The following is a 105,425-nucleotide window of genomic DNA, read 5'->3' as shown; positions in this document are numbered from 1 at the left end:
CAAAAAGCCATCAGGGTAATGCCACAGCAGTACCCCTGGGTGCTGGACTTATGGTGTAAAAATAAATGGTTAAAAAAAAGAATAAAGTATTGGGTTTTGTAGTAGAACTAAAAGACCCAACAAGATTCCCCTGAATGCAGGGACTTGGAGAACCATAAATCCCAGGATGCGGGGCATTAATGGGCCTGCTGGGATTTGTAGTCCCGCTACAGAACCAATACATAAATAAGAGACCAAACACATAAGAAAGTATAACTTTATTACCTACTTCACACATACAAACATATCTAATTTGATCCCATAGGTTTGGTCCACTTGTCCTGTAAAAAGTCTAAAAGGATACCTGAGAAAAAAAATATATATACTTACCATCCATCTGGCATAGATCAGTCCTTATCTGCCCAAGTAGGCATCCACGGTGTTAAAAAAATAACAAACCACAAAACCCAGTCCATATGAACTGAAGTAAGCCCATGTACAGTATACGCATGGGCTTTATTCCCCCGAATGCGAGGTTGCCCTATGACTCCAGTTACCCTGAAGCTGTACACTGCCCTGCCTCCTCCCACTTCTCAGCTGTCCCCGAACAGTGCACAGCGCCCTGCAACCCCGTCTTCTCACCTCCTCTGCATTGTCTATATTTGTAATGTGCTTCAAATTTTTTCCCCTTTTTTGGGCACAGGGACACCAAAATGTCTGGTTACAGCACTGGTGCTGTGTAATGTGAATAAGTTTGTGCTATTGTGTGTGTAATTTGAAAATTGAGTATTATTGTGTGGCCATGCCCCCTTCCATCCCCTACTTGTAAGACCACACATCTTTTTTCGATGTATGCTGTCCCTTTGTAAAGTTTTAGAGGGCACAAATTTAAAGTTTGCAGGAGGGCGCCGAACACCCAAGCATCGGCCCTGTCCTGAGTCAGTCCCCATACATCTCTGTGTATCAGCAGTAGCACCGCACAGTGCCCCGTTGCTGTCCCCTGCCCCTCCCCCTCCTCTGTATACAGTAAATATCAGTCCCTGGCTCTGCCCATTATTGATTTGTTGCCGCCCACACAATGCCACTTCCAGATGTTTTCCAGGGACACTTTTAGTCCCCAATCCACCCCTGACAGTATAAAGTGTGTGCTCTTTGCTGCCATATGTGTACTGTGTTGTACGGTATTACAGTACTATATTACTTTGACTCCCTGCTGGCATGTGCATGCTAGATGTAGTCAGTGGTTCTGTGAGAGGGGGGTACTAATTACCCTGGCCCAGGTCTGATGGAGGGATCCCCATTATCTGGCAGCAGCAGTTCTCAAACCTGTACATGTTGCTGTGTGCTGGGCTGAAGTGTGGCCAGGGAGGTGCTTAAAGTGCTATTTTGTCTGTGTTTTATTCTAAGGGTGCATGCCTTCCACAATAATTAGGCATGGTCATGCAACTTTAGAATCTCATAATTAGGCCACACATCCTGAAAAGTAGCTGGGCCCAGCCAGGCTCTCTACTGCCCTGTATGTAGTGTGGGCCCCCTGCTAGCAGTGGCGTAACTATAGCTCCGCAGCCCCCGCGGTGGCGGGGAGGCGCAGAGAAAGTTTGGGCGCCGGGGGTCTGCGGGGCTATAGTTACCCGCTGCTGTCTGCGGGTACCTGCCTGCCGTGCCGTCACAGTCCCGTCTCTCCTAGCGCTGGCTCCTGCTTCTATAATGAAAACGGACACTTAGAAAATGGCTGCCCCCACACTGCAGACAGTTTTCTGTCTGCAGTATAGGGGCAGCCATTTTCTAAGAGTCCCTTTTTGTTACAGCAGCAGGAGCCAGCGCTGGGAGAGACGGGACCGTGACCGCAAAATAAGTAGTTACGCCACTGCCTGCTAGCATGTGTGTGTGTTCAGTATATAGTGTATGCTAAGCATAGCAACAAGTGACAGGGGGCCTCTCAATTACCATCCCCTGACCCTTGTCTGATGGAGGGGCCCCCATTACCTGGCAGCAGCAGCAGTTCTTCTCATCCCAGAACATGACGCTGTGTGCTGTGCTGCAGTCTGGCCAGGGAGGTGCTTAAAGTACACATTTTTCTGTGTTTAATTCAAAGGGTACATGACCACTCTCCCACAATTAGGCACACGTGTACACTTGTACTGTACATTTCACATCAAGCAGCATAGAGATTACACTCAGCACCGTTCCCCTGCACTTAGTGAAACCGCATATAAGAAATGACCAGAAATCTTCTATCATCAAGCACTGAGTTATCTGCTTACAAAAAATAATAATATAAAACCAGCACTTAAGGGATAAGATATTGCAGAAAGAGAGATTTGGAATGAAGTTTACAACAATGATCTATGTTTTTATCTTGCCAAAATACAGTTTTGTAGATACATGTTAAATGAGGCAGATATAATCCACAGGAAAGTGGCTCGGGAGAGCTCTGATAAGATTGATGTTCTTACTTAGTTGAATGCTATCATTCAATGGCGAGTAGGAATTCCTGTGCAATCAGAACACAGTAATGCAGTAAATGAAAGATCTTGTGGGGATGGTTTGTATGTAATCTGGGTTTTGTAATCTCTTTTTAACATCCTTTACTGGTTTCACCCAGTGGGGCCAAAAGGTGTCAGATATAGATACTAAGCCTAAGGGCCCTTATACATTAGGCCGACTTGTCCTAAGGACCCAGTTCTCCTTTGAGCTGCCCGGTAGCTCCCCGGGAGGCTCACATACGATGTTGTACTTGATGTGCCATTTTTGACATGTGATAAATCGATTGCGATTTATCACATGTAAAACCGGGGAGCTGAGCAGCGGGACCGCGCATCCGATCAGACGGGTTTGCGCATCGGATCGGATGTCACACACACATGATATTTTGGGCCGATTTCACCCGAGCTGAAATCGGCCCAAATTCGCATAGTGTATGGAGGCCTCAAAGGTCGCCACACATTACAATGATTTTTGGCCAATTTTTAACACCAATCGTTTGCGGTCGTGAACAATTGCGATACAATGCGCACTCCCACAAATCTTAAGCTGCATCTTCTGATCTTCCCTGCCGAATGGAAGATCAACTGAGGAAGCCGCTGATTCCATATACAGGCGGAGAAACGCGTTTTGTTGCTGAATCCAACTGATTATTTCCAGTGACCGCTACGCAAACTACCGCAAACATAAATATACAAGTGGTTAATACCTTCAATTGGTTGGCGAATGGCTCTCTCTCCATAACATCAGGGGAGCACCTCCATTGATTTAGAGGTTGGACTGTCCATCACCAGAGCTGGAGTAACCACCACCAGAGACCTTCTCTTGAAATATTATGCAGGACTGGTAATTACAGTATATATTGTATATGCCTTGCTTATTAACATCCATCAATTGATGCCCATACAATAATATTCTAGCTTCATAACAGCCAATTTTTAACAATTGATTCAGCCTGTTTGTTATATGTAGTTTGTCTTGTAATGTCTTGTCCATTGAAATCCATATGGAGTGCACTTCTCATTGATATTTTATTATATGTCTCTTTTTTAAAATACATTTTTTATTGAAACTTATTGTTTATTATTGTGCTAAGCACGATAATACATAAGTGCCTTAGATGGTGGTTATACGTGTGGAATTTAAATATGATAGACTTGCCTGAAGAGGTGAGTTTTCAGGGAACCCTTGAAAGTTTGGAGGCTAGTGGAGAGTCTTATTGTGTGTGGAACAGCATTCCATAGGATGGGAGCAGCCCGATGAAAGTCCTGTAATAGTAAATGGGAGCTAGTGATCCGTGCAGAAGAGAGACGCAGATCTTGTGCAGAGCAGAGTGGTTGAGATGGGAGATATTTTGTGATAAGTGCAGAGATATATGCTGGTGCAGTATGGTTAATAGCTTTATATGCTAGTAGAAGTGTTTTATATTGAATACAGTAAGATACAGGTAACCAATGGAGGGACTGGCAGAGCGGATCATCAGACGATGAGCGACTTGCAAGGAAGCTCCAAGTCATCCGTGCCAGTGATACTTTGCTTTTCCCATCCTCATCCACAGCAATACAACAGGACCGTGTGCAGCTTGCTGCAACAGGAAGCCCCGATGCTCTCCGTGCTGCCAGCACCTGCCTGGGTGAGCTTACACCCTATGCTGCTGTGCGCCCGCATGTGGGTTAACTATCCCCTCCATGCATATCTAATGAGTGGGGACCCAGCACAGTGCATATTTAATGAGCTGGTCCCCGCCCCATGCATATGTAATGAGCGGGTCCTGCTCAATTCATATGCAGAGGGAGGGGACCCGCTCATTAAATATGCACTGCGCTGGGTCCCCGCTCATTACATATGCACGGAGCGGGACCGCTGCCTGGTTACCATTTCAGACCAGCTCAGACTGCAAAAAAAAAAAAATGGGTCTGAAACTGCTTTTTTACCGTTTACAAATACCATTTTTTTGGAAACGGTAAATTCACTCTGGACCTTTCAGAAATAGAAATGTTTCTAAACATTTAAAAAATGGCAATATACTGTGTTATAGCTGCAGTGTGAAAGGGGAATACCTTGATGGATGCTGATTGGCTGAGAGAATTCTGCCAATCAGCGTCCAGCCGGTCTTTTCAAAGTAGGTTTTCAAATTCAGCACCGCTTCCCGTCCCATAGCGCTACAAGCTCCCAGCTGCCGCTGCCCATTTCCCCACTGCCTTCCCCTGCCACCGCAGCAGCAACTTCCCGGGATTACAATACAATAAATCACATTTATTCCATGTAAAGATGGCATAAAGCAAGCTTCCTGGGGAGCTGGAGCTGTCGGGGGCTCTTAAGGGCAAACTGGTCCAACTTGTCCTTAAGACAAGTTAGACTAGTGTATAGGGGCCTTTACAATCATTCAGCACAATACTGTGATCTCCCTCAGAGGTCTGTCAACCTTCTTACAGGTTTAGCATGCAGGGAGCTATGAACTCCTGGATGCATTTTGTGAGTCACATTCCACTCACGCATACACAGAAAGGATTCTTATATAAAGACACTGTTGTCTATGAAAGGAGGGATGATTATATGCATACTCATATCAGGCAATGGCAGGGCAAGTATTAACAGTTATAGTGATTATAGGACTATAACACAAGTTTTTACCGATCTGAACCCATTGGATTTGATCCTTGTATCTTGTCTATTATGCAGTGGGATGAGACCCATCTCTCTGCCTTTGTTAAAAGGAGGGGGGGGGGGGGGGTCAGCCGCATATAGCAGGTGCTGCTGCAGAGGAGAAACAGTGCACCTGAAGTGCCTTTTTTCTCCATACCTGTATAGAGCCGCCATTTGCCCCAGGATCCCACTAAGTAGGAACCCAGGCTATACATACAAAAGCCTCTCTTTTCAGCCATGCTGCCGGAGGCGGCGGCTGGTGGGGCTTTATCTCCACTGTGGGATGCAAGATACCCAGGGACTGATATCCCTGCAGCTGATGATGCAGACTCCAGACCTCCAAAGGTGGGACCAGGTTTCCCCAGCAGCTCCCATGTAGTAGACTCGCAGGGGCCTGTTGTAGAACTTGGAAAAGTGAAAGTAAAAAGAGAAATATGTGGAGCTCCAGAGTGAGTGACCGGCTCTCCCAGGCACATTTCTAAAACTGCAGAGGGGGAGGAGTCGATAACACACTAAAAGATTTAAAGTGCCAGCTCCACAAATCACCTGTCTATAACCCATTGTTAATACTCCCAGCGTACCCTATGAAAGAAAGAGGAAAAAAACATTTAGCTTAATAGGAAGGAAGTGAAAGCCATTAAGACACTCAGAGAAGACAAGGAGATTATAATTAAGCCTGCTGACATGGGGGGCAGGTTAGTGATTTTAAAGAAAGAGGATTATATCAAGGAAATAAACTGACAGTCAACTAGTGGGTCAACATATATAAAGTTGAAATCTGACCCGTCAATCCATATTTAAAAAAGCTTAAGACAAATTGACAGCAAATGCCCCTACAAAAGGAGTCATCAGTAAGTCGAAACATGATTTCAATACCATTAAAGAACCTTCAGTCCATACAATTTACATATTACCAAAGGTTCACAAAAGTCCTACAAATCCAACCGGCAGGCAGACTTTATACGGCGCACACAGTCTAAAATCAAACCTACCTGCCGAGGAGGATTTCTACCTCCAACCCCTTTTCAAAATAACAACAGCATATCTTAAAGAGGCCTTAAACAAAATAGAGAAAGTTGCATGTGAAAGCAATCACTTTTTAATCAGCGGTGATATATCCCCCTTTGACACAATTATTGACCCCACAAAGGGGTTAATGGCGGTGTCTTAATTTTTAAACCAATGAGTAAAGAACTAAAGAAGTTTGTGTTAGAAAGTATTTAATACATTTTATCGAATAACTTTTCCCATTTTAATTGTAATGTTAACCTTCAAATGATTGGTACAGCGATAGGGACCAGATTTGCCCCCAGTTATGCGAATATGTATATGGCATACTGGGAGGAACTTACCATCTGATCCAGGCCTGGACTGGGGGCAAGTCTGGCATGGAAGGGTGATAAAATTAATTATTACAGTTCTGTGATAAATTAAACTAGAACGCTTTTAACCTCAATTTAAGAAAAGTTAAGTAGAGAAAAAATTGTATTCCTTGATTTAAATATATATGTGAAGGATAATATGATCTGTACCAGCAATCACAAAAAAAGCACTGACTAAAACAGTTACAATGTGGCAGATGTATTAAGCCTTAACGAGAGATAAATGCAAGGGTAATAAAGAGAGATAAACGTCCAGCCAATCACATCCTAACTGACATGTTACAGGCTGTTTGAAAAAAGTCAGTAAGGAGCTGATTGGCTGGATGGTTATCTCTATTTATCACCCTTGCATTTATCTCTTATTAAAGCTTAATACATCTGCCCCATTGAGAGAAATAGTCAACATCACAGTAATTTGCTTGAGGGGAATCCCTATAGCCAATTCCTGAAAGTTAAACATCTGATCGTTTCTTAGCTAAGGGTTATGATGAGAAAGATTTAGTTAAACTAAAGTAAGAGCAGAAAAGGTTACTAGAGAGGATCTTCTAAAAGACAAAATTGCTATAGAACCAAAGAACAACAACAAATGGTCTTTTATTTGTGATTTTAACCCTAATTTTTAAAAGTTATTTTTAAAAATAATTGGGGATCCAGCGATTGGAAGTGAAAATCCAGATTTTCCATCCTTTATATATAGAGAAGCATCATCTTTGAAAGATTATTATTTTATTATTACAATTTTATTTACAGGGCGCCACAAGTGTTTTGCAGTGTCGTACAATGCAACAGTACAGAGAGACAAAACTTAGCATTACATTGAATAAATAACAAGTACAGGTAAAGAACAGTTCAATACACATTACAGCTTAAATATAAGTAGTGAGGACTTGATCAATCTACTACTAGAGCAGGCATGTCCAAAGTCCGGCCCGCGGGCCAATTGCGGCCCGTGATGTCACTTTAAGTGGCCTACAGCTTCCAGCCAGAAGCAGGCGGAGCATTAGATGCAGGACGCACAGTGTGGGACTGTAGAGGAGGGGCCTCCGGCGAGTGCACATTACCTTGTGTGACTGTGCAGTGCTGAGAGAGTGTCGGCAGCCACTGTTCGGCGTCTTCTAGTAAGTAAGTGTCCAACCCCTGTCCCCTTCCCGGGCTCCACTCCTTCCTCGGTATGCAATCTCCTCTCCTGCGGCCTGTAGTGATCACAGTGACAGCAGTGTGTCGGGAGGGAGGAGGGGGGATGGCAGCAGCATGCAGAGCAGACTTTGCGGAGGAGGGTGATGGTGGGAGCGGGGAGCTTAGGCATCTGTCTCTGGCTTACAGAGGCGGCCATACAGAGGAGGGTCAGGCAGGGGAATATACTATAAAGGAGCAGGCTGGGGTAAAAAGAGAGGGGGACATACAGAGAAGGGAGGAGCAGGCTGGGGGAAATACACTGAATGGGGGCAGAGTGGGGGACATGCAGAAAAGCAGGGTGCAGGCTGGAGGAAATACACTGAATGGGGCAGAGTAGGGGACATAAAGTGAAGGAGGGTCAGGCTGGGGGAACAGATAGTGAAGGAGGGTTAGGCTGGGGGAAATACAATGAATGGGGGCAGAGTGGGGAACATACAGTGAAGGGGAATTGGAATCACCCCTATAGTGGCTTCACAGCTCTACTTTCCTAATGTGTCAGCCCCCACACATATTCACCTCACCAAATCTGGCCCTCTTTGCAAAAAGTTTGGACACCCCTGTACTAGAGGCTTGTGGCCAAGGGAGGCTCTGAGGAGCTTACAATCTAGTAAGAAGGGGAGACAGACCGATTACATGAGGTGCTTATGAAAAGTAGACTAGAAACCTTACCCAGGGTCAGTGACCGTACAAGAGATTTCACAGGGGTGGGCTCTGCTTAATGTGCAGAACAGTAAAAGGGACCAGTAAGGTCAAAGATTTTACAAACATGGAGACTTCAAATAAATGTTATTATTTTCAATTCCAAAATTTTTATTTATTATTTGGAATTGCAAATGTGGTTTGTTTTAGGTAGGTAAAACTACAAAAAAAACCTTAAAAACACGGTACCTGAACATGTGTATAATATTCGTAAGGAACTAGAAACTCATACCGTGACAGACCATTTTAAAAATGTCCACATATCAAAAGAATTCCAACTCAAATCCTTTTGCGGTATAGAACAAATATCCCCAACCCGGAAAAAACAAAAATTTTGAGACCAGATTAGTTCAAATGATGATGAGATGGATTTTTAAATTAATAACTCTTGTCCCAAATGGTAAATTCCAAATCAAATGTTTTTTATGAATCCCATTTTCTGCACTTTAAGTCATTTGTTTTCCCTACATTTTAATTTTTTTTTTATGTTATTGGTGCTATTTTAACCTATACAGGTCATGATCCACTTATGTTTTCTTATTTCTAATTATTTTATATATATCTTGACCATTCAGTGATTATGGACATCTGAAACAGATCATGAGAAATTATGAAGAAAGGATCATTGTGATGTTAGAATATATGTTTTTTTAATTAGCCCCTATTTAAAAAGGAGAGCGTATGCCTAATGCAGTGGTTAGGGAACTCGGTCCTCATTACCCCACACAGTGAATGTATTGCTGGTAACCCAGCAGGTGCACAGGTGTACTAATTACTCACACACATTTTATAAGGTCCGCAGGTGGAGTTAATTATTTCACTTGTGATTCTGTGTGGAGACCCGCAAAACATGCACTGCGTGGGGTAATGAGGACCGAGTTCCCTGACCACTGGCCTAATGTCTAATGCCATGTGGTTTTGCACTAAATTAGGTGTAACTGCGTGATTTGTCAATATTCTTTCCTCCAAAGTAGGAAGATGGAATGCATGGTGACCAGCAAATCCCTGGAGCGCCATCTTACTTCCTGCCAAAAGGTGACATTTCCGGTACCGGATTTAATCAGAAATGCGGCCAGGTGCACGTTATTTGCTCTGATCCTCCTGCTAGTTAGATACTATGGCCCTTATTCAGATCTGATTGCAGTACAAATTTGTTCTCAAAATGGGCAAAACCATGTGCACTGCAGGTTGGGCAGATGTAACATGTGCAGAGAGTTAGATTTGGGTGAGTTATTTTGCTTCTGTGCAGGGTAAATACTGGCTGCATTATATTTACACTGCAATTAGATTTCAGTTTCAACAAACCCCACCCAAATGTAACTCTCTATGCACATGTTACATCTGCCCCACCTGCAGTGCACATGGTTTTGCCTATTTTGAGAACAAATTTGTACGGCGATCAGATCTGAACAAGGACCTATAAGCGCACACCACGCTTCTGATAAAGGACCCTGGTATCCAAAATGCATTAAACTGGTGTACCCATGGCAGGAGGAATCACTGAATGTTTTGCCCAATGGTAGAAAGCTGACTCCACTCACCTTCACCCTGGTGTCTCCTTCTGGTGTTCCGGAGCCTGAAACGATTGCTGGGGTGGTGAGGGGAGGTCTTTTCACAGAATAAATATCTCTATCACCCAATGGTGATGATCTGCTTTTTTGTTATTATTACATGTGAGTGCAATCATCTATATATATACACGTCTGGTGTCCGTTAGTCTCCGAAACCCTGCCATCTGCTGGCAGAGAGTGAAACTATATCTCTTTCTCACACATGCACAAACACAGAAGGTAGCAGACTAGCTTTTTAAGTTTTTGCTTTGAGTGGGCTTACTAGTATATTAATAAATGTTCCCCCTTTTAAATAAGGTGCTGTACTATTTGCCATTTTTTCTTTACTTTGAAATCTCAAAGAATTGGTAAACTGAATATTTTAGGAAAACTTTCATGACAGTTGACCTACAGTACATAAAAAAAATCACCGTAGAACTTCTCACTTCATAAGATGATCTAGGAGTTAATGGACTGATCTTATAAATGTATGAGAGTTCCACTTTTAAGTGGAACTCTTTGCATAAACTGTATGAATTGTTTCCAAAAAAATGTGTGTGATGCAGTGGCCGCAAGATTTACTCTATGCAAATGCAAGTTTCTGTAGCACTAATGACAGAGCCATACAGATTCAAGCATCCATGGCTGCAACAATTATTACTTTTGGCAAATGCACCTCCCTGATGCAAGAGTTCTGTTTTTGAGAAGTTTTGACAGATTTATTGCACCTAGCAATAATTCTGTCAGAAAATCTACCCTTAGGGTACAAACAAGGAGACATTCAGGCATTTTCTGAGCCATTTTACTAAATCACTCAGAAAATGCCCCAAAAAGGATGTAAATCGCTGTATGTGTGTGCAGACCACACGGCGGCTTAAATGCATGCCCCCGCCATTCTGAATCTGCCCATGATTCAGAACAGCCACATCAGATAATGTTGTGCAGTCGCTCAGAAGATCCTGCACATCTCCCGCAAGGGTGGCGCAGGCAGATGAGCAGGGCCTTCTGAGCGACTGAAGAAGCCAGAGAACCTCCCCACATCTGACCCCCCACGATCCCCCCCTGGCTATGACATTACACCCTCTACTAGTGGAGCCTGATGCTGGTCTATAAATTACAGTAGACCCCTACTCATTTTGTCTCTCATATTTTGAGAACCAGGGCCGGCTCAAGAGCCTGGAGATGGTCCCTAAAATACGAATATAGGGGGACCTTATTTAATTTTTTCCCTCTGGTATTCCAGAAACCAGGGCTGGCTCATGGGGAGGACCCTACACAATTTTTTTATATTATTTATATTTCTATTATAGACAAATGAAGATGGCACTCCCCCAGGCTTTATTTCACACGCCCACAGCATGCCCATTTCACGCATAAAGATTTCAAGCATGACTTTTAATGAGCCAGACATATGCAATAATGCATAAATCACGCTTTTGAGCAACTCAGAAACATGTTATTTATGCATTGACTCAGAATCAGGCCCTTAAAGTCCCCATACACTATGCGATTTGGGCCCAATTTCACCCGATTCCAGCAGATCAGGCCAATCACAGGTGTATAACATCCGATTGGATCAGATACACGTTCCTGCGCACATCGGAACGGAAGTTGGACAGGCTGTACATAAGATAAATCTTATGTGCAGCCATCAGCAGCACATCGTAGGAGTGAAGTACCTGCAATGTACTGTATCTGGCAGGGTGCAGCCAGCGGGGAGTGTCGAGCAGGGTCCACAGGGCAGGTAGCGGGGTCCAGAAAGTGAATTGACAAATCCTACTCGAAAGACTGGGTGGCCATTGATCGGCTGAGAGAGCTCTCTCAGCCAATCAGTGGCCACCAAGTCTTTTGAATAGGATTTTTCAATTCTGGAGCCCCCCCCCCCCCCCGTCTGCAGCTCCACGGGCTTACAGGTGATAAATCGCAAGCAATTTATCACATGTAAAAAAAAATGGCACATCGAGTGCCAAATCTAGCAAGCTCTCCAGAGAAGCTGCTGGGGGAGCTCAGGGGAAGTTGTGGCCGACTTGTCCTTAGGGCAAGTCACCCTTGTGTATGAGGGGGGGGATGTATAACCGAATTACAGGCATGAGAGGGGCCCAAATAAAAATCACACACTGCAGTAAAATGCAAAGAATAAAGAGAATATTATTGATAATTTTAAATATAGAGAAAGACAGAACCAACAATGGGAAGTCTAGTGAGGAACTATGAATCAATTGCTCTATATATATATATATATATATATATATATATATATATATATATATATATATATAAAAAAATTGGCATTTATACGCTTTTAATAACTAAATCCCAGGTATAACGGGATTAAAAATATACTGTGGATTGGACTGGGAACAGTGGGATAATACTAACCTTCTTGGATATGGTCCTTTCAGGCTCTCCTAGCTCCCTGTAGAAAAGATGGGTTCCCATGAAGCAGCAGTCAGTCATAGAAAGGATGGGAGCCCACACCGAGGTGACATCGTCTCTGTATGATGCACTTCCAGCCAATCAGTGACTGAGAGCAGCCGCATCAGAGGACTTCAAGCTATTGCACTAGAGCTGGCCTGGGAGAAGACCAGACAATGAGCCAGACAACAAGCCCCCTCTGACCACTTCTGTGCGACTAACATAAGTGAAACTGTAGCTGAGAGGAGGTACAGTATAGGGGTGCCGTAGGGGAGGGGGGGGGGGGGGGTGGAGAAAGGATAGAATACTACTACTTTCATTGTAAAATTCAATTCCGGGATTAAGAATGATTTTCAATCTCAAGATTACAAAAACGGAGCCAGGTTAGTTTCCCTAATAAGTATACTTTACTTATATAACCAAAAACTTTGGAGCTCTAATATAGACATAGACGTTGTGAAACAAAACTCGACAACCATTTTATGATATTAAGTTATTATTTTTTATTATTTACAATCAAATGTATGAAGATGCCAAGTAAAAATGTATACAGTAAAATGTTACAATTCAAAGACTTCTTTTAATACTTCAAGAGAGGAAAACAGGGACAATTGATACAACAGTCAGAAACATGATGAACAGCTATGTGTGTTTTAGTGGTTAAAAAGGCATATGAAACGCACATGGATTTCAACTAGGTGGTAAAGATACAAAAGGACGAAGTGTACAAACAAAACGGTGAAATGTATGGATTGCATTCATAACCCAAATCATTACAAAATACAAAACCTTCTAGATAGAGGTACAATCGGCATTACGAGGAGGACACTTAGAAGCCTTTATTAGCCTACAGGCAAAAATAGAGGATAACAAAACCGCTTGCCATAAAATATGGCATCTTGGTCACAAAAGTAACCAAATATCATGAAAAAAATCTGTATTTCAAAAAACACGATTCGCAAAACTGTTTAATACAAATTAGTTTTTACGATGATTACAGTATATATTCTTTTTTAACTATTACTTCTGACGAAGAATAAGTCACAGCACAGTATGTTTTTTTAACTCGTTTTGAGTTGAACACCATATTCATTTGGGAGTGGAAAAAATTAAATAAAATCACACAATCGAAAAGTGTTATCTTCATATAATTTTAGTCCACCCCCCAGTTTTCTCATAAAGGATAAAAAAAAGTAGAGCAGGGCTCGACAATACCCGGGGGCCAGGTCACCAGAGCGACCAGATTTTGCTTCCTGGTGACCAGATTTGCCTGGGGCAAAGTGGTGACTTGCGATAATGGCATCAGCTGGGCACATCGGTGGACAACTCACCCGGCTGCCACTGTATCAGAGCAGGTCCGTTGTGCAGCTATTTCAAAGTTCAAAGGGGTTCAGCAGCCAATCAGGAGCGAACTGCCTTGAGGTTGAAATATCTGCATCGCGGACCTGCTGTGATATAGCGGCAGCTGGGTGAGTTGTGCACTGCTCTGCTGGGATCCCCTGCTCTAGGCAGGGACAGATAGAGGCAGGCGCGTGGCACAGGATGAGGGAGGGGGTCTCTCCCTGCTGCCGCTCTACTAGGCCGTTTCTCAGCACTGTGCTGCTACTACTTATCCAGTAGCAGACCCTCCAGCCACTTACTCTTCCCACTTCTGCTCTCAATCTGACCTCCTCTGCCTCCCCCCCTCTCTCTCTCCACCCACTCTTCCTCTCTATCCCTGGCATCACTAACCACCCCCTTGTCCTATAATGGTGCCTCCCCGTCTTTTTTTCTGGATCCACCCCTGCCTGGCATCAAGCAAGAAACCCATAGAAACAAGCATGTACAGTAGGTAAGAAGCACTTATGTGGCATAATATGTAATAGGCATTACGGTGTGTGACATTATATGTAATGGGCATTACAGTGTGTGCCATTATATGTAATGGGCATTACAGTGTGTGGCATAATATGTAATGGGCATTACGGTGTTTGGAAGAACATTTAATGGGCATTGTAGCGTGTGGTATAATATGCAGTTGGTATTACGGCGTGTGGTATAGCGTGTAATGGGTATTATGGCATGTGGTATAATATGTAATGGGTGTGTGACGTGTAATAGGCATTACGGTGTAAAACTTTGGCGCGCGCTCAACGTGCCTGTTTTTATTTTGTCTGGCTCCTACACTTTTACCCTGGCTCCTAGATGTTAAAGAAATTTGTCGAGCCCTGCTGTAGGGAATTCTTTTTCGTCCAGCCCACCATTCAACGATTTATTCCCAACCTGGTCCATTTCAGTGGATAACAAATGAATACTCTTTAACTTATGGACTTCGTACATTAAAGCTTTTCAGTATAACATTCCAATAATACCACTGAACAGTTGTGAAATTTAACCGTTTTTAGTGACCAGCAAATGAACCTACAAAAGTTTTTTATTTTTGTAATACTACTTGAAAAAAGATCTACATTAATAGGCAACTGTTTTACACCACAAACTGTTGAAAGTGTAGTGTTTTTTTGGGCAATTAAAATAACGTGCAGTTAGTTAAATTGTATAACAAAATAAGCCCATTCTTCATATCTAAGGTCCTACTAGTTATACAAAAGACACAATACTAATGAAGTAACACAAAAGGAGAGAGGAGATTTGGTTCAAGTTAAAACTAATTGAGCAACATATCAAATGTTTAATTAAGTGCAATGAGATATCATTTTAAGATTTCCTTTAAAAGACAAAAACTTTACTTTTATACTCTCTCAGCCCTGTACACTGGTTTTTAAGAATTTATGTTTATGTCCATTCTGGAATCTGTAGTGACTTAGATATATGAAACATTAAAGAAAAATGATCATAAGCATGTTTCATTAATCAAAATATCTACTGATTTTTTTTTAAATCACAAACTAATATAGTCCATTTTCTCTTGTCAGTGGTTGGCTGATTATATTATGCCACTGCCACCAACATACAGTAAAGGCAGCCATTTTGTATAGAAACACAATGCTCATGAGAATGCAACCTATCATTACATTCTGAAACAGTGTGTCACAAATACTGGTCAGACCTCATGACTATGTAATGCAATGATGTACCTTAGGGATCTCAGGGATGACATTTCTCTATATACTGTAAAAATAAAAAGTACACACATTACCATCATTCCTACTAAAAAAAAATTGATGTACACAATGGTAGTCACTGGCAGCTGCAAATTGTATTTGATGCCATGGAACATTTTTTACTCCTACACTCATAAGAACAGAGGAGTCATACCATCAGCTAAATAAATACGAAAAAGTAGGTAGAATGGTCAAGAATAAAACTGGGTGAAACCAACAGTTGACATACAGTACAATTTTTCACTTTTTTGCATATTAACAAGACACTAGTAGGTATATATGATCAGGTTTACTCCTTCCTTTTCTCAAAATAATCAAGTAAAAATGTTCCAACAAGTAGCCAGCTTGGAAACAATGGAGGCTATTCAATTGCGGGCAAAGGGTGCCTGTTGCCATTGCAATGGCATGGATACACTGGACACCACATCCTGCACCCCTCATGGCCCGATCACACCCCAAATTCGCACAATTTTGTATGCAGCTCTGTGGGGCTGTAAAAAAAATTGCTAGTCCGAGCCGCTGTAAGTACGGCTGTTGCCATAGTAACTCGTGGTGGTGAAAACATCGCCCACAGATGGATTGACCCCTTTGTGTGTATAAAAGTTCTCCCCATAGGAAAGTATGTTAAATTGACTAAAGACATAACAATAATGCTAATAAGCAAAACACACAAAGATAAATATAAAGGGTGAGGTAAGTCTTTTCGACATGAGGCTTCTTCTGCGGGCTAGTATCATCTCAAGCACATGTGTAGTTTAAGATTTCAGTGTACACATCAAAGATTTTCAAAAACATCACAACACACGTCATGTTGGCCAGGAAACCAATACAAAAGGAGCAAGGACTACTGGGAATACATTTCACAAAAAGACATAGTGTCTTTAATGCAGTTGTACAAAAAAGAAAAAACAAAAAGTATATCAGCTGTTCATCTTAATATAAGACACTGAAAAATGTGTTAAGGTCCATAAACATGATGATGGAAATAACGGTCTTAAAATGTTAGCATTAACAACTTTCTGTATGTAGAAATGAGCGTCACTGGTTCGTATCAGCATAATTACGATGTAGGTCATGGACTCTCAATATTCTCTATCTGGGCTCTAAATTATGTGTATTAACTAGTTTTGTGAGCAATTGCTCTGCTTTTTTCAGTAATAAACATATTTCGTTTTCAATTTTCTACAAATTACATAATTATATGCAAACACAATTAGTAATTTTTCTGTTTGTAGTTCATAACAGGTTTACAGAGAGGGCTTGCTGGGGTGTAGAGACCCCTGGTTTACTTGTTCAAAGTAAAAGATGAACAGAAACATATTGATTATTATTAATACTAATGAATACAACCCCAACACATTTAGTACATTTTTAATACAGTAATTCTTACATATTATCATGTCTCTTGCTTAACACTAGTCATAAAGAACAGTGGTTCTTTAAACAGTTCATAAAAGAAGACACGATAAGTCCACCTTTAAAAAGATGAGTCATAAGCTGTCACATTACTTCCGTTGTTTATGTTTAAGTATGATCCATAGTAAGTGCTTTAATTTAAGCCAAAATGTCTGCAATGGCTCATCAACTCAAACATGTCGTTAGACAATATTTGACTAATACAGTCTCTATAAAATGCTATGCAAATTCTAGTTATCAACCTCCGCTAACATGATTTAAGAACCACTGCAATATATAAAATATTCCTAATTAATGACTTCAATGGTAGAAATACTCAATGGCCGTGCCAGATCATGTATAATGACTGTGCCAGATCATGTATAATGACCGTGCCAGATCATGTATAATGACCGTGCCAGATCATGTATAATGACCGTGCCAGATCATGTATAATGACCGTGCCAGATCATATATAATGACAGTGTCAGATCATATATAATGACTGTGCCAGATCATATATAATGACAGTGCCAGATCATATTTAATGACCGTGCCAGATCATATTTAATGACAGTGTCAGATCATATTTAATGACAGTGTCAGATCATATTTAATGACAGTGTCAGATCATATTTAATGACAGTGTCAGATCATATATAATGACAGTGTCAGATCATTTATAAACATCACTGCCCTTATCTAGCTTAAGGGCAAACTGCATGACTATGTAAATCAAGCCTGTACCAATTAAAACGTTGTTATATAATGACCGCTTCCAAAAGGGCTTCCTCCATCTTTTACAAGCATACGCAATATGCACCTAACTCTTGGAATGTAAGTACTTTTTCTTATTCAAGGCTTGTAGAAAAAGAGGAAAGAAAATACCCTCATTTTAGCTTTTGGCATTTTAAATCTTGAAATGTATGAATTCACGTTATAAAGAAATACATCTGTGTTTAAAAAGTATAGTCAACACGTTGTTAAAAAAAAAAATAAAAAAAAAAAAAAAAAACCTCTTGTATTGTAAACATTAGGTTAGCCAGTCACGTAACCAAGCTCGTCTGGCTCCAAGAGCTGTCTGCTGAGGACTAGTGTCAGCAGCAGCACCTTAGAACAAGCAAGCTAGGGGCAACAAACTGGCTGAGGAATGGGCCTCAATATTAACTGCTATTCAGATTCACATCTTGTTCACAGTACGTTGTAGAGAACCAAATAAGTCAGTGCATTTGATTAGAATACCTCACTTGCCTTTTCATACATTCTTTAAGGAGTCAAGTAATACTGATAATGTTTCCCCTCCCCACAACATTTTGTCATAAGTGTCGGATGAGATCTGAAGATGGACTTTTGTAAAGATATTTCCAAATCGCATAATAATGTACAGCAGCTGCAAGTGCTACAAAGAGATGCCAGATAGCATGTGCAAAAGGAATGATCCCGTCGCTTTTGAAGAACACCACGCCCATGCAGTAGATCAGCCCTCCCCAGGCTAGCTCTTGTAAACCTTCAGTGTTGTTCTGTAGAAGAGGGGTATATATATATTAAATGCTCAATGACCAACATAAAGTATAACACATATTTTCACATTAACATTAGTGTCAGTAATACAAAATGTTAATATTAATAAAAGCAATGTACTTTTAAATGAATTATAGAGCATGTATCTGAATTGTCAAAATGATATAACGATGAAATGCATATAGCATAAATACACTTTGTTTAATTCATTAAATGGACTTGTTTTGTGAAATCAACAGATCTCTCTGCAATGTTACAATATCAGTTGCTGTTGGAAATGTCCCAAAAGTGATAGTTCCTTATGTTGCTTCTCAATTATCTGTGGACTGTGCATGAGGGTGTGGTATAGGGTTCCGACAGTCGGGATCCCGACTTGCCGGACTCAGACAGCATGGCGAGCACAACAAAGCCCCTTGCGGGCTCGCTACACTCACCACGCTGCAAGCACAGTGGCTCGCTACACTCGCCACCTATTCTATTCTCCCTCTATGGGGGTTGTAAGAATTTATTTTGGTACTAATAAATGGTGCGTTTCAACTGTGCGCATTTTAGCACCCTGCACTTGTCACAAGCCGTCCAGTTTCTAGCTGGGGTGTCGCGCTCTACTTTGGTGCTTCTATCACACTCTGGTCTGTATTTCAGTGCTGAGATACAGACCAGAGTGTGATAGTGTGACAACCCAGACAGGATAGAGAAACTGCATGATATGACAGGTGCAGGGTATTCATTTCAATTTGTCATGTCATGCAGCCATTAACCCCTTCCCGACATTGCCTTTTTTGTTAATTTTTTTTTTTTTTCCTCCTTGCGTTCAAATAAGCGTAACTTTTTTAATTTTCCGGCTTTATAGACACGAGGGCTTTTTTTTTGCGGGACAAGTTGTACTTTGTAATGGTACCATTTACTATACCGTATAATATTCTGGGGAATCAGGAAATAATTCAATGTGGGGTAAAAAAAAAAAAAAACGCCATTCCACAATTTTGCGCTGGTTACGCTTTTTTTGGAGTTCATAGTTCATTTAAAATGATGGGTTATCTTTATTCTATGGGTCGTTACGATTCTGGTGATACCAAACTTATATAGTTTTCGTTATGTTTTACCACTAAAAAAAAAATAGCAACTTTTACGTTTTTTCTAATTTGCGTCGCCATGTTCTGCGGCTTATAACTTTTTTATTTTTCCACCTACGGACCTGGGTGAGGGCTCATTTTTTGCGGGCTGAAGTGTACTTTTTAATTAATACCATTATGGGATATGGGCGACTTTCTGATCTCCTTTAGTTATTTTTTTTTGGGTAGGCGATGCGACCAAAAAACGTAGTTTTGGCGTTGGGAACTTTTTTCCGTTTACGCCTTTAACCGTGCGGGATAACTAATGTTATATTTTAATAGATCGGACTTTTAGGAACGCGGCGATACCAAATATGTTTATTTTTTATTTTTTATTTATTTTTATTTGTGAAATGGGGAAAGGGGGGTGATTTGAACTTTTAATATTTTTTTTTATTTTTAAACTTTTTTTTATTTATTTTTTACTTTTACTACAAGGCCCCCTAGTGTACTTGACCACTAGGGGGCGCGATCGCCTGTACTAGGTTCAGCCATAGAGCTCTCAGGCAGGATGTAATAGGAATGCTGACACGGCCAGCACAGGGGTCTACATTAGACCCCTGGCTACCACCATGGCAACCGATCGGCACCCTCCGATCTCGCCGCGGGGGGCCGCGATCGGCGCCGGAGGGGGGCGCCCCCCCTCCGATCAGCTATTTAAGCACTGCGGGCGCTTTGCCCGCGGTGCTTAAAGGGTTAAACGGCCACGATCGGCGAACTCGCCGCTCGTGGCCGTGAGAGCAGGTGCCTGGCTGTAATATACAGCCATTACCTGCTCTCTTTCAAGCCAGCTCACTCCGTGAGCTGGCTTGATTCCCCCGCAACCGACACATGACGTATATATACGTCATGTGTCGGGAAGGGGTTAAAAATGTACATTCTGAAACATGGCGAGGGATGTAATGAAGTCCAAATTTGGCAGATGTGTGGGATGGCGGCCGAACTCAGGTGTTTTTTTTTTTAACGCGGCAATCATTTATGAGGCATGGTTTTGCTTTGTAAATGATTGCCTTTAAAAAAAAAAAAAAGTACATTTGGCCTGCCATCCCGGACATTCGACAAACTCGGACTTTGTTACATACAGTGGCAGCTCTAGCGGTGGGGCTGCATTACAGTTTCAAATTCAAATAGGGGAGAACCACCAACTGCCAGTGAGTCAGTTTGGAATAGCAGTTGGTGTGGCTTCACTATTTGAATTTTGAGCTGGGCTGCAGCCCTCCCTCTGGAGCGGTCACTGGTTAAATCCCATCCATGGTGTTCAAAATAAGAATATAGAAAGTTGCATAATACATGTCCTAACATGAATAATTGATACCATGGACTGTAATGGTGAAAACGGAAAACATAAGGAAACTCAAAATATATATAAAGCATATGTTACCCATCAGTTACCAAGTATTCACATATAGTATTTTTTTTATTTCATCACATATTAAATAACGTACTTGAAAAAAAATATATATATATACTTAAAGATAACTAAGGGTGGCAATTAAAATACTAGTAATGCAAATGATTCAAAATCTGAAAATTTATGTTCATGTTTTTGTAGAAAATCATATAATCCACATTTTTTGTGTGAATGCCAAATCCTTAAAAGGAAAAAAAAAGAATACTCTGCCGCATATCAAATGGCATCCCAATTCTTATTAACATATTTAAATTTAGTAGGAGGGGCAAAATACAAACTTGCCAGTAATTGTTGCTCCTGAAAGGAATAACTGTGGCCTTAATGCAAAAACTGAGAAACATTCATACTCTGTAAGGATTTGGCGGTACATCGAGGTTGCTAAAAATAATAATCTTTACTGTTTTGCAGAATTGGTGGACCAATACTTTTGGAGTTTTGCATTATCAAATTACAATAGTTTTTTTTGTCACCTTTTATCAATAGGTAGTAAGTCTAATAAATAGATCAGGCTATATTTTTAATGTTGACGTTGAGAGGTAAAAATGGTCTCACATGAACATAGAAATTCTTACCATTGATGTCACTACTAAAGCTGGTGAAAATCCCATTGCTAAGTAGAAAAGTAGTTCAACAATCTTATACCTAAAATAATAAAACAAGTACTTAATGGGGAAAATGTAACAAATATCATCAAGATAACAATTACTATAACCTAGTGCAGAGGCCTGGTCAACCTGTGGCTCTCCAGATGTTGTGAAACTACAAATCCCAGCATGCCTTGCACCAGTTCTAACACTACCTTATAGAAAAACTGTGGCAAGGCATGATGGGATTTGTAGTTTCACAACATCTGGAGAGCCACAGGTTGGCCAGGCCTGACCTAGTGTGTAATCACAACCAACTTTGCAATAAACCAAGTTGCCTTACACAAACTCACACACATATACAGAGGTGTCCACACACATTTAGCCCCCTTTCACCTTCTAGTCACGCCATGATATGCGCCGAGAGTCTCTGGGGTATACTGTATTCAATGCATGTCAACATGAATGGATCAGAAGGGGTTCCGATCTATTCAATGCTATCTGTTGTTTTTTTCGGCAGGTCGAAAGGTTTCCAAGTGTTGGACGGAATAGCAGCTAATCCACCTGCTTTTGACGTAAACACAGCCAAAACCGAAATGTTTTGGCTGTGTTTCCGTCAATCTCAATCCGACATAAAAAGATGCCAAATTGAGGCAGGGAGGACGGTGCCGGGTAAGCAGCAACAGCTTACCCCGCACCTTCCTCCTCTCCGCCACCGCCTGCACCCTCCCGCCACCGGGCAAGAGCAGCTCAAATGGCCCTGTCCCGGCTCCTGCCGCTGCGCTCACCCGGTCTCTCCGCACCGGCCGGTTGAGCATCAGAGGCCAAATCAGACGTCGGATTTGGCTGCTGCATTGAATAAAGGATGCCAGATCCATTCCGGCAAAAGAATTTCGGAATGGATCAGATATCAAACGAATATATACCTCTCTGTGCAACTTTTTCAATTAAATGCATATTATTTGCAAAGCAGATTCTGCAAATGAAAATGATACGTAGCAGGAGCAGAAGTCTGGGAGGCAACAGAGTCACCAGATGCCGGGCTCCTGCTCAAAAGGGGGGCACCTCTCCTCCACCATTCAGTTCACTGTTTTAATGGACTTTGCTACCCTTAAGAATGAACCCACACGTGGTACAGCCGCATGTAAAGCAACTGCATGCTTGTTCTAAAAAATGTGAGGGTTTCTTTACGAACATATCAGAAATATCGGTTCTGACCAACATATTTCTGATATGTTCATAAAGAAACCCTCACATTTTTTTTTAAAACAAGCATGCGGTTGCTTTACATGCAGCTGTACCACATGCCGGTTCATGCTTAAGGCTAGCAAATTCGAACACCCCTTAACTGGGAAATCCTTTGATCAGACATCATCTCACCTGCAAATCTAGATTTGTAGTTAATCAGATCATCTGTCCTTGCGGTAAGCCATATATTGAAAAGACGGAGCGGATGTTCAAAGAAAGGATGGCGTCTCATCGTTCCACCATCAACACGGGCACCAGTGACCAACCGGTCGCCCGTCACTTTCTTGAACAAAGTCATAAAATCTCCACCGCATGATCGATCAGATTATGTACTTTAAGAGGGGGTACTTACTCCAATGTGAAACTCAGTGGATTACCCGCCTTAACACACTAGTCACTGTTTGGCCTGAATAACCAGCTGAGTTTGGGTTGTTTTTAAGCCTCTTATTATGTATTTTTGTTTATAGCCTATTGTTTACACTTTTTGGATGCCAGAAGAACATTAGTCCAATTAGCACTCTTATGTCATTACTAAATTCATTATCAGTAGTTTTACTAACATCTGTGCTTTTTTATTATTATCCCAGAGAAGTGCTGTACATTGTGTCAATTGTTATTATTGCTACAATTTTTAAAATTTTATTTGCTGCTATTTTGTAATTCATATTATTGGTGTAGTTATTTACACTGGTTGCTAGGCAACATGTCTTCGCATTGCCTTGCACACAGGTCAAGGTCTGATGACATCATTGAGCGCGTCTGCATTGAGCAGGAGGTTCGGTGACCGGAAGGGCCACTGGTGATTTGATGTTGGTGGAGGGTATTTAAGTAAGTATCTGTGTTTGTACCGATTATATTCCTGATGAAAATGCTTAAAGCATTTTAACATTGATTACCCAAACAAAGGAGTAGTGTCAATTATTTGATCCCTTTGAGTGCCACTGTCTGGGCTCTGTGCGAGTGGCGGCAACTGCGGCTTTTGCAGGCACCGAAGGACACTTGGTTGGAGTTTGGAGTGTTGGCTATTTGGGGTGTGTGTGTGTATGCGTGTGTGGTAGACAGGCCTGCACTCCTATTTGCAGGTTCCGTTGACCATGACGCCTTCATTGCAGAATAGATGTAGAGGTTTAAATGAGACAGAGGGACTCACGGATTTGATGAATTAAAGAGATAATGTGTATTGGTCACAGCATACAGGTATGCTGTGACCAATACACGTTATCTTGTTGATTCATCAAATCTAGGATTGCTGCTGTCTCATTTAAACCTCTCTCTCTATGGGCCTTATTCTAGTTCACTTTTTTTGACAAAATCCTTCTTAGATGGACAAAACAATGTGCACTGCAGGGGGGCAGAAGTAAAATGTGCAGAAAGAATTAGATTTGGGTGAGTTATTGTTTCTGTACAGGGTAAATACTGGCTGCTTTATTTGTACACTGCAATATAGATCTCACTTTGAAGTAAAACCCCACCCAAATCTAATTCTCTCTGCACAAGTAACATCTGCCCCACCTGCAGTGCACATGGTTTTGTCTATCTAAGAAGGATTTTGTCAAAAAGAGTGAACTAGAATAAGGCCCTATATCTCTATTGATCTATCTAAAAAATAGACCAGCTCTACACTTACAATTCTGTTAAGAACTGGGTCCCCTACCGGACCGACAAGCTGCAGTCCCCAATATACTCCACACTCAGCCACACTGAGGCATGAAAATTGTATTAACATTTTTTTGTCAGGAATATAAAAATAATAATAAATATACAATTTATATATCTATATAGAGATGCGATGTAGACCAGCTCTCTGATTGAAGTATCAGAACTGGGGGTGCCTTCCAAAGGTTGTTAATATAAAATACCAGGAACAAGAGGCCGCACTCCAATTTAGTGTGAATTTTAGTGAAATAAGATAAATGACATGGTCTATAGTCGACCTTTCAGGGCAACTGGGCCACCGTTCTGCAGCATGCCTATATTCTTTGTGGGACTGTGGCTGTATCTGCATATTAAATACTAAGTTACAGTGTTTTCCAGTAAAACACAGCATTTTGTATGCAGATACAGATGTGGTTAAACACAGAATATAGACCTGCCGAATATTATTTTTCTTTGCAAATAAGATACATTGTAACAGAAAAGTCACACACAAAGATACTCTGTGCTATCGAGCCACAATATTATATATATATATATATATATATATGTTAAAATAAAGAACAGGAGGGGCGCTCCATAGTGTATCACACAGACGTTTTAATAGTAAAAATACATCCAGGTTAGGCAACAAATGGACTCGTACCAAGAAGAACACTGCTGTGGGCTGGGTACCACAAGATTCAATACATGAAATGCCAGGCAACCTCCTACCGCTGATCCGGGGCTCTGCTGGAGACCACGACCTCCCGCTGGGACAAGCAGCGTGCCGGGACAACCACACAGGAACAGACGCGGTGGGGGAGCTGTACAGGGTAAGAGATGTCGTCACAAGCCCCGCCCTAACGCGTTTCGTAATGCAACTTCGTCAGAGGGCGTGGCTTGTGACTGACAGCTCTCCGTATTTAACACACTGATCCACCAATCAGGGCGCAAAGGCGCTACTACGCACCTGTTAAGTGTACAATCAGTGCGGCTGTCTAAGGCAAGCCCGCAGTGATAGTTCCACATGGAACCCTATATGGATAGTTAAAAAATTTTTTTAAACTTTAAACAAACATAAGTTTTTTCAAAAAAGTATATAACTGTCCCGTAGGACCAAGTAGATATATGGAAATGCGCAAATAAACAATTATATTGAAGCGCTAACAATTTAACTGTGTGCGCCTCCATGTAGCTATAAGGAGTGCAACAGGTGATGTTATTAGCCATTGAACCAATTATTTATAGCCAGTCGCACACTGGGTGGATTATTGAGCTATGCAGGCAGTGCAAACACAGTGAACATGTCACAGATTATATCTACAGCGCTGACATGTACCCAACCGGTACCACAGATAACAATTTCATATAAAATAAGGCAGAATTTATACAAAAAAGAAAATATAAAAAGCAGCAGTATATAAAACTATTTTCAAAAAATGACATACACCACAATTAAAAAATATATATCATAAGATAAAAATATTAGCAGCAATATAGGTAAAACATGAGAATATAATTAGCGATTTATGAAGGGGGTTATTTCATACCCTTCATTCAAGCCGAACGGGGTAAGGGTATTTAATGTAAGGATCCAGAACGTCTCTCTTCTTAGAAGCGCTCTGTCCCTGTCACCTCCACGTTTATTTGGGGTAACAATCTCTATTCCCTTCCATTTCAGACCTGTTACATCGCAATTATGAAAATGTTTAAAATGTCGTGAAACACTATGATTTAAAATGCCGTGTTTAATATTACGGGTATGTTCCAATATACGGGTTTTTAAGTTTCTCTTAGTTTTTCCGATATATCGGAGCCCGCACGGACAAATTAAAAGATACACCACATAAGTGGAATTACAATTTACAAATTGTTTCATATTAAAAATCTTGTTTTGACTAGAGTAAAAAGAAAACCCTCTATCAATTAATGGACAAATTTTGCATCTCCCACACGGAAAGCACCCTTTTAGATCCAAAAATGTATTTGAACCCGCCAATCCAGGTGGTTGCACTGTCTCAAGTTGACTCTTAGAGACAATAGCTTTGATGGTCTTTGCTCTGGTATATACCACTTTGGGGGCATCTCCAAGGTGGGTACCCAGCACGGGGTCGCGTTTAAGGATATGCCAGTTCTTTTTTAGCACATTAACAATACGGCGCTCCTCATCATTATATTTAGTGATGAACAAGCATTCAGAATTTTTTATATCCATTTGGTCCTTACTTTTATATTCAAGGATCTCATCTCTCACAGAAGATCTGGCTCTCACTAAAGCAGTATCAACCAATTGTTGGGGATAACCCCTTTCTCTAAACCTATCTGAATAGATCTGAGATTGTTGGTCAAAAGTATCAATGTCAGAACAATTCCTGCGTAAACGCAGGAATTGGGAGTAAGGGATATTGTTCCTCCAGGGTTTAGAGTGACAGCTTTCGTAGTCAAGGTAGCTGTTACTGTCTACACTTTTAAAAAATGTGCATGTTTCTATGTGGGGTACCAGTGGGAAATTCTCAACACTTAGAATAAGATCTAAATATTCGATCTTGATGGGTTGAAAATTGGAGGTGAATGTAAGATTGAAGGTGTTTATGTTAATAGCCTCCATGAACTTCTTAAAGGAGACTTCGTCCCCCCTCCATATTAGCAAAATATCGTCGATATAACGATGGAAAAAAACGATATTTTCTGCCAATTCACCGTTCAACAGATGGGTTTCCCACTCCCCCATATATAGGTTAGCCAAGCTGGGGGCACAAATCGTGCCCATCGCTGTGCCCCACAGCTGCAAGTACCAGTCCCCCAAAAACTCAAAATAATTATGTTTTAAAACAAAATTAAGGCAGTCACATACAAATTCCTTTGCTGTAGATGAGATCAAAGGGTCCCTGGATAAAACTGATTCAACTGCAGACAAACCACCTTCATGTGGGATGGCTGTATACAAAGACTGAACGTCAATACTGGCCCAGTTATAGCCAGATTCCCAATTAACATTTTTAATTAATTGTAGCATGTGGGTGGAGTCTCTGACATAAGTTCTCAACTTAGGTACATAGGGTTTGAGTACCGCATCCACATATTCAGAGACCCTAGAAGTCAGGGAACCCACTCCCGCCACAATTGGACGACCAGGAGGACGGTCTAATCCTTTATGGATCTTCGGGAGGTGGTAAAACGTAGCCAGGTTTGGTGTTGGATTATACATATATCTATATTCCTCTATCGTTAGGACCTTAGACTCCATACCAGTTTTGAGGAGATTCTCAAGGCTTTTTATGAAGAGGGGGGTGGGGTCGGCATCCAATTTTCGATAGGATTTAGGGTCACCCAAAAGATTATGGGCTTCAGACACATAATACTCCCTATCCATGATCACGACCCCGCCCCCCTTATCCGCACTCTTAATAACAATGTCAGTGTCACCAGATAATTTTTTCAGTGCTTCAGATTCTTTTCTAGTAAGGTTATTTTGATGTTGATTTTTCTTTAACCGCAAATTCTCAAAATCTTTTTTAACAAGATCTGAGAATAGTTCTACATACGGCCCCTTAGATTCAACGGGATAATATACAGATTTATTCTTGAGACCAGACAATGAAGGACTAGACACTGGCTCATTAACTGTATTCCAATTTTTGATGACTGCATCTGATTTTTTTAAATGATGACGTTTAAGAGTGAGTTTCCTCACGAACAAGTTAAGATCTATATATAGATCAAATTTCGATGGACCGGTGGAAGGGGCAAACGAGAGACCTTTTTGAAGTACACTGGTTTCCACTGGAGAGAGGGTTTTCTTAGATAAATTAAACACCCCACCTCTATTAGTATTAGGTAATAATTTTACTGGCGAAACCTCATTTTTGGCTCTCTTCCTGGATCCGGTTCCTCTCTTTCCCCTCTTTGTCTTTTTATACCGACAGGAGTTCTGTACTGTCTGGGTTGTAAGTTTTGACCCTCTGGGGTCCGGGCCTGGCCTAAAAAATCATCTGTATTTGACCTAAGCCTCTCAAAACGATTATTATGAACAACACCCATAGGATATCTATCCTGTGTTCTCTGTCTATAATTATTCTGTTGTGGATATTTTTTATAAGGAGTTTTTTTATTTTTATATGGGACTTTTTGCCATTGGTAGGTACTAGATTGATTGGGGTACCTAGGGCGTTGGTTCCCTTCAAAATTAATACCTCTTTCCAATTCAGGTTTCTCCATATTTCTATTAACTTTAGGATCAATGTGCCATGTTCTAATTTTATCGGTTTCATAATCCCTTTTATCTCTCTGAAATTTCTTTTGTTTGGTCTCAATGACCTTTGTCTCAATATTATTGACTCTTTTATCAATCTCAGTTTTACTCTTTTTGTATAAGTCACTGTCTTTAATTTTGTCTATCTCAGGTTTAAGGTCATCTAGTTGTTTTTCCACATCTTTCAGATTTTTCTTTTTCTCAGAGACCAATAATTTCATTAAACCAATAGAACAATCATCTAAAACCTTATACCATTCGGTCATGAATTTTTCATTCTCATGGCCACTAGTAGGTAATTTATTCAACCTGAGACGCCCTGATTGGTGGATCAGTGTGTTAAATACGGAGAGCTGTCAGTCACAAGCCACGCCCTCTGACGAAGTTGCATTACGAAACGCGTTAGGGCGGGGCTTGTGACGACATCTCTTACCCTGTACAGCTCCCCCACCGCGTCTGTTCCTGTGTGGTTGTCCCGGCACGCTGCTTGTCCCAGCGGGAGGTCGTGGTCTCCAGCAGAGCCCCGGATCAGCGGTAGGAGGTTGCCTGGCATTTCATGTATTGAATCTTGTGGTACCCAGCCCACAGCAGTGTTCTTCTTGGTACGAGTCCATTTGTTGCCTAACCTGGATGTATTTTTACTATTAAAACGACTGTGTGATACACTATGGAGCGCCCCTCCTGTTCTTTATTTTAACAGATTACCTTTGCTTCTCCCGTGAGTCCTGGGAGTATTGGAGGTGGCTGCATCCAATTTATGGATCAAGTGTCATCAGCTACAACTATCAAATCTATTGGCTGATTTTCCTATTGCTGGTGTGGTCTTTAGCCTTACCCTGCGCCGTATATCCACCCATCTTTTCTTCCATGAACTTGTGCTTTGGACTTTCTGAGTGGACTTGGCTGCAGTAAGACGCTATATATCTCCTCATTGGAGATTTAAATACCATTTTTTGGTTTCTATATATATATTCCAATTTTGTTGCTTTCTTTTATTGTGTGTACACTGTTTGTATTTTTTGCCTTACACCATGTATAGGAATGGTGAAATTAATGATAGAAGGTTACAAGAATGCAATCGCATTTTTGATGAAAGAATTTGTATACCAGCACCTTCTGAGTCCGGATTGGACGCCTCAGGTATCTTATCCAACCTTGAGAAGCTTTTAGTACGTGAAACGAAACTTTGGTGGGACCTTAAAGGTCTCGATAATTATATCAGCTGTGGGAGAATCCCACGTGGTCTCAGGTTGAATAAATTACCTACTAGTGGCCATGAGAATGAAAAATTCATGACCGAATGGTATAAGGTTTTAGATGATTGTTCTATTGGTTTAATGAAATTATTGGTCTCTGAGAAAAAGAAAAATCTGAAAGATGTGGAAAAACAACTAGATGACCTTAAACCTGAGATAGACAAAATTAAAGACAGTGACTTATACAAAAAGAGTAAAACTGAGATTGATAAAAGAGTCAATAATATTGAGACAAAGGTCATTGAGACCAAACAAAAGAAATTTCAGAGAGATAAAAGGGATTATGAAACCGATAAAATTAGAACATGGCACATTGATCCTAAAGTTAATAGAAATATGGAGAAACCTGAATTGGAAAGAGGTATTAATTTTGAAGGGAACCAACGCCCTAGGTACCCCAATCAATCTAGTACCTACCAATGGCAAAAAGTCCCATATAAAAATAAAAAAACTCCTTATAAAAAATATCCACAACAGAATAATTATAGACAGAGAACACAGGATAGATATCCTATGGGTGTTGTTCATAATAATCGTTTTGAGAGGCTTAGGTCAAATACAGATGATTTTTTAGGCCAGGCCCGGACCCCAGAGGGTCAAAACTTACAACCCAGACAGTACAGAACTTCTGTCGGTATAAAAAGACAAAGAGGGGAAAGAGAGGAACCGGATCCAGGAAGAGAGCCAAAAATGAGGTTTCGCCAGTAAAATTATTACCTAATACTAATAGAGGTGGGGTGTTTAATTTATCTAAGAAAACCCTCTCTCCAGTGGAAACCAGTGTACTTCAAAAAGGTCTCTCGTTTGCCCCTTCCACCGGTCCATCGAAATTTGATCTATATATAGATCTTAACTTGTTCGTGAGGAAACTCACTCTTAAACGTCATCATTTAAAAAAATCAGATGCAGTCATCAAAAATTGGAATACAGTTAATGAGCCAGTGTCTAGTCCTTCATTGTCTGGTCTCAAGAATAAATCTGTATATTATCCCGTTGAATCTAAGGGGCCGTATGTAGAACTATTCTCAGATCTTGTTAAAAAAGATTTTGAGAATTTGCGGTTAAAGAAAAATCAACATCAAAATAACCTTACTAGAAAAGAATCTGAAGCACTGAAAAAATTATCTGGTGACACTGACATTGTTATTAAGAGTGCGGATAAGGGGGGCGGGGTCGTGATCATGGATAGGGAGTATTATGTGTCTGAAGCCCATAATCTTTTGGGTGACCCTAAATCCTATCGAAAATTGGATGCCGACCCCACCCCCCTCTTCATAAAAAGCCTTGAGAATCTCCTCAAAACTGGTATGGAGTCTAAGGTCCTAACGATAGAGGAATATAGATATATGTATAATCCAACACCAAACCTGGCTACGTTTTACCACCTCCCGAAGATCCATAAAGGATTAGACCGTCCTCCTGGTCGTCCAATTGTGGCGGGAGTGGGTTCCCTGACTTCTAGGGTCTCTGAATATGTGGATGCGGTACTCAAACCCTATGTACCTAAGTTGAGAACTTATGTCAGAGACTCCACCCACATGCTACAATTAATTAAAAATGTTAATTGGGAATCTGGCTATAACTGGGCCAGTATTGACGTTCAGTCTTTGTATACAGCCATCCCACATGAAGGTGGTTTGTCTGCAGTTGAATCAGTTTTATCCAGGGACCCTTTGATCTCATCTACAGCAAAGGAATTTGTATGTGACTGCCTTAATTTTGTTTTAAAACATAATTATTTTGAGTTTTTGGGGGACTGGTACTTGCAGCTGTGGGGCACAGCGATGGGCACGATTTGTGCCCCCAGCTTGGCTAACCTATATATGGGGGAGTGGGAAACCCATCTGTTGAACGGTGAATTGGCAGAAAATATCGTTTTTTTCCATCGTTATATCGACGATATTTTGCTAATATGGAGGGGGGACGAAGTCTCCTTTAAGAAGTTCATGGAGGCTATTAACATAAACACCTTCAATCTTACATTCACCTCCAATTTTCAACCCATCAAGATCGAATATTTAGATCTTATTCTAAGTGTTGAGAATTTCCCACTGGTACCCCACATAGAAACATGCACATTTTTTAAAAGTGTAGACAGTAACAGCTACCTTGACTACGAAAGCTGTCACTCTAAACCCTGGAGGAACAATATCCCTTACTCCCAATTCCTGCGTTTACGCAGGAATTGTTCTGACATTGATACTTTTGACCAACAATCTCAGATCTATTCAGATAGGTTTAGAGAAAGGGGTTATCCCCAACAATTGGTTGATACTGCTTTAGTGAGAGCCAGATCTTCTGTGAGAGATGAGATCCTTGAATATAAAAGTAAGGACCAAATGGATATAAAAAATTCTGAATGCTTGTTCATCACTAAATATAATGATGAGGAGCGCCGTATTGTTAATGTGCTAAAAAAGAACTGGCATATCCTTAAACGCGACCCCGTGCTGGGTACCCACCTTGGAGATGCCCCCAAAGTGGTATATACCAGAGCAAAGACCATCAAAGCTATTGTCTCTAAGAGTCAACTTGAGACAGTGCAACCACCTGGATTGGCGGGTTCAAATACATTTTTGGATCTAAAAGGGTGCTTTCCGTGTGGGAGATGCAAAATTTGTCCATTAATTGATAGAGGGTTTTCTTTTTACTCTAGTCAAAACAAGATTTTTAATATGAAACAATTTGTAAATTGTAATTCCACTTATGTGGTGTATCTTTTAATTTGTCCGTGCGGGCTCCGATATATCGGAAAAACTAAGAGAAACTTAAAAACCCGTATATTGGAACATACCCGTAATATTAAACACGGCATTTTAAATCATAGTGTTTCACGACATTTTAAACATTTTCATAATTGCGATGTAACAGGTCTGAAATGGAAGGGAATAGAGATTGTTACCCCAAATAAACGTGGAGGTGACAGGGACAGAGCGCTTCTAAGAAGAGAGACGTTCTGGATCCTTACATTAAATACCCTTACCCCGTTCGGCTTGAATGAAGGGTATGAAATAACCCCCTTCATAAATCGCTAATTATATTCTCATGTTTTACCTATATTGCTGCTAATATTTTTATCTTATGATATATATTTTTTAATTGTGGTGTATGTCATTTTTTGAAAATAGTTTTATATACTGCTGCTTTTTATATTTTCTTTTTTGTATAAATTCTGCCTTATTTTATATGAAATTGTTATCTGTGGTACCGGTTGGGTACATGTCAGCGCTGTAGATATAATCTGTGACATGTTCACTGTGTTTGCACTGCCTGCATAGCTCAATAATCCACCCAGTGTGCGACTGGCTATAAATAATTGGTTCAATGGCTAATAACATCACCTGTTGCACTCCTTATAGCTACATGGAGGCGCACACAGTTAAATTGTTAGCGCTTCAATATAATTGTTTATTTGCGCATTTCCATATATCTACTTGGTCCTACGGGACAGTTATATACTTTTTTGAAAAAACTTATGTTTGTTTAAAGTTTAAAAAAATTTTTTAACTATCCATATAGGGTTCCATGTGGAACTATCACTGCGGGCTTGCCTTAGACAGCCGCACTGATTGTACACTTAACAGGTGCGTAGTAGCGCCTTTGCGCCCTGATTGGTGGATCAGTGTGTTAAATACGGAGAGCTGTCAGTCACAAGCCACGCCCTCTGACGAAGTTGCATTACGAAACGCGTTAGGGCGGGGCTTGTGACGACATCTCTTACCCTGTACAGCTCCCCCACCGCGTCTGTTCCTGTGTGGTTGTCCCGGCACGCTGCTTGTCCCAGCGGGAGGTCGTGGTCTCCAGCAGAGCCCCGGATCAGCGGTAGGAGGTTGCCTGGCATTTCATGTATTGAATCTTGTGGTACCCAGCCCACAGCAGTGTTCTTCTTGGTACGAGTCCATTTGTTGCCTAACCTGGATGTATTTTTACTATTAAAACGTCTGTGTGATACACTATGGAGCGCCCCTCCTGTTCTTTATTTTAACAGATTACCTTTGCTTCTCCCGTGAGTCCTGGGAGTATTGGAGGTGGCTGCATCCAATTTATGGATCAAGTGTCATCAGCTACAACTATCAAATCTATTGGCTGATTTTCCTATTGCTGGTGTGGTCTTTAGCCTTACCCTGCGCCGTATATCCACCCATCTTTTCTTCCATATATATATATATATATATATATATATATATATATATATATATATATATATATATATATATATATATATATATATATATATATATATATATATATATATATATATATATATATATATATATATATATACATATATATATATATATACACACACACACACACACACACACGACTAATACAGACAAGCAGAAATATAGAGGTGGAATATGTGGTTTGCGGATTGATAATCTATTAGGATATACTGTACAACATTTAACGTGGTATAGCAATCGTACAGTATTTTACTACAGGTATAAAAAAATAAAAATTTCGGTACTTGTTTCCTAGAAGGGCGCCCACGATTTTGATCTTAGGCATCGCAAGGAAAAAAATCACGTTGGTCGCATCGCATGCGGCCAAAAAAAATTGCATGCGATGCGACCGACGCGATTACCGCGATTTTACATAGGGAACAATGTTAAATGGCCCACAGACCCCAAAAACCCACCCTGAAGTGTGAAATGGCCCCCCCAATTGTTAACGCCACCCCACGATCAACGTAAACCCAAAGCGTGGCGAGCGCAGCAAGCCCGCGAGGGGCGGCGGTACGCATCCTCCGACCTTTTCATACCCCCACTATCCACGTCGGCGTGGAGTTGAGAATAGAAAGTGTGGCGAGCGCAGCGAGCTCGAAGCGTGGCGTGCGTAGTGCGCCCCGTGAGGGGACGCGGAACACGCTCCCGAAGTGTGGCGAGCGCAGCGAGCCCCGCGAGGGGACACGGATTACTTAACATGTATTCCGCGTCCGCTCGCCACGATTCGGGCTCGTATTCCGCCGCGCTCGCCACACTTTCTATTCTCAACTCCAAGCCGACGTGGATAGTGGGGGTATGAAAAGGTCGGAGGACGCGTACCGCCACCCCTCACGGGCTAGCTGCGCTCACCACGCTTCGGGTTGACTTTGATCGTGGGGTGGCGTTAACAATTGGGGGGGCCATTTCACACTTCAGGGTGGCTATTTGGGGTCTGTGGGCCATTTAACATTGTTCCCTATGTAAAATCGGGTCAATTGGGCCATTTAACATTGTTCCCTATGTAAAATCGGTAATCGCGTCGGTCGCATCGCATGCGTTTTTTTGGCCGCATGCGATGCGACCGACGCGATTTACATTTTACCATGCATTTCTATGTAAAATGGGCACCCTTCTAGGAAACAAGTACCAAAATTTTAAAACTTATGGCAATATTATCTTCATTCTATAAACGATTGTAAGATTTGTATTTCCTGTTGACACTTAAAAGGAAATTGTGCAATGGCGTAATTAACTGCATCATTGTAGAAATGAATTCTAGATTTGAAATCTGTAGTGCAAAATGAACACAAGGTGGCAGTAAGGGCTTACATGTGCCCTATAGAATCATAATCGTTAACATGTGATAAAACTTTCTACGGAGAAAAAAATGTTCTGTTGCAAGCAAGGGCAGATACAGATCATTCATTTGTAGAAGTATTCATACAGCATGGCGTGTAAATGTCTTCATACCATATTTAAATGTCTAATCAAATCTTAAATAGATGGTTGGTCTAACGCTGGGTACACACTAGGCCAGTGATGGCTAACCTTGACAGTCCAGCTGTTGTTGAACTACACGTCTCAGCATGCCCTGATACAGTTTTACTATTTGGCCATGCCTAAACTGATGCATGGCATGCTGAGATTTGTAGTTCAACAACAGCTGGAGTGTCAAGGTTAGCCATCACTACACTAGGATGACAAATTGGCCATCTGGCTCATTCGCTGACCTATCTAAAAATGGGTAAATGCCTACACACTTCGCAATAGTCTGCCTGATGCGTCATGCCTGACGTCACAACTGAGTGAGATGCGATACCTGTTATCGGCTGCCTCTGCAGCAAGTGCATGGGCAGTCTTAACAGCACGACGTGCTGATATATCTGCAGGCATATCGGCCATTGACTGTGCTATACAGCGGAGGCGATAGGTCTGTTAACATAGTTCACAGACAATTTTCCGGTAAACACCAGCCAATGCTCCAACTACTAGTGTGTACCCAGCTTAAAACGTTCACATCTTGTTTGTCTATTTACACTAGTAATGCCTAGAACTCTGTGTAGAGGAAATGCTTGGGTAAAATAACTACAGAACAAACAGTTCACCAAGCTGTGTCAAAGTTGAAGTAGATAATTATACATGCTTTCTCTGCTAAGCATTCAGATGTAGAATCACAGACATTGCACAAGTGAGACCAATTTATGAAAACCTTGAGGACATTTGTAAATAATAATAATGATAATAATAAAAAAAAAAATCCTGCCTATTAATTAGTGCACATGCCAGTAATAAAGAGCAGCAGCTGGTATACAGGGATACATATGTATGATCAGCAGACAGAATACTGGCATTCAGAATACTGATACCGGCATCCGAAAGGCGGGAATCCTGGCAGGAGTTATGCAAGTATAGTTAGCCTTCCCCTGCCCATCCCAACCTTCCCTACTAACTCGAACACTCTTGATTCTGCAGTCTGACCCTAACCCTCTACGCTAGTGTCTAACCCTAATGCTGTGTACACACGGGGGCGATAGGGGCTGAAATCGCTGGGAATATGGTCGCAGGTGACCATATTGTCAGTGATGGGAGTGTGCCCTGGCGATAAATCGCCGGGTGCGCGCTCCCGTTTTCAGCCCCATTCTAATCGCTGGTCGCAGGAGCTTGCTCCTGCGACCAGCTGATTACCCCTGCGGCACCGCCGGCAGGGGTTCCCTTTCATCAGCGACCATCTCTGGTCGCTGATGAAAAGGAGACACTGGGCAATATATTGCTCAGCAATGTATTGCTAGCAATATATCTCCCCCCTGTGTGTACGGGGCTTAACTCTTGCATCCATTGCCTAATCCTAACCCCCCAATCTTGGTGTCTATACCGAACATCCCTCACCGCAGACTTCATCTCGTAGTACATTATGAGGATGCCAAAAAATGCACGCTGCATACAGTTTTGCAAGTCATGTGTTATACTTACCTGCAAAATATGTTGCACAGAATGACACACAAAAAAGTCGTCCAGCTCAATGGCAGTCATTACAAAATAGACCATAGTCTTTAAATATGGTCCTCCCCCAAAAATAAATATTAGATGTACGTGTACAATGCAGATCAAAATAACAAGAAAATCGTTAGCAACTACATGGTTAAATTGTTGTGTTGGTTAAACCAAATTCAAGTTCATGTATAGTGTATAGTGCAATTACCTCAATAGGGAAAAAATTATTTATTTGAGCTTAAGCTGGATCAACATGCTACAGTATATTGGATTATTAATCCAGTATGTGTCTGCCAATGCCAGCTCTTGTATGAGTGCATTCCACAGCTCTGACATTAAAGAACCTTTTGCTAAAATAGAGATTAAATCACTATTATCCCCAGTCACAAGGCTTGCCTCATTGTCCTCTCGGGACTTTAAATGGACCCCAATGCCAGGACATTTTCTGTATGGGCCATTAATATACTTTCCCTATTATTCTCTTCTTCTCTTAAGCACGGAAAGTAAATCTAGTTTGGCCAGTTTTCATGACCTTTGCTACCATTGTAATAAACAGTGTCTTTAGCTTTACTGCTAACCATTCAGATATAAAATGGTTCTGTACATGCATTTAAACAAAACAATAATAATAATAAAAAAAAAAAGAATAAAACCCCCCAATGATTCAACCAATAACTGATGCAGTGGTGGGGAGGGCATCCAAATGTTAATCTAAGGGTAATTATGAGTAATGTTACTCTCTGGAAGATTGATGTAGGACATGGAACGAAGCGTTCATCCCACAAAAGACTAAACAACGCTTGACCCAAAGAGAAACAAAGCAGAACAGAGAAAACAAGTGAACCATTTGGGTTCTACATTTGAGGTCTTCAACCATTAGTGCAAACATGCGATAACCATGGTTTTATACATAACACAAATGGGCATTTAACTGTAACATACAATACAAGTTAGACATTAAAGGGGGTATTTAATTCAGGGACTGTTGGAACGTCCCGACAGTCGGAAACCCGGCTGCTTTCGCCGGCTTCCCACACTAACTGGACAGTCGGAATTCAACGTTCCGACTATCGAGAGTCGGAAAGCAGTTGGATCCATGAAAACAGCAGTAGATTGTCGGAAAAGGGCCACGGATTCGACAATCCACAACCCTTTCCTTAAAAAGATTAGACTTTTAAATTTAAATTCGACTTCCACCTGTTTCGAATATCGGACCGGATTAAATACCCCCCAAAGTTGCAAAATACAATGTGTAAAAAAACAAACAAAAAAACAACTTACTTTTCATGGTACAGAAATACATAAACAGTTCCACCTGCAGCCATCAGCCAAATAAACCACCTCATGTGAGATGCCAATGGTCCAAGTTCACGTAGGTTTAACCTAAAGTCACAGGCAAAATAGTTTTTAGACCATTTTAAACAACATGAGAATGTATGGTTATTTGTTGAAACTTTATCTGAAAAAAATAAAATAAAAAATTCTGAACTACCAGAAGAAGTCAACCCAAACAGATCAGCACAATCATTGTACGCACAATGAGAGTGCTGGTGCTGGACAACTTTTCTTAAGGACGACTGTGACTGAATGGTGGGCATTTGCTTAAATTACTATATACCAGCACAAGGAGGTACTGTACACTAAGCTACTATACTGTCAATCTGCCATGTAAGATATATTTTTACCACTTTTCTTTTCCTAGGCATCACCCCTTTTTACGTCACACATTTGAAGTATTCTGGAGAGTCATGCAAGTGCACTTCTCATTAAATATCTGGGTCTGTACTACTCGTCCTATATATGATTAAATACATATATTGTTTTTACAAAAATAATGAACCAGAAACAAAACCCACCATCAGGGAAGTATTGTGAGAGGAATGGGTTTGTAGGCAGTCTGAATGGGCCACCACCTCCCTAGGCGGCAGCACTGAGCACAAGTAGAATCTAGCTCTGTCCCTAAAGGTCCATACACACTGGGCGACTATGCCCAGTGTGTATGGACAGCGATGATCACGTTCATTGCTGCCGGGAAAGCCGCTCAGTGCATACACACTGAGCGGCTTTCCCCCTGCCCGGCGCGATGGAGGGGGGCGGCATTGTATAGCAGAGCGCTATGCAAAGCCGTCCAAACAAGACAATGAACAGCTTTCCCAGCAGCCCTCACCGCCGGGCCTTACACACTGGGCGGCTTTGAGCTGAAAGCCGCTCAAACCTGCTGTTTTGAGCGACTTTCAGCTCAAAGTCGCCCAGTGTGTATGGGCCTTGAGTCTTCTTAAGAGAGAACATAGTGCAGCTGACATTTTTCCAGTGATTTTGCAAAGCTGCCGTGAGACTCAAAAGAAACAAATGTTGAAGAAATGGGTATGCCCATTATAGATATGCCACTGCCCAGCTTGTCCAGAAAAAGGCTAAATAAGTTATGCCAGATAATATTATTATTGCCACCAAGAGCATATAGATGTGTCCACATAAATCTAGCCTCAATACAACATTCAGTGTGAGTTTCCTGGCGTGACGGAGCAGCCACTCCCTGAGCAGGTCTGCTGAATTGTTCTTTTTTGCAGAAATTGCATCTTAATAGCAATGCAATGTCACTAGGACACGCGAGGAGACTCTGCTGACTAATTGGATAAAACGACACTTGTATATTGTTGGTTACTGAGTTTGTATATGGAGCAGAACTTTGCTTGTATTGGAGAACACACAGAGATATACAAGTGTCATAACAAATTAATCAGCAGTGTCTCACTGAGCTTCCTATTTGCATTGCATTGTGGTTAAGACAGGGTTGCCGACTTTAATATTCTCCTCTCCGCAAGAAGCCCGGAGAGGAGAGTTTCAGCAGCTGCTCGGGGGGGGGGGGGGGGGGGGGGCTCTCGAGCGCGACGTCACTAAACCCCGCCCCCATTATGCTAAACTGCTGAATTCATGAATCTCCATGGAGGGGGCGGGGCTAAAATGACGAGATTTTGCCATTTTAGCTCCGTCCACTCCTCTGAGACCCACGGATTGCGGCATTTAAATGCAGCAGTCGGGGGCACAGGGGGAGTCCCCTGAATCCGGGAGGGCTGCACACCCTTCCGGAGGGCCGCGAGGGGGACCCGATTTTCGAGGGAGACTCCCGGCCATTTCGGGAGAGTAGGCAACCCTGGGTTAAGATGCCCTTTTCGTCAAAAAAGGTGCCAAGAGCTAGCAGATTCTCACGTGACTTAGTGTGTGGCAAAGATGTATGAAATATATCTGTACTTATTACGAACAATTGTGAAAACTGCCCCAGTTATTATCAACGGTCACCAGAACTTTAAAATGAATAAGAAAATAATGCACATTTCTAAAATCTATCATAGATAACAAAGCCTGTAATACCCACCATGGTGCGTAAGATGCGGCAATAAAAAAGTAGATAACCATCCTGTCGCACATGTGGAAACAGTGTTCTACAGTTCTGGAAAGAAGAAAGGAAAGCTTATCTGTCTGGATACTTCTGTAACTGATCCACGGTTAGATAAATAATTCAGTATGTCAGGGAGAGCTGCCAATTATTGTTCTGTATAGTGACAATGCTACGGGGAGTTAATTTACAATATCAAATGCTAACCCCCAAAAAAGGTATAGCGAGGTCCACAGTGAGTTTGTGGAGTCAGCTATCTCCCATGTGAACTCTGGAGTCAAATTAAATAAGTCACAATTTCACGATAAAGATCATTATAAAAAGCTCAGATCTATGTATAGTCTAGAACAGCGGTTCTCAAACTGTGGGTCCTGACCTGCTCAGTATGGGGTCGCGACTCCACATTGCTGACCATCAGGCTGATGACTTTTCTAATCTCAGTCAGTGGTTCAAAGAGTCTGAAAATGTTTGCGTTGTCTGTTATTTTAGACTCCTCCCCTCATTTTGTGCCTCCACAATGCTGCTGACTACACATGTGATGTGATGGCCTTCTGCAGTAACTTACTGGGGGTCCCTGTAATTATTTTTATTGTCTGATGGGGTCCCAGAGCAAATAGTTTGAGGACCCCTGGTCTAGAAGAGACTAATAGGTGTAGGATATTTGTATAATGAGAACTGTGGGATCTCTTCACTTATGTGGGGTACACACCATGACGACCCGCTCACGATGCACATTGTGAGCGGGTCGTCAGTGTTTCTTCAGACCCGCTCACGATGATGCGAGTGAAAGGAGATAAAGTACCAGCCAATCAGCTCCTAACTGCTATGTTATAGGCTGTCTTTGAAAAATTACAGGAGCCGATTGGCTGGTACTTTACCTCCATCTATGATGTTCAAGAACATTGTTGCCACTGTCCACCCATTCAGACTGAACAGAAGGTTTACTTGTGATTGACTGATCATTCCAGAGTAAGATAAACAATCCTAGCTAATTGCAATGATTGGAACACTACATGGTGGTATATTTTAATATATTAGCTTGTAACTGCAAAGTGGCCTTAGTGAACAGAGCTTTATATGTGATGACCAATGATTCTGATAATGCAACAAAAAAAAGTGGCTTTATAATAAAAAGGTACATACCGGAGATGACTCTTCTTCCAGGTAACTATGTGAAATACAGTGGACACGATAAAAAGGGCACATAGGCCCATCCCATAAATCCATGCCGTTATTTTCTCCCATCGGTCATCTGACATGCGGTGTAATAAAGCACTTCCCACAATAGATGGGACAATGAGGAACTAGAAAAAAATTAAATTGTACAAATGCTTACATTTTAGAGAATAGACAAAACACAGTTAAAAGAACACCTACAAAAGGGGGCATGGGATATTTATTAATTTATAAATGTATAGGCCGGAATAAAAGTAGGACCCCAATACTCTGCCAAGGAGAGGGTGCAGTAACTGTGTGGGCAATATGATAAATGATGAACTTGGCAGCGCTGTGTCTATGTTTTTATCTGCATATACTGTACGGCTTGGCCAAGTGAATTGTCGAAATAGGTGGGAAAATTGCCAAGCAAACATTTGTATTCATCATAATGACCTGTAATGTTTACCTAATATAGATAATCTATAAATTTTAAAAAAAAAATGTTGGTTAAAAAAAGATGTGAGAGATTTCGGCAGTCAAAGGGTTAAAAGTGAACAACTGCATAATAAGGAAATGGTACAGAATGTACTGTCATAGTTGTCTACAATTTGCCTATATAGGAACACTGAGAATAACTGTACTGACACATGGCCTACTAGAAGGAGTGGAAAACATATCTATTTTCCAGGCTGAAGAAACACATTAGCATAAACAAATAGGTAAGTGCCTCTGATCAGCCATAGCGACAGTAGTATTGTCCAGCTACAGGCAGGAACCGTTCCCACCTTACTATTTTTAGCTCAGCGGAATGGACCCTATCGGCGTTTAGGACTGTAGTGGACAAAGACCGCTAAAAGGTGGACTCCTGCTACATTTTTCATCCCCTGTCCTCTATTAATGTGGGACTAGTGTAATACTTATTATTCTAATATCAGCTGGGAAACGTACGCTATTTACTTAAGCATAGATTACATATGCAATACTAACATCATGGCACGTTCTAGTTGTTAAATGAAAACTGCTGATACTAGGTCTACTGTATGTTCACGCAAAAGACTTAACTGTAACTGACAGGGGCAGATTTATCAAGGCTTGGAGAGAGAAGTACCAACCAATCAATTCCTGACATTTGTCAAACAGAGCTTGGAAAATATCATTTAGATTATCATATAGATAAGAAAAGAAAATAAGATTAAAATCTGTAAACTGTTGTTTTAATCAGGTTTGCTCTGATAGTTTGGTGATAACTATCAGTGGTATTGACAATACCACTGATAGTTATCACCAAACTATCAGAGCAAACCTGATTAAAACAACAGTTTACAGATTTTAATCTTCTTATTTTCTTTTCTTATCTATATACATTACTTTATTTTAATACTTCGCTATCAATATCCCTGCCACAGGGACTCGTTATACCAGGTCACCAGACAATTAATCAAATTGACCAAATGGAATAATAAATGATGGCCTTTTACCTTTAATTGCATACCAATAAAGAACATGTACTAATTTTTATGTCCCATGGGACAATGTGGATGAGGAGTGCATCCCAGTGAAAACTGATTTCTTTCCTTCTCTTTCTGAACAAGTCAAACGCTAAATCAGTTGAGAGCACCCTAAAACCAAGAGTAACAATATTTATAAAAAGTTTCTTCTTTTTTGAAAAAATCCATCCACAGGGATATATTCCCAAAACATTATTTGGTGCGGGTCATACTGTATGTGTCTGATGACGTGTCAACCAACCTGATCCGGGTTAAACATGGGTCACCCTCTGTATAATGGGCGACCCAGGTTTAATCTGAAAGCGCCGGACACTGGCCAGAGCCAGGATTGAGATCCCAGCTTTGCAATGTGAAAGGGGTATTACAGTAGGATTGGTTGGTCCTTTCTCTCTCTGACAGATTTGATAAAACTGCCCACAATCCATTATATGTACAGACCATATGTTAAGGAGAGGTGTCCTCACAATTTAGGGCCTAATTCATGTTTCACACAACTGCTCCATTATCGTCAGACTACGAGTGTGTCGGGATAACACTGTACTCTGTGATGCAGCTTGCAGTGAGATTTTTGAGTGGCGGCAAGTATGCAGGTGTATAGGCCTTCAAGTGTGGCCATACACTCAGAGAAATTTTGCCAGCGTTGTTACTACTGCGCCAGCCTGCATGACCATAGACTCTCTTGGGGAGTAGATGTTCCTAGTAATTGCATTAATGCTGCATATGAGAATGCAGATGCTAACGACTTTGCAATGGCTCCGGTGTGCTTCACTAGTGAGGATTAGAAAGTCCACAGCCTAAGAAATCCTAGCTGCCTCGCCAGTGGTTTTTATAAATGGGGTGCAGGCTGCAGGTGTCAGCAATTTGTTGGCTCCTGCTCAATGACAGGAGCTGAATGCTGCACAGTATAACATTCCATGCAGCACTTGGCTCCTGTCACAAGGGGAGCCCGCATCTCCTGGACCCCTCCTCCCACCGAATAACAAAAAGTGGGGGTCTGGTCATAAGGCCACACCCCTCAGGGAGGTAACACCCCATCACAGTGAGCCCACACACCCTTTTTTCATCCAGCAAATTATTCCCTGCAGCCGCATTGGGTATCATAAAGACTAGTGATGCCACTCTGACTAGACATGTGAATGCAATATGATTTAGGCAATTTCTAATTTGATTCCTTAGTTATTTGATTCCATAATATATTTTTATGCTTGCATGTTATTACTGGGTGACAATGCAACAGACTGATTGTTTATAGATTTTTATTTTTAATATTTATAAAAAAAAAATCATTTGTATTTCAAGACATGGTTTTATTTTTAGGAAAATTGAAGTCAGTTCCTATATCACACTAATGCTTTGCCTATATATTAATAATTGTTATATTAATATATTTCAGGACTACTTAGATTCTAGTGTACCCCATTTCTTTATTATGCTGTGCTTTTAACTTCCTGTCCTTTATAATGAGGGTTCAATACCATGTTACAAGTATAGTCATCTCCTATTTCATCCTAGTCATCCATAAAGCAGGCATCCATTATACACAATGGACTTTTCCATGAAACTGTAGCTTTTTCTTTAGTGAAAACAAAGCCAAAAGCAATGCGAATCAACTGGTGGATTTAGGAATGTTTTGAAGAAAAGGCAAGCTCAGCAAAGGCACGGTACACTGTGCAATATATCCTTCGTAGTCAGCAGACTTCAAAAAGTGACATTGAGCAATACATAGACTGCAATAACAGGGACCAGTGTCATCATCTTGTAAAACAAAATAATAATAAAAAATACCAGACATACAGGGACAATATCTAGGGGCATATTATAATATGAAAATGAATAGTTTATCCATCTATAGTGGCCAAATTAGTTACAAAAAGAGCACTCACCAATGAAAAAGTAAAGAAAGGTTTTTTTTACTACCATAGATTTTCCTGAATGTGATTGAATTGGTGGCCGTGAAAACGGCCCAGTAATGGACGAATCATCAATCATCTTGACCTTCTGTGCAAAATGGTAATTATTATTAACAGTTGCTTATATGTCACCTGAATATTTAGTTGTACTTTAGCATTAGAACAAATAGTAATAATAATAATAATAATTTTTATTATTTAAAAAAAGACTGGGGAATAAAAAACACACAAAAAATTAAGAGGGCCCTGCTCGCAAGCTTGCAATCTTTAGGGAAATTGGCAATGATAAACAAGGTTACACTTATTGTATATTGGTCCAACCAGAATGCAGAGGTTCATAGTGGTCTCTATGATCCAGACACACAGGCTTATGGAGGTTATGTGGGTGGTTTTGGAATTTAATAAGCTTGCCTGAATAGGTGAGTTTTCAAGGAACACTTGAAGGTTAGTAGACTAGAGGGAAGTCTTATTGTATTGTAGGAGGGCATGCCATAGAGTGATTGTAGCCTGATAAAAGTCCTGTATCTGTGAATGAAAGCAGATAATAAGTATGGATGAGAGATAGATCTTGTGCAAAGAGAAGAGGTTCAGATGGGAAAACCTCTGAGATTGACAGAGAAGTATGTTGGAGTAGGTTTGCAAAGAAGTACTTTATATTGCATTTAGGCAGATTACAGGTAACAAAATGTTATGGAATACCAGACAATTGTATAAGAGCCCAAGAGCTAACTAGATGCTCTTCTGCCTATAACAACTGCCCATTGTTCCTTTAGTGTTAGATGTACACACTGGTACTTAGGATGCCACCAGGACTTAAACCTTATGGATTACCCAATCATCTGGAACTGTACTGTATAGGCTGGAGTAATATACTGTAGAACAGGGTACACAGTACTGGAAATTAAAGGGGTTACCCGGTATATACCGAACTATGGGGGTGATTCAGGTTGACTGGTTCCGCTCAATACATATGCATGAGCAGGGCCAGTGCAGCAGCTCCCTCCCCCGCATCCCCTGCCAGCTCCCCAGAAGCACTCCTTCTGCCCCACACATTCCGGCGCAGGCAGGGAGGCTTCCATCTCCCTGCCTTGCGTCACCCTGCCCCCCCCCCCCTGGCTCCCTGAGGCATTCACAGGGGGATTAAAAATCCAGTGAGCCCCTGAGGCGTTGAATAGGGGGAGAGGGAGGGCTGGCAGCGCTCTGGAACCCAGCGACTGTGCAGAGAATCAGAAACAGGATTCGCTGCACAGGGTGAAAAATATCATTGAATACCTGCCTAACAGTGGACTAGCAGACAATGAACATTTAGGGAGGAAGAATGAACATTGCAGTTGCATTCAAAATGCATTGTAATGATAAAATTCTGTTATGGAGAAGACCAGTAAGAAGATTATTGCAATGTCAAAAGTAGCAGATAAATGAGACTGAATTAGATCTTTTATAGTGTCTTGTGCAAGATATGGGTGCATCGGTGGATATTTATTTTAAACGTATACAAGAGAATGTTGAAACAGATTCAATGTGGGGGAAGGAAAAGGACAGTTCATAATCAAGGACGACACCTAAGCTTGAGGAGCAGTGTTGATTGTTGTGCTTTCAACCATGATACAGATACTGTATCAGGTTGGCAACTACTACTTGCCGATGGAAATATTAATTATTCTGTTCTGAAAAGATTACATTTGAGGTAGCGAGATGACATCCAAGATAAAATGACAGAAAGATTCAGTAACGCAGACCAACACAGATGGTTATAAATCTGGAGAGGATTGTTTTTAGAACTATATGTTAACATGAGAACCTTTATGTATTTATTTTTCACTTTATAATTGGAGAATGCTCGATCTTTTTGGAACTGCGCTCCACTTTTAGGTTATTTTACAGTTACAGTCTGTAGCTGTCACGGTAGGCATTACTTTAAAGGTCAGTGCCTAGACCTTCAAATACAGATGCTCAATGCAAATCTAGGTTTCAAGAAAAATCTGTTTACAGCAAACGATCTTTGTCACAAACTTGGACTGCACATAGTTGAACATTTTTAAATAGTTTTTCAGAGACATGCGAAGCGCACCGTCACCAGGGGGCCATACACAGCCATGCTTCATTTCTAAGCGATCTAGTTAGATCGCTTGAAAATGAGGCTTTCATCGCCAAGCATGTATGCCCCAAAAGTTTGAATCTCATTCACGATACGGTGTCTGAGGGAGCTGGGAGCACTACAGTACCCGCTAAGTAGCCTTTAGTGGAGTTTATAAAACATTTTTTTTTATAATTCTCATCAATAAATATTAAATTTAAAAAAACCTCAGGGAATCAGAATATTGGAAACTTGCATTGAAAATAACGACAATGCCAACTTTTATTGAGAATTGGGTCTTATTTCTAAAATATGAATAATTCCAATATGAAAGCTTCCTGGCTCACCATGCTTTGGGCACACTATTATATTCTCACTCTATGCCCACTCAGATAGTGAAGTATCTTCATGTCAACCTTTTCCATGGGCAGGATTCAATGAGAAAAATTCTCCGTGTTTTATGGAGAATTTTTCGCGTTGGATGGAGAATTTTGGTCTCAAAAAGTGAACCACCCTATTCAATGTGATATTTTCGCCGTCTTTTTAAATGATTTTCGCTGTGTCTCTCCATGTAGCAATTCTCCATCTTTTCATGGAGAAGTGGAATGTGAACTTTTAAAATATGTTTTTTTTTTCATTTTGGTGTAAAAAAAAAAAAAAAAATCAGGAATTTTATTCTGTGAAGGGGAATGCTATTTTTATTCATGTGCTTATAGCACATGAATATATATTAATTTTTTTTTTTTTTTAAACATAACAGCCAGCAGGAGGCCGGAGCTGAGAGCCACTCATTAGATATTCATATATTCACTGCACCCGATTATTACATATGCACGATCGGGAGCAGTGAATATACCCAGTCCCCTGCTGGGGGGGGCCGCTTGTGCTGACTGGGTCCCGGGGAGCCCTCCTTCCCTCCACATACGTTATGGGGCAGGCAGGGAGACTTCAATCTCCCTGCCTGCCACCGACCCACGGCTCCCTGCAGCGGACACTCGTCCGCTGCAGGGGTTAAGATTCGCCGTGAGGGGCAACAAGCCCCTGCGACATTGAATAGTGTACCCGTGACGGAGAATCTCCAAACATGGAGAATCTCCGTAAAAACACAGCGAGTGCATGGCGAGAGAAAAAAACCTCTCGCAATGCACAGAGAAAATTCTCATTGAATACTGCCCCATGTCACATCACTTTGAAAAGGGGCTGAAATTGCCCCATGTGTTTGTCCCTTAACTTACTGATAGAACCATTACATTATGTACATTGTGCTACAGCGCTAGCTGGGCAGCCTAAAGCAAAAGTCTCCTTCCTATGCCACATGCATGAGATCATACATGCCAATTGTATAACCTTAGTTACATGCACATGGGTAGTATGACTGGCGAGTCCCTATACATGTGTGTTTAGCAGCATTACAAGGGGAGCTACATGTGCATTAGACTAGGGCACTTGGAACCTTTAGGCAGGGCCTGTCCGAGTGTAGAAATAACTGTATAACTTGTAGAACCCTTTAACCCCTTTACTGGTAATCCCTAGAATTTTCTGGGCTATACCTTAGTGCCCAGACTGGCAAGCCCGGAAAATTCTCAGGATTGCCACTGTTTAGCGCCTCCCTCCTCCCTCCCCCTGTCAGTTGTATTACAGCCTGTGGCGCCGGCTTATGACAACCCGGGTTTGGGCGCCGGCTGCGGCTGACTGTGATCAGCGGCGCTGCCTGGACTCTACATACAGCGTGGTGTTTTTTTTTAGGGAGCGCTCCCCCTAAAAAACTCGCCCAGTGGGGAGCGCTACCTTAAAAAAAAAGGGGTTAAACAAAAAGGTCACCTAAATGCACAATGTGATACAGTGTTCATTCTAGCAGCTGCCAATTTTGAAAACCCATGCAGTTCCTGTTCCCTGCCTGGAGTTTCGCTGTCTGCTGTGGTGTTTCTAGCACCGGTCTGGTGTGCATATCCATGCTGATATACAGATATCAGCGCCCACCCCCACTTTGACAGACTTATTTCCGAAGGGGAGAGAAATCATTTGATTGTTGGGACATTCCCTCACATGGCAGGAAAGAGATTCGGGCGTTTGGCAGGCCGCGTTAAGGTGCAACCCGAATTAGACCCTTAATATTTCCTTGATGTTCCAACAAAACAACATAAGGAATGACTGAAAATTACTAGCGCCTAGAGCCGATTTAAAGTATTCATTAAAATAATGATTGTAGACCAATGTAAATTTTACATTGTATTTGGCTTGTGAATTCTAGAAGTACAGAATGTCTGACAGACTATATAGTCACTGATTTAATGTGTTGTGGTGCAGGCCATTAGCAGTTACTTAAGTGCAGGTTCATCAAAGCTCATGCACGGCGAGAAGAGTGGCGCCCTGCACATGTCATAATTAAAAAGTTGAGCCAAAAGCTGACGTGCAAGAGGCTAAAGCCGTTACTCATTGGTAGTTAACATTCCATTAAGCAAATTGCAGATATTGTTTAGATGAGTCACAGGCTTTTTAATTCCACCTACACAGAACATGCACGGTATTCATTAGTGATTATAAAAAGAATTTCACTTTGTCTACAGGCTGAAAAGAAACACATGAGCATGTCTAATTATGTCAGCTCTTTGTGTGACTAAACGTAACAGAATTTATATGCAAAAATAACAGATATCTGATATTTCCAACATACACATTTCCATACTGTACATACATAAATATATCAAATCAGGTCTTCTAACCAAACAACGGAAACTGGCAGAGGGGAGCCGCCATTATTGTTGTGCTTAGAGGCACCATGACCACTAAATCTGCTGCTGAGTAACAAATAACCAACGTGCGAAGTATTGTAGCCTTGTAACCAATAAAAGAGCGAAATATGCATAATTAAGTCACAAGACATCCATAATGAGTTCTATAGGGGACACAAATGTTAGAAAGATAGAAATTCAGGTGCCTACCCAATAAATGTGACAATTCAGTTACGTGTGCTCTCCTATGGATACCATGCTGCGCAAGACCCAAAAGATCCTACATTGTTACAGAAGAACTTAAATCAAAATGAAAGCAATAAAACTATTTGATGCTTATTGGTAATCCTCAGACATGTTCAGCCCCGTACGCAATGCAAATTCCTCACAAATGGTAGGAAACCCAAAGCGGTGAAGCAGCAATGCTATGGTATATACAAGTGCAAACATAAACATACACGGTGCTGATAATTGGATAAACACCTGCAAATAATATCTGGGGAAAGAGCAAATCCTAATCGAAGCATTGAGCCCTGTGATCAAGGTTTCCAGCTTTTGAAACGTCTCCTCTACAGTAATATATATATATAAATAATGATACTTTTCTATTTCAAATACCTTGATCATATTTTAGAATTTCCAAGGAATATCTCGCACTAAAGGCCTGTCCCAGCAATGAAATACAGGGTACTTCACATCGTTCATAATACGGAAGAGGTCTGCATGCACTGATCATACATTAATCATGGTCAGATGACAACTGCTGCTGTTTGGGGACCAAACTATGGGAATGGAGAGGAGTGAGCCTGCCACGGGTATAGAGAAAATCAGGAAGAGAATGTCTTCCCGCCTTTTCGGCAGGAAGAATGGAAAGATGGAAATGTTGATTTCTACGCACTTTTCCCTGTAATCTCTTCAGAGCTATTGGCACATGTGCATTTACTTTGATTTAGTTCCTTTTAATTGCAAAGCTTTTTGAAGTTTGAATTGGAAATTGCAAATTGCAAATTGTTGTTGAATATTTGTGATATGTCCCCACCAGAAATGATAAATGTGTTGTCTGTGAATAGATTTTAAATATTAATTATATTGACCAAATTAGTTCTAAATATATAAGATATTTAGAACTAATTTGGTCAATATAATTATTATTTAAAATCTATTCACAGACAACACATTTATCATTTCTGGTGGGGACATATCACAAATATTCAACAACAATTTGCAAAGTGACCAAGCTAATCAAAGGTAGCAATGTTCTATTTTGCTTTTGTCTAGCAGCAGCCTAGAGAGAAGAGGAACAGAGCCAAATTTTAGATGGTTACATCAATTTACAAAGTGACAATTCTGCGGTGCGCAAATTATAATGCCGTTCATACAGATGGATCCAGTTACGATGTTTCTGGAAGCACCGCAAAGTGTGGGCACTTTTTATAATGGCATACATGCAGAATCGTGCCACAGCACACATCTGTATAGTATCTATATATGCAGGAACAGAGCCGCAAGATGTCATCGCCAGATGGGACAGAAAACGAGAATGCATGCAGAGCTGCAGCTTGAGGCATCGTGTCAGGCACATGCAAGGAAATTTCAATGCTGTGCCTGCTGCAAGCCAACATATAAAAGGACACAAGTAACAGGGACATTTTCTGTCAACCAATACAATAAGTTTATGGGGGAGTATATATATATGCCATTGGATTGCATAGTGATATATTGAATGCATGGATACTTTGCAAATGTAGCGAGAAAGTAACCTCCAAAGACCAATGTACACGTAGACAATTTTTCTAGCTTTTCATAATATATAGGTATCTATCTCTATAGATAAATACTTGTTGCTGAAGGGGATTGCCTGCTCATTGCCAGGGGGATTACATCCTCGTTGACATAGGGGGTTCCATAGTCATTGCCAGGGGGGAATGCATACGGTTGCCAAGGGGGATTGCATGCTCTTTGCCATAGGTGGTTCCACGCTTGTTGCAAAGGGGGATTGCATGCTTGTTGTTATAGGGGGGTCCATGCTTTTTGCCAGGGGGAGAAATAAATGCTTGCTGCCATAGGGGTTACATTTATTTGTTTACAGTTTGTTATATAGTGCAGCATATTCCGTTGCACTTTACAATTAGAAACAACACTAATTATAAATGCTCGGTGCCAGGGGGAATACATGCTTTTTGCTCCCCTCCGCCGCCCGCAATACACATGTTAATAACCGTTAAAGTGCCCAGCACTAAAGTATATACATACATACATACATACATACACACACACACACACACACACACACACACACACACACTTCCTAATTTTAGAATCTGTTTAATAAAATAAACAAACCTTTTTTTTATTAGTATTATATTTCTGTAAAAGTATACATTTGTCCCTGAGGAGTTTAAAAAATCTGGGAGCCCCCTCCATGTGCACATTAGTAACATTCCTACCTAGGTGGCCTGCAGCTTTTTTTTTAAAACATTGCTTATGTTTAGTTTGTCTAACTTATCACAAATATCATGTGAACCATTTTAAACAGGTTTAGGGATGTAGCAGGCATCATGAAGGTATCCGTTCTCTGTACATGGGGTCACCTATCGGACAGCCACACCACTCCTCTAAGGAACATGGCCAGTCTTCCTCTGTGTATTGTAAATCAGAGGAAATTACCAGAACCTCTTCTTCTTCTCAGCGTGGGGAATTTGGCGAGGTTCAAATGGCCAGTGTGGCTTTAGCAGGTAGAACCCCGCCATCTAAATTACATATTACCCACTGGGCTCTAAAGCATAACTCAGAGCTTAAAAAAATTGCATAGCTGGCTTTCAGAGCGACACTAAAGGTGTCCATACACGGCACAATTTGGACTACATCGCATCGCATCGGTTTTGCAATGCAATGAGATGAGATGAGATCTAGTACAAAAAGTATGTGCAGCACATACTTTTTGAGCTGTGTGATGAGATGTGTCACGGAAGCGCGCATCTCATCGCACCCAGCAATTGTACCGTGTATGGGCACCTTTACGCTCATGTACGGGTACCTGTTCTGTTTGCCCCTGACATAGACCCAGCATTAACCGCCGTAATGGGAGAAAGGAGGCATAATGACATAAAAGACCTTACACTGAGAAACATCCAGTATAAGATAGTGGATGCAGCAGGGCCCATGGTCTTACTATTAGACAAGGCAGAGAGGGAAGGAGAGTCCAGCTTCACTCTAGATTCCCCAGGAGCGTCCAAAATGGCATTCCTGAAAAAAATTAACAGGGCTATGCTTATAATAGGCCAGATTTTTCTAGGGAACAGGATTGCCAGCTTGCAACAGCTCCCATCCATCCCAATATTTTATAAATTTTTCTAGATCTGTTGTTTCCTCTGCTTCTCCAAATCAGGAGGTAATAACCTCCAATCATTTTCCCCACCAAGGCCCAATAAGGGAGCCAAAGAAGCCGCAATCACCATCCAAACAAGAACAGAAGTTATCTTCCTCCAATGCCGTCACTCCTGCCTAATGCTGTGTACACACGGTGAGATTTGATATGAGATTTTGACTATATAGTCAAAATCGCATGCAGATCGCACAGGTTTTTTACCTTGCGATCCCGATGCGCGCTTCTGGGACAGTACAAATCGAAACCCAGATAGACAGGGCAGCAATGACTATATAGTGCAAATTTAGAGTTAGCCAAGATTGCATAGCACTCGAATCTTAAGTCGAATAGCAAGGGAATCTCACCGTGTGTACACACCATAAGAGTTTACAGCAGATGCTATCTTCCTACATTGACTTCATACAAGTCGAATTAAACACTTGAACTTTTAGTTATTTCTCTCACGGAAAGTTGTCCGTTACAGTTCAATAAATTGATTACGCCTCATTTATGATGTTAAGTTACCAGATCTAACGGTTTCCATGGAATGGTTTTGCCACCAGTGTGCTTCTGAAAAATCTGGCGCGTGACTTGAGCTTGCATGCGACCGCGGGAGCATTGCCCCATTTGTGCAGGGGAAGTGAAATTTCTTCACTCCTCCCTGCACCAGTGAATTTGGGAGGCTTGCTGCCTTACCCACCTGCTGTTGCTAGGTGGCAATCCTGTTCCCTATAACAAATCCAGTTTGCAGGTCATAGATTCCTGTAAACTCAGGCTTCAATATGACAAAATTAACGTAAGCATGTGTGTGATACCATGGTCTAGGAAACGTATTTCTCCGCAACCAATCAATCAGTTCTTATTGCATTAATCTCCAGATGAATGTCTACCTCTGTCTGTAGCATATGCCCTTTGCATGAACCTCTTGCTGTCACGTCAGATAACAGATGATCTTTTATCTGTTTGCTGTAGTAAGACTGTCATTTACAAAACATATATTTCTCCTACATCTTGATATAAGAATCTAAATGGTGAAATAGGGATAGTTATTGTATGTTGTGTTTGTACGAATAATAAGGGCACTATTATTATGTACAGAAATATTGAAGTACCTATCTTTGGAGCAGAGTGGGGTCATATTAAAGGATTGTTTCTTACATAACTCTGACATATCAGTACTATATCTACTACTTAAGCTGGCTATACAGTTGTGCAACTTCTCCCCCTGGGAAGGATCGCATGCTATATATCATGTGTGGTCCCTTTACGCACCATATATTGCATGTAATCCCAGACACACACACACACATATATATATATTTTTTTATATATATAAGAAACTTTTTTTACATGAATTTGCCCTGTATCACCTTTAAATGGTTCTATAAAATACACAATCAGAAATGACTACTATTGCATGGACGTTTTCTAACTTAACCCAACAAGGATTAAAAATCACCTGTGCACATCTCACAGGTACTAATTAATGCTCTAACAGGATTGGATACTTGTCTTTTAAACTCCAATGCCCAGAACCTTTGTCCATTTTCCTCCTGATGAAACCACTGAATGCCCCATTGCGGAGAAACGCGTTGAGGATTGGAGTCTGCACATACTCCCTTGACAGCTAAAGGGGGTATTCAATCACCGGCAACAATCTCCTGAGGGGGAGATGGCCGCTGGGCCCTATTCAATGCAGTCTTCCCCACCAGCATTGAACAAGGGAGCTCGACAGAACGAGCCCGACTTCACAAGCAATCGGGCTCGTTCTGCATAGAACGGCCGGGAAGTGACGAGCTGCCAGCTGCAGCCCGCCTCTTCCCAGCAGCAACTCGCGGCCATGCCCCCTTCTTGTCCCACTGCAGGCGGGACATTGTATCCCGCTTGTGTGTTCTCAGTCAAGCAGGCAGGGTCACGGCTGTCGAGCAGACGACAAGCTCGACAACCGTGACCCCCAGATTGAATACCCCCCAAAATGTCTGGTTGTGCTGGTTTGGCCATTTGTATTGAGATGAATCCAAATCTGACGGCTCGTTAACTACCAATCACCTGGACTCTGCCCTGCATGCCCGGGCGGCTCACCACCTACTGTACATATCCTGCCGGCTTCTGGCTAAGCGTAAATTGCTGATCTAGGTGAGTTGCCTTACACCGCTTACAACTACAGCTGCTTTACGGCAGTTCAGTGTTTTCCACCCATACTGACTGCTGACGGCGCACAGCTCGCTCCCTGCAAACTACAGCATCAGCGGTTCGTCGACGACCGCTGAGCGGGGTAGCTGGATCTGCGGACAGTGACTTTCTACCGGCATCAGCTAAATCCATTTCTTCATTAATTCTTAGGAGCACTGTTATTCTATAAAACCACCCTCTTTGCAGCATATATATCAAGAGTGAGTCAAAGAACGTACAGTATACAACTACATAGTAGGGGACTGAGAAACTTGAAAACTCCATTGCAGAATTATTGGTTAACTTGACAACCAGAATCTGAATCCATAGGGAATCTATGTATGTGTATGTTTTATTTGTTTTTTATGTAATATTGGTATAGATTTTTACTGTTTATATTTATATTAATTTAATATTAATAAAATATTTTTTATGGTATATATGTTTTTATCCAATTGTGTGGCGCTTTCTGAGATATTTACAAGGGTACTAATCTCTGTATATATTCTCTTGTATAATCCCAGCCAAGTCTGCCTGTCTTGGATGTGAGCCAATCTCTCTCTCCTGTCTCTCCTGCAGCTGGTGGGAATCGCAGGCTCTGGATGCCATGTACCAGGGACCGCACATCGCTTCGGACTCTATGTCAATCACTTGAGATTTGGATGCTTTTGATGCATTTTATCATCACAATTGTAGGAAAAAGGACCAAATCATATGTGAATCGGCCTAGTGTATGGGTATTTTAACTGTCATTGTACAAAATTATTGTGAAGCCCCATACACACTAGACTTTAAAAAAAAAAAAATATCACTCAGAAGGGCTCTTCTGAGTGATCTATATTTTTAAAAAAAGTCTAGTGTGTATAACACCCCCCCTCCCCCCCTTCCCCATTTTGGTTTTGCAGCCAACAATCCGCATGTTTGACGGGTTCAGGTATTGTCACTGAACAAATTCCTTTACAGATATCGTTCAGTGTGTACATTCTCAGAGTTTCAGAGGGAGACACTGCCGATATAGCTCATACAGCATACCAGGCTAGTGTGTATGGGGCTTTAGAACTGATTGGTTGGTAATTTATCTCTTTCAACTTTATATTTTTATTATTTTATAAAGCTTTTATAAATATCCCCCATAATATTTTATATTCACATGGAAAAGTAGCACTGTCTAGTCATATCAATGGGAGATCAATTAAAAAACAAGATGGACTGCGTTCACCATGAAAGAAGCGCTGCACAAACCAATAATATTAATGGGAAAATTAAATTCCAGGCAAGTGTGCCAATTGCTGTTGACCACCTGATTCTGCACAAAAGTGCTAGCAGTGTGAGCCGTCATGTACATAGGAAGGGTAATAGGGCCTAGTCACCAGAGTACTCACCAGTAGAGTAGGTACATAAATACTTTTATTGCTTCACATTTCTTTTGACCTGGGAGATCATGACACATGTCAAGACTTACTCTACAGTGTTAAATGTAGGAATGAAAAATATGACTCATACTTGCACTGTCTACACACGGGCACATATTAAACACAGCTTCAGGTAATCATGATTATACAAAAGACCCAGAACAGTAATGTCTGCAATGGCCGGTATTTAGAACATATCTAAACATAAATAAAATAACTATCTTCTGTTTCATGGAAAAGCAGGTCTTCAAGCCTCTTTGTATGTAATACCTGAAATTATTTAATTGCGGATATTCAATCTTATTTCACATTCCATTGCAGCTTTTAAAATGTATTGGAAGTCACCAACAAACAATGTAGCCACTGGTAAAAAGGCGGGAAAATATTAGTATGAGATGTTCATTAATATATTTCTCCCTGCCCCCATGTGTGAATATGCCACTATAGAATCATCATCATCATCGATGAAAGGCACCAGGACCGGCAAATGCACAATACTGAAGTAGGCGCATGCCCATGGTTCTTGGCTGCTTTTGCTGCTGGCCATAGAAGTCAAAGAGGCATCCCGGAGAAAAGTCTAACATACTACAGGACTTTACACAGTATAATACATAGGTTTTCCTAATCTTCATGTAATGCATGTGGTGCTGGCAGGCTAAGGCTTGTAATTGGGAGGAGTACAATCCTGCACAAAGTTTCTACCTGCTAACACTTACCTATTTTAATGTTTGTGGAAAACCGTTTGTACAAGAAAGGCTGCACAACAACCATACATCATTATTATGGAGTGTTTACTAGAAATAAATGAAATGATGCGTGCAAGTCTTGTTTAATTATTTACAGTACTTAGCTAGGGAGAAGGAACCTTTTAGCAATAATAGCAAGGACTTAAAATGCTTTCTGCAATTACTAAATGTTCTTCCTAGCTGTGATGTGAACACGCCAGATTTATTAGCTGGGGGTTTTAAGCCAAAAGAAAAACAAACAGCAGCCTTCTGTGACTTGGAAGAGCAGGATTCTGCTCTTCATCCATTGAAGGAGGATACATTGCTTTCAGCGGTTATGCTACATGATGTGCTCACCTACACTTGCTGGCAACATTTGGGGGGCATGAAACTGCTGGGGCATAAGTACAGTACTTCTGTTAATGAATTTGTGGCGCCGGTGCTCCCTCTTTATACTGACCCACTTATAACACCAATCTCACACTAGAAGCGGGGAATTTAGCTATTGTTAGAATGCCCATAAGTATTGGGCACCCAAAGGCAGATCTATTATTGTTTGCCAATCTTAAATTACTGCATGATTTTGTGGCAAGTAGTAATCCGTAAAAAGTTGGCTGTTTGGGGCCCCAACCCCCATTTGGTTGGAATAACAAGGATTTACCACAGGTTTTGCATCTTTATGCATCTAAACTTGGTTCATACTGGTGTGACAAGCACAACAAGTAAAGAAGTTGGCCCCATTTGGCAGAATACTGGAATAGCTCTGTCAGGGGAACATTTTTTTTGGTACTTGTTTCCTAGCACGGCCACAAATCTTATGGATCGTGTACCTTTAGTTAAGGTACACGATCCATACGATGGACCCGATTTCCTTTGAAATCAGGTCCATTTGGCCGGCTAGGACAAAATATCAGGGGCATCGTGTCGGTCGGGACCGTTAACAATGGTCCCGACGCGACCGACGCGATGCCCCCGATTTCCCCATAGGCTTCAATGTTAAAAAATATTTTAACATTGAAATCGTGTCGGGAAAGGTAAAATATCGGGGGCATCGCGTCGGTCGGGACCATTAACATAGGTCCCGACGCGATGCCCCCGATTTTTACATAGGCTTCAATGTTAAAAGATTTTTTAACATTGAAATCCTGAAAAAATTTGAAAAATGTGAAATGGGCCAATACGACCCATTTCACATTTTAGATGTCCCCGTCGTCACCCCACGATAGACGCCAACCCGAAGCGTGGCGAGCGCAGCGAGCCCGCGAGGGGCGGCGGTGCGCGTCCTCCGAGCCCGAAGCGTGGCGAGCGCAGCGAGCCCCGCGTGGGGACGCGGATACCTTCACAGTTATACGCGTCCCCTCGCGGGCTTCACAGGTGTCCGTGGCGACGCGGACACCTGTGAAGTCCGCGAAGGGACGCGTTTACCTGTGAAGGTATCCGCGTCCGCTCGCCACGCTTTGGGCTCGGTGGCTCGCTGCGCTCGCCACACTATTCTATTCTCAACTCCACGCCGACGTGGATAGTAGGGGAATGAAAAGGTCGGAGGACGCGCACCGCCGCCCCTCGCGGGCTCGCTGCGCTCGCCACGCTTCGGGTTGGCGTCTATCGTGGGGTGGGGTGTACGCCGTGACATTTGGGGGGGTTGGGAATATTTTACATTGAATCCAATGTAAAATCGTGTCCCAGGGACCCGATTTACATTTCATTAAAAAAAAAAAATCGGGTCCAAAATCGGTCGGTCGCGTCGATCGCATCGCATGCGACCAAATCGCATGCGATGCGATCGACCCGATTTTTCCGACACGACCACCCCGATGTAAATCGGTGTGGCCGTGCTAGGAAACAAGTACCTTTTTTTTTTATTGCCACCCAAAAAGAAATCAATTTAATTTTCTCCTAGGTATGTTCTCTGCGCGAAAGGGCATTATAATGAGTATTTATTTCTGTTATAAATCAGACTTATTTTAACTGTACTGTGGCAATTATACTAGATTAACCTGTGTTGGTGACTGGCAGTATAAAGGGAATGCAATCAAAATCCCGGCGGTTGGAATCCAGACGGTCGAAATAACGACGGCGGAATCCCGACCGCCGCAATGCCGGCACTTTGTCCCTCTATGGGTGTCCACGACACCCATAGAGTGAGAATAAAATAGTGTGCCGAGCGTAGCGAGGCACCGGGCCCGCTTCGTGGCGATCCACGATCCCCCTTGTCGGCATTGTGGCGGTCAGGATTCCAGCGTCGGTGTTTCGATAAAAGGCAGATGATTGTATAATCTGTAACTTCCTGTTGGAAGCTTTCTGAATGTAAAGAAAAGGGATTACTAAAATACATTGTCTAGGAGAAGGCTGGGAGCAGGATATGCTCTTGTACATTTTTAGGTCAGTCAGTTGCAGACATTACCATTCGAAAGTCTTTTGAAAGTCTGCTCAGCTCTCTTAATAGATAGTAATGTTCAAAATCTCTGACACTTTTCATCTCTACAGCATTGAATAGTTGTAGTATATGTCCGAGAAGGATTTTATGTGGACTGGAGTGTTGTAGCTGCATTTGATCCAGTGGTGAGGTGCACAATTGCAATATGTATGGATCACATCCAATATAGCTGAATGTTATTCAGTAATAAACTTACCATTTAAACACAGGGATCTATTACCACTATGGGCCTGATTCTGGTTGACTCGCTAAGCAGCAGTATTTTGCCGCTTTAGTAAGCCATGGAACCCCCCCTCAGTGAATGCCGCACTGCGAATGGATGATTTGGATACACATTCATTTGCAGGGCAGTGTGGGGCCCAAAATCATTCAATGGTTGCCGTCCATCAAATGATTTCTAAAGTGCTCGCAAATCTAAGTCAGTCTTTGCTGATTTAGACTTGCGACGTCCTGGTCCGAGAACGGGGCAGGTAGCTGAAACCTGTGACATCAGCCGCCCGCCCCCGGAAGCTAGGTGTCTGCCCGCGTTCTCATTGGGACGCCCAGTGTTTTCCTAGGCGAACCCAGCATTTTCGTGCAGGGTGCCTTCATCCCGCCCCCCACAGAAGTTTTGCACATGCACAGGACAGAAACATCGGTCCCTGGTACGAACATGCTGAGGACCTAACCTTAGGGTTATATTTTTTTAATACAATATATACTAAACCTTGCCAATGTTGCTGTAAGAGATGTGCAAAATACCCACTAAAAATGTTAGGGCAGTAGTTGACGAATATCAATCACTTTAGTTATTGCTGGCAAATGATCTGAGGTCGATTAATTGGAATTTAGTTAAATAATGTGAGTGCGGCTGGCATTTTTAGCAGATATTTTGAACAACTCTCACAGCAACGCTGGCACTCAAAGGGTTAATAAAAACACTTTTTTTATTTAAAAAAGAATTACTATTTGAGTATTTTTGTGTAAAAATGGCAGAAAAATGGTTAAAAGAATAGTGCGCAGAAATAATATTGTGATTGATGAAATCTTGTAGCGCTCTTACTGCACAGTCAACCTTAAATACAGTAGCTGTACTGTACAGCTCAGTACACACTATAGCAGTGGTTCTCAAACTGTGTGCCTAGGCACCCTGGGGTGCCTCGGGATGATTGGAATTGTGCCACGGGTTGGGCATCCACAACCAAAACTAATTATTTAAACTCAAAGTGATAGGCAAAACCAATGCTGGTGGCTGCCAATCATCAAATGTATGGAAAATTAGAACCACAGCTATGTTCCCCACCATATAACTGAACCTGAGGGTGACAGTTAAGCACACATTACTTTATTTTTTTTATTTATCCATAAGAAAATGTTTAACATCGGGTGCCTTGAACAAATGCTGATATTCTAGGGCGCTCTGGTCAAGAAACTTTAAGAACCACTTTACTACAGGATAGAATGGTCAATCTTGTCATTTGCGATGGACCACAGCCACCATTGTACACCCAATGTGTTGTATACACGTGCATTGTGCTGCACATCAGATATGATGACGTGATGTACGATGTAGTACACATCACTCATGCAGGACCACATGATATCTTGGACTCTGTTCTGCAAGATGAGGGCATAGTGTCTACAGGAGCAACAATTAATTGCATGCAATCCCTAGATATAATATATTGGGTAGTATTCAATGCTGGGGTGACCAGCCAGCAAGGGGGAAAAAAAAGAAAACCACCGATCCTCACTGTTTAACCCCCTCGCTGGCCGCCCAGCCTAATCTACATTCAGGGAAAATCCTTTCTGTCACAGGCCATTTATAGGGAGCCCGCAGCATTTAGCCTCAGGTCTCGCTGCTTCTGCAGCCACAAACACCGATTGTTCCTCGCTCCAAAACCAGAGCGAGGGGGAATCGGCGTATGTGGGGGGGTTAGCTGAATACTGACGAGGTGAGCAGTGACAGCAAGCAGACATTGAATGGAACAACTGTCGCATTGTTTGTTACTAAGTGTGTACCTAGCTTAAATAGCAATGATTCAAGTGCTATATGCATCAAACTAACTGATTGAACTAGTACTGCCATAATGTGATAGGATTTCATGACTTTACCCCTTCCCTGTTACTGAATGTGCACACAAGAAATAAGTTTCATCAAAAGAATCCCTGCAAACTTTACTGACAAGTAGGGTGCAGTTGGCGGAATCTTGGCGGCTGTAAGTACATTGCTTGTTGAAATTTCCATGGCGGTGTGTTAACTTACTGCATGTGTGTAGCAGTTGGCTGCGTGTTCATAGCAGGTTGGTTTGTAGCGGCTGTTTGCTGGCGCTCTGTGGTTCATGAATCTGCCAAAAAGAAGAAATAATGAAATTGACATATTGAAGGTGCAAGCCGGGTTCTAGAACTATACCGCATCAATCAGATCATGGTTTATTCCAAAGAAAACACTTTGGTGGTAGCCAATTGTTTTTCCACCACCATTTCAGCTCCCTATCCCCAGGGGTGATGAACTGAAATGTGTGAATGCGTGGCTAAACCCGACCATAATGAGCGCTCTATGCACAAAACCTAGATCAATTGAATATAGCCCTAACATCTGCCATAATTTTAGATGGAAGATCGAGCAAAATATAACAATTGAATACCACCCTTTGCATAGTAAAATGGTATTATGCGAGCTCAAAGTGACTCACCAAATATCTATAAATATATGGAATTCATAAAAAATATATATATGAAAATACATTATTGAAATTAAAGCAGGAAATTAAGATTTATGAGTGTTGCGCTAATAATCCATTATGGATACATGGAGTTTTCCTTACATCCAACAAAACATCAAGTCCTAGACTGCTACATCTTAAAAAAATAAAATAAGGATGGAACAAAGTGTTTTTCTGATAATTGCCAGAATCAAAAATGACTCATTTGAACTAGAGAGTCATCTAATTTATTAGTGGAGCAGACAATTCTAATGGGTTATTGCTGTATTTGTCATATACTCCTGGTTGATTTTATACAGCAGGTCTACAACAGTTAGGAGCCAGCTATATCTAATAAAATCTCTTTATTCCATAGAAAAAGTCACCTTGTGAGTCGGCTTCCAAGGATGTCCAAGAAGCAAAACTGACAAGGAAAGACTTTAAATAGAACCGAGTCGCTAGCCCTAACGGTGTTTGGTTCTTGTGATTCAATGTTGTGCTTAGCTTGGTCTTGCAAGATGATAATATGATGGTACATCTCTCCTATAAGACTAACAGCTCAGCAGTACAGTAGATGTGAATGACAGTCTGGCAGCGAATCATTGTACAATTGATGCATTCTGACCTTCTCACCAGTTCCTTCTTATCTGCAGTGAGAGACCTGGTCCTGGAACAGCAGTGCTGTAGGGGACCAGGGTCGCCAGGATACATTTTCTTGTAGTTAATGATTGGAGGTTGGGGTACTATGCAGACAGCAGTGGAGGCTGGGAGGAGGTGAATAGATGCCTGTGTGCGGCATCCATTAACCTCACAGAACAAAGCTTGGGGGTGCACGGAGCCTGGGAGCAGCCCAGCAGCTTTCCCGGGTGCTGGGCTTGGCCCCAGTGTGTCGTCAGCGTCGCAGGGTTCCCGGCTAGCGGGGTTCCTTCCACTTGGAGATGATGTAATTTCCAAGCGCCGGCTCAGAGCGTCCAGAAACCCAGGTGCCACCGGGCCGTTCTGGTGTAAAAGTGGTATTATTGTAGACAACAAAAACCTAAATTTCCTACTTCCAAAGTAGCATCAGTACCACAGAACAGAACCTTCATAATAATGCAACTGAATATCTGCTGAGATGTGAGCTACGGTTGGGGATCTTATTTGACTGACTCATATGCCATTGTCATGAAGCACTGTATGTATTGAAGAGATTATTTTACACTTTGTGCTCTTCCTTTTGTAGGAGCTGAAAACAGAGCGGGCTGTATATTTTATTTATCTGCAAATGCTATATTCTTGTAAAAAGCAGTATAACCAGAGGTGCTTTTAATAAAATATTTATATAGATGACATATGGATGACACAAAGGAAAATGATACACCCTCCATGATATCCAAAACATTACACAACATCTGAAAATTTGCTTTCTTAGGATTCCATGATGTAACAACTTCCATCCCACGTGGTAACTATAGCAACTGTATGAATAACACATTGCCGCTAAGAGACAGCAGTTCACGGAAAGATAGAAGTACTTTCAGTACTACAGCATTGTACTAAGGATCCATTAAACCAAGTCACGTCGTAAAGCAGACAGACACTCACAAAGCCCAAGTGAACACATCTACAAAAAATGATTTACATGCACCTAATGAAGTCCAGAAGCAATTAGTTTAATTATGCAATGCTGTTCTTTTTTTCTGAAATGAACACTTTCATCGTTATATAACCATCTCTATAAGTGAATGATTTTCCATGTATTGCAAATGAAAAATAAGCAGTTATCTCAAAAGTATACATCCTGACCAAATAAGACTGCAAAATGCAGATTAAACAAAAGGTGCAATTCCACATAAACTTGCTTTAAGGCACAAAAAGGTATCTTTTTTCCAATATTTGGAAGATAAGTGGTCCTCTTGTAAATTTTTCTCTGGGTGTATTTAGGCAACAATGCTGCAATGGAAGAAAAAACTAGTGTCTCTCTACTGGAAACATTTGGTGCCTAGCTCAGAGGTGTGCAAAATACCAAAAGTCGATGTCTGCAGTTGAGCGATTATTTCCTACTGAGCATGTGCAAAACGACCAGAAACCCCCTATAGTGCTTACTTTACACCAAGTGTGTGCAGGAATTGCAGTTGCTGGCAATGGAACTGGCGACTAAATGTGCCCTGAAGTAAAAGCAAAAAATCTGTTTCTTGGGTGTGTAAGTAAATATGGCTACATTCTCAAACGCAGACTGCCACTAGGAATTTTGGGGTCCGGTACTGATTTCTAGTTTGGGACACCCTTCACTTCGCTTAGTGCCTGGCTCTCTGTGCTCCCTGAGTGCAGGTTTATTCATGACACACCACTGGCTGTTGAGCCAATCAGAGCAGCTGCTGTTATGAAAGCTTTAATTGTCTCACCAGCTTGTGTTGCATTTTAATTGGCTACTGCCGTCTGGAGGTGAAGAAGCCTGCACTCCGGGAGCATAGCTTTGTTCTGCGCACTTAGCCCAGGCAGCAAAGCGGAAGCAGTCAGGGGTGTGCAAAATGAGTAGCCCTCTCTCTCATGCTTAGAGGAATTTCAGAAGGAGACAATTAGCCTGCTATAGACTTTTGCAAGGGTCGATGATGTACACCAGGGGTGGGGAATCTTTTTGTGCCAAGGGCCGTTTGTATGGGGGAAAAATCCTTCGGGGGCCATAAGTAAAAATTTCTCTTACAAATTGTCCTGCTGCAGCCGTCCCACGCTCCGGCGGCTGTCGCTGAATGACAGTCTCCGGCTGCTGTTGATTAAGAGGAATCTCACGAGAACTACCGACCTCTTGCGAGAATTCCCCTGTACTTGACTCCTGGCAAAGCAGTCGGGCGGGTGGGAGGGTCACTCAGACCGGCTACGGGGGCCGCATATGGCCCCCGGGCCACAGGTTCCCCACCCCTGATGTACACAATGGTGAAGCGTTCAGAACCATTGGTGGATTTGAACTGTCCATGAGCATTGAATGTGGGCATCTCAGGACTTGCACTGTGTGACTCATAATAGTACACAAGGGGAAGGCTGAAAGCATTATTATATTATAGCAACCACGATTGCTACACCTTAAAATTAGGCTCTTGGGGAGAGATTTAATAGGATGAGAGATTCAGAAAAGGAGAGATTTTGTGAGAAATTTTTTTAAATCGGCAATCATTTACACAGCAAAATCAAACTGATTTTGCAGTGTAAATGATTGCCGCTTTAAAAAAACTGAAGATTTCTCACAAAATCTCTCACTTTCTGAATCTCTCATCCTATTAAATCTCACCCTTGGTTTCTGCCCCACTGTTGTGTTACCTGATGTGTAACGTGAGCCAGTCAACCATTAAGCTCCTTAGTGGTCATGTGGTGGCTAGGATAGGAACTCTATAATACCAAAGATTCTCTGTGCACTACATGTCATGTGATTTCCGTTGCCATGAAAACATCATGAATGGCAGCAAACAGTACATTACCCTAAGGATAAAAAAGTCAATCAAACAACTGATTTTTAAAAAGGAAGGTTTCTGCTTGCATATCACACAATTTTACTTTGCTACTCTATATCCATGGGCTATCCTAGGAAACCAACAACTAGTTTGGAGTATGTCTACTTGGGAAATGGTTTATTGGGTCGAAAGTCAATAAATAGACACCATAAGATTGATATGCATTGGTTCAACACTGAAAAAAAAAAGGTAGACACAAGCAAATGGCCGACATGGGATTTGTAATTTTTGGGGTGAAAATGTGGTGTACCGCTTCACTCGCCGTGGCACGGGACAAGGGCTATGCTTGGCAAACTTTACTATTCCCAACCGTAGTCTACGTGGATCAGAAAGAATCAAAAAGAAAATACTGAAAAATGATTTGCTTGCGTCCACCATATTTTGCTTACGTCAACCTTCTGTTTATGTCGACCTATTGACTGTCAACCTAGACACCGTCGACCTATAACTTGGACCCCCTACTAATAAAGCAGGAGTGGACAGTCCAGTAAATATAGATATACACTTGGTGATGGTAGTTGTCTCATTTTTTTTATTTGAGAGGGTTGGGATCATTTGGTCTATTGCATTATGGTCGAAAGTCATTAGGTCGAATCCATTAGGTCGACATGCTAAAAGGTCGACATGACTCTAGGTCGACATGGGAAAAGGTCGACATGATTCTAGGTCGAAAGGTCATTAGTTCGACAGGTCATTAGTTCGACAAGGTCATTAGTTCGACATTGTCTATGTCGACATTCACAAGGTCGACATGGGGTTTTTCACTGTTTTTTTACCTGAATGTCAACACAGTCGACATGGACACAGTTTAAAGTGCACTGCATCCCCTCGCATCGCTCGCTGCGCTCGCTATGCGTCGGGCACGGTGCCTCGCTACGCTCGGCACACTATTTTATTCTCCCACCACGCCCTAGTGGATGGTAGGGCATGAAATACCGCCTGTCGGCACATGTTGGCTCAAAAAACAGTGAAAAACTCCATGTCGACCTTGTGAATGTCGACATAGACAATGTCGAACTAATGACCTTGTCGAACTAATGACCTGTCGAACTAATGACCTTTCGACCTAGAATCATGTCGACCTTTTCCCATGTCGACCTAGAGTCATGTAGACCTTTTAGCATGTCGACCTAATGGATTCGACCGAATGACTTTCGACCATAATGCAGTAGACCAAATGACCGCATCCCATTCAATTGCAGGCTGGTTTATAAGAAGCAATACTGTATCAGATGTCAGCAAACAGAGAAAGCAGACGGAAAGCCATGAGTTCTGTGGAAAGGGAGACTTGTCAGGTAAGTTACAGCATTCCTAGCATGAACACACATGTCCACTAAAGGGTTTAATATTTCCTGCCTCTATGCTACAGTTAGTCATACACTGATGTATATTTCCTCATGGTTTATAAAAGGGGAAGACTTTCAATTTGTAACAGCTCTCTAAAGATATGCGATAATCAGCTAAAGCTGGGAACACGCTAGACGACATATTACACAAATTTGTGGACATCGAACACTCATTACAAAAAATTCTTAAAATGATGCAGTGTGTACGCAACTAAGGAGCCGATTCAGATCCGCTCGTAGCCGGCTGAATTTGTCCCTGTCCACGATGGTCGTGGTTCACACATGCGTGAAAAAGGCCCATGTGCCAACCCCAGGAGCGAAGGGCTTCTGGCGAGTTTCACACTTGCTGCCGTTCTCTCCAGGAGGGGATGGCAGGGGGAGGAAGCAGGGGAACGCGCAGTGTTTCATGGGCGCGGCCATAAAACGTTGTACGTGCCCCTGTAGATGCACACGCTTCGATGCCTGTGTGGGGTGGGTGGCCGATGTCACATGATATCTGCGCCTACCCCAAATTTGCAGCGGGCGCTGGAAAAGTCAGACCAGGCTGACTTTCCTTAGTGAAGGCGGAAGAATTATTTTGATGGTTGCTCACCATCGAATGATTCCTCCTACTTACAGCCACATGCGAGTGGATTTGTTAGAGTGCACATCCCAGAGAGGGGATTTGAGAAGCGCAGGGGGGTACAGGATCGTCAATGACCGCATACTGTATGTTTGTTCAGGAGCTCCAGGGGGTTCAAGGAAAGTCATGTGGGACATTGTATCTTTGCATGTTATCTAGTGTGTACCTGGCATTATTTAAAAAAAAAAATCTTCAATATACATATAATGCCTATTTTACAATTTATTGCTTAACCCATTGAGTGCCAAGTGAATTTGTCAAATTTGGTGTAAAATTGGCAAGCAAACTTTTTATTCATCACAATGACCTGTAATATTTATACCTTTCTAGAGCATTCCATTAGGGGACTACTTCCACAGCTCCAGAAAAAAAGATGATCTTGAGTTTTTAAAACCACTACTACAAATAGTTTGACTATATATACACATTTTGGTATAAGATTGTGGAGGTTATCCAATTAGCTGTGCTAATTTCCGTAGCGAATGAATTTGCATGGGACTATCCTATTAGCCCAGTAATGATCTTCTGCCGCCAGCACTTACCAGGGAATGGTTCCGTATGCCTCAGACATGCAAAACCAAATCTGCTTTAAATGCCCATTTTTTGTCCAGCATAAGATAGCGGTGATAAACAAAAAAGCAGATCCCCTCCCCCATACACAGTTTTTTATGGCAGCAACGTGTTGACATTCAGAAATGCCCATTTCACAGCGTCTAGAAATGCCTGTTATCTGCCTGAATCAGAATGTACCGGACAAATGCCAAGATGCAGTCGGGTCTGCGAGCGCCCAATACCAATGCCCTTTGTGCCCAACAATATACACACATGCTATGTAGTAACCTTCACAAATTAGTCAGGAACTAAAAAAACAATGAAAGATCATTTTAAAGGGTATAATGCTTTGTCCTATAACTAAAACATTCATATTAAAATTAAATGCTATGGCAAACTTTTTGAAACGCTACTAAATATAGATCAAACAAAAAAAATAGAATAAGGGAAAAAAAAAAATTCCCATGGACACACTGAAAGCTGGTACTCTAGATCAGGCATGTCCAACGTTGGCCCTCCAGATGTTGTGAAACTACACATCCCAGCATGCTTTGCCACAGTTTTGCTATTAGAGAATGCTAAAACTATTGCAAAGCATGCTGGGATGTGTAGTTTCACAACATATGGAGGGTCAACGTTGGACATGCCTGCTCTAGATGAAATGCCAATTCATTCTGTTCTAAAACTCACCCATTAACTCAGCAAGGAAGAGACTGACAACATTTCAGCTTGTATGGCTATAGTAAAATGTAGTACAGTAACTTGTTTTTCTTTTGTTCAAGTCTAGATACGTGTGACAGGAAGTAAAATGTAAATATGCTTTGCATATCCACAACTAAAGAGGGAGAAGTAGATATTATAAAGCACAAGAACCCTTTATTCGGTTGGCAACAAAGCCCTCATCCAAATAATGTGATGCAAATTACAGCTTTTCTAGAACATATGCAAATCAGGGACTTTAGAGTGATTTAAAGGTTTTCCAAACAAGTACAAAGGTTTAGAGCTGGAATTCCTCAGAAGTGGTACAAATGAAAATTATTTCACTGCCAAATTCAAACCACGTGTCCTGGGTGGTTTTCAAGTTGTTAAGTATAGCATTATGGAAAAGAGAAATTCCCCCAGTGCAGCAAGGCTCCGGCATTTTTTAACAATATCACTTCAATATTAGTTGACTGTGGGATATCCAGCAGAAATTAAATTTCATAAACCTTACTGCAAAGTGGGCAATATGACTGAAGTCACTGAGCTTTTCAGAATGATCCATTTCGTATCACAGTTGTTTGCAAATGGAGACTGTTTGACTAGGTGCTTGATTTTATATACCTGATGGAAGCACCTGAATTCAATAATTTACAGGTGTGGTCAAATACTATTGCTGAGAGACAGAGAAAGAGAGAGGTGTGTGTGTGTTCGTATATATTTACAACAATGTCTGAAGATTATTATTACCAATTAATAAATACTTATCTAGCGGAAAGCGCTGCTTCATATTTGGAGAAAGGACCTCTGACATCAGAAACAAGTGACAGCACAACAGGGGGAGGAGCAAGGTGCGAACATGGAATCCTAAATGGAACCTTGCAGACTTGCTTATCCCACCACACTTCTGGCATGGTTGCTTGCTCCGCTTTGCTTGCCATCTGGCTACTAAAGGCAACAGGTGGTGGTGTGGATAGTGACAGTGTGAGGCCGCTGGCCTTGCTACTTCCCCTGGCGCTGCATATCATGTGGTTGGATGAGAAAGGTCCTTTCTTCAATTTGGATCTAGCAACTAACCTTAACCAGCTTCCACATGGAGTTGAGCTGAGGAAGAGGGATGTAAAGTGCTTTGCAGCTCACTCATCCAAGTCTCAAGTTTTAGCTGATGGATTAAACCATTTAACAGCATTCCCCTTACAGAGAGTAGGCACTGAGCCCTTACAATCCAACCTTTCTATTCAGGGTGAAAAATGGGTGTGAAAAGTAAATTACCAGCAACACCTCCTCTGTTTAATAATGTCGACTAATCTGCTTACTGCTTCCTATCTGTGACTTCAGGTACCTGTAACTTTGGTCACTATGCATTCTGTGCTCTTCCAGGTTGCACTCCACATGCTTATGGTGGTGTATAGGTGCCCGGCTGCTTGCCAGAGCTTGCATGCGGCACCACCTATGTCATCCCCTAAACCCCACTGACTTCATGTCTTGGTCTTCTCCTATATCCTCCTCTTCTTACACTAAGGTGAAGAACCGCACCAAGCCCAGACACTCAGGAGAGGATGCCCATAGTGGGATCCATACAGATGACCGGAGGCAATGTGCAGCGGCCAGCCTAACCCTAAATCCCCTCACTACTGCTTAAACCTAACATCTTCCCCTCATCCCCAGCATAACGCTAACCTGCCCCGGTTACTCACCATTCAGCATGCTGACATTTGCAATTTCGTTGCCGGTATTCAAATTGAGCAGTAGTCGGGCTGCTGGCATCAATATATCAAATGCTGGAATCCCAACCCCCGGGATATTACAGTACTGAGGATTTGGGTTTGATTCTCACCATGGCCCTAACTGTGCGGAGTTTGTATATTCTCCCTGTACTTGCGTGGGTTTCCTCCGGGTACTCCGGTTTCTTCCCACAATCCGAAAATATACTGGCAGGCTAATTGGCTCCCAACAAATTAACCCTAGAATGTCTGTGTGTTCGTGTACATGTGGTAGGGAATATAGATTGTAAGCTCCACTGGGGCAGGGACTGATGTGAATGTTCAAATAGTCTCTGTAAAGCGCTGCGGAATATGTATGTGCTATATAAGAAACTGTTTTTTTTTTAATTGAGTCTTTATGTATATTTGCCATATCATATCAAAAATCATCACATACAAAAATTCACTTTACATGTATATATGAATTGGCAAATCACATATTACATACAACACATAAGACAAACTCCCCAACTGACTAACATGTTCACAGCTCTGAGCTCCTTTATTCCATATTTACTCCCTTTTTAACTATCCAAGAACTCTTCCCACACAATACACATTGAAATCCGTCTGTTACTTAGGCCATAAATTTTACCTTACTAACCTTATTTAACCATTTTAGCCCTCCAGCCCTTCTTGGTGTTCCCGCTAGGCTGTTTTAGCGGGGCGCTGCGCCCTGCCCGTTTTTAAAGGGCAAAATGCGCCCTGCCCCTCTAGCAGCGCCCCCCTAAAACAGCCTGGTGCCTGCCCGACTCCTTGCACGGGAAAGCCCAGCGCCGCCTTAGACGGCGATGCCCGGTGCTTCCCCAGCATCAAGGCACCTTCCCCCTGTGGTGACAGCATCTTCGGCGCGGCCGGGCACGCCCACTTTAGTGACGCTGCCGGGCGGGCCCGCCCACTTTAGTGACGTCGGCGGCTCGCCCACTTTAGTGACGTCGGCGGTCTGGGACCGCCCACAAGTGTGCCGTCGGCTGCCCCGGCCCGCCCACCGGCGCCCTGCCCGCACAATTTCTAGAGTGAACACTACTTCTACATCGTACATTGTTTCCTTTACTTTCCCTAACATTTCTCCTCCTTCCCCTCCCTGGGTGAAAGGGACCACTGAACCCCAACACAAAAAAAAAAAAAATGAGTGCCTCTTGCTACATATCTATATCTATGTTAATCAGGAAAAATTTAAAAACTCGTACATATTTCCTGTCAGCTTTTTTGTCAAAATGTAAGTACCTCATGCTTCACATCTATATAAAATGAGTGCCTCTTACTACGTGTCTATGTTTATGGTTAAACAGAAAAAAATTAAGTTAATACATATTTACTAAGGGGGATATTCAAAGTCAGGGGCACGGCTGTCGAGCAAGCTCAACAGCCGTGCCCCTGTCCCGTTCTCGCTTTGCTCGACTTGAGTTCGGCGGTTGGGATTCAATGTCCCGGACACCGAGCGGTGAGAAAGGGGCGTGGCCACGAGTTGAGGGCGGAAATAGACGAGCTCCGGCCGGGAGTTTGCCTATTTACGGGCTTTTCTCGGCAGAATGAGCCCAACGGCTTGTGATGTTGCCCCCCTAAGTGAGCTTTTTTGTAAAAATTAAGTGCCTCATACTTCACATCTTTATAAAAGAGGAAGAAAAAGAAAACAGTTTCGGGTTATCTAATCAGCCCTATTTAAGTGTGGTGCTCTACCATTGACAATGTATTACAATAAATATTTCTAACTTCTTCGTACTTACTTATTTTAAACGGATACTATTTATTGCTTTATAATAAGCTAATCGGTTCCAGTGTCCCCATACCCTTTAGTATTTCTGAATCGAGCCTCGGGATGCATATACATATTTCTCGTGTTCGCTAGTACAATTTACTAAATTGATCCATTCAACTATCACCGGACTGACGGGCAATTATCACTTTTTCTAAGGCAGATAGATTCTTAGCCAACTGTTTCACATCCCGGGTAATTTCCCCCTCCTCCCATAGCCCCAAAACTAAGTTAAGTTCATTCAAGGTTCTCCGGGGGATGCCAAATTGCTCAATAATTTTAATTATCCCATCCCAGAACCTGCTTACGCGCTTACAATTCCACAATAAGTGCCTAAATGTGGCCTCTCCTTCTCCACACTTTGGACATCTATAGGACTCAGCATATTTTTTTAACCTTACTGGGGTTATATAGCTCCTGTGAAGAATATTAAATTGTACCTGCTGTATCAGCATTGAGTTAGTAGCATATTTGGGGCCCGACAATACCACCCTCCACCTAGTCTCATCTAGCTGGGGAATATCCTCCAACCATTTTAGCTGTAGAGCCCCCAGCTCCTCTGTTTGTACATAAGAGTAAAGAAAACGATACATTTTGGACAACCGTTTGCCCAGCCCCAGTTGTTTAATAAATTTCTTGCAAGGGGCCTCCTCCAATTCCCTCAGATCGCCCTTACTATATTGAGTCATAGCACTTCTCACTTGTAAATATCTGTAAAACAATTCCTTTGGTAAATTAAACTCAACTTGTAGCTGAGTAAAGGACTTTAACACCCTGTCTTGGTACCATTGGCCTATGGAGCTAATTCCAAATAAATTCCACACCTTCCCTCCCTGTTGTTCTTTCAATTCCATCAATGTATGAATGGAATACTCCCTAAATTTCCGCAGTTCCCCTGTAACCTCCCCCTGCCTAACCCAGGAACAAATATGGACCATTTGGGCAGCCATATAATAAACTTTAAAGTCTGGCAGGGCCAGACCTCCCTTCTCTCTATCTCTACACAGAGTATTCAGCCTGACTCTAGTCCGCTTATCCCGACAAATAAATAAGGAGACTAGGCTATTTATTTTCCTAAAATAGTCCTCTTCTATATAGACTAGTGAATGTTGGATGATGTCTAAAAATGTAGGCAGAATCGCCATCTTAACCAGGTTTACCCGCCCAAATTGGGAGATAGGGAGCCTGGACCAGCTCCGACATTTAGTCCTAAAATCTTTAATAAAAATTTATTGGGAATAAAATCTGCTGTTATTCTAGAAAAACAAATACCCAGGTAACAAAACTTTTCTACCCTCTTTAGTTGACTGTTTTCCTCAAGGTCATACCTATCATTAATACCTATTTGGACATAGTTTGACTTAGTCCAGTTCATCGTCAAGACCTGAATATTCTCCAAAGTCCTGTATATATTTTACTATTTTGGGTAGATCTCGGGGTTCCGTCAGTCCCACCAGGAGGTCATCTGCATATAGTGAGGCTACATTACTACTGGGTCCCAGAGTCCCTGCCTCTCCACCTCCAGAGCTGCTCTCAACATACAAGCAAGGGGTTCTACCACCACTGACAGTAGGGGGGAAAGGGGACATCCTTGTCGCGTACCTATTGAAAGAGAGAAGCAGGGAGATGTAACCCCATTCATGGTCATCCTAGTTTTGAAGTTCTGATATAGCAAGGAGACCTGCTTATTAAACCCCTCCCCAAATCCAAATGCCTGTTATGCACTCCATAAAAAATTTCCATTCAACCGAATCGAATGCCTTGTTCGCATCGAATGACGCGATCACTGAATTCGATCTTCCCTGTTCTGCACTTTGGAGATAGGAATAAGCCCTTTGCAAATTAATCGTTGTAGATTTACCTGCCATAAAGCCCGTTTGACCGGGGTGGACAATTTGATCAATTACTTTCTTCAATCTATTTGCTAGTATCTTTGCATATATTTTGGTATCGGATGATATTAGTGATATGGGCCTGAAGGAATCTACCCGAGTCCGATCTTTACCACTCTTCGGGATCACAATTATTGAGGCCTCCTACATCGAGGGAGGTACACTCTCCTCCATTACCATGTCCTTAAAGACACTCACGGTCCCAATTTGTTAACATACTTCTGGTAGACTTCGCCAGGTAGCCCATCCAGGCCAGGTGTTTTTCCCCCAGGAAATAACTTAATTGCTAGCAATACTTCCTCCAATGCTAAAGGGGCCTCTATATAAGAAACTGTTAATAAATAAATATTAAACGCATTCCCCCAAAGCATAGGAAAAGGAGCAGAAAACAGAAAAAAAAAAAATTACCTGTTTTATGCAAATTACTTTTTTACATCATTACGAATTGCTTAAAATAATCACACAAGATATCTTTTTGTGATAAATCATTTATTACAAACAAACTCTAGAACAAGGTAATTCAGAAGATACTGTGCAAATTGCCATGAGTTCTCATGTAAATTTGTTCTTGTGTGGCTAGATTTTGGAGCAACAACCCCCCCCCCCCCCCTCCTCCCACAGGTGATAATCCCACCTGATTAAAAAATAAATTCCGTTCTTTGCCACAGCATTATATGATCTAATTCATGCGTGGGAGTAATCCCTTACATGGAAACAATGGGGAATATTTTTTTAAATCCTATTTATATTTAAGTACAGGTTTAGTTTAGCTTAATTTTCACCAGACCAAAGAATCTACTATATAATTCTCTTCACTGACGCTCAATAAGCCTCCGTGTGTGTGTGTGTGTGTGTGTGTGTGGTGTCACCTTTGTGCTAGTACAAAGCATCAGAAGTATTTAAAGCTTTTCCCGATTACATCACAGACAATAATGAAAATAAGCCATTGTCATAATGTTCAAGAAAGGAGGGGATGTAACAGTGCTGGTCACCGGATTCAAATGCTTAATACGTTTTAATATTAATAATGCTATTGCATGGATAAGATAAAATGAAATAGGGTAAAATAATACAATCAATAAAAATGTAAATAATGTTTTGTTTAGGTATATTCACCCACTGGTACCGCTTGGTTGCTGTGAGTCAGTTCTGGTACAAATGTCTGTTCCTATTGGGCCCAAAGGATTATTGTGTACAGTCCATATCCAGGTTCCTCTTTTCCTAGTGAGCCTCTGGGGGATAGCACACCCCTCTGTTCCTTGGGTTGTCACAGGGGGACGGTCTAGAACCCTACCTCTGAAGTCGTCTGTGGAGAGGATTATTGGCAGTGCAAATGCCTGGTTCAAAGCATGGTACCCGGGAGGGTGTTGGATGAACCCTCGTTTGGTAGAGGACTGTCCGAATGGAAATGGTGGGGACTCAGGTATCACCCCTGGACCCACCACTGCTGTTCTGCTGAATACCTGAGTCCCCAGCAGAACAACAGTGGTGGGTCCAGAGGTGATACCGGAGTCCCCACCATTTCCATTCGGACAGTCCTCTACCAAACAAGGGTTCATCCAACACCCTCCCGGGTACATGCTTTGAACCAGCCATTTCCACAGCCAATAATCCCCTCCACAGACGACTTCAGAGGTAGGGTTCTAGACCGTCCCCCTGTGGCAACCAAAGGAACAGAGGGGTGTGCTATCCCCCAGAGGCTCACTAGGAACAGAGGAACCTGGATATGGACTGTACAAACTGACTCACTGGCAGTTGGTGTTCCTCCCCTATTCAAATTTTGAATTGTACTGCAGATCCTCCTCTGGATCCACCACTGGCATGTGGGCTGCGAAGGCCATCAGGCCAGCAAACCTTCAGCATGGCAGTGGTGTGGGATCCCAGCATAGCCTGCCTGATGACAAGGCGGGGCGAAGTGAGTATGGTGGCAGGAGATGGTGGAGGGTACAACACCAGGATGTGGTGGTGTGAGCTTGTGAAGGGCATGGTGGCATGATCACAGCCTTTACCTGCAAGTTTAGCAGCGAACGGAACAAATGCAGCAACAACTATTTTCAAAAAATAGAGCTGTGGCATAATTTTTCATATTCAATATGGCTGCATGCCAATTGCAGCTCACTGAATCATTATGTCCCTGCTCCCTGTATCTTCTAAAGCCAGGGCCGGGCAGCAGCTGTAAGAAGAGCAGGCATGAGCTAGTCGATCCTGAACCATAGAGGTCAGAAGGTCTGGGTAGGCAGCAGCTGTACAAAAGAGCTTACAAGCTCACAATAAGCCCTGGGGAGGTAGCTGCCATACAGGTGAAGATCAAAGAAAACACTGCAAGTTCTGGGGTTTGGCAGCCATGCAAAATAGCTTAAAGGCTCCAGGTAAGGGTGCTGCTAAATGGAGCATTACAATATTCCAACATTTTGCCTTTGAATTAATATTTTGATATGGATTACGTGTCTTTCTCGCACGCTCGGGGGGGGGGGGGGGGGGGTGTAGGGCACTCAGAGTCATGAAAACATGTACCGCTCCTGTCCCCATTCGTACACCGGACCGTGCAAGTGTACCGATCGACGGAGCAAGGTTGCCCCAACATCAAAACTAAATTCTTCTGTAACGTTTGGGTTATCGTTTCAGGTGGTGCTTCATTGTGTTTCAGACAAATTTTGGCACAATTTGCAGCACTTTGATTCTTTTGTGCGCCATTGCACCGAAACGACAAATACCATGAACGCGATTGATAGCTCTTTTGAATGGGCTTAAAAGGGTCCTCCCTTTAATGCATCAACTATTAATGCACTCTGAAAATTTTAAAAGCAGCTGCGCTTTAAACTCGTGAAACAGCATCATGCCACAAAAGAAAGGATCAGAGTTGAAATCCACCACAAAACAGACAACTGCCATTAACTTGGTCACAATGGACCTCAACACAGGCCCTTCAATGTTGTTACTAAAGCAACCAGCAGCATTGTTGCGCTACTCTGGTGCAGGCAAATGGTTTGCCAAGCTGTTTCTAAACAATTCCTTTGGCCATGTGTGCGGTGTCTGCGATCGTCTCTGACACAAGGGAGAACTGTGCAAGTGCACCACCGATCACATTTGCACGCTAACTAAGGTGTTTAGCGAGTACAGAGCAAATGCAGAGATTCTGGCATGCGGTACGAGTATGCAATCATTGTGACAAAATAAACTGTCACCCATGTGCACAGCTCACTGTGGTGCTAGAGTGTCTCATTTGTCCACGTCTTCCGTTTATGCAAATATGGGCTGTAGATATGATTTCCGAGGGAAAGGAGAGAAGAGTTGCCGGAGGGAAGCAGACGATCCCCAGTTCGGTGGAGAGGAGGCGGAAGAGACGGAGGGGAAGACGGAGCGGATGACTCCCGTTTCCTGACACGTATGGTAGGACTCTGTCCCCCGGGCCTCCATGCTTGGCGTGCGGCTGGTGGCTAGTCCCCTCCTCCTCCCGGGCCCAATCCTCTCTCCTTGTCAGACCGCAGCCAAAGCATCACGGACCGCATCATGGCAGCACAGCACAGAGTCACCAGCTCCAAGACCGCCTGCAAGGCTGCCACCCACGAGATCATGGGCCCCAAGAAGAACACCCCTGCCCCCTGCCTGGAAACATCATCACAAAACCAGAGGAGGACACATGACTTTGCCACACAACCACCGCAAATGCACCCAGGTGGGTAAGGAGGGAAGCGGACAGAAGTGTCCAGCCCCCCTCTGGCCTGGGACACCAAGATACCCTGGCAGCACAAGCACCTGGTGTGCCCTGTTGTTTCAGGCTACAACAACTCCTATAGACCCCAACTACTGGCCCACGGCCTCACTGACTGACTCTCTGTCCTTCCTCCATGCTGGGCCCCCCCCCCCCATACTGCCACCACCACAAATGGCACCGCAGATGGCTGCCTAGGATCGGTGCACTCAGCCAAATGTACCCTGTGTCCTCTGTGTGATAACTGTACTGTCTCTGCAATGTTTTTGCTCATACTGTTACATACCTGCCTGCTGCAACGACCAGTGGCGCAGCTGATGGCTGCCTAGGCACTGTGCAGCTCGGCGGGTATGTGTACCCTATGTGATACTGTACTGTCCCTGCTCATACTGTTACCTACCTGGCTGCTGCAGCGACCAGTGGTGCCTCTGATGGCTGCCTAGGCGCTGTGCTGCTCGGCGGGCATGTGTTCCCCGCATGTAATGTCTCAATGTAATGTATGGAATGCCCCCCTTCATCCCTGCTTGATGCTGCACTGTATATCCACAAAAAAATTCCTAGTGTCCCATTTAAGAATACAGTGTCATTACCCATTTCTGCAATGTGAAAGCAGCATAAGACGTAAGTAGCAGGAAAGAGCTGTAAGTGAAATGTTAAAAGAGGTTTTTGACAACAAGAGGAAAAAGGGCCCTGCTCTGAGGAGCTAACAATCTAGTGGGAAGGGACAACAGACTGATGGACATGAGGTGTAAGCAAACGGGAGTTGGCCTGAAGGCAGAATGTAAGCAAAGAAGAGATGGTCAAGGTATGAGGCAGGGGTTGCTGGATCATGGCTAGGTTATGCAGCGGAAGGGTACAGTTTGATGGAAAGGTGGGATTTCAGTGACTGTTTGATGCTTTGCAAAGTAGGATAGAGTCTAATGGAGTGAGGTAGGGTGAAGGGGTGCAGCACGGGCAAAATCTTGAACTGTAGCATGGGAAGCAGTGATCAGAGTGGAGGAGAGGCGATGGTCAGCAGCCAACCGTAGAGAGTGGGAGGGAGTATGAAGGGGGATGAAGTTGGAGATATATGGAGCAGTGGAATTAGAGATGGCCCTGTATGTGAGGGTGAGGAGTTTGAAGAGGATTCTGTAGGGGAATGGGAGCCAGTGCAGATTTTGTCGAAGTTACTAGGAAAGGATTTGATGGAGAATCTGTGAGTAGCTCTGCAGTAGAATTGTATAAACAGTTTGAATATGTAGTCTTATTTGCAGAGGACTGGACAAGTGTGTGACCAACTTTGGATCGCCAGGGGATCACATTACTCCTATTATAAGGACTGGGTTAAATGACATCTACCATAGATAAAACATAATCACAGCTGTTTTTTCTATTCTCTGCAGTTTCACACATGGTATAGCATATTTGCAATGTACTGCACTCCAGTGTGAGCTACTTTGGTGCTGACCCAGGACCATTTCTTTGAGTGTCGTGGAGACCTCACATATTGTCAAGGGTCCTCTGTGAAAGGCTGTCCTGTTAAACACCCCTTCAAATATAGAATAATGACAGCGGTGTCATGTGCGCATCCCTTGGGATCATTAAGATCACCTACATTTTTAAGCGTCAAACGTCCGTTTAATGGTATAAAAGGAAGGCAGTACAGGCCAACAAGTGACTGACATCATTTTTTAATCATAAATAAAAAAAATAGGAGGATGAAACTTTTCAGCAGAAAACCAAGTATTTTGCAGATGAAGGAAATCACAGAGCAATACAGAATTCCTCTTTCACAAGCTGATGAGGAAACTTGACATTCCTGTGTCAAGTCTCAATGATCCAAGTGTGCCAAAGGTTACTTGAGGTTGCCTCAAACCCTAGAGACATCTGGTAAAAGCTCTCCAGACACATGAAACTGCTTATCGGATGCACATACAGAGAGCACAGCTTACCATTCACAAGCAATTCCTGGTCAGTACATTTTAGACAGCACTAGTCTTTATATGCAGTTAATAAATTTAGCATAGTAAAGCTCCTTTCACAATATATATACGATATGCAGCACTGCCGATATTGTTAACGATGACAGTACCATGAAACGAACAATCTGCGGGTAAAACACTGAATGATATCGTTCAGTGACATCAACTGGAGCCCCACCGAACATGCAGTCAGAGAGCGGGACCCTAGTCTTTTTTGTCCCCTATATTTTTGGAATCAGGACCAGTCCAAGAGCCTGGTGCTTGTTTCTTAATTATGGGGGGACCCCATGACTGTGTTCCCCCACATTTGGGAAACCAGGACAAGCTCAAAGAGGGTCGGGGGGAGAGGACCCCACGCAGGTTTTTTTTTTACCTTTGCACACTTTTTTGGACAGAACCATGCACAGATCTCACTGATTTGTGAATGTGTCTTTCAAACTCACCTGCCTGAAGCACGTCTATTTTTCTTGCAATTTTTGTTAATGTTTAGGGCGTATTTGCGATTTTGAGGTTTTCAATGAGAAAACATCTGAATGCGATTTTTGAGGTGCGATTTTTTGGGTATAGGCAAATTGTACACTATTACAAGTGTGATTTGTGGTAAACATGCAATTTTGGACATTTTAAAAAAAAATAGCAGTTACAAAAAAATCATAACTTATTACGTCTCGCCCTTTTTGTCAACATTAGCTGACCTCATTAGCTCTTTTGACTTACAATATTATTGCTATGCTGATGATACTCATATCTAACTTTCGTCCCATGACATTTCTCCTGCTCTCCTCACTCGTGTCTCCAACTGTATCTCGATTATCTCTTCTTGGATGTCCCAGCGCTTTCTTAACCCTTTGAATGCCAACATCTCTGTGGGCGATGTTAAAATACCTGCTAAAAATGTCAGCGTCACTCACATTTGTTATATACATTTAAAAAAAAATGTTGAGTTAAAAAGATTATATAAAATCTATAAATGTTTTGCCAATTTGAACAGCTATTTTGACAAATTCACTGACCCTAACACCTTGCTCAGCACAAAGCACGTAATCCTTGACTCCTCCCTCTCCTTCAAACCACAAATTCAGCACCTTTCAAAAACCTGACCCTTTCTCACCCAGGAAACAAACTTAGTATTAGGGACCCACCAGAAATGAGGTCACCGTGAAGCTGGTTGGTGGGAAAATATTTCTTGGCCAATTAATATACCAAGAACCTCTATTATTGATTAATAACATGGAGTGTGCATCTGCACCATGTATTTTTCTTTGCAGAACTACAAGTCCCAGCATGATGGCACCTCATGTATATAGGGTGTGCATTCTAAGATCCAGGGCCGGATGGGCCTGATGGAGCTACAGCTCAAGGCCCACTCTGCAAATAACAATGGGCCTGATGGAGCTACAGCTCCAGGCCCACTCTGCAAATAGGCCCATTGTGTAGCCGAGGGCCAGGGCTTTCCAACGAGTCTGGCCCTGCATCGCTAGCCCCTTGGGAACTGGAGATACCACCAGGCAAAGCTGGAACGGTTTCCCCATAGGATAACATGGGACACACTAATTCCGACCCCCACCCAGTTCCAATGGCTGCTAGTTCCCCCTCCAGCATCACAGAAGCTCGAGGTTGATCTCAGTCGAATCCAAATCGCTGGGCCTTCAATCTTTGATACCAGGCTTGTCCATATGGGTTCATTGGTTCTAGAGATATTGCAGGTAAACCGATTTTTTCATTTATGAAATGTAATTTCATGGTTGTTGTTTGAGGGCAGATTTCTCTGGAACCAAAGGGCCCAGTTTCACAGGACCAAAATCATTTGAAGCCCACATGTAAATCGGTCAGTTGGTTCCAAAGATATAGCTGTTTGTTTAAAGGGGGGGGGGGGGGGGTTTCTCTCCCCCTCACACCAGAAAATGCAAGGACTAGGCTGGTGTCAAAGGGGCCTGCCTGGGAATGTCCCTGCATGATCCTGGGACCATAATCCTGGGTAAATCCCTGCATTTTCTGGTGTGAAAGGGGTATTATTTCCAATAGCCGGAACCTGCAGTGCTCTGAATACAGCCGGGCAGCCCCCTGCTTTCTGCCCGGCTGTCAATGGCTGTCATTTCTGCCCGGCGGTGGCTGTCCCCCAGTTACCGCGAGCATGTATTCCCCCTTGGCAATGAGCATGGAACCCCTGGCAATGAGCATGTAGGTATGTAGCTCTTATGTAGCATAATTTAAATAGGCATTATGGTGTTTGGCGTAATACGTAATGGACAATATGGTGTGTGGCTTAACATGTAATGGGCATTATGGTGTAAATTTTTAATGCGCGCCTTTTGGCATGAATTGCCCCTGTTTATGAAGCATATTGTGCATTATTGCTCAATTTGTTTGGTATAGGGTGTATTTAGGCTCAATCCATGTGGCAAAATGTGAATTGTGCCTTAATTGTGTGGCATAACGTGAATTTTGACTCAATCCTTGTGCCATAGTGTGAATTTTGGCTCATTCCATGTGGCATAATGTGTAAGAGGCAAGTACAGAATAAGGGGGTTACTATTGTGGTTCCTGATTTGTATAAGGGGTATATGGTGTGGTAAACTTAGGTGACCACATGAAAGGTGCTGAAATGTTGTCTACCAAGTTTCGGCTTTCAGTATTTTTTTTGGTACTTGTTTCCTAGCACGGCGCCCGTTGTGGGTGATCGCATACCTTAAGTTAAGGTAACTTAAGGTATGCGATTGATGCGACCGACGCAATATTTGGCTATTTTTAGCCTTTATTGCCGGCAATGAGAAAATTGCGTTGATCGCGTCCATCGCATGCCATTATAATGGCACGCTATGCGACCGACGCGATCACCGCGATATTACATAGGGAGCAATGTTAAATTAGCCGGCTATTACAAAATCACATTGATCGCGTCCATCGCATGCCATTATAATGGCATGCGATGCGACAGACGCGATCAACGCAATTTTCCATATGGAACAATGTTAAATGGGCCAATGGCCCCGATTTTTTATTGTATAGGCACCCTAATGGGTGATGTGTATGTTAAATGCCCCCCATTGTTAACGCCACCCCACGATCAACGCCAACCCAAAGCGTGGCAAGCGCAGCGAGCCCGCGATGGGCGGCGGTACGCGTCCTACGACCTTTTCATACCCCCACTATCCACGTCGGCATGGAGTTGATTTTATATAGTACGCGTCCTACGACCTTTTCATACCCCCACTATCCACGTCGGCATGGAGTTGATTTTATATAGTGCCTGAATCATGGCGAGCGCAGCGAGCCCCATGAGGGGCCGCGTAATACCTGTGAAGTAATGCGCGTCCCCTCGCGGGGTTCACCACGGGCACGGGCTCGGTGGCTCACCACACTATATAAAATCAACTCCACGCCGACGTGGATAGTGGGGGTATGAAAAGGTTGGACTACTGTAATCTTGTACTATGTGGAATCACTGACAAATGACGCTCTCCAATCTATCCTCAATGCTGCACGACATTAAACGCACTTCCATTCGCCGCCCCTCTTCTACAAGCCCTTCACTGGCTTCCCTTCCAGAATCCAATTCAAACTTCTCACACTTATACCCCTTTTACACCAAAAATCCCGGATCCCACCCGGCATTTGGAAGAAGGATCCAAGCCGGGTCGGATTCGGGATTCACACAGTTTACACTGAGGTGCCCATCTGCAGTGTACACAGAGGCAGCACTTAAAAATGACATCATCTCCAAGCGCCGGGACCACTGATCGCAGTGCTGGGAGCAGCCAAGCACCAAGGTCAGCTGCTGGGCGGGGCGGCGCCCCCCTCCCCTCCCAGCAGTCACCTGGGAGGTGAATGGATGACGCAAACAGGCATCCATTCACCTTCTCCGCTGCTGCTGTCTGCAGAGTATAGCCGACAGCAGCGCAAGCTGTCTGTGCTCCCCCGTCCATCCTACGAACGCTGCGGTCAGGACCTGGGTAAAAGGGACATGGCATGTCCCATTTACACTGCCGCTGACCCGGGTCTTACCTGCCGAAGACCCGGGGTTTTGCGGCGGTGTAAAAGGGGTATCACAAAGCTCTAACCCACTCACATCTCTGCACTCATCTACCTTTACACTCCTGCATACTGATTTCTTCCTCCCACACTTGTACCTCCCAGACTTTTCACATGCTGCTCCCCACCTCTAGAATTCTCTCCCTCAGACTCTCCACCTCTCTATAAAACTTCAAAGGAGCTCTCAAGACCCACTTCTTTACCAAACTCAGCCAAGTCTCACCTTAACTCTGTTCCATGCTTACGGTCTACCCAATCTGTTTCACCCGTGTTTGTCTTCCTCTCCCCTTTAGAATGTAAGCTCTCACAAGCAGGGCCCTCGTCCCTCATGTCCTTTTCCTTCTCTTATGTAAACCATCTTTGATGGCACCAAATCCTGCGGTTTTCTACCTCCATGATACTTACTCCAGTGTCCTCTGCTTATGCAGCCATGTTTATGCAACCTGAACTTGATCTCTATTGAATTCAACTGTAAGTAACTGTTTTGCTTATTTGTTTATGTATCTTTAATTGAGCGCTGCAGGTCCATGTGGTGCTATATAAATAAAGTATAATAATAATAAACAATATGCCGGATAACACCCATGGGTAACAATGTTTTTGTGCATATCGTCCAGTGTGTACAATCTATATCATTAATGATGCGGGTTGTTAGCCATGTCATCCGACGTCTGTACATGCAGGGCAATGCAGGATAATACTAGGAAGAGCCGTGGTGCGTAATGCAACATGGACCCTGCTCCCCCCTACTGTCTCTTGTCGTGCAAGTAGGTATGCACTTGGAAATGCCGGCTACCCTTCCAGGTTCCATCACTGCTGATATGAAACTAGGAACACATCATCCAAGGTGTACTCTTCTTATGGGCTGCAAGCAAAAACATACTAGATAACCTATTAGCACAGATTCTACTCCTACAAATCCCTATATACCATTTGTTTATTTATTTTTATTCCGCTATTAGAAAAGAAGGTTATCCAGATTCCTCACTGTTCCTGAGGTACAAACTGTATCTTTAAAAATGATCATGGCCAAAACAGCAGCAGATGATGACAGCCCATATGTTCCGCTTTATCGTTTATATCAGTGGTTCCCAACCCTGGTCCTCAAGTACCCCCAACAGTGCATGTTTTCCAGGTCTCCACACAGAATCACAAGTGACATAATTAGCTCCACCTGTGGATCTTTTAAAATGTGTCTGAATAATGAGTGCACCTGCTGGATGACCTGCACTGTGGGGGTACTTGAGGACCAGGGTTGGGAACCACTGGTTTATATGAAATACCCTGAAAGGCTCGGATTAGCTTTGTTTGTTTATTTTTTCAATTAAAGAAAACATAATTCAAAAGAAGTTGATTAGGTCTTAAGGTGCCCATACACGTAACGATATGTGTGCTGTGTGGTTTGTGCCATGTGATTTCAATTCAACTCGCGCAATGCATTCCTGGGACCGCTGGAGACCCTGGAGAAGATGCCGGAGGTCTGCTGTGGACGCCCTGGGACTTGGTAAGTATGAAAAGAAGGTTAGGGGGGTTAAAAAATAAAAATTCGAATGATTCCAAATACCACGATTTTTGGAATAATTCGGATAAGGGATGCACGGATACAGGATACTCAACCTGTAATAAATAACATTAAGTGATTTCAGCTGTTTTTAAGATAAAAAAAAAAAAAAAAACGAACTAAAACCAGAAAGACAGACATTCTGCTACTGCTGTGTGTTTGTATATAACAGCTGACCAGACACCCCCTGCAGTGAAGCTTCAGGAGTGACTTCATCACAGAAATGTACGTATAGTAGGGATGAGGGCGTTCGGATCTCAGAGATCCGAACGTACCTGAACTTCACGATCTGAGGAGGGATCCAAGTGCGGCTAGGCTGTTCCTGCCAAACTTGGATCCTGGAACGTGCCAAAACTTCATCATCCCGCTGTCAGATTCCTGTGAGATCCGGACCCTATATAAATTCGGGTGGCTCAACGCTAGCCTCTCTCCAGTCCTGGAGTGGGTAGTGAGAGGAAGTGTTAGTGGCTGTGGGAAAGTGGCATGGCATGGGACCTGCTCTGGCTCTGCTGCATCATTGTGGGGGTGACCTGCTCTACTGTATCCAGTCCAGTGGTACAGTGCTGTGCTGCATCAGTCTGAGGGTGTGGCCTGTTCTACTGTATCCAGTTCAGTGGTGCAGTGCTGTGTTGTTTCAGTCTGGGGGGTGTGGCCTGCTATACTGTATCCAGTCCAGTTCAGTGGTGCAGTGCAGTGCTGCATCAGAAAGTAGAAGGATTTAAAAGTTTGATATGGATTAGAAAATATCCAGACAATAATTCACTTCTCTTTGAATCCGTTGTACATTAATAGATAGCTTCACTGTATTCATTAAGTCACACTAATATTTATAACAAACTTAGGAATATCAGTCAAGCATAAATTCTAAAATATTGTGAAAATGACTCTACATGGTACAAAGCACTAGGGTTCTACACACAACTAACATGGGTTCAGTACAGTAAGAGCATGTTTGTATAGTTGCAAACGGATACTGTGGGCCAGATGTACTAAGCTTGAGAAGTGATAAAATGGAGAGTGATAAACCACCAGCCACTCAATATTAATATGCAAATGCACTGAAAGTCATAATTAGCCCCTATATCTGGAAGTACTGTATGCGAGAAGGAAGTTTCTCCAATATGCAGTACTACATTCATACATATAAATTTACTCACCAACCCCACCCTCCTCACACGGTTATTATCCTGAGGTCATACAGACACTGCCCACTGATGACCACCTAAGATGAACAGTGAAAAGGCTACTTGATTTCTAGGAATAAGCAGAAGTGGGGACATAAGAGCTGTAGGAAGTGTGCAGCACTCCACTGTAGCTCATCACATTTCTAGAATACTCAAAACCAGAGCCAAAAATAAAATGCTGAGTACTTGCTCCAGCAAAGTGATGCAATGCTCAAAGTTTTTTTCAGCTCGAACTCCAGATGCCATTTATTAAGCTCAGAATTCTATTGAAGATGGGATGTTGCCCATATCAACCAATCAGAATCGACTTATTTATTTAGCATCTTCTAGAAGATAATAGAACAAATCTGATTGGTTGCCCACAGCAACATCCTATCTTCAATAGAACTCCCATTTTAGTAAGTAAACCCCATGGATTCAAATGAAAAAGAACAATGACTGGATCCTAAAGCAAATAGGGGCCCTTATCCTAAACTGTACATCTGTGTTCTGCAGTACTCTGTAAACTAGCAGTTATATACAGATGCTTACCCAAGTAAGCAGAGAATTTAATGGGTGACTTTTCTGTACTCTCTAGTTCAGGGGTCTTCAACCTTTAAGACAGCGTGGGCCACCTAAACAAATCCAGTGAAGCCCGAGGGCCACTAAAATCGCCTATGGAATTTCGGACAGACCCATAGAATCACAGCTCCCCTATAACATCAGCACAGTCCTTCATAGATAGTTGGCACAGCCGCCCATACTCAGCACATAACCCCACACACACACACCCTAATAGTTATCAGCAGCCAATTTGGGTTCCAGTGCAAACCGTAAAATATGTGCCCCCCCCATATATAATTTGATATTGAATAAATTGCACGCGCCGTAGGCGCGCTCCCAAAAATGGGTGTGGCCTAATTATAAGGGGCGTGGTCTAATTATAACAAGTGTGAACTAGCAGGAAAACAATTACCTGACACCTCTTTTGCAACCTGAATGACCAGACATTGGTTACCGCAGGAATGGTCGTTGTCCTCACATGCTTAAGTTGACTGAAGCCTGCACAATGAAATATAAAAACATGAAGGCCCACACAGTGAAATAGTATGCCTCACAGATCAAACCCAAACAATGAAAGGCTACTTAAATCAATATACACTGTTACACTGTTTATCCGTAATGCCCATTACACATTGTGCATCACACCATAGTGTCCATTAGACATTATGCCACACACCATAATGCCCATTACACATTATGCCGCACCGTGATGCCCATTACACATTAATCCACACAAAATTATGCCCATTGCACAATATGCCCCACACTGATGCCCATTATGCCACAGACCATAATGCCAGCAGTACTCCTGCTTATACATATGATGCCCCAGCAGTGCCCCTCACCTAATGCCCCAGCAGTGCCCCTCACACAATGCCCCAGCAGGGCCCCTCACACAATGCCCCAGCAGTGCCCCTCACACACAATGCCCCAGCAGTGCCCCTCACACACAATGCCCCAGCAGTGCCCCTCACACACAATGCCCCCAGTAATGCCCCACACACACAATGCCCCCAGTAATGCCCCCCACACACAATGCCCCCAGTAATGCCCCACACACAATGCCCCCAGTAATGTTTGCAGCTTTGCCAGGTCCCCTGCTCCCGCCAGATGTACCTCCTCATCCTGCAGCTTTGTCGGGTCACCTGCTTCCACCATCCATGCCTCCTCCTGCAGTTTCGCCGGGTCCCCTCCGCCAGCTGTGCCTCCTCCTCCTGCAGTTCCAGTGCCGGGTCCCCTGCTCCCGCCAGCTGCGTCTCCTCCTCCCGCAGCTTTGCCGGGTCCCAACTCCCCAGCTCGTGACCAGACGTGCCTCCTCCTCCCTCAGCCGCACTGGATCCACTCCTCTGCCCTGCCTGCAGCCAATGGAAATCGGGTAGGCGGCACCCAAGGGGACTCCATTACACTGCCTCCCTCGGCAGCATTTTCTTTTACTTAAAAAAAAAAATCCTGTGCATGGCGGGCAGGGGGCCACTGAGATCAGCTCCGCGGGCCACTTGTGGCCCGCGGGCCATGGGTTGAAGACCCCTGCTCTAGTTCTAATGGAGGAGACTAGTTTGTGTAAAATCTGCAATATACAGAATGTGATAATATAATGGCTTCTCCTGCTCCAGACAGAACTATGAAACATGCACATGTTGGGAAAGATGTGTGGGAAGTACAAATGTAATGCCTGACATCTATCAACAAATTGTTTGCCTAGCAAATAGATGGTTCGGACACCTAATAAATGACTCACAAGGTCAAAACCATCAATGCACAGACAGAAAATGGTTGGCTTTACTTTATAAAGAAGAGCTACATTGTTCTGCAGGATGTTATACAAAAATGAAACAGCTGCTAGAAAATAAACCCACACAAATTGTTTTCAAAGGCAACATCTAATCAAAGCTAGTACTGGACTTTATCATAATACTACTGTCCACTCACTCTGTCATCCGAGCAAGTTGTTAGCAGATATCATTCTTATCTAAAACATTGGAAGGTAATGCAGCTACATGGCAGCTGACCTTTGGTAGGTCACCGAGTTCAGACCTAAGCAATCGCTCTATTTTTTCATCAACAGGTCCCTGACACAGGATCACTAATCTGCAACAAGATGCCTCAAAGCGAGACAGTCTTTGTACAAAAAACACCTTATTGGGGGAGAATATGGATTGTGTTAATTATGAGCCCGAAAGGAAAAAAAAAAAAAATAGTAAAAATAACACATTTACGGTACATCCATGATTATAGCAACATACATCAGATGCACACTTACCTCCAACCATATCATAAGCACAAGGAAAGTGTAACATTTGTATTCAAAGCAAAAAAAAATGTAGTTATTGGTTGATATGTTTCAAAATACAAATTGAAAATACAGCAGGTACAATATTCATTCTCACGTACGAATGCTAGTAGCAAAAAATGTATGATAGAATACGCCCACAAAATCATCCAAGATAGAACAGAATCGGTTTCAGGGATCAATAAACAAATGAAGAGTGCAGGAAACGGCCATAAGCGCCAGCACTCTGGCACCCATGGCTACTGATAGGTGTACATACTTCTCTGTGCAAGTACAGAAACATACCCTATCCATAAGTAGACTGTCTGCACTTGTCTGCTAGCATAAAGGAGGTACAAGTGCTGTATGCACCCAGATCTGTAGTGTATACGGATGTTGCTGCAAGCTTTTATTTGCTGGAATTTGTAATACAAATTTGCGTATGTTACAGTAAATAAACTGCAATATTTCCAATTGCCTCCGTCCCATAAAAAGTGATCATCCCCAGGCTGAGACTCAATCACATGTATTTGTTCATTTTGGATACTGAAACCAAGTGAAAATACTGTACAACAGGGGTTCCCAATCTTTTTTGAATCACGGTACCCTAGAGTATCAGGAGTTTTTTCATGGCACCCCTAGGTAAAAAAAATAATAATTCCATTGGGATTATATGCAATTCTTAGGGTCAGTGATGTGGTAAAGGGCAGTATTAGCTCCGGTTTTGCTAATAAATAATTAACCATTAATAATTTGATTTTGCCCTGGACCACCGACCCAGGGCACTACTGCATGTGTCCCGAGGCACCCCAGGGAGCCACGGCACACAGTTTGGCAACCAGTGCTGTACAGCATATATTTGCATTATCATCCACCCTCTAACACTTGCTTCTTTATGAAGCTGGAAACTGGCACTATACCAATGAGTAGTGGAGTCAGTTTATAAAACAAAACCTTAAAAACTTACAGCACATGAATGTATTTTTTCAATGTTCCTTTGTAAACAGAGCACACCTACTGTGCAGGTGAGGATTCGAGGCGTGAAAAAAATACTTTATTTCAAATCTAAAATTTTTTCACTATTATATATAAATATAACAGAAAAAAAACACAGTTACAATTTAGTACATCTCCATAAAGTTCATATATTACCCAACAGTCATCACTGGGTACCAAAAATCAAAATAAAATGCTAATTCAAAAAATGAGTTTCTACACCAAACATCACGATTGAAATAATATAGAAAAGACATGAATGACACTCTACCTTCCAACAGAGAACATGTTCAGAATGTTCACAGATGGCAAATTCAAACAAAGCCTCAATCAAGATTTAGACATGGACTAAGCAAGAGACAGTATCGGAAGTCTGGACTTAACCTGCCAGTGACAGAGACCGATTAAGACTGCCAATAAAGAATCCAATCACAGGTAAAACCCCAATACAGTCTGTGAAATGTATATGCCAGCTGGTCTCTAAGACCTGCCCATCACAACCTAAGTCTCGGCACAAATGAAGTAATGTTACCATTAAAGACATGCCCATCTAGCGGAGAATGTGATTACAAGCCCCTGGGAAACGGGGGTATAGGGGAAATTATTAGTGAAAAAAGATGCACAAGAGCCAGTCATAAATAATGTCAGGGGTGGATCAGAATTCCCATCTGACACCAGTTTTCTAGTAGATGACGAGCAACATGGAAACGTAAACATGTCATAGATAGGGCACCAGTTAACTAGCTGATATCAAAAATCTTTTATCAAAGGATGTGTGAATAGTATACCACAGATAAAGCCAACAAAAGCATGTACCAACAAAAGGACCAGCCTGCTGATGGGGTGTACACATTATCCCAATGCCTGCCCTGTATAGGGATTTTACAAATAAGTGTTATCATCATAATAGGGGAGGGCCAGTATGTCTACAGGTAATTATATATAACATGTAACAGGTAATGCTCTGAATATGAATGATAATAAATATACTGTTAATAGAGAATAACTGGACCAGCTTGTGCGGCAACAAACATCATGTTAAAAAAAAGGAAGCACAGCTCCTAATAAGGAATTAAATGTATGAGGAATCCTGTCTACCAATGTGTGCTGCAACTCTCCAGCCTGACAATGAATGAAAAGTCTCCTGTCTGCCAGGTAGGTAGGCAGCAGTCCGTGGTGGTGTATTGAGTAAAATGTCAGGGTAGGGAGAATAATGGTAGTGTAGGGAGCAGTCGATGGTGGTGTGCAGAGCAGGATGCTAGGGTACGAAGCAATCAGTGGCAATCTAGGGAGAATAATGCCAGAATATACAGCAGTCAGTTACGGTGTCAAAGGTAAATATAGTCATTGGTGGTGTATTGACCATATGCCAGGTTAGTGATCTGTCAATGGTGGTGTAGGGAGCATGATGCCAGGGTAAAAAGCAGTTAGTGGTGGCCAAGGCAGCATGATGCCAAGGTATAAAGCAGTCAGTGGTGGTGTACTGACCAGGATAGTGAGCAGTATGTAGGAGCATGATACCAGGGTAGGGATCAGTCAGTGGTGGAGTACTAAGCAGGGTGCCAGGATAGGGAGCAATTCGGTGGCAGTGTACTGAGCAGGGTGCTAGGGTAGTGATCAGTGGTGATGTAGGAAGCAGGCGAGGTAGGTAGCATGATGCCAGGATAGGGAGCAGTCAGTGTAGGGAACATAATGGCAGGGTAGGGAACAGTCAGTGGCGGTGTAGGGAACAGTCAGTGGCGGTGTAGGGAACATGATGGTAGGGTAGGGAACCGTCAGTGGCGGTGTAGGGAACATGATGGCATGGTAGGGAACAGTCAATGGTGGTGTAGGGAGCATGAGGCCAGTTAGGGAACAGTCAATGGTGGTGTAGGGAGCTTGAGGCCAAGGTAGGGAACAGTCAATCGTGGTGTAGGGAGCATAAGGCCAGGGTAGGGAGCAGTCAGTGGTAATGTAGGGAGCATTCGGTGACGTTGTACTGAGCAGGGTGATAGGGTAGGGATCAGTCACTGGTGCTGTAGGGTAGGAGCTGTAATTGCAGAATCAGGCAGCATGCTGCCAGTGGAGAAGAGACCCTGAGCCGGCTTTCTCCATCTCTTACCGTTTAAAGTCCTTGGCCATCATTTCAGACCCGATTCAGGAGAGCCACGGTGTGCAGCTTGGCAGTGCGACGCGGGATGGGGGAGCCCTCATCGGATGGCCAGGCGGCAGAGCCCCGGACACTGACACCGAGAACCGTACTGTGTAACCGGGCTGCTCGCCCCGCCCCCCTCTCAGCCCACTGCAGACGTCACCGCCCACCACGGTGACGTCAAATTCATTTTAGCCATTCAGAGCAGCACACACCAGACACAAGCCGCCTGGGTGATTGACAGCATCTCCAGCCGCGCCCCCTTCCTCCTGATCAACCAGTTTGTGATCACATCGACCGGCTCTTCAATGCATGCAACACATACAGTACAGTACATATAACGGAGAACTAGTCACTGTTACCAGACGGGTCACATACCTGGTGCACAGTGTATAGCATCAGCCTATGTGCACTGTCATCAGTGTGTGTGTGTGTGTGTGTGTCACACTGATTGTACTATTGTCAGTGAGGGGATCAGTGTATGAATAAGTGCCCTGTAAGTAACCTTAATACGTTTGTTCCCATTACTGTGCATTTATATAGCGCTGCATAATGAAAAGGTAAAAGCAGGTAAGTGTTGTCTTCCCAGGGAATAGTATAATGATTATATGTATTAGCACCCTGTATGTACAGTAGCAGGAGAGCAGAGATTGCAGAAGTCACAGTGTACAGTTTATACAGTAGGAAGCAATTAACACGCCCATGCCCTGAACATGCTGCCTGTGGCAGAACAGCTGCTCTGAAACGTTACATTTCCTAAACATCACACAACAAAACTACATTGTAAACTCATTATTTCTACAGAGTTTATTATCAACCTATAGTGCTTGACATATCTTGTATAGTAGTGTCACAGACAAAGGTGCCCTGACAAAGTGGTTATATAAGTACTGTTTTTCCATCATCCCCAATAATAATATGCAGACCGGTCGGATGAATTCTGATTTGCAATTCCCAGTTTCTCTCCATTTCTTTCATGAATGCATTCCATTATTAAAATTTAATTTAGAAAAATAGATTCTAATTTCAAACGTACTTATGAATAGAACCTTATGTAACAGAATCACTGACACACAGTATACATGATTTCTCAAAATGTGTGTGTAGATCAATAGACAGACAGGGGAAGGTAGATAGATATTTTAATCCCCCTTCTTTACTCTGTCCAGTGGCACCAAGGTCTCTGCCACCCTGATAATTACTTCAGTGTCCAGTCTTGTGATGCAGCTGTCTTTATTTACCATGTACTGTACTAGTCCTAAATCGCCTTGTACTGCAATTAGTTGTTTTATTGTGTTTTTTTATTATAAATGTATTGTTAGGGCGGCACTGAGGAACTCATGTAGCGCCATATACTGTAAATAAATGATAGTAATAGTAATAAAAATAGATAAATAGACAGGAGCTGGTTGGCTGCTATTTAAAGGTGTCCATACACTGCTGCGATGGACCTTCCCAGGCAGCAGGGATGCATGCGATCCATCACCATTTGTTGTGATGGCTTGCATGAGTCCCGGTTCGCCGCCCGGAGGGAGGTCCAAGGTCAGGTGGTCGATCAGCCAGCAGGTCCGACTACCGACTCAGGTCCGATGTGCATGGGACTAATCATCGGACCTGAGGGGATATCTAACTGACCCGATTTGGGACGATTTGGCCCAAATTGGCTCAGTGTATGGGCGCCTTTAAAGCAGGGATGTAACCAGGCTTTAACCAGACATTACCAGGGTCATTGCCTTATTGTGCCTCCACCCCCCTCCCCCTCCATGCAGGGCCAGATTAACAATGGGCCTGATGGAGCTACAGCTCCAGGCCCACTCTCTAAATAGGCCCATTTTGTAGCTGAGGGCCAGGGCTTTCCAACAAGCCCAGCCCGTGTCGCAAGCCCCCCGGGAACCGGAGATACTGCCAGGCAAATCTGGAATGTTTTCCCCGTAGGATAACATGGGATCCTCTAATTCCGACCCCCATCCGGTTCCAACAGCTGCACCGAAGCTCGAGGTTGATCTCAGTCGAACCCAAATCACTGGGCCTTTAATCTGATACAAGGCAGGTCCATATGGGTTCATTCAGTGGCGTAGCTACAGGGGTCGCAGCGGTCGCACCTGCGACCGGGCCCCTGAGCCAGGGGGGCCGATGGCAGCAGGTCCCCCCGGCCCGCTTAGCCAGTCACAGGCTGCCCTCCTGCGCTGGCCGCGGCTTCCAGAACACGGCCGCGGCTACAGGAAAATGGCCGCCGGCCTTCTGCACTGAGGACATGCCGGCGGCCATTTTCCTGTAGCCGCGGCCGTGTTCTGGAAGCCGTGGCCAGCGCAGGAGGCTGCCTGGCTGCAGCCAGTGACTGGCTAAGCAGCCAGGGAGAGCAGGAGGCTGTCTGACCCCACCGGATCCCCCCCCCCCCTTCCCCAGCAGCAGCAGCAGCAGATGGAGAGGCAGCATTGCAGCAACAATCGTGAGTTGCTGGTGGGAAATTCTGGCACTGTGGGGGCATATGTTTATTTGGCACTGTGGGGTCATTTGTGGCACTGTGGGGGCATATGTTTATTTGGCACTGTGGGGGCATTTCTGGCACTGTGGGGCATATGTGTATTTGGCACTGTGGGGGAATATCTGGCACTGTGGGGGCATATGTGTATTTGGCACTGTGGGGGCATATTATGTGTCTACATTAAAATATAAACAGACCAAGATTTTAATTTTGTTGTATGTAGGGGGGCCCCAAGCTGACCTTTCGCACCAGGGCCCATGAACCTTTAGCTACGCCCCTGGGTTAATTGGTTCTAGAGATATTGCGAGTAAACCGATTTTTTCATTTCTGAAATGTAATTTCATGGCTGTTCATGTTGTTTGAGGACAGATACCTCAAACTGCTTTGGGGCTCATCTACATTTGGATATAAATTATCTTAAAAGATTCCTCTCATATGTAGCAGTGCACACCCACGCTTCTAGGTGCCCACTAAACGGCCCACTTTCACAGGACCAAAATCATTCGAAGCCCACGTGCTGGCCACAACCCCTCTTATTGCGCATAATAGGCCCTTGATAATTTTCAGCTCCAGGCCCATTTAGACCTTAATCTGGCACTGCCTGCATGCACATATGGATATCACATCCAGCTCCCAGGGCATGCGACCCCCCCCCCCCCATAGTTGCGAAACTGCTGTAGGGGCCAATTTATTACTATCCGCATCATCAAATATGGATGTACTTTCGGCCCAATTCAAAATACGATAATTGACTACATTGTGCAGTCTGTAAGCCACTGCTACCCCTGCCACCGGCACTCCCTTTCCCACCACTGGTCATACTTACCAGCACCTGGGGCTTGGCTCCTGCAGTGCTGATGGTCTTGCTTCAGTGACCCCCAGTGCTGTAAAGTGAGCAAACTTTTTGTAGTGTCAATTGATTGCAGCGGGGGTGACAGGAGCCCTCATGACCAACAGCCCTCATTGAAGCACTGATCACTGGAACCTGAGTTGGTAGGTACTGTAGTGAGGGTTTTTTTTTTTCTACCACAGTGATCAGCCCCCCCCCCCCCCCCCCACACACACACACAATATAAATGTTTGCATTTACTGTATGTACTCAGCCCACGTCTTGTGCAAACTCACAGTGACCCAGGCACGAATCTAGGTGTTTTATAGTCTGTCACGCTCTACAAATCAGTGAAGTGCAGTTGAGGGAGACAGAGTCATGTGACATACTCCAGTACACTCCAGAGTATAGACTATCTATAACATAAATTAGAATAATACAAAAAATATATTAAAAACTTATAAATATAATCTTTATTTATTTTTAATCACATTATTGTTGTATTATTGTAATCATTTTTATAGTCAAAAATCACCACCAAAACAAATCTACAGACCCTCCAACATCTCATACATGGAAAATGGTTTCATACATGAATAATGGTACAGATTTGGGGAGGGGTGTGGCCATGTCCCCCTCCTATCATTTCAATAGATTATAGAGAAGGCGGAATGTAATACTACAAGGAATAGTTCAGCTCAGACTGTAGCAGGGGGTCAGGGACACTGCACAGAGGTAGCCTGGCATTAGGAGTAGCATGGAGAGACCAGTGCCGCCATGTGTAGCCCAGCTACAGACTCTGCCTGGTCACTCAGGGCCTTAGTCTAGTTCACTCTGACAAAAGGGCCTTATTCAGATTGCATCGGTACTGCGCGCATTCGCACGCAGTACCGATGTTGTGTGTCTGCGCATGCGCAGGCGTGTTTCTGCGCATGTGCGTGCACCCACGGCGACCTTTCGGGTCGCCGGGTGCACGCACCCATGGCAGCGAGGGGGGGGGGGGCGGAGATGGGCGGGGAGTGCCGGGCTGCCCCATTACCATATGGGAACGCCCAGCGTTCCATGGGCGTTTCCATGAGAACGCTGGGCGTTCTCATGGTAATGAGGCAATGACGCGGGTGTGTGGGCCGGGTAGCTGACATCACCGGATGTCAGCTGCCCGCCCATATCACGCCAGCGTGCACGCAAATGTAAGTAACTCAAAAGTCACTTATATAAGCGTGCACGCTAAACATCATTCGATGTGGGCGGACACCCCAGCAAAGCGAATGGATGTTTATGCAAAACATCCATTCGCTGCTGTGCGGGCGAAGCCGCACTTTGCTGGGGCGGCGGGGGGACATGCGTTCGCCGGGTGGGGTTTGGTGGACTCGGAATCAGCCTGAATAACCCCCAAAATCCTTCTTAGTTGGACAAAACCATGTGCAGTGCAGGGGGGCAGATGTAAAATGTGCAGAGAGAATTAGATTTTTTTTTAATTAAATATATATTCATGTGCTTAAAGCACATGAATAAAAATAGCATGCCCCTCCTCAGAATAAAATTCCTGATTTTTTGACACCAAATGTAAAAAACAAAACACTTTATTTCAAAAGTTCACATTCCACTTCACCATAAAAAGATAGCGATTGCTACTCGGTGAATCATGGTGAAAAAAACCTTGAAATGTATTCGCCATGTGGTCATTGAATAGGGTGATTCACCGTTTTAGTCAGAAATTCGCCAAACAGCACAAATTCGCCATAAAAACATGGCGAATCAGGCTCATTGAATACCGCCCAATGAGTCTGTCACTCATGATTCGCCCTGCGGCGGCCGGAGGCGCACGTGCACATGCGCATAAGAATACTACAGAGTGACAGCCAAGTAAAGTCTGTCTCTACTGCGCATGCGCGCAACTCCTGGTGGCGCAACCCGCCCCGTTCTTCTGCGCATTTGCGGATAAGCTACGGCAGGAACCATCGATGGCCGGCCATAGAATGTTTTGTAGCCATCAATGGTTCCTGCCTTAAAATCCATTGATGGCAACCATCAATGTAGGATGGGTCGATGGCCATCCCTAACCAGCAGGACTAGGTCACCGGCAGGGGTCAATTCTGTGTCACGTGACCTCCCATCCCACGTGGCCAGAGTGGGAGGCTTAAACCAACTGCTGTGACTCCTGTCCCACCCCATAGTGTTGCCCCTCCCACATAAGCCAGCTTTCTGCTGTGTTATACCCCTTTCACATCGCACTTTTAAAACGGTAAATTGCCGATTTTTTTTTCATTTTAAAACGTTTAAGCCTGCACTGTGAATGCACCAGAGCCGATTTACCGTTTAAAGTTAACTGGTATTTCGAACCGTGTAAAAAGCAGAGTCCTACACGGTTCCTTGCCGTTTTTTGAGCAATGTGAATGTGTACAATGTGTCTGAAACGGTATTTCAGGCAAACAACACAAGCTACAGAGCAGTGATAGGCTGTCCCCAGGCAATGTTGACACTCTGGCTTGAAACATGTTCGGGTTGAAACGGTTTGACTGCTATGTTGAATGAGACTTAACCGGTATTTAAAACGGTAATCTGCGGCAATGTTAAGGCTCTGACCCGTTTTAATTACCGTTTTAAAATACCGGTTTTTAAAACGTGTCGGCGATGTGAAAGGGGTATAACCTGGGCTGTGTAATTACATAAGATATAGGGATGTACTAAAAACCGGTACAAATTGGTACATTGGTTTTAGAGGGTAGAGACCATAAAAAACATTACTGTACTGGCTAAAACGGTACAGGTGGAGGATGTGTATATGTGTGTAACTCTGGCTTTGATACTTGCCAGTGTCTCCCCACCCATTGACCTCACTGCTACAAATATACAGAGACAGACACCTAGATACATTTATATACAACATATAAAAACACATCCATTATGTCCTTTATTTAGTAATAAAAAACGTCTTTCCAGAATAAACTTTCAGAAATACACAAATATGATGTGGATATTTCCCCCCAAAAATATAAAAATATGTACAAATCCCCAGTATGAAGACAAACGTGTTATTTATCTACAGTATGTGTAATCCTACTCACATTGCAAATTCTTGTTTGTGTGACAAAGAGTGTGTTCCTCTCCTCAGGAACAGACTGGGGCAGTATATTGGTACTGGTGCACAACCAGAAGGGGACATAGCCACTTATAATGGGAGGTGAATTTGCTCAGCAAGCCCATATCTTCAGGAAGAGGTGGATTTTCCAAAAGGCAAGGTAGGTGTCTGCCTAGGGCCCAGCAGTTCCCAAAGGGCCCCATGACGTTATCTTGGCCATCAAAAACATTCCCAGAGCAGCATTGCACAACTACTAATGCTTCGGGCACACTATTATTCTCCCACCATGCCCTAGTGGATGGTGGTCGGCACATGTCGGCTCAAAAAAATGTGAAAAACCCCAATGTTGACCTTTTGACTGTCGACCTAACCCATGTCGACCTAATGGCCCTGCCGACCTAACCCATGTCGACCTAGACGCATGTCAACCTAAATGAATGTCGACCTAATGACTGTCGACCAACATGCTGGTGACCCAATGACCGTATCCCAGATATGCACACTGGAAGTAAAATCAATGCCGTTTGTCATAGATAAAAGTCCTGGCAAAAGGGGGGTCACCAAGTCCCCGCACTAGACTCCTTAACTAGCAAAATCTATTGTGCACCACCAAAGCGTTCAGCACTAGTGTCTTTATCAAAGTGATGCAGTGTACCTGTCCTCTGTGCTATAGAAACCTTTCTTAACCAATCAAAGTATAGATTGTATGATTGTATCAGTGAAACGTAAAACCATTAAACCAATGTAGTAACAATATATATACTATTGACAGTGTAAAGATGGCATATTTTGCCATACACACACATCATACAGTATATATCTGCAACATAATAAGATAACAGTGTGTATTATGGAATACTTGTATGGTTGCCTAAATGTAGTCTATAGCACCAATTATATCAGAGCTTTACAAATTTGCTCAAAAACTAAACTGTTGCAATGTTTGGAAAATCATCTTTTACCCACTTGCTAATTAACTTTGAATTGACAATCTTTCCTAACTGGCAGATTCCCCCATAATGATGAATACATTGTCCTGAATTTATACTTTAGTTTGTGAATACAGTACGTCATCCCTAAGAATGTTGCTAGCCCGAACCTCTGATGTATACATATAAGTCTTCCTGTTGTTTTCTGGTCTGGTCATCTCTTCCTACTCACATGCCCAAGGCTGCCTGTATGCTATCAGATGGAACAGCCTGAGCCTGTGCACATTGCTTATACAACTAATCTCTTCATATAGATTATATAATAAATGGTACTCTTTACCTAGAACGGCGCCCATCGCGGGCATCGCATGTACATCGCATGCCATTATAATGGCATGCGATGCGACCGATGCGGTGCCCGCGATTTCACATAGAAATGCATGTTAAAATGTAAATCGCGTCGGTCGCATCGCATGTGACCAAAAATCGCATGCGATGCGACCGACGTGATTACCGCGATTTTACATAGGGAACAATGTTAAATGGCCCAATTGACCCGATTTTACATAGGGAACAATGTTAAATGGCCCAATTGACCCGATTTTACATAGGGAACAATGTTAAATTGCCCACAGAGCCCAAATAGCCACCCTCAAGTGTGAAATGGCCCCCCAATTGTTAACGCCACCCCACGATCAACGTGAACCCGAAGCGTGGCAAGCGCAGTGAGCCCGCGAGGGGCAGCGGTACGCGTCCTCCGACCTTTTCATACCCCCACTATCCACGTCGGCGTGGATTTGAGAATAGAAAGTGTGGCGAGCGCATAGCCACCTAGCCCGCAGCGTGGCGAGCGTGACTGTACGGGCAGTTGGCGGATCGCCATATACACAACACGTTGCGCCGATATATCTCTAGATAGTGGAGAAGTTGCCCAAGGCAACAAATCAGCTTCTAACTGCCATTTCAAATACTGTACTAGATAAATGACAGTTACAGTAATTAAGCCACTTTATTCACCTTAAAACATATCTCTATTGTGTTATTGATGAGGAGATGTAAAAAAAAAAACCGTGAAAAACTCATGTCAACCGTGTGGCTATGTCAAACATTTTCAGGTGCCAACCTAGTGACTGTCCACCTAGACATTGTCACTATACCTAGGAAAAAAAGAAGGGGTGGTGGAGAGCTAAATTAATCTAAATAGAATCAATTGGGTAGTACAGTATTAATATTTTTAATTAATCACATAAATGTAAAACACATATAGACATGTATTATTAGCAATAAGTGACTATCACAGTAAAAATTTTTATAGTAAAAAAAATGTAAATATACACAATATTAATGGTTGGACTAGTGAGGTAATTATATTGTTAACCAGAGTTCCAGTGATAGTCCCAATTGCAACAATTGCATGAAATCTTGGCAGGGGATTAGCCAGGAACCAAAGTGTAAAGCCAACTTGGATAAGAGTTTAGGATATCCTGTAACTCCTCAAGAAGTCCAACAGATTAAAATCAAGGGAGATTTTAATCTGTTGGACTTCTTGAGGAGTTACCGGATGTCCTAATCTCTTGTCCAAGTTGGCTTTACACTTTGGTTCCTGGCTAATCCCCTGCCAAGATTTCATGCAATTGTTGCAATTGGGACACCACCACCTGCTCAACATTCAGGACATAATCGTGAGGACGCCTCATACAATCATAAAAGATGCTTTATTTCTTAGCTGTTTGGCCCCGTGCATGCACGCTATGATTCATTCGCATGTGCAGTCAATCAATTGTCAATCACCTTGAGAAATTGCAGGGCTGCAATCAGGTCCAAATAACATGGATATATGTTTGAGACAAGTAGATTTAGTACTGGCTGCAATATCCCCATCACAACAGACATTGTCAGACAGTCCCCATAGAGTAATTATGTAATGAGAGTCTGAAGGGAATGGTTGTTGACTGGCATCTGAGCTGCAAACTCATACATAGGAATTGCCAGTGAATGTCTGATGCACTTGCTAGGAGGTCCTTTTAGCTCATATGGTTAATATAACTGCATATCAAGCTTGTTTATTGAATACAATGAATTGTTATTCCCTGTTTTAGAAACAATTAAAATAAGATAGTGCATAATGACAATATGGATGACCGAATACATAGGAACACAAGTTCCGGGCCATCGCATCGCATGTCCTGCAAAATCACATGCGATCGGGTGTGCGATGCCATTATTATTAACTATAGAATAATATTATTGTATGTCCCCAAAATAGGTTTAACAAACTATCCAGGCCACCTCGAAGTGTGGCGAGCGCAGCGAGCCCCGCGAGGGGTGGCGGAACGTGTCCTTTTCATGAGCGCCTGCGGCAGGGGCTACACTGAACTGGGACGCGCGTGCGTCTCACACGCATGCGTGTCCCAGTTTCTCGGCGGGTACGCTGCGTGTCCCTGCCCATCTCCGCTTCAGGGAGACGGGCAGGGTTAGCGGGGCGCTCGGGGCACCTGCAATGATGGGCGGCGATGGCGGGGGAGGCGGCGGGGACCAGAGGCAGGCTCCGTTGCCCAGGGGGCGCGCGTGCTCGAGACGCTCGTGCGCCCCCTGGGCAACGGAGCCTGCCTCTGGTCCCCGCCGCCTCCCCCGCCATCGCCGCCCATCGTTGCAGGTGCCCCGAGCGCCCCGCTAACCCTGCCCGTCTCCCTGAAGCGGAGATGGGCAGGGACACGCAGCGTACCCGCCGAGAAACTGGGACACGCATGCGTGTGAGATGCACGCGCGTCCCAGTTCAGTGTAGCCCCTGCCGCAGGCGCTCATGAAAAGGACACGTTCGGGGCACCTGCAACGATGGGCGGCGATGGCGGGGGAGGCGGCGGGGACCAGAGGCAGGCTCCGTTGCCCAGGGGGCGCACGAGCGTCTCGAGCACGCGCGCCCCCCCCATCTGTAGTGTGGCGAGCGCAGTGAGCCACCGAGCCGGAAGCGTAGCAAACGGACGCGGATTACTTTACATGTATTCCGCGGCCGCTCACCGCGCTTTGGGCTCGGTGGCTTGCTACACTATATAAAATCAACTCCACTCCGACGTGGATAGTGGGGTAATGAAAAGGTCAGAGGACACGTTCCGCCACCCCTCGTGGGGCTCGCTGCGCTCGTCACACTTCTGGGTGGCTTGGATAGTGGGGGGGGGGGGGGGTGCGTTAAACCTATTTGGGGGACATACAATCATGTTATTGTATACCTAAATTCATGGCATTGCACACCCTATAAAATCGCATGCCACTAAAATGGCCCATGCGATGCAATGTGATTTTCTTACGCAGAATAGCCCACTAAGCAAATTGCTTAGTAGGCTCCGTGCTAATACACAAATACCCCCCCACCCCTTACCTGATCTTGTTAGGGGCCGCCACTGCACCACATGTCATGCTCTTTATTAGGGGAATAGGAGTAGTCCTCTTGACAGCGATGCTGCCCTCACTATTGGTATCCTGCTTCAATCAGGTGTATGGAGACATGTGGGCGCAGGGGGCATGTGGAGTTATAGGTAGACCGGGACCTGTGTTCCCATGGGAATGCAGGTGGGCTGATTCCTTCTAGGGGGAGGTGGCCGATGTTACAGGGCATCAGTGCCTGCCCTCTCTTCGGTGGACACCAAAGGAAATAGAAGTCAGTTCTGAGTCACTTTTAATTCCAAAGTGGAGAGAAATCAATCGATGGTCGGCGACCATCAAATGCTTAAATGATTTCTCTTCCCCCTAGGGCCGCATGTGAGGGGATGTGTTCACGTACATCCCCTTGCATGTTACCGAGGGGATGCGTTTGGCCATGCGGCAGGCGGTGTTGAATCACACCATGGCTGGGGTCACAGACCATCCTCAAAAACATCTAAGCAAGCCTGAATTTTCTTCAGGTCTCCAAGAAAATGTCAGGTTTCCACCCTCATGCACAGGCTTTCTGTCAGTCAAGCTCTGTCTGCATTTGTAATCCATAGATATGTTTAGTCCCTAATTCCCACGTGCTTGTGCAATGCATACTGTACGGATGTGCAGTTGTTCGATAATTGATCAATTCGCAAATTCTCTAATTAGCAGTCCATGCTGAATTAGGCCCTTTATACATTGTACGGTTCAGCTATACGGAACATAAGAGAAGTTTGCGTTTATGTGTTTTAGAGACTAGATGTTGGCTTTAAGTTTGCAACCATGTGGAATATGTCATGTTATATTTATACATTCTTACATTCTTACAATACTTGTGCAAAAGCGGGAATGTAGGCTAAAAGGGAAAGAATTTTTTGTTATTATTTTGTCAGTGTTTTACTATATTGAGGACAATCAGATCTGTACAGAGGGAATCTGGATTATGAACCTCCTGAACTTCAGCAAGTTACTGTTACTAGTAATCTAAAACTAGCTGACATGCTGTTGCTGCTATTTTTAAGTTCAACGAAGAGCTAGATTGGGTCCTCCTGGTGGATAAATCACTCAGACCTGAACTTGACCACACTAGGGCATGATTCAGAACTGATTGCTGCTGAGCGAATTCTCACAGCAGCCGAATATCGATACACTGCGCAGGCGTATGGGCTGCAATGGATGTGCATGGCACTTGCTAGCGTAGGAATCCTGCTACTTACTGTATATATTTTTTTCTAGCTACTTGCAAGATGATTGACAGGAAGCAGGCATCTGGGGTGGTAAATGGCCATTTAGTGGGAGTGCTAAGAAAAACACAGACGGGCCAGAAAAAAATGCTTAAAAAAACATGCCAAAGCGCTTTAGAGGAGGGTGTGTGTAAAATTGGGTACCCCTCCCGGCCCTCGGAAAGGTGGGCAATGCTCCCGGATTCTGGGGGAACCCTACTCCCCCCCCATGTTTGTGGCTTCCTCCCCCCTCTGACCGCGGTGTTTAGCTAACCTGATTTGCCGATCTCTGGGAGGGGCGGGGCTAGTGTCATAATCCTGTAATTTAGCCCCGTCCCCTCCAC

The 105,425-nt window shown here is 43.0% G+C and overlaps 1 protein-coding gene across 2 annotated transcripts; it reads right to left on the bottom strand.

Moving 5' to 3' along the window:
* Positions 1-16,286: 16,286 nt before the first annotated feature.
* Positions 16,287-93,274, bottom strand: MMD (monocyte to macrophage differentiation associated). 2 transcript variants are annotated; one of them, XM_083148642.1, is made up of 7 exons: positions 93,096-93,274; positions 62,183-62,264; positions 41,583-41,743; positions 40,419-40,493; positions 38,327-38,428; positions 21,444-21,513; positions 16,287-18,347 (listed from the first exon to the last, which is right to left on the bottom strand). In XM_083148642.1, the coding sequence occupies exons 1-7, from the start codon at positions 93,116-93,118 to the stop codon at positions 18,144-18,146; spliced, it is 717 nt and encodes a 238-aa protein (XP_083004768.1). In that variant the 5' UTR covers positions 93,119-93,274; the 3' UTR covers positions 16,287-18,143. The 2 variants fall into 2 exon arrangements, with proteins under 2 accessions (XP_083004768.1, XP_083004769.1); XM_083148643.1 differs by lacking the exon at positions 93,096-93,274 and adding an exon at positions 91,266-91,407.
* Between the last annotated feature and the right edge of the window lie 12,151 nt (positions 93,275-105,425).

Source organism: Crinia signifera, chromosome 6 (genome assembly GCF_055691185.1).
Source record: "Crinia signifera chromosome 6, ASM5569118v1, whole genome shotgun sequence".
Lineage (NCBI taxonomy): Eukaryota > Metazoa > Chordata > Amphibia > Anura > Myobatrachidae > Crinia > Crinia signifera.
Note: the sequence above shows the minus strand (reverse complement) of the source record. Positions and strands in the feature narration are given on the sequence as shown.

What these genes read in the sequence shown, in the direction of transcription:
- MMD (XM_083148642.1), bottom strand. Translation starts at nt 93,118, where the DNA reads ATGATGGCCAAGGACTTTAAACG. An exon ending in GTATTTCTGTACCATGAAAA is followed by an intron (nt 21,514 to 38,326) that starts GTAAGTTGTTTT and finishes TTATTATTTTAG; the next exon opens with GTATAAGATTGTTGAACTAC. An exon ending in CTTTAGTAGTGACATCAATG is followed by an intron (nt 18,348 to 21,443) that starts GTAAGAATTTCT and finishes CCTCTTCTACAG; the next exon opens with AACAACACTGAAGGTTTACA.